At 38.2% G+C, this 144,179-nt stretch overlaps 3 protein-coding genes across 7 annotated transcripts in view; all 3 read left to right on the top strand.

Annotated features, from left to right (window-relative positions):
• Window positions 1-46,747, top strand: part of LOC131439313 (mucin-5AC) — a 309,210-nt gene extending 262,463 nt beyond the window's left edge. For all 3 annotated transcript variants that reach the window (XM_058610194.1, XM_058610193.1, XM_058610192.1), the window contains 4 exons: window positions 40,667-42,985; window positions 43,049-43,245; window positions 45,263-45,638; window positions 45,699-46,747. In XM_058610194.1, the coding sequence (XP_058466177.1) occupies window positions 40,667-42,985; window positions 43,049-43,245; window positions 45,263-45,638; window positions 45,699-46,018 (3,212 nt within the window). In that variant the 3' untranslated portion in view covers window positions 46,019-46,747. The remainder of the gene's footprint in view (window positions 1-40,666; window positions 42,986-43,048; window positions 43,246-45,262; window positions 45,639-45,698) is intronic.
• A 4,263-nt stretch (window positions 46,748-51,010) lies between these two features.
• On the top strand, window positions 51,011-52,095 carry LOC131434393 (putative nuclease HARBI1). The gene is made up of 3 exons (XM_058601061.1): window positions 51,011-51,015; window positions 51,067-51,171; window positions 51,231-52,095. Exons 1-3 carry the CDS (start codon window positions 51,011-51,013, stop codon window positions 52,093-52,095), a joined length of 975 nt encoding a protein of 324 aa, XP_058457044.1.
• Window positions 52,096-68,714: 16,619 nt separating this feature from the next.
• LOC131435561 (neurotrophin 1) lies at window positions 68,715-133,091 on the top strand. Of its 3 annotated transcripts, none has more exons than XM_058603579.1 (6): window positions 68,715-68,856; window positions 88,679-89,366; window positions 107,410-108,227; window positions 113,722-113,862; window positions 113,967-114,122; window positions 131,514-133,091. In XM_058603579.1, exons 2-6 carry the CDS (start codon window positions 88,869-88,871, stop codon window positions 132,625-132,627), a joined length of 2,727 nt encoding a protein of 908 aa, XP_058459562.1. In that variant the 5' UTR covers window positions 68,715-68,856; window positions 88,679-88,868; the 3' UTR covers window positions 132,628-133,091. The 3 variants fall into 3 exon arrangements, with proteins under 3 accessions (XP_058459562.1, XP_058459563.1, XP_058459561.1); XM_058603580.1 differs by having other exon boundaries at window positions 68,715-68,863; window positions 88,689-89,366; XM_058603578.1 differs by having other exon boundaries at window positions 68,715-68,863.
• The last annotated feature ends 11,088 nt before the right edge of the window (window positions 133,092-144,179 follow it).

The raw sequence follows: 144,179 nt of genomic DNA, 5'->3' as shown, positions 1-144,179 counted from the left end.
TTTTTTTTTGTGTATCCTTACGTGTTTTGTTTCTCTGCACTCCCGTTGGAAGGAAGCGGTTCAGTGAGAAAAGCAAAGTAAATGCTTTGACTTCCAGAATTTGGATGCAATTTTTCGATCAAACAATTGAAGCCCGTTTAGCATGAACAAGAATTGTAGAAGTAATAGGAGCGCAAAACTTATTCTCTCTGCTGTAAGATTTCTTGCCTTTGCGTCATATTAGAAAGGCAAAAGCTGCGCTCCTGATACTTCGTGTATGAAATTTATGTAAATAATTGTAATATTTTTGAAACATCTGCATGAACAAGCTTTGTGATTGAATTTTTTTAAAACTGAAATTGAACCGATAATAAAAACACCGCCGTTCGCATTAAATTTATCGCCACAGATCAATCACAGCGGATATAACAGTCCCGTTATGAAAATGTCATGACATTTTGAGCTCGTGACATTCTCGAAACCCGTGACCAAAAATGAACAAAGCAGCTACTTATCCAGTATGTACCTACACTACCACAAAGCGAACGCTGTGGCTTTGACTGATGTGAGAGAGTGCGACAAAATTAACTGCTCTCAATATTGCTGTCGTGTGTCGTGGCTCGCATGATTGCGCCAAGCTCTCGTGTCATTGCGAGTTGGCTACTGTTGAACGTAGCAGCTGCGCATATCGTTGGCAGTGACTGTCTTATGCTTGGCAACAGTATAAAAAAATGTCAAATTTTCGCACCCCTGGAAAGGACACTACTGCTATCTGGCATCGCTGGTTCTCGGTGTGCCTTTAGTATCATTTGTTTTTTTTAAGGAAGACTGCACCTGTTTTTTCTTGTTGGCAACTTAAGTAAATAGTCTCATTTTTGAGATTGGACAAAGAGGGATTGAAGCAATAAGTTCTATGTGTCAAAGAAAAGTGACATTTCTCTTATCATGCAGTCCCATAGTCCGAATTCGACCTTTGGTTCCGAAATTATTAAGTAATGAGTTTTAGAATATTCAATTTGAAGGGATTTTTGAAGGAATTAATTAGTTGACTCGAACAAGTTTAATTAGAATACAGCGGCCTCAGTAAAAAACGGTCAAAACCTCAATCGATTTCTGAGAGAAGTCCGAACCGGTCTTAACATTCTTATATTCTAATGAAGTGTCTTATAATCCCATTCGATCATATTTAGTTTCATCGAGATTCAACTTTAGGGTCTGGATCAGGGATGCCAGGTCTGCAGAATTGTCTGTACATCTGCAAATTTTTAAAATAAGATGCAGACATGTTTTATTTGCAGACTTTTGAAAATATCACGTTTTTCGCTGACATTTGTCAAAATTTACCTCGGTCTTTTTTTTTTTGCTCGGTTAACCAATTCCGAGCATCATTCTCTATTGAAAACATAAAGTTCGCGGACTTTTTTCCGAATTTACAGACTTTTTCAACCCAGCCTGAAGGTATTTGTCATCTCTGATCTGGATATACAGAATGTGTGTTTTAAAAAATTAAGTTTGTTTTTATGAGTGACGATGCAACAACAGAAATATCTTCTTTGGAGCGGTCAAAAACTCCAAAACGTAGCTCAAATACAATTTTTAGAGATGACTAGGACGATTTCAACAAACGTTCGAATGGATTCAAATGAAAGGTCGTATGGTTTCATTGAGTTCTATGCCGTTTCAACCGAATTCGAATTTCATAATGAAGCTCACACTCTGCTCTTGTGTATCGGATAAAAAACCGCTTGAATAATGCATATTCATACTTTCTGTCGACGGTGAGGTAGTCCACGAAAAGTATACCGTCAAGGCATGTCAGTCATGTCTATTGTCGGTTAATCATCTGCATTAGCATAGCCAAAAATGCTTCTGAAGTGTGCTAGTGTTCCATTTTTATCCTGAATATGCATGTGTGGCATTCAGCGGCAGGATACTTTTTTTACCCACAGAATCTTGCTAGAACTATGATATGTTAACTCAGTACTAATCCTTGTGACACCCTCACTCTCTGGTCATCCACTGACATTTTATTTAAGTTTGACATTTCCGGATCGGAAGTTATAGGGTGATAACACAGAAAAAATATGAATTTTACAGGTGATATAATTCTACAAACGATACAATTCGTAACTACTTAACTCACTGCGTCATTTGAAAAATGACGCGAAATTCCACTCGCACAGTATTTTACAGGCTCCGAGTGTAGTTTGCACTCGGCTAACTAGTGTCGCTGTTTGGATTTATATGGATATGATTTCGAGTAGTGGCAAGAAGCAAGATCTCGCCAAAAGACAACAGGATCCTTGTGGCTTCGAATCATGGGTAGAAGTCGTTTTTGTAAACATTCGTTGATGTATATTTCGCTGTTCATTGAAGCAGTGGCGATGAAGGGTTTCGAAATCTTACCGCAGCTACAAATTGCTTGCCAAACCATAGCTTTCGTACCAAATTTTTCGACTTCGATCGATGTCTCGAACTGGTTTAACACTTGCCCATCTCGCACCGTATAATATTGTGCTTCCGGCAAGGATTTGTAATCGAGTTTCACGTAGGTTTCGTCGTCAATGATTATGCAGTTCAAATTTCCAGCAAGAATCGTATTGTACAGCTTTTGAACCCTCGGCCTGATCGATGCTTCTTGTTTCGGACTACGTTTTGGTTGTTTCTGCTTCTTATAGGTTCGAAGATTCAAACGTTCTTTAGGACGAAAAACATTTGACTTCGAAGTGCCCACTTTTTTGGCCACATCCCGAATTGAAACCTCCTTCTTTTGCTCGAACGCGTTCAGTATATGTTTATCCAACTGAGGGTTGGTAGGACTTTTTTTCGACCGTTTTCGGTTTATTTTTAAAGGTTATCCTCACCGAGCTTCCTGATTGCATTTCGCACGGCTTTTTCACTTACTCCTTCCATTTTTACTATCTTTCTCAGTGACAGTCCGCGTTTTGTGCACCATTTGTACACAATTTTTCGACGTTGTTCAGCTGAAAGTCCACGCATTTCGAAACAAACTAATGAAAACGAATAAATAACTGCACAAGTGATTAGAGAAGAGTGTAAACAACAGGACGCAGCCATAAAAATTAACAGATTCTGAACCATTGCGAAATGGCAGCGGTTTTTGGTTGCGTCCATACTTTCTGGGACAGTCTTTAATAAAGTTGCTAGTAAAATAAATCTTTATTTTCGTAATTAATTCCTACTTAGCTCAATTAACTGTTACTATAGAACTGAGAATAGTACTGAATTTGCAGACTTTTCGATTTATAATAACGTTTTAATGTGAAACTCTAGGTTGTTCCTGTAAACGATTTATTGTTCCTGTACTTGAACAATTTAACTCAACTATAAAATTAAATTCTAATGATGAGTAGCTTTTACTTTACAAACTAATCGAACTCTTGATTTTCTGATCAAACTTGGAATGTGATTGACATAAGCTTATGTCGTTTTCAATTGATGCCAAACGTAACCCAGTTTCCACCCTAGCTGCTGTCAAACCGTTTGTTTGAAGCTAGTTTCGAACCAAGTTTTAACACTGTTGAACTGAAACTCGAGTCAGTTTCGAACCTGGTTTTTATATATCAGGTTTGCTCAAACCTTCGTTGCTTAGTGCGAAATCGACACAGTTTCGTGAAAAGTGTTTGATGAAACTACCCTGGGTTAGTTTCAGTTTTATCATGCGAAAACGACATTAGTAACAACAAATTTTGTCATTTTAGGTGTGAGCAGATTATCATCATAGTAGGCGTACGAACCGGTCCGGCGTACTTTGTCAAAAGTTTTTAAATTTTAACTTGTATTTCTACAGTCATACAAAATCATCTTCAAAAACAATAAGCACGCAGTAGAACTTTCTGACATAAGGATAAATAGATTTCGTAAGTTTGCCTTCTGATCGTGAGGGAAAATTAGTCAAGATCAGATTTTAATCTCATGAAATGTTTGTATAAATTTTATAGGTTACGTTTTTAAATAAGCATTTTTATTTGGCTGGAAACATATTGAAAACATTCTCAGTATAAATCAAGTCCGGTGAAACATATTAAGCCCAGGTGAGAATTTTTTCGTACCGATGGGAACGATTAATTATTTTGAATATTCCTTAATTCTAATGGAAATGATATTTATCCCTTAAAATGTGTCAGGTCGATTTTTTATAATATTTTGTTACTATATTACTTCACATGAAATTTGTAAATTCGAAGTTTGACGAATTTTCGGTATTTTGTTTCAGAACAAATTTACGCATTTAAGAGTGTGGGGTAGTTCGAGCTGTTGACGTAGGGCTAACCAGCTAATTGAAAAACCACAGACAATATTTGTATTAAACACTAAGGTAGCAATCTTTTGTATATTTAATTCTTTGAGAATTTCAGTTACCCTGACCGGTTAGTTTGTTGGGATTGATGATGAAAGGTGCTGAACTCATTACTCTACGATCGAGGTTACGACGAAACAGCCGATACTCGATCAAAATGTGTCCCGTGCGAAGCGAACGGCGCACAAAACAAATCCATAAGCAGTCCAGCCGCTAATATGCATAACACATTGATCAAAACGTCCCGGTACTGACTCCGAGATGACGTTTATGATGTTAAACTAACCCATTTTTTGGAAAGTGCCCACCTTCAGATGTCATGGGTCTAATATGTACATCAATCGCTCTACAAACACTAAACCTACCGGCATATAACTGACTTTACTCATTCATTTATGAGACATAAAATAGAAATTACGAGTTATGTGACTGTGACTGATAAAACATTGCTTTTTAAAGGTAAAAACGCGCGCAAGCCCAGCAATGGTTTTAGAAGTCAAATTAATTAAAACAAAGATTTGTGGTGTTCTGATTTGAAATGTGGTGAAATAAGGAAAGTCCGGAAAAAATTACGCAAGTTTTGATAATCGTGATGCAAGTGGTCCTTTTTTTCGCTCACAATCGAACAAAAGCAACTACGCATCAACAATCCAGAGAGTTGTTCGGCACTGTTTAATCGCTTTAAAAAGGATTTTCTTGCATTGGTATGAAACAATGGACGAATCATGGTTTTCTCCGGAGTCATATTAATATTCAGATGGGGAAAATCGTCCGAAAACGCAACAAGTAGCTGGAACAATCATGGCGTAAGTTTCTAGATACTCAAGGTATAATTAACATCGACTACCTTGAAAAGAAAATTTACCATCAAAAATGATTATTTCATTGAGTTATTGAAGCGAAATGAAAAAAAAAAACGGCCTCGTATGAGAAAAATCATCTTTAACCAAGACAATGCACCGCGTGCCTCAAGTTAACGAAAATAATGAACAAATTGAACGAATTAGACTTCGATTTGTTTCCTCACCCACCATATTCTCAATAACCTCAATAAGCTAGCCCCCAGCGACTATTTGTCCTTTGCTGATCCTAATAAAATACTCCAGGGAAAAATATTTGGCTTGAATAAAAGAGTCATCACCGCAACGGAAGCCTGTTTGTAAGGTTTTTATTTCTGTATTTGTAATTTGCACCCCGGTATAGAAAACAAAGACGTAGTCCGACGTCAAAAGATTTTGAGTGTTTTTTTCAATGTGAGAATATAGAACGAAAAAGGTGGGACGTGACATGGTTTATTTGAGCAAGCAAAAAAACTTTTAGTAATTTAACTGTCACCTTCTCCCAGAGGAGTCGAGCTTAAGCATCTCATCAATGCAAATCACTCGAGTCTCTGGTATGTCGGAAAGTCTTTTACCATTTACCATCGGAAAGTCTTTTACCATTTACCGGCATACGAAGAGTTACCAGAAGTTATCACTTTTTACTTACGATAAAATTCTCTTCCATTATGAGTTACTGAAGGGTCTCTGCTTGTTGCTACGATTTAAGTTACTTAAAGATTTCTGCTTGCTCAAATGACCCTTGTCACGTCTAACCTTTCTGTTTTATCTTCTTGAGTACTTAACCATTCTATATTTCTGATTTTGTTTATAATTCCGAGTTACAATAAAAATATTCTTATTGTTTTAAATAATATTATTATTACCATTTTTTTTCGCTGAAAAGTCCCGGGTCTGAAACATGGATGGCGCTAGTTTTATTGCAGTCACCCTTCTTTCAGTTAACACTAACCTTTAGAAACATCTGTTAAAATATTATGATATTCTATTCATTAGTGTGTGAGTTATTGTCCTACGAATGAGCAGTGTTTGGCCATGTTTAAACGTAACAAACCGGAATTTTTGCGTCGATATGTGACAAAGGATGAAACATGGATTCATCACTTCACTTCGGAATCAAAATGATCGTCATCTGAGTAGACAGCAACTGGTGAACCTCGTCCAAAGCGCCCGAAGGCACAACAATCGGCTGGAAAGCTTATGGCCCCGGTATTTTGGGATGTGCGTGGTGTAATATTTATCGACTATCTTGAGAAAGGAAATACCCTTAACAGTTAATATTATGTAGCGTTATTGGAGCGTTTAACCTCAGAAATTGCAAACAAACGACCGCATATGGCAAGGAAAAAAAATTTGTTTCATCAAAACAACACACCGTGTCACAAGTCAATCAAAACAATTGCAAAATTCTATGAATTTAAATTCGAATTGCCCTCACATTCACCGTATTCGCCAGATTTAGCTTTCAGCGACTACTGTATGTTCGCATACCTGAAAAAAATGCTCGCCGGTAAGAAGTTTCGTACGAATGACTCACCGAAACTGAGATGTATTTTGAAGCAAAATATAAATCATTCTACAAAAGTGGTATTGAAATGTTAGAGCGGCGCTGGAATGATTGTGTTGCTCTCCATGGGTCGATGCATAAGGTTAATTTTAAACCAAAAAAATCGTGTTCTTTTTGTTAGGCACGGAACTTTTCAGCCCATGTGTTAGAATATACTAGTTATGTTTTCGTCGAAAATCAACAGCAAAATTGTTTCCTTTTTTTGTTATGATACATTCTTCGGCTCTCCGAACAAACCTTTGCAAATAAATTCTAACAGTTTTATGACTGGAGTCACAAAATTTGCGACAACGATTCATTTATGTCATTTTCTTACAATAAGTTTATGTTTCATTCGAATATTTTTATTTGTTAAAAAATGGTATGATTCTGTTTAAAAAGTGACGTAAAATTTCAATTCTCGGTTAATTTTTCAAAAGGGCGTATAAGCAAGTGACAGTTTCTCTTTAATCACTCTCTCTTTTGATTATTGTGATGTGATCAAAAAGATTTTCTTTGATATTACTATTCTGTTTGAAAATCGAAAGTTTCGGGTAACATTTCATGCAAAGAGTTGAGTGATAAACGCAGAAACCGCTTGGTAATTAATAGAAGAGAAAGTGAACAAAGAGAAACTGTCACTTGCTTATACGCTCTTTTGAAAAATTAACCGAGAATTCTCAACAACGTTTAGAGAATTGTTTTTGTTTTTCACTGACCAAGTCTAACCAAGCGGATTAGCTCTATCCGTCCGGTAACGTTGATGATAATTGCCTATGACGTTCACATTTCTGTTTCAGTTCCCTAAAACATTATCTTTTTTTAGCTAATTGCTACTCGAGTGACTAGTCGTCGCACAAGCGCTTCGTAATCAAAACTGCACTTAATTGTAAAGTTGAGCAAGCATTCATCGGAACAACTCGAATCAGTTGGAACACAGATTTAACATGGGGCGGTCAAAAAAAAACACGCAAATATCTTCGCTGGATGCGCACATTATTTTTTCAGTGCTAGCCCAACTATTCTTGAAACATTTGATAATCTTCTCGAACAACTGGGCTGAAAAGCTCCCTTCGAAGTATTTGGTAGCGAAATAGTACTTTTCAGAAGTAGTTGAACAAACAAACTAAACAGCAAAAAATCACTACGAAAAGAGCGAAAATCCGGACACCAGAAGGTTAAATGTTTACTTCTGCTAATTCGCAACGTCATTCCTGAGTGATTGCACGGCCTGCTACTCGCAATTAACGTCTATTATACCAGCTGCTGCCAACTACGCACAGTAGCTTACTGAAATGAGTTGAATGAAAAAAAGTGAGACGAAATTAAGGGGTGTCGAAAAAGGTGTATGGCCAATTGCTTACACGTGGTTTTTTCATGGGCAAGGATGATCGCCACACTGCTTCCGGCGACGTGCTGAAGTGCTTCAGCTTGGTATGATTCAAGAACTTGGCAAACTAGTATCATTTTTTTTTAAATTGATTAACGTTTGGCTTGCCTGTGGTCAAAGTAGGCGAAAATGTCACCAGATCGGATACAAATTTCCGCTTTGAATTTCATCGAAGCACCGAAGTAAACCCTATTAGCTGTTAGACAATTCGTATTGCATAACCATCTGACATCACTAGAAACAAAATAAAGTCAACCCTTTCCCGAAGCAAAAGTAAACACAAAGTCAAATATTGGACAGTGACAAACGTTGCGATGAATATTTATTGGCTCTTCCAAAAAAAAAAACAATCATCACAAACTGTTCCGACTGAATGGCACTATTCGATGGGTGGTCCTCTGGAGGCTAGTGCTCGAGGGGACTAGTGAAGACTTATGTCGCAACCATAGCCAAAACCGTGCTAAGTAACGGCAAGGTCTTTGATATCGGTGCAGATTACGCGGGTCGAATGATTGCTTCTTACTTAATAACGTGTTTCGTTGGCTGTCGGTGTCAATCGATATAAGGCCTAATACATGAGGCCTCGTTTTCAATCGAAATCAATAAAAAATGAATATTTATAATTGATTAGATAGCCGGACAGTTCCATTGCACTTTAGATGTGATGAACTTTTCTATAAATGACTTTTGCGGATTACGTGTCTGTTTTCTACTAGGAGTGCAAATTGAAAGTTCGGAAAATATAACCATACAAGAAGTAATCAGTTTTTGAACATTTACACGGATTCGCTTGATGAAAATTAAGTTAAATTTCGACTGGAAAAGCTAGAAACGAAACGTGGTAAATTTGAAGAAATACTGTGCGAAATCGAGTGTGCTGAAGGTCACGAAGAGAATATCGCCAGACAACGACATGTTCGAGAGGAGAGTTTATGGAGTATTCAAATAAAATTTATGACTGTGCCCGGGAGAAGGTTATTGTATTACATTTCTTTACGTTTACTGTCATGTTTTTTTCAGTAACACATGCCGCTTCGAAACAATCTTGTTGACTGCAGTCTATTGTCGGGTATTCATTCTGTTCTTTGGCGTATAATAACGGGTTCAGTCAAACATGTACTCGAAGTGTGCTTGCGTTCGTCTTTCTAGCCCTACAGAAGTATGTGCGGGATCCAGTGGCAGGATATCTTTCTCATCTGCAGAATTTTGTCTAACTAAGGCATGCTCGCGCACTTTCTATGTACCATTATTATTGTCATTTATTTTACCCCGGTTTCATCCTCCTTTTTATGTAGTTTTGACTCTGCTCTGCTTCGTAGGGTCTGTCGCTGCGTGCTTTATCGGCAGTGGAGTTTTGACCATCACGTAATCACGTAATCTACAGGATCTACAGCCACATAATATTGCTCAAACTTCATTTTCGTTGCGGTTTCTGATTTCGGGAGGGGCCAGTGCCCTACGGTAACATTTAAAATATTGAAACCGTTGCATCATGTGAAATAACTTTTTAATTTATTGAATACTCTCATATCATAGAAACAGAACTTGATGGATAGAACAGAACAAATAATTCACTTGAATAATATTTATGCTATTTTCCCTATCAAAATTAGCTACAAGTCTTTGTATTGAAAAGTTTTGACATCGTGCTAATTTTGATCAGTGTATTCTATGTCGTTGTAGGATCCTTTGTAATCATTTCGTAATTTTGACATTTCCAGTAGATTTTGCAAATAAGTGACTCTTCAATATGTTAAAATTGGGATGCCAAAACTCTTGTAATGCTTTTTTAACATCTATAACTTACAAAAAGTAACACACATAACGCTTCGTGACACACAAAACTTACAGAAGAATAATGTATGTAACGCCTCGGAACGCTTGTACTTTTTAAAATGTAACTCATGTAACGTATTGTAACACCTAAAACTTACGAAAAAAGTTACGCATGTCACGATTTGTAATGCCTTTAACCAACAAAATAGTAACTCCTGAAACTTATTTGAAGTAACGAATGTAACGCTTCGTAATGCCTTTAACTTACAAACAAATAACGCCAGTAGCTCTTCGTAACGCCCTCAATTCACAAAAAAACGCACGTAACGCTCACAAAAACTTATGCATATAACGCTCAACACTCATAAAATGTAATGCATGTAACGCATGTAACGCTTCGAAATGCCTTTAACTTACCAAAAAGTAACGCTCTGTAACGCCTATAGCTTACTGAAATGTAACGCATGTAACGTTTCGTAACGCCTATAACTTACGAAAAATAACGCATCTAACGCTTCGTAACGCCTATGATTCACGAAAAATAATGCGTGTAAAGCTTCGTAACGCCTATAATTCACGAAAAAGTAACGTATGTAACGCTTCGTAACGCCTATAATTTATAGGAACTAACGTATGTAACAATTCGTAACGCCTATAACGTACAAAAAGTAACACTTTTAACACTTCGTGACGCCTATAACTTACTAAAAAGTACAGTACTTCATAACGCTGATAACTTACAAAAAATTAACGTATGTAGCGCTTCGTAGGGTTTGTATCTTTTAAAAATGTAACACATGTATCGTTTTGTAACACATAAAAATTACAAAAAAAAAAATTACTCATGTAACGATTTGTAACGCCTATAACTTACACAAGAGTAACGCATGTATTGCTTCGCAATGCCTAAAACTTATTTAATGTAACGAATGTATTGCTTCATACCTCCTCTAACTTACAAACAAATAACGCCAGTAACTCTTCGTAGCGCCAACAATTAAGGAATATAACGCTAAAACACAAGTAATGTATGTAACACTCGGAACTTACAAACGAGAAACGCTTCGTAACGTCATAACTCACGAAAAAGTAACGCATGTAACGCTTCGAAATACCTTGAGCTTACCAAAAATTAACGCTCTGTAACACCTATAACTTACTTAAAAAGTAACACATATAATGCTTCGTGACGCTTATAAGTTGCGAAAAAATAACGTATGTAACTTTTCGTAACGCCCATAATTTACAAAAAAGTAACGTATGTAACGCATCGTAACGCTTATAATTTACAGGAAAGTATTGTACGTAACGCTACGTAACGCCTATAACTAGCAAAAAAGTAACGCATGTAACGTTTCGTAAACAAAACGTTTCGTAAACTTAAACTTACTATATAGTAACGCATGTAATGCTGCGTTACGCCTACAACTTACAAAAGAGTAACGCTTGTAACGCTTCGTAAGGCCTATTGCTTTCGAAAAAGTAACGTATTTAACGCTTCGTAACGTCTATAACTTACAAAAAGTAACACATTTAACGCTTCGTAACGTCTATAACTTATAAAACAGTAACGCATGTAACACTTCGTATCTCCAATAACTTAAGAAAAAAGTACCGCATGTTACGCTTCGTAACGCCTATAACTTAGTAAATAGTAACACATTTAACGCTTCGTAAGGCCTATAATTTACAAAAAAGTCGTCTGTTTTGGAAGCGATAATTTACGAATAAGACAGTAAAGAAAACCAATATAAGGCTGTTGGATTGGATTCTTTCGTAGAAAATACGTGACAATTTTCGACTTTTGATGGAAGCATAAGACCATTAATTTGATTCTACGTTAGTGCAAATCGGTTCTGCCGATTCAACAATTGTTCGATAAAAGAAAAATAAGTACAAAAAACCGCATCTCAAATTTACCTATCTATGTGGTTTATGCGATTCCTGTCTGTTGAAAAAAATCAAGTAGTTACAGTTGAAACAGCTTTTAGTTATTTTCAAGAAGTCACGTTCTTGATGGAAGTAGTTATTCAAAGCGTGATGGGTAAGTCGATACCCTTCACGCAGCCCACCTGGGTTCGAATCCCAACCCGAATTTTTTTCTGTCCCGAAGAGGCAAATGATCTTAAGGAGTTATCCTCTATGATTGAAACAAGCGAAGAGAAAAACACAAAATTTGTATGATACTAGCGAGCGGACCTCTGAACACTTCGTGTCAGGAATCAGAACAATTTGGCTCAAAGGGCACGTTTCCCTGGATATCACGCGCACACTTCGTAGCGCAATAATATTAGAATTAGTTTGCATTATTGTAGGGCGAAGAATAAAAACTTGTGAATTTATCGGTAAAAATTATTGCTCCGATAACATTTACCTTTACTTTTTCAACTTTAAATTATTTTTTCAGTACTAGTTCCCATACTTTCTGAACTTGCTTCTGTACTTATTGCTGTACTTTCTGCACATTTTCTTGTATTTTCTGTACCTGTTCCTGTACTCTCTGTACTTACTTTTTTTTATGAATTTTATGTTCTTGTTCCAGTACTCCGTACTTGTTCCTGCGCTATATTAACATTCTGTGCCTATTCCTGCACTCGTTGCACCTGTTTCAGTGCTTTCTCATTGATGTCCTTGTTCCAGTATTTTATGTATTTTTTGTACCTTCTGCACTTGTTCATTTTAGCGTACCTCGTATCGCTTAAAGATTATTTTTGAATAGAAATTATTTCAAGCACTCACAAAATCAGAATAATCAAATGACGGTTTTAAAAGAGCGTGGTCATGATTGCTCGCGATCAAATGAGTGAGTGAGAGCGAACGCGATATGAAATTCAGTTTCGAAAATGACTCGAATTTCATTTCAATGACGTTCGTATTAGGATCGAAACTGGCTTCAAACGAATGACAACGTTAGACGACATAAGATAAGGTTAGGTATTGAAACGATTCGAAAACAGTTCTGGCATGCTTGAGATTAAGATAATGAGAAAAGCTGCAAAATCTACGAATTAAAACACCCTATAGCGGAACTGGAAGTATTGTCCAAAACGAAAGCAGGGGATTCTGTGTAAAATCGTAAGACTTTTCTTTTGAATCTATAAGTTTGTGCAAATCGATTTGGCCATCTTGGAAAAAGTAAGGTAGATCCTTTTTCGCAGTCTTTGACCATTATTTCCAGTACTTCCGAAACCTAGTTTCGAGGACCGGAATAGCCGAAGTTGGTTCGTATGAAATCTGAAACCAGTTTCAAACCTAGTTAATAACTTCTCCCTCTTTCACTTCGTCGCTTTAGGTGGCGGTGTAGAATTTATAATGTCCATCCCGGAACCGAAAGTCGGATCCAGATGAAATTCAGGACTTTTATTTGGGATTATAGGACCCTCTACTTAAACCTAAGTTCATGAAAATCAGCCAAACCATTTCTGAGAAAATAGTCTGAGTTTCATTTTAAAGTATTTAAACACTATTTTCGATGCTTTCGGAGTCGAAAATCGGGAACCAGAATAGTCGAAATTAGTTTGATAAGCCGCCGGCTATCAATGACTAACGGTTGGAATAGCTTCGAGCCCAGTTGAGATTCGTTTTGGCGTTTTTGGTTTCGCCTCTTAGAGTGACTGTAATTCCGGAACCGAAAGTTGAAATTCTAAAGCTTTGTATGGGATCATAAGACCTTTAATTTGAACCTAAGTTGGTGACACTATAACTTAGGAAAGTGATTGAGTAATCAGCTTAAGTGTTTGGTTTTCGTTGGTTTGGCGTGTACAAAATTGAACAAAATTCGCATTGTGCATTGGTTGTAAAGGCGAGTTATGTTTTCTTCTTCAGTGCCAGCTCGTACCGATGTGTACTGGTGTTGTATAGTCATTTTATATGGCGGTTTGAAGGTTTCACACTCATCGCCCTGTAAATGCGGAATCAGAAGTCGTATCCGGATGAAATTTCACTGTAGTTATGTGAGGTGATTGTAATGACTGGAAAATTATTTACGATTTATTTCTAAAACTACCCGACGTTTCGACCGTTTTTGATAGCCTTTCCCAAGGGAAACTGTAAATTGATGTATTTATTTTAGATATTTTGTCTATAAAATTAAGATGTTCGATGGTTTCGTACGGCATGGCAGGGTTCGTTTCATAATTAGATTATTCGGTACGAAACTTTGCATTTGGCGGTCGATATTAGTCGCAAAAACTCTGGGCCATATAACTCCGTTTCTTCTCAAAATTGCCCGATTGATCAGATTTCGATCCGGTAAGTCTAATCTTCCCTCAGCAGATGATCTCACCGTTGAATTTGCAAATTCCATTAACATATCCGAACGAGTTACCGAAAAACTCGGTTTACCGTCCCAATTCGCACGCCTAAAGGTCGGTCGCTCGGATTCGGCGGGTTTTACTTTCGAATTTGCACCCAATTTCAGTTCCGCTCCGGACGATGAAACCAAACAAGCCATCAAAAGACGCGTGATCTCATTAGCATCGGTGTGAAATTTTTCGCGGTTTCGAACGAGAGTCGGGCAAACGACCAAGCGAAAATCTCTGATTAGCATCCGACTGCGGCGAAATTTGCTGCCCATCGGATATTCGATATTCGTGAATAGTTGATTAAAAGGCGATCGCAGTCACGAAAGATGACGACAAAAATCGAACCCCCAACCGGTGACCCACTGATCCTGATCGACAACTATGACTGCATTGAAAACGAACGCAACTGGAATTCACTTTCGCACGGAAGACACGTTCTGCATTTTTTTGTTAGCAAAGTGCATTGGCCCAGTTATTTCTGTCATTGCTGGATCGCGGGAGTTGACGGCGTGGGACTGACTTATCTGGGTTATACTTTGAGTATTTTTCATCGCCCCTGATTATGAGTCATGTGAAACCAAACTTGACTTATGAACTTTTCAGTTTAATTATTATGTTTCGAATCATGGCAGGACGTGGCTCATTATCCCAATCGAGCGGCGCATCTTCTTCCCTAGAACAATCGAGAGACTTCCGTTCGACCTGTCGTGAACTACTGAAAGCATATCAAAAAATATGTACGGTAATTAAATTTAATAACTACTACGATGAATCCTACTAATTACCCTTTAATTATCGAGTCGGATGACGTGTTGCACAAAAAATTCATTTGCACATTTTTCCCAACCCGTCACTCCGGAGGTTCCACGATCGCACGTTCTACGATCGGTTGATAAGCTTTGATCGTCCCACGGTAAAGGTAAAGCGCAGAAGCAACCGGGTGTCCTTGGCGCATCTTCAGTGATTTGTCGGGAAACGGAAGGACAGAAACCCCTAGGAGGGATCGAACGTTGCCCGTGATCAAGGCACTGATCACGAGTTACGAGTCTATGCTTGCGTGTCGTCTCCTCTATGACTTTGCCAAGCGAAGTCTAGCTGAACTGATCGATTCGAGGTCAGCCGACAATGTCAATTGGCTTGCTTTATCGTGATTGTAGGCACAGTTTCTGATCTGGTGGGTAATCAGAATCGATAAGCTATTAAGAAGCTCTATGGTTCAAGTCATTTGATTGCCACAGTAGCGATTTTCTTACATGTATTTTATTAGCAATTCCAGAAATGGGTAGCAGGTCATCAGACTTCACATACTCTGATTAAAATGAAAATTTATCTTAAATTTGATAAACAATCTATTCTCACTAGTGGAGAGACTAGCCCGACTAAAGAGTGACTTTTGAAAGGGGCCAATGATTTGTTGTATGCCTTGTTTGCATATCACTGTAGCTCGGAAACTGTTGATTGTACACTAAAACCTCAATTTGCGCGAGTTTAAGGTCAGGGGTAGGGTCGAAATGATGAAAAAATCATCATTTTTGCGAGTTTTTTTTCAGAATTATCGTTCAACAAAATAAATTCAAATGTTTTGCATGATGAAAAGCATCATTCGAACAACATTTTGTTATTTTTTCGTCGAAAAATATTGAGAAATGAGTCGGTGAAGAGATATTTTCCAGAACCCTTTTAAAAAAATTATGATTTGCGGTGTTTACTGTAACTCAGGGCAGACTAATCAGAAGTGAACAAATGAATGTAGCATAGTTAGAGTAGAAGTTTTTCTAGACCCCAACGTTTCTGTTTGAATTTTTTAAATATTTTTAAATTTTTGGAAAAAATCCGCCATTTTGTAGCTGTAAAACCTCCCCAAAGTAACAAACCATGAAAAGAAAAACGTTGGGGTCTGATTATTTATATGTAGAAAGTGTGTGCAAAATTTGAAAAAAAAATTGGTGCAGTAGTTTTTGAATGACGATGGACACGGACTTTCAAAACCTGCTTTCGAGAAAAACGCGTTTAAAGTTTTTTGTCTATAAAATCGAAGGAAACAATTTATTACTCCAGGGAGCTCGAAGGGTCTAACATTTTCAAAAAATCAATTGTTTTCTTTTATAATTTGTTTTAATAGAACATTTCAAGAATGTTTTGTCAAGTTTTTAAGCCGATCGAAGCAGAAATCTTGGACCTGTGTGCCGAGCTCTTACTTCTTTGCAGTATGAGATAAGCAAAGATAAAGGCCCATGACTTGCTGAGTTTTGTTCCGATTGGCTTGAAAATTTCACAGAATATTCTTGAAATGTTTTACTTTGAGAAAATACAAACAAAATAATAAATGATTTTTCAAAAGTGTTATACCCTACCCGCCCCTTAATTTACACGAATTAAATATACGCGACCAAAAACGACAACGTGTCGTCGATTCCCAGCGCGGCTTGCAGTTATTTATTCAAAACTAAACAGATTTTTGGCGTCGATATGTGACAATGGAACAAAACTTGGATCCATTACTACACTCCGAAGTCAAACTCTGTTTAATGAGAACTGTTCAAAGTGGCCAAAAACGCAAATGTAAGCCGGTAAGCCTTTGGCTTCAGAGTATTTTGAGATGCTCATAGAAATTTGTTCTTCGACTAATGATAGGCTAATAGCGAACGTTACATTGGACATTTCATGCGTTTGAAAAACGAAACACCCATCCACATTCTACTACCTGTTGGCAGACCTGGAAAAAAAATGCTCCAAGGAAGCAAATTCTACTTCAACGAGGAAGTCATCGCTGAAACAAATGCTTAATGAATAGATAAATTGTTCTATTAGAAACGTATGGAAATGTTAGAGAAGCGCTGGATAGATTGTGTTGCTTTTGAAGCAGACTATGTTGGAAAACACAGAGCTTGATACAATTAAAGTATGTTTTTTAGAGCAAATATATAAAAAAAGCCTAATTATGTAATGTAATGTATTATGTAATGTAATTCTGTATCGATGTCCATTCACGACAATGCGTCGTGCTTCCTCCACCAGTCCGTAGATCGCATCAAAGTTCATCAGGATGCATCGACAATTCGTAAACGGCGTGTGGATTATCTTTCATTCAATCAAAAATGTGTCTCATAATTGAAGAGAATTTTGCGTTATAAACAATGTTAATTGAACACTGATTTTGAAAATAAATTTTCACGATTTGGATGCGTTACTCTCAAGTTTACTTATTCATGATGATTTGCCAAACAATACTGAGTAGAGACGGTACTTTACACTGTCAAAACAACTTTCAGACAATAGAGTAATCCCTAGTGAAAAAAACTAAAACAAACCTTCTAAAAACACCCGTTATAGGTTCTTTAACGACTAGATGTAAAATATTGTATTGTAAATAACGGCTTTTCTCAGTCAAAAAAGGCGGATGGATAATGTCACAGACATAACTATAGGACGTGAATTTGAATAAAACATACGTGCTTCTCTCACACTTCCGAATATAGATAATCGTTCGTATTAGTAGATTGTGTGAACTCTTCAATTGTGATTGCTTCGCTTCCAGGATTGTAATGACGCATCTATACTGAGGTCTCGTTTTACGCCGGAGATACGTAGTGGGTAAAAAACGCGTTACTGTGGAAATTCACGTAAAAAACCGTCTAACCTCGGAAATCCGCATAAGAAAAATCGCTAAATTGAAGAAATTTTTCTAATGCCGAATGTTTAAGAAATGCATGAAACGTCCAGATTGAGTGTAATCTAAATTTTTCTAAGCCGAACATTTTCTAAGTGTCAGAGAGTTGACTTGAAAAAAAAATTCGGAATAACACCAGATGCATTTTCATGACAAAGCAAGAAATCTGGGTAACTTTGAAAATTCGCGTAAACATCGGAGATCCGCGTAACTTCAGAAAACCGCGTAAAAACTGCATTAACAAACATCGTAAAAGAGTGTATACTAAACTATGACTTATTGACAACAAACATATTTCACCATACAAATTAGATACTAAGTAGAAGCAAACTTCGTAGAATCCTTCGGGAATACTGTAATGATTCGAAAAGAACTAATTTGCGAAATTTATCCGATGTTTAGAACTGTTCAGTCTTTTTCGTCATCATTTATTTATCTACACTAGAGCTAAAATTCTGAAACAGAACCGAATTCCGGAACTGGATTCAAGAGCTAAATAAGAAATTTGGGGAAGGCAAGAATTAGGGTTACATCCTTCGCCCGGGCCCGGCAGCTATTTTGTTTGGGGAAAAAGATCCACCGTTTGGCTTTCCGGCATTTCAAGTCATACATGTCTGCATACTAGTTTTACCCTTTTGTTCTCACATTGTTTAGAATGTGTATCTAACTATGGATCTAATTACCGGAAACTCAACGATGCGTGGGATTTGCGCATTGTTTTGTCTAAGTGATCTGGTTCTTTGAATAACAACAATGTTTTGGTCAATGAAAACTTATTAGTGCTCTTTTGGCTCACGAAAGGTGAGATTTAATTATATTGTAACGGAGGCTGATCAAAATAAAGTCTTTCATGATGAATCGGTATAAAAACCCTAAAAAGTATCTGTCGAGCATCGTCTTTTTTCAATGAGATGTAACCAATTTGATAACTTATATCTGATTCGGCCTCTTTCAAAGTGTATTCACAATTTTATTACTTCTATTAGCACTATAAAATTCCTATATTGAATCTCGTTGTGGTTGTTATATATCAAAACTCTTTGGGGCTTAAGTGGAACAGCTAAAAAATGAAGTTGATTTTTTGCCATACGGTAGAGTTTTTATTTAAGCTTTTTCATTTTTGCGTTTCGGAAATTCTTTCATGACTTATGTCCTAAACATTCACCAGCTGTTAGAGTTATAGGTAAAGTAGAATCCATTCGTCCCGGGTTGGCGGTTCAAAGCATAGGGCGCTGGTCTTACAAACCAGTTGTCGTATGTTCGAGCCCCGACCTGGAAGGATTCGTAGTTTCAGTAGAATCGTAGCACCAGCCATGCAATGGTTCTGTACACTCTGAATCGGCTGCGAAGTCTGTTCAAACAGAAGGTCAAATTCCGCTACAGGAATGTAATACCAAGGCTTCGCTAGAATCCATTCTGCAAGACTCTGGGCATTATTCAGTACTGTTTTATACCAGTATAAAAAGAGCTCCGACGTAACAATACACAATTTTGATGGTACTTTTTCCGATAAAATTTACGGTGCTGTTTCAGGTGCCTGTTAAAATATTTTCTATCACATCCGAGGATAGTAAAATTTCCATCAGCTAGCTTGTTCACCACAGCTGGATAAGTTAAGCCGTCGGTCATACTGCGGCCCGGCAGATTTTTAGTAAGTCCAGCTTTTAGACCCGAGGCCCAAGCAGAATTCACTTGCAAAATTCAAGCTCGGAATCTAGAAAAAAAATCAGGTTACAACTTTTGCATTTAAAAAAATGAACAAAAATTGCCGATTTTTCTTATGGCGTTTTCGTTTTTAATTTGCACTACACCGGTGCAGTGCTACACTGAGGCATGAATAAACGAACAAAAATGACGAAAACATAAACAGTAACCATTGACTACAATAAACGATTCCATTTCACAGAGCTACACCAAACTTTTGATGAGTGCTACACCAGTGGTATCGGTGCAGAAAAAGTGTAGCACTGGTGTAATACAATTGGTAAAAACGAACGGTTTCAGTGCAGCTTTCGCTACACCAGTGTAGTGCAATTTAAAAACGAAAACGACATTAGATTTACCTTCACCCGCACTGACAAAACTACCTATCAATCACAGTAACCCGTGAGTCGGCAGACAAAATTTGACAGCTCTATCAGTCGAACTCTGACGCTGAGCGACAAGAAGCTTCAAACAGAAGCTAAAGAGGAAGACTAAGGGAAAAGTGGCTACATCGTTGCATGCGCTTGGCTGGGAGGTCGGTGCAACAGGCCAAAGAGTGAAAAAGTATCTGGTAAGCGGAAGTTGCGTCCTCTGGTTTCAAAGCTGCAGGCAATGACGCTGCGGCAGCGGCTGAATAAGATGGTCAACTCGATTTTCCCGACGAATCGGGACGGAACGGGATGGTAACGGCTGACTTTGTATTTCACTTCCCCCACGAAGGAAGTGAACTCCGTGGTGAAGTTTGTTTCACACACAAAGTTCACCAAGAATGAGCTGCTGTGGCTGACAATCAGCGAGAACGGGATGTCAGAGCCGCTTTTCATTCGCTCCGGACTGGCCGTGAACGGGGAAATTTATAGACGAAATGCCTAGTGAAGCGATCACTGTAGTGGAAAAAACTATTTTTTTCGATAAAATGTTGGTGGCGTGATGTTCATAATGACATCAAGTTCATCCAAGAATTTACTTTTGTCTCTGCAGCGGCTTTCGTAATAAGGACCTAAATTCACTTCGCTCGATTTTCACCGTGAAGTGATACTGGTAATAATGGCCATTATATTATGAAAACATTTCTCTTTAACTACCAAAGTCAATTCATTTTCGTCTAGTTCCGACCTTACATACAGTGATTACTTACTTTTCTTAGACAAAAAAATTAACAGATTGATAATTGAATAGTTTCATTAAAACATTTGTAACATTCTATCCTCGCTCATTAGTATTATGAGCCTTTCAAATAACCATAATATCTTCGGAACTAGGAGTGACATCCATTTGATGTTCTGACTTGATTCACAATTCAGTTGTAGTTTCCAAACGGGCCGTAGCGGGTTAAAATAGGCTAAACCATCTCTGAAAAAATTGAGCGATAAGAAACAACGCGTTTTGGCGGTTACGTCTTCTGTTTTATTATGTTTCTAACAGATCGGCTGAAAAGTTCGTATCGTTTCTTTGAGAGGGCGCCACTAGAATTAAATCCATACCATTTTCAGTTAGTACCAACCTTCAAAAGATACGTGTATAAATTTGACTGCTGTCTGATTATTAGTTTGTAAGATATTGCATTTTGAGTGAAGCTACTTTTGTTATTGTGAAAAAAAAAAATGGAAAAAAAGGAATTTCGTGTGTTGATGAAACACTACTTTTTGATGAAAAAAAGCGCCGCCGATACCAAAAAATGGCTTGATGAGTATTATCCAGACTCTGCATCGGGCGAAGCAACAATTCGTAAGTGGTTTGCAAAATTTCGTACTGGTCATATGAGCACCGAAGACGATGAACGCAGTGGACATCCAAAAGAGGCTGTTACCGATGAAAACGTGAAAATATCCACAAAATGATTTTCAATGACCGTAAAGTGAAGTTGATCGAGATAGCTGACACCCTAAAGATATCAAAGGAACGTGTTGGACATATTATTCACGAATATTTGGATATGATCAAAAACAACAACGAATTGATGATTCTGAGCAGTGTTTGGAGCTGTTATATCGAAATAAAACCGATTTTTTCGTCGATATATAACAATGGACGAAACATGGCGTCTGTATTTTGGGATTCGCATGGTATAATTTTCATCGACTACCTTGAAAAGGGAAAAACCATCAACAGTGACTATTATATAGCGTTATTAGAGCGTTTGAAGGACGAAATTTCAAAGAAACGGCCTCATTTGAAGAAGAAAAAAGTTTTGTTTCATCAAGACAATGCACCGTGTCACAAGTCGATGAAAACCGTGCTGAAATTGAACGAATTGGGCTTCGAATTGCTCCCTCATCCACTGTATTCTCCAGATTTGGCCCCCAGTGACTTTTTCCTGTTCTCAGACCTCAACAGAATGCTCGCTGGTAAAAAATTTAGAAGCAGTGAAGAGGTAATCGCTGAAACTGAGGCTTATTTTGAGGCAAAGGACAAATCGTACTACAAAAATGGTATCGAATAGTTGGAAGATCGCTATAATCGCTGTATCGCCTCTGATGGCAATTATGTTAAATAATAAAAACGAATTTTGGCAAAAAAAAATGTGTGTTTCTATTAAACAATACGAACTTTTGAGCTGAACTGTTAGAGTTGCTAAACTTGTTGAAATCGATTCTGCCATCTCCGAAAAAAAATCAAAAATGGAACATAAAAACTGAAATTGAAATTCGGCAAGCCGTCCAAAGAAACCGTCACCATCAACATGTCCCATACACGTGACGGATCTGGACAGGTCCCAGTTTCCGGGGTTCGGAAATAGAATTACCACCGTAGAGACGTGTGTCAAGTCTACTGATTACTGTGGTCGTAATTATCACTTCGTCGTCTCAACATGCGAGCAGCCGGTGATCGAGAAATGGGCAATGAAACCTCGCCATAATAAATTGGTAACAGATAAATTTGTTTCCAACTCGATAAATTAAGAATTTTCGATTTGGCAAGCAATTTGTAGATGCGGACAATAAGATTAGGTTTTCGTTACAATCGAAAGCTGTAACTTTTACTAGAGAGAACCACTAAGGATACATTCTACCATTCTTCAAATCGTGAAAAGATCTATGTAAAGACTAAACCGAAAATGAATTTCTACCGCTATAATTGAGAGACACTTCAGTGGTACCGAGACAGCACGGTGGATTTCATGGACTTCAATTATTTACTAGGGACCATTTTAACCAACTTAGTTTGATTGTTATTGGGTGGAAGCTGAAAAAAGATGGCAAAGTGTCTCGCAAAATGTGTCTTAAGGTCTGAGGCCAGTGTGCTTTAGGGTGTCTTATAGGGCTATTTTCACGCTTCAAATCCGATTTTTTCAGAAACGGTGACGAGTATCAAAAAAACCCAACTGACCAGTTTAGATTATTCTGTGAAAATTTCAGAATGATTCACTGACTTTAGCGGTTGGGAAAGTATTTTTTCTGAAGGAAGAATTGCATAACTGAAAATGCCGTCTTTCAACTTGTTCATTAAATATCTCGCCTTCGATAGCATGGCTCAAAAATCTATCCTGACAATGTCTAGATAATTTAATTTAGATGCGATTAGTGCATAAAAACATATACGAGGTCTGTTCAAAAAGTTCCCGGAATTTTTTAATTGCGCGCGTCTGGAGAGTCCGGTGGTCAAATTTTTTTTTATTGTGTTGGTACATATGTCCCTAATGTATGGTGAAATTTTCAGCTGTATTCATTGTTTACATTCTGTCTTGTAGCGGCTGGTGTAGACGTGTTTTTTTAAGCTCGGCGATTTTTGTTAGTTTAAACAATGGAAGAATTGAAGAGTCAAAGAATTTGTATTAAATTTTGCGTGAAAAATGAAATAAAGTGTAACCAAGTGTGCGAAATGTTACAGAGAGTCTACGGTGAGTCTGCTATGAAAAAAAAACAAGTGTTTACGAGTGGTATAAGCGTTTCCAAGATGGCCGCGAAGACGTTGAAGACGACGAACGCTCCGGTCGACCCAGCACGTCAATAATCGATGAAAATGTGAGAAAAGTGGAAAAAATGATTATGGATGATCGCCGAATCACTATTAGAGAAGTTGCTGATGAAGTTGGCATATCAGTTGGCTCATGTCATCATATTTTTTCAAATGTTTTGAGCATGAAACGAGTGGCAGCAAAATTCATTCCAAAACTGCTGAATTTTGATCGTAGCTTATTCGTGATTTTTTGGATAAAAACAAGACTTTAATCATGCCCCAACCTCCTTATTCACCAGATATCGCTCCGTGTGATTTTTTCCTGTTCCCAAAGTTGAAGAGACCCATGAAATGACAGCGTTTTTCATCGATTGAAGAGATAAAGGCAGAATCGCTGAGAGTGCTACAGAGCATTACAAAAAGTGACTATCAGGGGTGTTTCGAAGACTGGAAAAAACGCTGGCATAAGTGTATTATATCTAGGGGGAATTACTTTGAAGGGGACCATATAGATGTAGACGAATAAAAAAATATTTTTTTAGAAAAATGAGAATTCCGGGTACTTTTTGAACAGACCTCGTATGTTGTCGCGACAAAAATGAAGTAATTGTCATTTTTGTGAAGGTAAGTCGATTTCTAAGCACGCGCTATTTTTTCTGCTCCAGTTTCCTGGTAACGTAATGAAAAATGAGAGAGAAATGAAATCGGCTCAGCAAAGCTGCCAAAAAAGCGGTAGCTGTGATGTAGTCAAACTTGTAACCGAAAATATCAAAACTTTCGTGGCCACCCGGCCACATCGAGTGTCATTTTGCACTTTTGTGAGAGTGCATGGAGAGAAATGTAATACGCAGAGCACGCCACGTGGTTATACGCGACCTACTGGCCTCAACCCTTAAACGATGAGCTGAAAACGATCGTCGTTTCCGGAAGATGATGCGAAGTATTCCAACTTCAGTATATCATTTCAATGAAACGGAATAACAATTTTGATGTGTTTTTCATTAAAACACCTATTTTTTCGAGTACTCAACTGTTTAAATTCATATTTGTTTTACGTTTTCATCTTCGACTCATCAGTGCATTAGCAGCTTATGTTGAACTGTTAATGCCATCGGAGGTTCAATGAGTAATATTTTTCTGTTCAATTCAAATGGATTTTGAAAAGGTCAAATCACTAGAAATGAGCACGACCGCAATCGCAAAGAGGGCTCCCACACCCAACTTCGAGATTCCTGCTGCAAACACCCCGAGGGTGATCCACCCTGCAATACTGACTTGTTCTTGAACCCATTTGCCGTGGCTAATCTACGAAGCGAACCGAACCGAACCGAGTGACACATTAATCTTCCGATCATAACGGCCTGGTCATAATTGGTTCAACTTTTGCGCTGTAAACCCCTGGAGCCTAATCGCCTTGGAAAACCTAATTAATTCCAGCGGGCAGTTCTCGCCGTCGGGGGGGTGAAGTTCACTGCTCACACTTGCCCGGTTCGAGAAGCGTCGTGAGAACCGAATCGTTGAGCAAGGTGCGGCCGCCTCGATCCTTCCACGACGGAACTGGCGCCGTCGTTGTTTTGCTACTGACGCTGCTGCTGCTGTTGATGATGATTGTGATGACGTCAGCCGTTTCACCAGTCTTCTATTGACAGCAACAGCCGTTAATAATCTTATCAGAATGGCGATTTTTTACATGAGTTCTCAACCAGTTGGAAGTCGTGCTCTCCATCAATTTGCTGCCATCCGCCAACCTCTTGCCGTGCCTCCCCTCAAGGAACGGTGGATGATCGTTTTATTGAAAGTAAAAAGCAAATAAAGTTTCCGCGACCAGGTGAATGCAAAATCACAGACAGACAATTGAATCACGATTTTCCCGTTTTCAGGCAAGTGAACCGAGTCGGAATCTATGGCCAGGGACTGTCTCTAAAGTTTTGCTACTTATTCGAAGCTCACTCCATTGTTCTAATGCAATGATGATGATGATGATGACGATGGTGACTATTTTTAGGTCGCAATCTCGCTGTTAACAAGTTCGGTTGTTCGGTTTTTGTTTTCGTGGAGATCGTTGACAAAACTGCATATACAATAATTTCAAATGGACCAGTGCCGGGAGCAGAAATCATTATGAAGCAACGAGAGTCACATAAATTATGAACTGTAGTTCTGTTTTTATTGCCAATTCATGCAGAGATCGATTGATTTTGATCGGTGGCATTTGAATATGTGGGAAATTAATGGACGAAAATAGGTGCTTGGCGACGCCAAGTTGATCTTCCGCTTCGGGAACTATTTATTGAAACAGTTTCGATTTTTTGTCGCGTGGATCGAGTTAGTAGTTAGAGTTTTTACGTTGATTTTGCTAATGATATTGTTGAGCTTAGACTATACTTGTGACATTTATTTCAAAAAAATTGGAGTATGTAACATCAGAGACATACCCACGAGATTGACGTAGGACTACATTCGAGATGTGTAAAGATATTAACTGATTTGATATCGTTTAATCGTTCAAGATTTTGTTGTCCTTAAAAGTATAATTCGGTTTTGGAAGATTGCGTTTGCATTTCAGGAATAAGAGCAGTTTAATACAGTTTTCTAAATAAGTTCTTAGATTCGTCACTGCAGAGCTGTTGAAATTGAACTGTTTTTGACGTACTTGTGGAGCTATGGAACATACAATTTTGTTACGGATGATTACGTTTTTGCCTGGAATAAGTGCGCCAGTCATTTGTAAGTTCAAGTCTTGATCTAAAAGAATTCATTACATATATTTAATGATTCATTTCCGGTTTTCATAAAGGCCAAATTATGGAATTCTCTGCGGTATTAAACATTTTTCTAGCATTTTTTCTCGAACGCGAAGCAGCCAAATGCTAGCTTTATTAGCGCTCGTTTGGTGTGAATTTGACACTGTGCAAATATCACATCGCTAATCAAATTATTTTAGATTTGAACTAAACTCCGATTTGAGAAGAAGTAATCTTAGTGTTATTCACGTAGAACAGATTAATTTTATGATACAATACTGAAATGAAAAACAGTAAATGAATTGGACGATTTCAAACTTGTGAATAATTTCATCCAAGTTTTTTCTCAAACTATTAGTTATTTCGTGTTAAATGGACTTTAAATTTTGAAAAAGGCAGCAGGAGTGTATCGAAAATAAGCTATCCACATACCTTTGTGTTGTACGCATGTATTTGTGATGGTTTTTATTCTCAGATCACAGCATGCTGTGCGTATGGGTGTCAGCTTTCGTTTGTTTGCTTGTTTGTGCGGTTGAAATTCTGCGTTTTCAAAATGGCGCGTATTGAAAAGAAAGTGGAAATTAAGGTTCTGGAGATCCTGGCTGAGTGAGAAGGGTATTACGTTGGGAAAATTGGTGAAGAGATTTGGAATTCATCATGCCAATGTTAAAACCATCATTAATAAGATGAGCTACCAGGAAGAGGCAGAAAACCCGGTTCTTCCAACCCGAAACTGGACCAGAAAGTGGTATCTCTTATCACGCAGAACAAATCAATGTCAATACGTGATTTGGCCAAAAAAGTAGGAACAAGTGTCGGAATGATTCAGTGTATCAAGATGCGAAATCACCTGAAGCCCTACAAGAAGTAGAAAATCTCGAAACGAAGTGTAGAACAGAAGATGGGAGCAGCAACAAGGCCCGGAAATTGTATTCACGTCTTTTGCAGTGTCCGGATGCATGCGTTTTGATGGACGATGAGACTTATGTAAAGGAGGATTCAAAAACCCTTCCAGGTCCTCAATACTTTACTGTCGTCGTTGGGGAGGATGTGAGCGATGCGGACAGGTCGATTCAAGTGGAGAAATTCGGTCGAAAGCTACTGGTATGGCAAGCAATATGTTTCTGTGGTTTGAGTTCAACCATTTTTTACACTACCGGAACTATAAATGCAGAAATCTATCGATCTGAATGTCTTCAGAAGAGATTGTTGCCTTTATATGAGAAACATAGTACACCTCCACTGTTTTGGCCGGATTTAACGTCGGTTCACTATGCCGAAATCATTCTCAATTCGCTTGCGGAAAAGGGTATAAATTTCGTTGAGAAAAATATCAACCCACCAATCCGCCTCAGCTTCGACCCATCGAACGTTACTGGGCAATCGTGAAGACGGTCTTCAAGAAGACTGGTGAGGCAGCTGGGAACATACAGGAGTTCGTGAAAAATTGGGCTCAAGCGTCCAAAAAATGCGATGCAACATTTGTCCGGAATTTGATGAAGAGCATTCGATCAAATAACTTAAAATTCATCCGGTTTTCATTATGCTCAAGTTTAACTTCGTACAATAAAGGATCAATTTTCAGTTTGAATTAAATATTGTTTTTTATCATAGTTTGAAAGAAAAATTTGTGGATAGCTTAGTTTCGATACACTCCTTAAACAAATATTACAGCTTTCCTCTAGAGTTCTTGATCCATCATTTTTGTCAATTTATAAGGTTGGAGTATTCGAAAAGTTTTGATCACGTTCTTCACACTCTCAACAAAATTTATTGATTGATTACAAATAATGTCGAGACATTGTCATTCGGCGAAACGGCTTTCGTCTAAATGGCGAATTTCCTGTTTTAAATTTAACATATGCAGTATCAGTTTGCGACACGGTTCAATCGAATTAAGCAGCACTTCAACAAATACAAACGGTTTGGGATGCATCAAGGGTAAAACAGAAATCATAGCAGCAAAGAGTAGAGATTTACGCCATTCATTCCTTTCGAATTGAGTTAATGCTCATCACGTTATGAATAGAAAATTACGGTTCTGAGCAGTTCGACTTTCTCTAATATAATTGCTTAAACTCGAATTTTGATCGTTTTTTCTCAAACCACCTATAGTGTTATTAACCATTCGACTCAGCTCGACGAGATCGAACAATGTCTTTTACAAAAGAGTTTTCTCTCCGCACAATTTTCTCGGAGATTGCTATGCCGATTTCAACAAATTCAGGATCGTTTGGAAGTTACTGTTGGGTTATGAATCAAGTTCTTAGATCAATTGGCGGTTCGGTTCCGGAGATATAATGGTATAAATGACGTACCTGACAAGTCGCTGATTTTCATCCGCAACATTTTTGCAGAAAGTAATCAATGATTAAGCCTTAAATGTTTTATTGTTGATTCTTTTGGTTACTACAATATTGTTGGATATTTGACGAAAGCTTTTGTGGTTTCACCGATACAATCTTAATGAAAAAATCAGCCTGACTTTGTGTTCAACATTATCCTTATAACGATTTGTTTCAGTCTTGTTAAGAGTCGCCATGAACTAGTTTTAAATTTGATCATTATCTAACGGGAAAATGCTACCGCAGAGACGGGACTCGAATCCGTAGTTAGCTCCAAACCGGGGAAATTATTTTACCATTTAAACTACCCTGCATATGAAAACACATGAAGAGACAGCACAATTTACTAGAAGAACCAAACATGCTTCACTTTACTTGACCACCACAGCATTCACTTGAAAAACAAACACACACCGCGTCACAAGTCTATGCTCGCCATTCTGCTTTGCCGCCAGCCGCTTATTTGAGATTTTGTTTTGTCTCTTTTGCTGTCAATATTATCCTAATATAAAATATCTCGGTTGATTTTTCAGAAGGCCGTAAGAGCAAGTGACAGTTTCTCTTTGTTCACTTTCTCTTCTATTAATTACCAAGCGGTTTACACGTTTATCACTTAAATCTTTGCATAGAATGATGGCCGAAACTTTCGACTTTCAAACTGAACTGTGAAATCCAAGAAAATCTTTTTTAATCACATCACAATAATCGAAAGAGGGAGTGAAAAAAGAGAAACTGTCACTTGCTCTTACGGTCTTCTGAAAAATCAACCGAGATATGTTTTAATGAGACTGTTTGAATGATGAGAAAAAGGCATTACCACACCACTAGGTGGATAAACAATAGAAATTTCATTTCCTATGTTTGAAAATAAAAAAAAAACAAGAAAACAAAGCTCGGATGAGGCGTTTCGTATGTTTAATAGCATTGACGAAGCTATTTCCGGTCGTTCGTTTGGACATCTTTACATTGTGTTTTATAACAATATTATTGTGCCTTATCACAGCTGAATATTTCGCCTTTTGTGATTTTATTAATTCTATGCTACCTACTAGGACTGGTAGCCCGAGTAGAGTGTGTCTTGAGTACAAAATGTACCCTTTTTTAGGCGTTTTCCATCGTTTAGGCCGAAGTTTGCGGTCGATATGGCGGCGATTTCACGTCGTATGTTGTCTTTGAGTTGAGTTTGAGTTGGTTCTATCCGCGTATATCTTGGCTTTCAAATAGCCTCACAAAAAGTCTGGTGGCACGAAATGACTCGTCCTGTGAACAATAGTCGTAACAAATCGATTGCAGGTCAAGCTGTATGGCATGTTGCACCGTCCTGTTCAAACCAGTAGCCATGCAAACCATTTTCACGTACAATAGGCGTAACAAAAACATTTATCATGGCTCAATTAACAGTTTTCGTTACTCCATTATCGTTTAAGAGTTCTGTTTTTGTGTTTTCGATCTCTTTTTCCGATACTTCCCGAACCGGAAGCGGTGAACCGGGAACTGGGATCCCGGTATAGCTGAAATCGGTTCGTTTGGCCAGTAACTAGCATAATCTATAAATGTATTTCCGGGACCGGAAGACAAATCTGTAGTGTTGAGAAAAAATCAAGATTTCGAAAATCGCGACTAAAATTTTTCACAAGTTATTTTTAGACAAAAAATCATCGATCAGAGAACTCACTGCAGAAACGTTCAGCACTGCTTTTGTCGTGAATACGACTTACTTTACTATGCGACACCTTTGCAAAATTTACCCTCTGGGAGAGTGATAAGTTTTTGATCGTGAATATCTCTTGTTATGCTTAACGTAACAACATAATTTTTTCTCCATGCTATCAGAAATATAATCAGGAATTTGTGCATGAATTTTCAACAGTGTAAAATAACCATACATAATTCAAAAACTATGTTTTCGCAAACTTTTGGAAACAATGAGGAAAACTCATCACGTTTGCTTGCCTTTTTCGCACCAGGACGACGGTTTTGAGGCAGTCAGGCACATATCAGTTCCGATGTTCTACTGGCTGAGTGTAATAGGTAAATCTTGACCGAGGATTGTTATTTTCTTTCTAGTAAGTCAGACGGAACTGAATATCGTGTTTAAATTCTTTCACCAACATCATTAATAATGGGGTGGTAAACCTAAATTCTGGTCCACCTAAATTCTGAAGTTAATTTTTATATTCCAAATTTAGTTTCATACTTCTATTTCAAAATTTAGTTCCAGATTACAGGTTCAGAATTTTAACTATGAATCATATCTGGATTTTGAAACTTAGTTCCTTATTCAGGGATTCGAATCAATCCAGAGATATGATTTAGGATTTTATCGTCAGAATTAATAAACAAAATTCAGGATATGAATTTTAGATTCTGAAACTAAATATTAGGTCTGAACACCGAACCTTCATTCAAAAAATGAATTCAAAATCAGAGTTTAATTCCTAAACTAAGTTTCAGAATTTAATTAATCAATTCAGTTTCAGCATTCATTTCCAGAATTCAGAACATACATGTTGGAACAGTGAATTGTGAACAAGATTACTGGAACTAGATGCTGGAACTGAATTCAGTTCCTATATTAAGACTTGGAATTCAAGCTTAGAATTTAGTTCTATAATGCAATTCAGAAAATTCTAAAAATAACTTCAGTTCCTTACTTCTAGAACTAGATATATGACCTGAGTTTTTGATCTAGATTTGTAGCTGAATTCGGAGCGTGCCCCAGATCTATATTAGTTCTTGAATTTTAACAGTTCTAAATATTGGACAAATTACGCAAAGCGGTTTTTTAGAACCACTAAAGTATTTCCAAAAGAATTTGAAGTTTATTTCTACTGAGTATCTAAATCTACAAAACTGTTTTTGTTCCGTGTTATTTAATTGTATGGTAGAATATGTTTGCCGTCAATTAGTCGTACTGTAGTATAGATGCATCGTTAAATTTCTGGAAGCGAAGCAATGAAAGTTGCAAAATATACACAATCTAATACGAATGATTATCTTTATCCGGAAGTGAGAAAGAAACATGTCAGTTTTATTCGTATTCACGTCCTCCAGTTATGTCTGTGACATTACCCATCCGCCTTTTTTACCACCGCGATTCTCACTGAAACTGATTTCACATGGCAAAATAACAGTCGTGAAAAGTTCACTACCGAAAATTCTGCTCCATGATATTTGAGGAAAAAGTTTGCACATTAAATATATATCTGATATGATTCTTGAACAGATGATTTTTGGGGAATTGAATTTTCATTGCCGTTGTATCTGAAACTTTTGCAGAATACATGATGAATAAAATCGGCGATGAACAAAACCTGAACCTTTCCGAAAATGTTCAGTACGCGTAGGGTGGTTGAATAGTGTATCAATAGTGATGATGTATTCTAAATTTATTCGGCAATACCGTGGTGGTGGAGTAATATCGATAACAAAAGCAGCAAGTGATGTGATTGATAATAGTAATAATGATAATAAAACGTTGATAAAAAACAATCACAAATCCATAACAGCTGATTGAAAAATATCAATTTAGCTTGAATATTATAGTCAAAAGCAACAGGAGCGCAGGCTATCGCTACGCCAATTCAAATGCTGCGCCTGCTGTGTGTTCGAGACATGCTGACAATGCTGCGCTCCTGTTACTTCTATGAATCAAATTCATGCTGAATAGCGTTTAATTCGGTTGAATCTAAATAGTGCAGTGTAACCAACCAGCTGGAATTAAAGCGGCTTTTGGTCGCTATAGTTACTGTTTGGAATGTGGAAAAAATACTGTTGTTCATATCGACGACACTACATGCATCGAAAATAACCCAGTTTTTATTTCTTAGTAGCGGTTCTGTTGCGAATTTATTCAACAAACTTTTTTTTAATTGATGAAAATTTAATAATTAAATCTTGCATGAATAACTTCGGTGTCGAACTGAAGCGTAAAGGAAATTCAGCATCGAAATATCATCGGAGGCACTTCTCCCTTTCGATTATCTCTTTAGCGATATTGCTGTGGGTGAAAACTCGTCGCCAAGTTTCGCTGGCACAAAAAATCACTTGTGAACTTCGAGGTTCAGAGAGTTTTGGATGCTTGTTTCATGAATGAAAATAACGGAAGTGATTTTTTCAGTCGCTGAATTTTTTTTAATAAATTCTCTTAAACTGATTTTTTCACGAGTGATAGTAAAATGAACTTTTTCTGAGCATGAATTTCCCAACACTGCAGATCTGAATGTAATTCTACGTCAACTTATGAAAACATAATACGTTTCATTTAAATCTGAGTTTGTGAAGTTCGGTCTGGCCGTTTCTGAGAAATTTGAGTGTTTTCCGGTTTGGAACACACGAACACATTCCCGATCTTTCCGAAACCAGGAACGATGATCCGGTATTCCCAAAACTAACGTGTTTGGTCAACAACTAACCGTACTTACCTAATTGAAGAATTATACCACTATGTGAATGTATTTGGCTTGATTATTCCGTGTTATAAAAACACGCTCAAAAAAATGAAATTTTTGGGGGTAAAGAAGTAAAAAAAAAGTTAGGTTGACGTAAAGTTAATGCACAAATGTTTCGTCCGAGACGTCAGTTTAGACAATACACATCTGTGTTATAGCAAAAGTGTTTTGCAGAAAACATTAACTTTACGTCTACCTAGCGGTTTATGTTGAGCTGCCAGATCGCCGCGATAGCAGTACAACGTAAACTGCTACGCACTGATGAGTCAAAGACGAAACGTAAAACAAATTTCCATTGGACCCTAAGCTTGTGAAAATTGGATGAGCGGTCTCTGAGAAAATCGAGTGCACTTTTGCTTAATTTTTTTGAACATTTTACTCCGTTACTCCTGAACCGGAAGTCCGATTCGGGTCAAATTCAATAGCAACCTATGGGACCAAATCGTTCCACTCATCTCCGATAAATCGACACACAGACATTTTGCGTACTCGACGAACTGAAACTAATGGTATGTGACATTCGGTCCTTAGGGTCTCGCTTCGAAAGTCGGTTTTCACAGTGATTGCCTAGCTTTTCTATACGAGAAAAACAAAAAAAAAAGCATTTTCTTAAGACCGGATAAATTATTGACGTGAATACGTCTTACTTTACTATGGGGCGCCTTTTCAAAATTTATCACATGGGTGAGTGAGCTAAGTTTTCGATCCTGAGTATCTCTTGTTTTATTTAACATATCAACATAATTTTTCCTCCACGGCATCGGAGACAAGGCCGGTGAAAGAGGTGGGTTCGGTGGGTAGAACTACCCACCCGAAAATTCCAAGGGTGGGTAATTACCCACCTGAAATTTCGAACAAAACACAATGGAAACATTAGCATTATTCATAATAATAAGAATATTTTATTGTAATACGGAATAATAAATAAAATCAAAATTATAGAATGCTAGTTCTTAAGGTAGAGCAAGGATGTGAAGATATACCACAGAAAGGTGAGACGTGCCAAGGGTTTATTTGAGCAGGCAGAAATCTTTTAGTAGCTTAACTTTTCCCTTCCAGCAAAGGAGCCGAGCTTAAGCATTCCATCAATGCGATTCACTCGAGTCTTTGAGATACCGGAAAATACCGATAAAGGTTTTTTACTCTTTACATTCCGAACCCGCAAAAGAAGAATGCAGTGGCAAGTAAAAAGTAACAACTTTTGGTAGCTTTGCCGGAATAGTAAATAGTAGAAGACCTTTATCGGAATTTTGCGGCAGATGTTTAAGGTCGACTCCTCTTGTAAAAAGTGAAAGTTAAGTTACTAAAAGATTTCTGCATGATGAAATGAACCTTGTCACATCTCACCTTCTATATCTTCACATGAAGAAAATCACTCAAAATCTTTTGACGTAGGACTACGTTTTTTTTACTCAATAATATAATATAATTTTAAGGCACACTGCTTAAGCTCTTAGATGCCAAGGGTATTTTCTAATCTTAATTAACGACTAACTTAAAACTAGAATAGTATCATTAGGTAATGTCGTATCGGGGTCGCGGATTCTCAAAAATTCAACTTTCAGGTGGCGATCAGCAGTGGCCGGTGAATTGAATAAAGCATAAGAGTCTTCCAGATGGCGTGGCCCGCAGCCTGGTCATCGACTGGAGCGGTCTTCCGTTGTCGGTGATGGTGATGTTACGGAAGAGAATGAAAGAGAAGTAAATATTGCGAAAAACGAGGTAAAAAGGGGAGGTGGGAACAGCATGTCTAAATACGACAGAGATCTAATTAGTTGCCATCGAGATGGTGAAGAGACGAAGGAAAGAAGAATGAAAAAGTTCGTGACAAAAAAAAGATCTTGTTAGTTCCAATAAAGATGGTGGACAGGGGCGAAGATCGAGAGAATCCGGCGGATGACAACGTTTTTGTGTTCTATACCGGTGTGCAAATTCAAAATACTGAGAACCGTACAAACAGTGTTCATGTTTTGAATATCTATATCTCAATCATTTTTAATTAATTTACCTTATCATGACGCGAACTGCACTAAAAATATTTCTACACTTCGATTAGAGTAGATTAATCTATATCTATAAAATCATATTTCAAATAATTGGAGATCGAAACTTCAGTTAGTAACGAAAATCTTTGGCATGGTGTCTTCTAACAAATACATACAAGTTCACGGTTTCCATTAAATTTCTGCGTTTCAATGTGTGTGTTCGCTTCTAAGAATATCATTGTTAATTATACCTCGAACATCTAAAAAACTTATGCCATGATTGTTCCAGCTACCTGTTACGTTTTCAGATGGCTTTCCCAGTCTGAATGCTGGTATGACTCCGGATAAAAATAGTGGATCCATGTTTCGTCCACTGTTTCATACCAACGCATTCCATTTTATTGCGGCAGACTGTTGTTGATTATGAGCGGCCGTGTTCGAGATCCGTTTGGTGACGATTTTTATATGCTCAGAATTTCGTACAAGATCGTAAAAGAACTTCCAGTTCATCTGCTAACGATTTCAGCATATCTAATCTCACGAACTTTGATTTTGCGTTCATACATCACGATTATCAAAACTTGCTTACTTTTTTCCGGTTGACTGCTTCATTTAGCCACGTTCAAAATCAGAATACCACAAACCTTCATTTTAATGGATCCTAGTGGGAAAAACACTTCTCAAGCTATAGCTGGGCTTACACGTTTTTTCCCTTTAAAAAGCAATGTTTTAGCAACACACGGACACGGAATTCGTTATTTCCATTTTACATAAATGAATTAGTAACGTCACTTATATGTCGATAGATTCAGTGTTCGTGGTGCTATTGATGTTAAATGTTCTTTGAAGGTTGGTACTTTGAACTGAAAACAAATATTGGCAGTGATTTTGAAACCAGGTTAAACCTTAGATGCGAAATTATGTTTTTAAACTTAGTACCGAAGACTCTTCAAACTTCTAATTGACGCGTTTCATGAAAAGTTTTATAGAATCAACATTTTATTTAAAAAAAAAAACGACTGCACTTTTTAGGGATAAATATCATTTCCATTAGAATAGAGAAATGCTTCGAAATAGTGGGTCGTTCTCCGCAGTATGAAAAATTACCCACCTGGGTTTAACATGTTTCACCGGTCCTGATCGGAGATATGATCAGAAATTTGGAATAGAATTTTCACTAGTATGAGATAACCACAGAGAACTCGAAATAGATTTTTTTCTTAAATCAATCAAAAAGAAAAAAAAGTTTCCATTTAATTTCACTAATTTTTGCTTTTTGATCGATTTAGTTCATTCCACTCCACATTCCACTACATTACTGCTTTAAATTTATGATTTTCTTAATTGGTTATAATATGATTATAAAGTTTGATGCTTTATTCATTCTCCAGGACCATAATTTAATTCCAGTTCTGAAATTCAGTTTCAGAATCCAAGACCAGATTTTGTTTTTTATTTGCGAAATTCATATCTGAAATTCAGTTTCCCGTTCAGAATAATGCATTCAGAAACTGAAGATTTTCTCTAATCTAGATTCTAGAAGCAGAAGTCTGGATCCTAATTTAAATGAACTGTAATGATTGAATTCTGGACTACAAACATTATCCAGGTCCAGAGTTCAGTGCTAGATTCAGCTCCAGAATTCAATGTCTAACCAGAGTCCAAGTTTTCAATTCAGCTAGAAAATTCAGCTCTAGAACACAGGTTCAGTGATCAGTCCAACAATCCAGATCCAGATTCTTGCGTCAAAATTGAGTTTCAGAATTCAACTCTAGCATTTGGCTAAAAAATTCGGATCTAGAATTCCAGGTCCAGAACCGTCCATTTTATTCGTATTTTTTGTTCAATCCAGTCCCACCCGCCTTTTTTGATAAATTTTTCAAAATTAACCTTTAACTTCAAATTGGACTACTGAACGGAACCCCAAAATTGCATAGAAAATACTCTAAATTAGGTAGTTTTCTTGTGCCGTTTAACCGTTGTGCACTCGAAAAAAAAAACACCTTTAACCCGGGTACCCATTTTTTTAAATCGCTGTAAGTTGAGCATTTTTCAACCGATTGAAGTAATTTTAGCACTGTTGGATTCAGGAACTTAAGCTCTTTGGGATTGGTACCCATAAAGATGGACATGGTGCTCCTGGTTCCCAGGAACCCGGATATCCTAAATGAGTTCCGACATCGAGGCATTTATACACGGATTTCACGTATTTTTGTAATCTTATCTAAGAATTGCTATATGAAATCAAGTGCTATGCTGAGTTGTTATGTTTATATATTTCAGGGGGCATCCGTTATGTACGTAACATAAAATTTTGAATTTTTCTACCACTCCTTTCCCCCTTTGTCGAGCATTTCTCAATCTTTTCACCATGTATTGTCACGTATTTTTGAAACCTCTCCCCCCTAAACGCGTGACGTACTTTATGTATGTTCCCTTATATACTTCACTTTCTTATCTTCAGTTTGAAAATTATTATGTACTTCAGGCCTATTGCGAGGAGCACGCAATACAATTTTTAATTCTGGCAACAAACATTTCGAAACATCACGAAGTTACTTCCCAAACAGTTTCGTTCTCATTTATATTTCCTTTTTTTCGTTCTATGAGAGTAAGTCCAGAATAGGCCAACTACCCTTTAGATGACGTCATTTTTCTACAAAAGGTTCATTTTGGTACGGCCTTTCTCAAATAGCTGGTTTGGAAAAGTTTCAAATTAGTAAATGACATTTATGGTGGAAAACACAAGTGTCGGAACATTCTACGGAAATCCGGATTAACGGGAACCAGAAGAACCTACTACAGCAATATACACGGCCATCGAAAAGTGGATAAATTTCTGAATTTACCCGTACTGAAAAAATTCAAATCGGATGGAATTTGCCTTAGTTACAAGCATTTTTATTTGTGGGTACCCGGGTACCCATTCGGGTGTTTACGTAATAAAAAAAATTTGAGCCCCCCCATTCGACCCCCCTTACTGTAAAATGAAAAGTCAAAGCATGAGAAGTTATGGTCCAACTAGTTCTTGGAATTGACCGAATTGCAGAATCTTAGTTTAAACCTAACTCAGAAATTTCTTATTTTGAAATTCGAAAAGGTACCCGGGTACCCATTCGAGTGCATAAGGGTTAAGTAAAGCTTGCTTCTGATAGAACTAGAACAAAGACAATTGCCTGTATTTCAGTTATTTATTATTGAATTCAAGATCTTTTTTTATACAAATGTAGCGTTTTCTTCATACTTTTAAGAAAAAATACGAATAAAATTATTCGTCACGGTTTCGAAGGAATTATCGAATTTTTCCTGTAACACGGCTCATTAGGAGGCGCACACCTTCTTCGTCCATCGTTTTAGCTATCTTATTCCACCAGGTCTCCCAACAGGGCGAAACTGGGGGTAGTTTGGTGGGTTAAGGTTTTTCGGAACAAACTGGACCCGTTTCTCTGCATACCATCCTTGAACGACTTTGCTTTAATGACAGCTTGCCAAATCTGGCCAAAACTTTACGGGATGGTCGTGGGATCGAATGAACGGCAAAATCCGTTTTTGGAGACACTCTTTTTGGTATAGTTCCGATGTCATTGTCTTATTTGTAACGAAAACTTTCGTTTTTTTGCCACAGCTGCAAATGCCCTGCCAAATCATAAATTTTCTTGGAAAATTGGTGGCAAAAACAAATTTAAATTTGGCTGGAAGATCCCCCCGAGCCATTACCAAGTAAAACTTTTGACCTGGGATTTGCCCGAAGTCAGCCTTGATATAGGTTTCATCGTACATCAGAAGACACCCGTCGAACTTGGTAAGACCCTGGTCATATAGATTCCGCACACAAATTTTGACCACACTATTCTGTTTTATGGTCCGATTTGGCTGTTTGCTAGCTCGATACGACTTAATTCCTTCCCGGAGTCGAGTTTTCCTCACGGTACTATGGGCAGCACCGAATTTTCTGACCAAATCACGGTCCGACAGATTAGGATTCCTCTTAATCGTCTTCAAAATCTTACCACGGAGTTTCCGGTCGACAGTTCCACTCAGACGATTGGTTTGAGGCTTCCAAATTGTCGTCAATGTTTCCTTATACCGTTTGATAACGCGCCATACGGTATTTCTGGTCAATTTCAGCTGTTTAGCTAGTCTAGATGTAGACCACAATGGATTTTCCAAATAACTGTGCACAATTTTTTCCTTTCTTTCGGTTTCTATGTTGATTGTTTACAAAGTACCGTCGATTTGCGCAATATCAAAAATCATACGTTAAGCTGACAAAATTCCCGACACGTGGGCGCCAAGAACTTCCAAATCCGTCCACCAGGAGCGCCACAATGCGAGCAAAAGTTTGTTCCAATTATAAATGAAGAAAGCAAACAATAGTGGAACTCTCTTCTCTTTCTCGTATTTCATTCTGATGGTTATACTAATTAATGCACAAACAATCCAGAACCGACGAAAATCATTTTGAATAGAATATCACAGGTCACAGGACTCAAACAAAAGGATCTTCGTGTATAAAAATAGACTACTTTTGACCTTTGTTCGGGTTTGACTTCCAGTTTCAGAACACCAGGATGTGGTGTGTTTAAAATATAAAACCGTCATTGAGAATGAAAATGTAAAAAAAAACGAAAAATTCTTATTAACTTGGATCAAAAGTATTAAAAATTGAAATGGTTATGCTAGCGAATGGTCAAACAAACTTTTCTGTTTTTATTCAAGATTCATAGAAAAGGTTTTTTTTGAGGAATCTCTTAGTAGTATTATTGAAAACATATGAATATGTCTATGTCAAGTTAATTTAGGAAGATAATTCCATTGTAAAAATATATATTAGATTTTATTTACGACTTGCTTTGAGGCATTCTCTGAATGTACAAAATATATGCACTTTCATTTTTCTCGTAAAGATTTCAATCCCTGAAATACTCACATTAACTGCCGAACCAGATAAGAACCTCTAGCATTTTTTTCCATAACTGATTTTCCATGGGTAAAATTAAAGGCGCTACATTTAAGAGGGTTACCAAACGACACGCGTGCGGCAAATTGGCAAAATACAGTGTATGTGAGGAGTATGTCAAAACATAATTACTCTCAATCATAAAACGTGTTCGGTACAGCCTACTTATTTGTGATGGACAGCAGCATTCTTGAAATGGTAGCCCAAAACCATCGCAGCAACCACAGGCCCGAGCGAAAAAACACAATACACTTGACGCGGTTTCTATGACAGAACTTCGTCGCAGAGGAAAAGAAATAACACTCCAAAGTCGGCTTCGGAATCCATTTATGCCAAACACCACTATTAGCACCTCTCGAATAAATAGCATCTAATTATTGGCCCCTAACAATACACAAATACTTGGCCGCCGACTGTAGCTCGAACTGACAGCGTTCATCGCCACGACGTGACAACCGACGGCGGCGGTGGCGGTGATGATGGAGTGCGAAATTGCGCACTCATGCAAACAAATCACACGAAAAATACTCCACTCAGTAGCAGCACAGGTGTGTGTGAGTAGAATTTTTGAATGCTCATTCCAGCGTTGATTGACTTGGGCGGCTATCGACGATTGACTTACCGTTACAATGTTGTCTTAGAACCAGAAAAACAATCATATTTCCGATTTTCCCTGTTTGACACTGGAATTTAAATAGAAACGTTCGGTTTGAAAATTTAACGACGTATTCATGTTTTGTTTTTCTTTTCAGAATCTACCACGGTGAATGCCGTGCCGACAAAACGCCGCTCCGGCAACCGTGACAATAAGCTGATGTCGGTTCTACAAGCTCGCCGGACGGCCCTGTCCCGGGATCGGTGGCAGAAGGAATACATTCCGGCGTCAGCGCTAAAATTGCATCGGCATAGCGTCCCGACGGTGAATCTGATAGAGGACAGCAGTACACCGGAATCGAATCTCATAATTCCGCCGGGAACCCGGACGTACGAATTTCTCGATACGGACGAGTCCATCCACGGGATGTACGTCGTGAATCCCCGGAGCGGGAAGCTCGCACCGTCGCAAGTGAAGCTTGCCAAAGAAAGTGGAAACTTTGTTATCCAGCATCAAAACAAAACCGAAGAAAGTACCAAACTGACGTCGACGAAGCAGTTCCCTTCGCGTGGTTCCTATTATGAGCCAAGAGGGAAACGAACTCGAGATCGTAAAATCTTTTCGACGTCCACGGAGCGATCCATCGACGAGAGTGAGCTTGTTCCCTATCAATTTTTCGGTCAAAAGCTCATTCCTACCAGTAGAAACGTTGACTCCCGGAACCAGGTGGTCAATCCCAAGGGGACTCGTCTAAGCAAGTTGAGGGATGAATCAGAACTGGAAGTTCTGGAGGTTTCAGCCCCGAAAACTTCCACAGAAAAGAACAAATTTTGGCAAAGTCGCTTGGCGTATCAGACCCGAAATATAGTGGCTTTCAATAACTATTTGAGGCGCTCGAAGGACGGTTTGTACGGAGTTACTCCTGTCCACACGACAACTACCGCTGCGTCTATCGGTTTAGCGGACAGTTCCGTTCATTCGGATTCACTAACCAACTCAATGATCGCGTTGAGTAATCTTTCAGAGGGAACGGTTGACCACAAGCAAGTCTTTTCAAGAAGCGCAAATTTCACTTCTTTGAACAGGACTGAAAGAATTTCTCAGAGTTCGACGACTTCCACCACAACTACTACAGAGCCGTCGTCCACAACATCGGTGTCAACCACGCAAACTATCCCTGCAAATCACAAACCGGATGATGAGCTACCGGGGTTATTCAGCCCTACCGGACAAGCCGCTATTTCTAAGCTTATCATAAACTACCCGGATGATGCCACGCCGGAAGATTTGTACCATCCGAATAGCTATCAACCGGCAGCGGAGTCGGTTGCAATTCCGGTTACAACGGAACCGGAATCCCTTCCCGAAACCACTCAACCGATTTTGGAAGAGTTGGAAAACCACAGGAATATGGTATCCATTCCGGATATCAATCATATCTTTCAGAATCTGTCGACAAGTCCCACTTCGACAACGACTGAGATGCCAACACCCATCAGACGGATATCGCAGTCGGAGTCGGAAGTCGAGGTAACTCAACCCAGCACTGAAACCTACGTACCTGCAGTGACAACCAGATCCACGGCTGAACCGGCTTCGGCAGAGTTCACGACATTCCCAAAGACTGAACCTTCCAGCACTACGAGCACGACTGAAACCACAACTTCAACAACTTCCACTACGACACCGGTTCCGCACACAACGTCGCGATCACTCATCCGCTCCTCATCGACCACCTTCACGACTTCGGTGGAGATCACAACCCTTCAGGACACGGAAACATACCCGGAAGTAGTCTACCAGACCGACGAAATTCGTCCAACGCCAAAATCGCGCAACGTTTCCGAATTGAATCCGAAGTCGTCCGCAGACCCAATCCCACAATCGCGAGTACCCACGATAATTGAATATCCATCTCCCGCATCTGGGGATAATCGTGGTGCCACGAAAAAACCGACTATTGCTTTCGAGGGAGTGCTACTGCAGCACAACAGTGACGTGGTGATCGAGATGCGCAAAATGAACACGGCCACATTCATCTTGGCCGGACTGGGAATGCTGCCGATCGTCATTATCATTCTGTACGTGATTAAGGCGGCCGTTTGCAAACGGGAAAACAAAGTGTCACATGATCTGGAACGGTACATCCCGGATGGACAGCCACCGATCAGTCCCGTGGTGAGACTAGAGCAGTCCGACACTTCCAGCGTGGCGGATGAGTCGATCATTTCCGATCGGGACTTCAATCGAAAGAATCTTCGTTTCAAAAGTCTCCTGGGTGAAGGAAACTTCGGCCAGGTTTGGAAGGCGGAGGCCGATGATTTGGCCGGTCACTTCGGTACTACCCGGATCGTGGCCGTCAAGACGGAACGAAGCGACAACGGACACGGTGATCTGAAAACCGAGGCGGAGATTATGCGGAAGCTTGGGTCTCATCCGAATGTGGTTACGCTGCTGGGAGCTTGTTTAGAGCAGGGTAGGTTTTTGTGGTTTAGCGGGCTTTGATTGTGATAATTGTTTGATTTTTCATTTATTTTAGACCCTCAACTGCTGATTATGGAGTATGCGATGCGAGGGCGTTTGTTGTCTTTGCTGCGGGCAGCTCGCGGTGCTGTTAATGGACTTGCACCGTCGGCCCACGGGAACCGTCCACCGATCATGCCGCTCTCGCCGAGGAGGCTTACCGGTTTTGCACATGACATCGCCCGGGGAATGGAGTATATTGCGGAAAAGAAGGTTTGAATACAGGTTCCAGGAATTTTAGTTATCACCATTTGCAAGTTAGCAAAACGCCAATTGTGATAAAATTGTTTTACAATTATGGAGATCGTCACACGAAAATATTCTAAAATTTGTGGAAATTGAAGCCCTGTCAAATCCACAGTCAAGTCCGAGACCAAGTCATTAATCGAGTCCTCAGTCAAGTCCTCAATCAAGTCCTAAGCAAATTTCTCAGTCAAACCCTCAGTCAAGTCCACAGTCTAGTTCGCAGTTAAGACCTTAATGAAGGCCTCATTAAAATTCTCCTCCAAATCCTCAGTCAAGTCCTCAGGCAAGTCCTCAGGCAAGTCCTCAGTCAAGTCCTCAGTCAAGTCCGCAATTAAGTTCTTAGTCAAGTCCGCAATCAAGTCCTCAGTCAAGTCCTCAGTCAAGTCCTCAGTCAAGTCCTCAGTCAAGTCCAGTCAAGTCCAGTCAAGTCCAGTCCAGTCCAATCAAGTCCAGTCAAGTACAGTCAAGTCCAGTCAAGTACAGTCAAGTCCAGTCAAGTCCAGTCAAGTCCAGTCAAGTCCAGTCAAGTCCAGTCAAGTCCAGTCAAGTCCAGTCAAGTCCAGTCAAGTCCAGTCAAGTCCAGTCAAGTCCAGTCAAGTCCAGTCAAGTCCAGTCAAGTACAGTCAAGTACAGTCAAGTCCAGTCAAGTACAGTCAAGTCCAGTCAAGTCTAGTCAAATCCAGTTAAGTCTTCAGTCAAGTTCTCGGTCAAGTTTTCAGTCAAGTCGTGAGTCAAGTCGTCAGTTATGTTCTCAGTCAAGTCTTCGGTGAAGTCCACAGTCAAATCCTCACTCAAGTCCTCAGTCAAGTCCTCAATCAAGTCCTAAGCAAATTCCTCAGTCAAACCCTCAGTCAAGTCCACAGTCTAGTTCGCAGTTAAGACCTTAATGAAGGCCTCATTAAAATTCTCCTCCAAATCCTCAGTCAAGTCCTCAGGCAAGTCCTCAGTCAAGTCCTCGGTCAAGTCCGCAATTAAGTTCTCAGTCATGTCCTCAGTCAAGTCCGCAATTAAGTCCTCAGTCAAGTCCTCAGTCAAGTCCTCAGTCAAGTCCTCAGTCAAGTCCTCAGTCAAGTCCTCAGTCAAGTCCTCAGTCAAGTCCTCAGTAAAGTCATCAGTCAAGTCCTCAGTCAAGTCCAGTCAAGTCCAGTCAAGTCCAGTCAAGTCTAGTCAAATCCAGTTAAGTCTTCAGTCAAGTCCTCAGTCAAGTCCTCAGTCAAGTTTTCAGTCAAGTCGTGAGTCAAGTCGTCAGTTATGTCCTCAGTCAAGTCCTCGGTGAAGTCCACAGTCCAATCCTCACTTAAGTCCTCAGTCAAGTCCTCAATCAAGTCCTAAGCAAATTCCTCAGTCAAACCCTCAGTCAAGTCCACAGTCTAGTTCGCAGTTAAGAGCTTAATGAAGTCCTCTTTCAAATTCTCTAACAAATCCTTAGTCAAGTCCGCAAACAAGTCCTCAGTCAAGTCTTCAGTCAAGTCCTCAGTCATGTCCGCAATCAAGTCCTCAGTCAAGTCTTCAGTCAAGTCCTTAGTCAAGCCCTCAGTCAAGTCTTCGATGAAGTCCTCAGTCAAGTCCTCAGTCAAGTCCACAGTCAAGTCCTCAGTCAAGTCCTCAGTCAAGTCCAAAGTCAAGTCCTCAGTCAAATCCTCAGTCGAGTTTCCCGTCAAGTTCCCTTTCAAGTCCCTAATAAAGTTTTCATTCAAGCCTTCCGCCAAGCCCTCAGTCATGTCCACAGTCAACTCCACAGTCAAGACCACAGTCGAGTCCACAGTCAAGTCCTCATACAAGTTCAGTCTAATCCAGTCCAATCTGCAGTTAAGTCTACAGTAAGTCACAGTCAAGTGACTTACTGTAGACACTCATATCTATCTATCAGGTCATAATTGGAGGATTTCGAACGGTCCTTAAGCTTATGGGCGAAGCCAGTGGGTCTAATCACCAAAATTTTAATAATAATCAATCACTGTTTCGTCCACTCCTGCTTCTTTAGATCGTCCATCGAGACTTGGCGGCCCGGAACGTGCTGTTGGACCACAACGGAATCTGCAAGATCTGCGATTTTGGTATGTCGATCGATCTGGAGAAGATCAAATCGTCGCAGGCGCACGTCCGCGTACCGCGGCCCCACCACGGCGAATCGCGGTTCAAGTTCGATCTCAGTGCCCGCTCGTTCGGCATCGGTCGACATCACAGTCACGGTCACGAGGGATTCGGCCGGCATGGACACGGCCGCGGACACGATAGCAAAAGTCGGCCGGCTCTGCCGATTCGATGGATGGCTCCGGAAGCGTTGCAGTATCACATCTTTTCCCGCGAAACCGATGTGTGGGCGTTTGGTATCGTACTGTGGGAGATTTCCACTTTAGGTGAAGAACTGACCAACTTTTTTGTCAGTATCGAAAGTACTAATGTTGATTCTTTTGCAGGTTGCACTCCGTATCCAAACCTATCCGGTCGGGAGGTGGTTCGAAACGTTCCAAGTGGTGTGCGGCCCGATATTCCACCGGATTGTCGTCCGGAAATGTACGATCTGATGCAGCGCACCTGGAGAAAGGATCCTCGTCAGAGGCCTAGCTTTTCCGAGGCACGTACCTCGCTGGCAAGGACGCTGTGCCAGTGGCAGTTGGAAGAGACGGACACGTCCAACACTTCCGAGTACCTGGACGTTAGCGGATTCAGCGAAGATCTGGAACAAGGAATGGTTTACTTCAATCGACGGATTTCAGAGTTCGAGTGTGAAATCTAGAGATGATTTTGCTTTCCTTAGCCATCCTCTCCATTTTCCTTGGCCGCACCAATCCGCTGTCGCACAGTCTGACTCAAACTCAAACCTTGTATAGTTACAGCAGTATTACCTAGATCTTCTATCACTTCCCATCCATCCATCCATTGTTAACATTCAAACCGATTGAAAACCCTGCAATTTCCATCTGTCGTTTTCCTGGCGAAAACCAAACTGGAAATTTTTCCGGACTGGATCAGGCCTTGTTGATACTTTTGTTGTGTGTTTGTTTTCCCCACTTCTGTAAACTTTTGTAAATAGTTGTTTTCCTAAAATGTTCATCAATATGTGTGTACAGGAAAAAAAATGAAACTGTCAACATCATTTTTATTAAAATCGACAGCTGTTGCACTGCTATATCGTGTATTTAAGCAGTGTCCGTCTGTTGCAAATTGCAATCTGTTGTTTTCAAGCATCGTATATGCGTAGTATTGTTTTGCTTTTAAGAGTTAAAATTATCACAAACAGGTCCGGTGATCAAAGGAGCTACATCATCATTAATATTCATGCAATATCATTTCATTTCACGAGTTGTACATTTTCCATTGAAATTGAGTTCGAATAAGACGAATCCAATAATAAGCAAGTTGATTTTATTTTAATTTTTATAGATATTTTTGTTTTGTTTAATTAGACAAAAACCGACAGGAAGAAGCACGTTCTATACCGAATAAAACCTTATCGAAAGTTCTAGTCGTGCCTTTGTTTTGATTGGTCCGAAAACTGCCTGAGAATCTTTGTGGGAATCAATTGTTATGTTCAGTTAGCAACACTGTCTACAAAAGAGAAAAGCTTGGGTCCAAGCAGGCGATGCAATCTTTCTTTCAGTTATACTTGTCATCAGACGCTCATGTCAACTTCGAGCTCAGTTGTTTACTTAACCCCTTCACGCTCAAGCGAAATATGTTTCCCTTCTATAAAAATCGTTATAGATTCTTCTATTACTATCAAATCGATGTTTTTTTTTACTGAATGTTAAAGAAAACTTATTTCCAAGGCGACAAATGTGAAATTTTTTTTTTCATTTTTCAAAAGATTCTAATCAAATTAACGTCAAATGCTGATTTTAGTAACAAATTTTAAGGAGAAGTTTTGCAAAATTTTAACATGCGCTCGTTTTTCGTGAATGCAGTGAATTCTGAGACTTCAGCGCTTAAAATTATGATAGGGACTTTTTTATTCGCACACTTAAATAATAGTACAAAAAACCACATGTCGGATGGCAAACTAAATTTTTAGGGTGATTTCAAAAAGCTTATGCAACCGTATTACGTACTGTGGAAATAATTTTCCCGCAGGTGTCAAGTAGCAAATGCGCAATATATAATTAATTTTGGTGTTAATTTAATATGTTTTGAAACAGCATTGAACTATCTTTTATAGTGTTTTTTTTAATACAATGTTCGATTGATTCCGTACAACTTTCCTTGACAACTCTTCTTGAACAGGAAACACTTTTTGGGTTACAAAGACTTAAAAAAATGACGCTATCAATGAAAACTTGTATTCTTTGAATTTCGTGTTACAAAATCTCGAGAATGGCTACTTCAAAGATGTTTGTGTTAAAATGACTAGTTTTGTTCAACCAGTGTCTGTATTTCACATTACGTAAATACTGTAGAAAATATTATGGATACGTTTTTCCTGATCCCATTTCGCACTTTTCGCCTTTATCAAAGTCTGCACAGTAGAGATGGTCGGGTTATGGGTATTTATCACAATTTCAAAATGACGTCGAAGCCGAGTTCTTTTATGTTTGCTTAATTTTCTCGAAATTAAGTTGTTGGTTGGACCGGTTAGTAGTGTTACCACCTCGGATGCATCCTTCACCAGCAATTTTATTTGGAGTAAAGATCCTCCGGCATTTCGAGTCATACGTATCTGAATATTAGTTTTACCTTTTTGTTCTCACATTGTTTAGAATGTATATCTAACTATGGATCTAATTACCGGAAACTCAACGATGCGCGGGATTTGCGAAAAAGTGCTTATTAGTAATGTATTATTCAAAGTATTGTCCGTCGCTAACGACAACTTTCTCACATCTTTCCGGCAATTTTCGGAACCCGGCTCGAAAAAAGGAGTCCTCTTTTGACGCTATCCATGAAGCAATCCATTATTCCAACTCTTCGAAGGATTGAAAAGTGTTGATCTACCAGGCCGTGTGCCATCGAACAGAATAGGTCGAAGTCAGAAGGGGCGACATCTGGGGAATACGGCGGATAGGGCAAGACTTCCCATTTCAGCGTTTCCAGGTACTTTTTGACCACTTTTGCGACATGAGTCCGAGCATTGTCGTGTTGGAGGATGACTTTGTCATGTGATGGTTTCACCCGGTTTTAACAGCTCGTAGTAAATCACACCGAGCTGATCCAACCAAATACAAATCATAAAACGAGAGCCCAATCATTGACAGCGAAAACACCGTCGATAGCGTTCTTCTGTAACTAAGCAAAACTTCAAGCCTATGTAATGCGCATCCAGTTTGATCTACGGCGGAATCTTAAAAAGTTTTGGAGCTTCGTCAATTCGAAACGAAAATGTTCATCAATTCCTCCACACGTTCGTCTTGAGGGGGTAGAATCAACGGGTACATCAGATTCTTGTGAATTGTTCGCTAGATTCTTCGCTTCTGTCTTTGCTGATAGCACCGCATCTGCCAGCCAGGCAGAGACCGCCGCGCTGGATGTTCCTGACAGTTTAGTGGATATAAGTACATTTACAATTACTCCTGATATGATCGTGACCGCCGCAAAAAGGCTAAAAAAGTCATACTCTGTGGGACCTGACGGTATTCCAGCAGTAGTTTATAGCCGTTGCGCCCACGTCCTGACCGATCCTTTATGTGCAATTTTTAATAAGTCGTTTGAGCATGGTATATTCCCGACAATCTGGAAACAGTTTTTTATGTTTCCAGTTTTTAAAAGTGGCGATCGCCTGAATGTTCGAAGCTATCGTGGTATAACTAGTTTGCCAGCAGCGTCGAAACTATTTGAGCTAGTAGTTAGCGCTTCCATATTATCTCAAACGAAGACACACATATCCCCCGATCAGCATGGTTTTATGCCTGGACGATCAGTGAATACGAACCTACTGGATTTGACATTCACATGTATTACGCGGATCGAAGAAAAGTCACCAGTTGATGCACTCTACACCGATCTAAAAGCTGCATTTGATCGAATAGATCATGGAACACTAATAGCAAAATTGTCTCGATTAGGCGCTTCGAGAACGTTTGTAAAATGGTTGAGCTCTTGTCTATACGACAGAGTACTACGTGTGCAGCTTGGCTCTTGTACTTCTACTCCGTTCACGAATAAATCGGGTGTTCCTCAGGGCCGTTACCTTGGTCCACTACTGTTTGTGCTGTTCTTCAACGATGCAGCTTTACTACTTGGTGTCGCATGCAGATTGGTTTACGCTGATGACTTGAAGCTATACATGGCAGTCCGTGCTGTTGAAGATTGTGTCCATCTTCAGGAGCTTCTAGGTATTTTCGTAGACTGGTTTCGACGAAACTTTTCAATAATCAGTACCGTGAAATGTCAAGTTATAACTTTTCATCGTAAAATAAATCCAATAGTATTTGACTATCAAATTGATGGACAAACGCTTGATAGAGTCGAATTTGTCAATGATCTCGGCGTTTTTTTGGATGCTAAACTCACCTTTAATCTACACCGTTCAACTTTAATTTCCAAAGCAACGCGGCAACTCGAATTTATTGCAAAATTTATTGAACCTATAACAGCATTTATCCGAGCATTTTCCAAAGTTGAACATCTATTCGAATAATAATCAGCACGTTGAATAGTAGCCATGTGATAATTGAGTTTGCAATGTCCAGTCAGAGCTCTGACCAGAATACTGCAATGATGCTTGGAAAAACGCAGTAGACACTTTGACATTTTCAGATTTAAATCTGGTAGAAATGCTTTTGTCTGAGCGCAAGTTTGCAAGCTGCGCCAGTAGCTGGCATGTTTGGATGCAGCCCAAGAACGAATCTTGTGCTTCATCCAACTAGTTGAATGTGGTAAAGCTGGTTCCGGACCAACGAATTCATTCGTTGCACCAGCTCTAGCCAACTCATCAGCCCATTCATTTCCAGTAATACCAGAATGGCCGGGTACCCATAAGAAGTAAACAGCATTTGAAATGCTGAGGTCTTCAATTTGAGTTCGACATGCGATCACTAGATTCGACCGTGAGTCATTCGAACTGAGTGCTTTTAAGGCTGCCTGACTGTCGGAACAAAAATAAATTCGTTTACCACAGATCCTCTGCTGAAGTGCCGATTTTACTCCACACAGAATCGCGTAGATTTCTGCTTGGAACACAGTACCAGTATCTACCAAGTGAATGAGACTGCTCTAGCCTCATTTCACGACAGTAGACACCAGCACCAGCACGACCTTCTTGCAGAAGTCTGGATAAATTCATAGTTGCTGTACGTTTATGTTGGAGATTGATTTGTGCCACTCTAACCATTATCAGTTAAAGTAACGAACACTCCACCTCCAGCACTTATCATACAACAACTAGAAGAAACCAAATATATTGGCTTATAATCGCCTATAGCGAACCATGGAAGGACCTTTTTAAATGTTTTAGGGCCGATTTCTTCACCCGCCCTTAATTTTTAAACTAGGTTAATCTAAATTTTAAATCTGGTTTACCATTTTTCCGTTTTCTTCACCTTCACTTAGCAACTAAACATAGTTTAACCAAATGGTCGCTTAGGATAAGCAATGTTTAATTTAAACGGTGGTCTGGGTTCGCTTAAAAGCGTTAAGCGAGTTATAAGCAGCAAATTTGAATATTTGATTTTCTTCACTTCAGTTTTCGAAGTGGCTTAAGAAGAGAGCGAGAAAATAATTGTAATAATGTATGCACAACGTCAGCATGTCTGGGACCATTATAATTGGAGATTCTTAGAAGTTGACGAAACTGAAGATGAGGTCTGCAATCAGCACGGCGTCAATATAAAATGAAAATTCGCATCAATTCAGTTCTTGGGACGATCAGGATTTTTTCATGAGATTCCGTCTTCAGAAAAGCACTGTTTTGATGGTCCTAGAAATTATTCGGCCTGATTTAGATGTCGATGAAACAAGGTTTGCAATTTTGAATACTAGAATGCATATTTTATAAAGGTACTGTTTGGTTGTTATAGATCACGACACATCTGTCCGTTTGTGCAACTAATGATCGCTCTTCGATTTTATGCATTAGGATCAATGCAGATTGCTATTGCAGACTTTGCCGGCGTTTGTATTTCATCTGTATGCCGTATTATACGACGTGTTTCTCTTGCGTTAGCTAAGCTACGCCAACGCTTTATAATGATGCCGAAAACGCAAGATGAGCTACATACTGCAAGTCGTGATTTCTATGCCATTGCAAGATTTCCGCGAACTATTGGTGCAATTGATTGTACACACATTAAAATACAATCACCTGGAGACAATCAAGCCGAAAATTATAGAAATAGAAAATCATGGTTCTCACTCAATGTACAAACAGTTAGTTCGGCGAACTTAAAAGTTTTGAACATAGTCGCTAGATGGCTTGGTGCATCTCACGACCAACATATTTTCAACAGTTCATTATTAAAGATGCAGCTTGAATGGGGAGATTTCGGACACTATTTAATCGTAGGAGATTCTGGTTATCGTAATACTAACTATTTAGCCACACCTTTTCTTAGATGCAAAACGCCATTTGAAACTCTCTACAATGAAAGCCAAATCCGAACCCGGAATGTTGTGGAGCGTTCATATGGAGTTATGAAGCGACGATTTCCAGTACTGGCTCTAGGAATGCGTTTTAAAATATCAACTGTTCAACTCGTTATTGTAGCTTGTGCAGTGTTGCATAATATTGCTATTGATGTCAAGGAAGAGGAGCCTCCGACAGAAATTGAAGGATTCGAAGAAATGCTAGTTGCCATTGCCGTTCCTGGTAATGCAAACGTAGAAAGGAGCACAATTGGTTGCGTTCGAGATTATTTAGTTCAAAATTATTTTTCACAGTTGTGAAAAATCGTTGTCAGTCAGTCACATAATAAAATAAAACTAATTTAAGAATGTTATCTTCATATTTTTCACAAAAACGAAAAAAAATAAAACAAAAAAAGCGACATTTGAGATAATTCAATCACTGTCCGAACTAGAAACACCAATTTAATTTCCCGTGTTATTCTCATAAGTATATTTCAATAGCTTCATTCGCAGAGAATGCTTTTCGCGCATCTGCTGGTACCGAAGCTGTTGAGATTGTAATTTCATTTTATTACTTTGAAGGGAAATGTGTGCGGCCTCAAGCTCCACTTTACGTTTCTGAACTTCGTACCGGTGGACCTCTTCCATCATTTCCTGGTGACGTTCTAATAACTTCTTTTTAAGCTCCACTTCAACTGTTGATGGCGTTTTACGCCTCGTATTCAAAGCGCTGCTGTTAGGTCTTTTTAACATTACTGGGCTGTAAATCTCCCACCTGTCTCCTTTTTTCTGTTGATCAACATTGGTGGTCCGACTAGTACTAGCGACAATTACGCCTGTATCGCCAGCGGAAGATGAATTACCTGATAAAGTGTCCACACTACCCACATCTTGGAGCACATTGTTAATGGTCTGGTTTGGTTCGGTAATAGCTTCCTGGGCTTCTGTAGGTGATAGAAAAATAGCTGTCGTGAGGTCATTGCTATTATCATACAACTTATTATCCTTACCAGTCAGTGTAATTCTTGTTTCCTCCAAATATTCCACGTCATATGTATCTTGACTATCATCTATGTCAGAATTGCCTGGAACTGCAATATCTTCCGTTGTAACAGCAGTATTTTCATCCCGATCATCATCATCGTCGAACATCGTTTGAAGTCCATCAACAGACAGAGCGCGAAGTTCAACTAGTTCCTCAGATTTTGGCCTCCATTCGCTAAGGCCTGGTCCACCCCCGGTAGCCTTTCGATGAAATCTTTCTTTAGAAGCAGCCTGACGGATACTTTTTTTTAATGTTTTCGTACTTCTTTTTCAATACAGAGGATGTTCGAACCTGCAATTAACATATAATTGAAATTCATTTCCGGAAATGAATAATGAATTCTTATCTTACCGTATTCAGACAACTTGCATTGAACTCGATTGTAATTTCATCCCAAGCATGATTTTTATCTTCATTTCTTTGTGTGTCGGTAGCCTTACATTCAATTATATGTTTACGATTTAGCACCAATCTCAACAATAAAGCTTGCTTCATTTAGAATTGGAACAAACTTTTGCTCATATTGTGGCGCTCCTGGTGGACGGATTTGGAAGCTCTTGGCGCCCACGTGTCGGGAATTTTGTCAGCTTCACGTATGATTTTTGACATTCCGAAAATCGACTGTACTTTGTAAACAATCAACATGGAAGCCGAAAGAAGGAAAAAAAATTGTGCACAGTTATTTGGAAAATCCATTGTGGTCGGCATCTAGGCTAGCTAAACAGCTGAAATTGCCCAGAAATACCGTATGGCGCGTTATCAAACGGTAGAGGAAAACATTGACGACGATTCGGAAGCCTCAAGCCGATCGTCGGAGTCGAACTGACGACCGGAAATTGCGTGGTAAGATTTTGAAGTCGATTAAGAGGAATCCTAATCTGTCGGACCGTGATTTGGTCAGAAAATTCGGTGCTGCCCATAGTACCGTGAGAAGAACTCGACTCCGGGAAGGAATCAAGTCGTATCGAGCTAGCAAACAGCCAAATCGGACCATGAAACAGAATAGTGTGGTCAAAATTCGTGCTCGGAAACTATATGACCAGGTGCTGACCAAGTTCAACGGGTGTCTTCTGATGGACGATGAAACCTGTGTCAAGGCTGACTTCGGTCAAATCCCAGGTCAAAAATTTTACTTGGCAACGGCTCGGGGGGATGTTCCAGCCAAATTTAAATTTGTTTTTGCCAACAAATTTGCAAGAAAATTTATGATTTGGCCGGGCATTTGCAGCTGCGGCAAAAAAACGAAAGTTTTCGTTACAAATAAGACAATGACATCGGAACTATACCAAAAAGAGTGTCTCCAAAAACGAATTTTACCATTCATTCGATCCCACGACCATCCCGTAAAGTTTTGGCCAGATTTGGCAAGCTGTCATTATAGCAAAGTCGTTCAAAGATGGTATGCAGAGAAACGGGTCCAGTTTGTTCCGAAAAACCTTAACCCACCCAACTACCCCCAGTTTCGCCCTGTTGGGAAATACTGGGCAATCATGAAGAGGAGACTCAAGGCAAAGGGAAAGGTTATCAAAGACATCAATTAGATGACAACCTGGTGGAATAAGATAGCTAAAACGATGGACGAAGAAGGTGTGCGCCGCCTAATGAGCCGTGTTACAGGAAAAATTCGAGAGTTCCTTCAAAACCGTGACGAATAATTTTATCCGTATTTTTTCTTAAAAGTATGAAGAAAACGCTACATTTGTATAAAAAAAGATCTTGTATACAATAATAAATAACTGAAATACAGGCAATTGTCTTTGTTCCAATTCTAAATTAAGCAAGCTTTAGATTCTCCTCAGCTTCAGAAAAATTTGCTGAGCGAATTCGCTTTTTCTGGTTTGATTTCAACATTTTTTTGCAACAAACGCACGTAAACAAACACCCGTCCGCCTAACATGACGTTTCTACTGGAAAAATATTGGAACGGCATTGGAAAATAGGTTAAGCGAGGTTTACCGTAAGCGGTCCCCGTAGTTAGCTAAGCAAGTGTGAAGAAATCCAAATTTTTAAGCCCGGTTTGGAAGAGACCATTAAATTTAAGCGAAGCTTACGATAAACTAGGCTTTTGTCGTTAAGCTACGTAGGTGAAGAAATCGGGCCTTAATCATTTAAATCCCACGAGTTGCGGAGAAAGAAGTCGTCCACTGTGCCAGAGTTTCGCTTAACACAGTAAGTGAAAACCCCAGATATTCCGTTCACGACTGCATTGTTTAACCTCCTGCAGCCATTCAGCCATCGGCACGGAAATACACCTTGACTAAGGAGATCCTATTTTGTGGCCTTTTACAACATGGAACAGGAAACCAGTGGATCAATTCTTGGTATCATTATTTTAACGATTTCGAACATGCTGTGAGTGGATGTGAGATTTCAAAGTTTCGGGGTCGAGGTGGGTAAGAGCAACGTCTGCTTATTTAATTACGGGTTTGTTACGGTTGAAGATTTTCATTATTAAGCGGGTACGGGTCGGGTTTGGGTTAAAAATTGCCAGACTCGACTATCCAATTTTCTCAACACAATTCTGTAGGTCTTATGCTTAAAGTTGTTTAAATGCTTCGAATAGTGGCGCCCTATGTATTGAATTTTGTCCACAAAGTTTAGGTTAAAATTGCATAGTGATCGCTCATGAACCGAAGTGTTTCAATCTCGTTCGTTGTGTTGCTGGTTGCATATGCAATAGGCGATTCATCCAACCAGTGTAATATTTCATGTCGGATTTCAAATAGAAATGGAAACATTTGATGGTACACGCAGAATACTTGTTACTTGTTAGCTTTTGATTAATTCATCAAATGCGTTTATACCCAGTAAGAAGCATAGCAAAAACGCTTCAAATCGTTTAATGTTGAACTAGCACAGCCTAATATGAGATATAAAATGCGTAAAATGGATAACGTAAGTGCGAATAAAATTGGTATGCATCTTGTGCACTTCCAAATATCGATAATCATACGTACTTGGTGATTGATTACTCTCATAATATGAGATAATCTATACTAAAGTACAACTGTTTGACGACAAACTTATTCGACCACACAAACAACGCTGAACAAATGGGAGTTAAACAATGTTATATGTAGTTGTTTTTTGTTAGCTTCACACAATCCTTTAAGAATCTTTCAATGGTTGATTTTACGGAATTTATCCGATATTTACAACTGTTCAGTACTTTTAGTCATCTTTTATCTATCTACATCGGGACCAACACTCTGATACCAAAGATTCGTGAGTTGATACGAAATATGGAACCGGCTCAGCATTCAGTTGCAAAATTCTAATTTGGAATACAGAACAAGAATTCAGATTATGAATTTAGTTCTTAAATTAGGAAATTGAGCTCTAGAACTGAATTCTGAATTTGAATTTCGAACCTGAATAAAGAAACTAGATCTCCGTTCGAAAATCTAGTTCCAGAATCCAGGTTTAGATTTAAGTTCCTGTGTTGTAAAAATCAAAATTTCGAAAATCGCGTCTGAAATTTTCAAGCAAAAAAATCATCGATCAGAAAACTCACTGATGCAAAGATCACTACTGCTTTTTCGCAAACGCGATTCTCACTGAAACTGATCTCACATGGCAAAAAATCTGCTGTGGAAAGTTCACTAGCGAACATTCTCCTCGATGATATTTAAGAAGAAAGTATCTGATATGATTCGCGAACAAAAGATGTTGGGGAAATGTTCTTTCATAGCCGTTCATAGGGTTGAGACCTTTGCAGAATAAATGATAAATAAATTCGTCGATGAAAAAAAACGGAACTTTGGTAAAAGCTGTCAGTGCGCGTAAATTGGTTGATAATTGGATCAATAGTGGATGTGGATAAGTGGATGTACTCGAAATCTCTTCGGCAATACCGTGGTGGTGGAGTAATGTCATCAATAGAAGCAGTATGTGCTGTGATCAATAATATTTATAATGGTAATAAAAACATTCATAAAACAATTTATGCATCAGATTAAAAATATTACCCTGTTCAGTTTGACTATCGTACGCAGAAGTTATAGGAGCGTAGGTTATCGCTACGCCAACCCAAACGCTGCGTCTAAAAATCAAACTCATACTAAATAGCGTTTTATTGGGTTTTATCTAAATAGTGCAGTATACGAGGTCTGTTCAAAAAGTACCCGGAATTCTCATTTTTCTAAAAAAATATTTATTTATTCGTCTACATCTATATGGTCCCCTTCAAAGTAATCCCCCCTAGATATAATACACTTATGCCAGCGTTTTTTCCAGTCTTCGAAACACCCCTGATAGTCACTTTTTGTAATGCTCTGTAGCTGTCCTTTCATGGGTCTCTTCAACTTTGGGAACAGGAAAAAATCACACGGAGCGATATCTGGTGAATAAGGAGGTTGGGGCATGATTAAAGTCTTGTTTTTAGCCAAAAAATCACGAATAAGCAACGATGAATTTTGCTGCCACTCGTTTCATGCCCAAAACATTTGAAAAAATATGATGGCATGAGCCAACTGATATGCCAACTTCATCAGCAACTTCTCTAATAGTGATTCGGCGATCATCCATAATCATTTTTTCCACTTTTCTCACATTTTCATCGATTATTGACGTGCTGGGTCGACCGGAGCGTTCGTCGTCTTCAACGTCTTCGCGGCCATCTTGGAAACGTTTATACCACTCGTAAACACTTGTTTTTCTCATAGCAGACTCACCGTAGGCTCTCTGTAACATTTCGCACACTTGGTTACACTTTGTTTCATTTTTCACGCAAAATTTAATACAAATTCTTTGACTCTTCAATTCTTCCATTGTTTAAACTAACAAAAATCGCCGAGCTCAAAAAAACACGTCTACACCAGCCGCTACAAGACAGAATGTAAACAATGAATACAGCTGAAAATTTCACCATACATTAGGGACGTATGTACCAACACAATAAATAAAAATTTTTGACCGCCGGACGCTCCAGACGCGCGCAATTAAAAAATTCCGGGAACTTTTTGAACAGACCTCGTAATCAACCTGCTGGAATTAAAACAGCCTTCTGTCGCTATAATTACTATTTGGAATGTGGAAAAGAATATTGTTGTTCATATTCGTCCATCAAAAATATCGCAGTTATTATTGCTCAGTTGCGAATTTATTGATGAAAATATAAATATTAAATCTTGCACGAACCACTTCTATGTCAAACTGAGGCGTAGTAGAAATTCAGCATCGAAATATCATCCGAGGCTCTCATCCCTTCCGATTATCTCTTCAGCGATATTTCTGTGGGTAAAAATTCGTCATCAAGTTTCGCTGACACAAAAAATCATTTGAGAACTTCGAGGTTCAGAGTTTTGTGGATGTTTCATGAACAGTGTTTGGAATATTCATTCACCGGTGAATGAACATATAGTTTCCATTGCATAGTGAGCGAACAATTCCAACGCTCACAAAGAGGATGCCTTGCCAGCTAAAAAGAACCACACTAACAAACAAGCTAGTGGAAATAAATATATTCCACATGTTCACAGATGAGACAGTGTGCTGGTATTAAAGTCTTCATGAAGCACAGAAGCCATGAATATAATTTTCTCTCTCGTGGTCTAGCTTATACAGCTTTCGCCAATAGACTGGTGACTGGCTGTTAACTGTCGAATGTTTCTGCACGCTCCGAACGCTAAAAGCTGTTAATGATGTTTTTATGCCCCGAAAACTGTTGCATCTCACTTATTTAATTCGGATCAAATTAATGGAGGGTAATAGGCCAAGTAAGTACAGGGTAAATATAAAAAGAAATAACAGGAGCGCAGGATTAGCTATGGTGATCTGACGATCTAAGCAAAAAATGTGAACAAACAACAAATTGGGTTGATTCAAAATAGTGCATGAGATTGAATCAATCAGCTGGATAAAAAATAAGTCTTGTAAAGCTGGCTTCAGATAGAATTAGAACAAAGACAATTGGCTGTATTTCAGGTATTTATTATTGAATTCAAGATCTTCTTCATACTTTTAAGAAAAAATACGGATAAAATTATTCGTCACGGTTTCGAAGGAAATCTCGAATTTTTCCTGTAACACGGCTCATTAGGCGGCGCACACCTTCTTCGTCCATCGTTTTAGCTATCTTATTCCACCAGGTCGTCATCTGATTGATGTCTTTGACAACCTTTCCCTTTGCCTTGAGTCTCCTCTTCATGATTGCCCAGTATTTCCCAACAGGGCGAAACTGGGGGTAGTTGGGTGGGTTAAGGTTTTTCGGAACAAACTGGACCCGTTTCTCTGCATACCATCTTTGAACGACTTTGCTATAATGACAGCTTGCCAAATCTGGCCAAAACTTTACGGGATGGTCGTGGGATCGAATGAATGGTAAAATTCGTTTTTGGAGACACTCTTTTTGGTATAGTTCCGATGTCATTGTCTTATTTGTAACGAAAACTTTCGTTTTTTTGCCGCAGCTGCAAATGCCCGGCCAAATCATAAATTTTCTTGCAAATTTGTTGGCAAAAACAAATTTAAATTTGGCTGGAACATCCCCCCGAGCAGTTGCCAAGTTAAATTTTTGAACTGGGATTTGCTTGAAGTCAGCCTTGACATAGGTTTCATCGTCCATCAGAAGACACCCGTTGAACTTGGTCAGCACCTGGTCATATAGTTTCCGAGCACGAATTTTGACCACACTATTCTGTTTTATGGTTCGATTTGGCTGTTTGCTAGCTCGATACGACTTGATTGCCTCTCGGAGTCGAGTTCTTCTCACGGTACTATGGGCAGTATCGAATTTTCTGGCCAAATCACGGTCCGAGAAATTAGGATTCCTCTTAATCGTCTTCAAAATCTTACCACGCAGTTTCCGGTCGACAGTTCCACTCCGAAGATTGGCTTAAGGCTTCCGAATCGTCATCAATGTTTCCTTGTACCGTTTGATAACGCGTCATACGGTATTACTGGGCAATTTCAGCTGTTTAGCTAGCCTAGATGCAGACCACAATGGATTTTCTAAATAACTGTTTCCCTTCTTTCGGTGCCCATGTTGATTATTTACAACGTACAGTTGATTTGCTAAATGTCAAAAATCATACGTGAAACTGACAAAGTTTCCGACACGTGGGCGCCAAGAACTTCCAAATCCGTCCACCAGGAGCGCCACAATATGAGCAAAAGTTTGTTCCAATTCTAAATGAAGCAAGCTTTAATTAGTATTCATCATGAAATATTATTTCATTGAGTTTTCATTGCGGTTTTTGGGAACTGTGAAAAACACATGTCTCCATTAAAGCAAAACCTTCAATCAAATAACATTCAACAGTTAAGAGCCAGTCATCAATCTTTCAGCGAAAACTGAATATTTATTCTTCAGCTCTATCTAGTTAGGTAGACATCTCTATTTATTTGGTAGTCAGGGAACTTTTTTCCCTTTTTAGGCATTTGGAGTGTTAAAACGACAATAATTAAATTTAGCTAAGCTACTTGGTTTAAAATAAAAATATCGCGAAAGAAATAAAAAAAGCGATTTATTGATGAATTTAATTTTTTCGGGTAATTTTTCTATTATCTGAAAAGATATTAATCTAGTATCAGTACAATCTGATCTCCTGTGTGATATTCTACTAGTTCTCGGATTTTTTTTTGTGTAAGTAAAGGTTTTCGATTTACAACCATTCGAAAAAAATGCATGCATTCGCCACTTTTGAGCATTAGTCTTGGGTCGAGTCGGTCTTTCTATCCATGACAAATTAATGATTCGCCATTCTGAGGACATTTACAAAGTATCATCCAAATCGGAGAAAGTTTTGCATTATTATCGAAATGAAAGTAAAAAAACCCACATCTCCGTTGCCGTTGATCATTAGCTGGAAAGATTTATTTTGCATCAAATTAATCATCATTAACGTACGAAAGAAGAAACCAAATATCCTCTTAAACATGACGTATTGTTCTCTAGATTATAAGTAGTGTAAGATCTCTATTTTCGTCGCTGCCAACTTCCCATAACAAGTCGTTAAAATATGGTTCAGCACACATAGTTCAATCTCTGTTTACACCGACATAATTCCACAATGTCAATTAGCTTGCTTCACCGCATCGGGTGTTATTTCCGTCAACAACAAATAATGGCATCGGTCACGAGTTTTAGGAGAAATCACTGGGCCTGGAGTGAGAAAAACCGGGCAAACAGCCAATGGAACCAACCGCGCCGTCGGGGAAACAGGTTTGACATTTCCGATCCGATGGCACGACGGTATCCAATAAGGAAAAGTGACAGACTGAATCACCTACATTTCGGAGTACATGTAAGGAAAGAGTTGCTCGCGGCTTCTTCCTCCCCCCTCCCCATTGGTTGAGGTAGGGAAGCTGTGGAGGAAGACACATTCGTATGCCATTGCCATTGCCTTTCCACGGTCGGTCATTGACACAGTTTTTATGCTGTTGTTCACGCTGAGACGCACGACCAAACGGGAGGTGGGCTACTCAAACCCAACGAACAGGTCTCTCTGGATTAGACAGACGGATGAGCAGCACGATATTGGACCTTGTGGGTTACGGGAAGATGATGGATGTCGGCAAACTAGCTTGAGGTGTAATTTCACTTTCGTATTATCATCATCTTCTTCGCCTCTGAACTAGGAAGTTATCCAGTATCTCCAGCCTTGATGGATGCAGTTTCAGTACCCAATCTGCTTAATGGAGGATTGGTATGAGGTGCTCAGTATTTAAACAACAATTAACTAGCAGATTTTTGTGATACAAATTTAAAACAAAATAAAGATGATGGTGGATTCACTAAACAGCGACAAATTACAAACTTACTCTACTTTTAGTGTCTAGATTTTTCTTGCGATCAAATTAACAATTAGATTCTTTCAAAACATTTGATGCTAGTATATTTTGATGCCTTCCACTAACTTTTACATTTCATATTTTTGAAAAATATCCTTTAAATGAAAGTCAGTTATGATGATTTCAAAGTTACCTAAAAGACCAATTTTGGATACGAACAACTTGAAGATATAAATCTGGACAAATGAAACGATTTCATATTATAAGAATTTTCAACACAGAGAAAGTACAAACTTAAACAGCGATGAGAGAAGATTTTAAATATTTTGATCGAAAAAAGTGAATGTGAAAAATGTGAATAACCGTCAACCAATAAACTCAGTAATTTTAATTATTCTTCTTTAAAAAGCGTCGATAATCTTCGGAAAGTGTCTGAAAATAGAATGGCAGCAATACAAGGAAGAAAATATGTGACACAGTCCAAAGAACATATTTTGTTACTTTAACTGATTTTCACTTTTGAATATCAAGGAACCAATGCATACGCAACCAAATTCCTTAATTTTGTTCATATTGTAACTTGATTTTATTAATACATGAACGAACATTGTCATTGTTACAACGCATGTAGTGATAAGACACTTGTTGTTTTGATGTAAATGATAATTTAACAGAAACTGGCGGTAACCAGAGTTTAGTAAGGATTTAAATGATACATGTAAAATCGCAGATCAGCTTGTCTTGAGTTTATCTCTAATACTACATTTTATTGCATCTGATAATTTATATATATGTGAGTCTGTTCAACTTATTTGTATTAAGTTCCGAATCTTTTGAAGCGTTTTATTCGTGGTGGGACAACAGCTTGTTCAAATCTATACTGCATAACGATTTGCATTGCATTGCATTGTTTTTGTTACACTTAGTCTGGATCCCTTCTATAAGATTCAATTTCTAACTATGCAATTAGGTTACACGATTATTGTTTAGTTCAATAATAGGGCTTAAGGAATTATGCTGAGAGATAGTTCATTGTGCTTAGGAACATTGAATGATAAACAAGTACCTATGATTATCATCATAACACAACTTTATACTGAATCTATTTGCGCGCCACCGCGTTGTTCGTATGTAAATGTAGATTTCAGTATGCAAACTACCCGTTGACAAATTAAAAACTTTTAAACTTTTTCGAATCAAGTTAAATGAGTTAGATAAGCCATGGGTAAACTAAAGCAGAAATGTATTTGGGCATATATTTATAGATTCCCTTTTGTGCTATAGTTCATACTGCGCAAATCGGACGAGGGTTTGACATCATTCGCTGAGACTGTCATTGGCTCGTGAAAACATAGGTCAATTCAAACCAATCTTTCAATGGTATGCAATTGAAATACTTAAATGACGTTACTGCATTTAAGTTTAAGTTCAAGTTTAATGTTTTCGAATCGATTTGTAGTTAAATTATATAAATTCATCAACAAATTACTGAGTTCTAAGCGTTCAAAATTATGATGGGAAAAGGTTACGCTCTTATTTATGAAACTTTCAATTGACACACAGTCCCGTATAGCGAAGAGTAAGGTATTTTTAATGCCAAAATAAAATCCTAACTTTTTAATGGTAGCTCTTTTACCAGGGAAGCATCTACTAGAATGAACCAGTCTCACGAAAAAAATATTCCAGGAAATTTCGGAAATGCTGATTAAATGCAATTTTGAAGAAAATTATGCTTATTTCAAGCTTTGGTAGTCTGAAAAAGAGGGTTGTGAGAGTAACGAGTTTGATAGAAAATAATCAAACAAGATCATGGGTATGAACTCATTTAGCAGTGCCATAGTAAGGGTGAGGCGAGTAAGGCGTCAACATCCGGGGGCGCCAAAACAGGATGGAGTTGGAAAAAAGTTAATTTCATTGCGCTCTCTTCTCAATTGTGGATGTGAACTTGGACCTACCAAAACTCTAATTAGAGAGCAAACCTGCGAGCCCCTTAAAAAGAATAAAATAGATTTTCTAAAAGGTTCCCTGAAAAGGATTATCATTGGCCCGAAACCCCGAAAATTGGTTATCAATCAAATGTGCAAGTACGTAGATATCTGTATTATTATTCACTGATAACGCACGTGTTGACGTAGGACTACTATTTCAATTATATATAGGAATGTGAATTCAAAATACGAAAAAAAATGTGCAAACAGTGGTCAGGTCAGGTCAGAATCTAAAATTCAGGTGAAAAATTCATTTCCAGAATCAAGATTCAGACTTCAGGTCCAGATTTTTGTTCCGAAGTTTAGTTTAGAATTCAGGTCCAGAACCCAAGCCCAAAATCCAAGTCCAGAATTCAGGAGCAAGTCGAAAGTTCAAAATTAGGGCTCAGGTACATAATTCATTGCCAGAATTCAGCTTTTAAAATGCAGACCGACAATTCAATTCCAGAATTCAATTCCAGGATCGAGGCCGTGAATCCAAATTCCGAATTCGTGTCCAAAACCCAGTTCCAGAATTCAGGTTCAAAATTCAGTTCAATAAAACCGGTCCTGAATTCAGGTCCAAAATCTATTTCCAGAATCAAGACAAGCACGGTATAACAACTTACAAACACAACTCAATAAAAATAAAATAACTAGAGCGAGCATTAAACAATTGAACATTGTTAATTCAATTCTTTCACACAACTACTTTCGTGTCAATGTGTGATTTAAAGTATATCTATGACACTATGGGATGGTCCAGCTGACGTGGGTACTTGTCGACGGTGGCCGTATTCTTTTGTTCGTGTGAGAACTGTCCACTTGGCTGCAATATGATCTTACTATAGACTAAAATTGAAAACGAGATAACCTTACAGGAAAATGAAATAATGTGTGTGTGTTCGTCTTCATGGTGTTTGTAAAAAGAATGGAGGGGGCGATTATTTTTGAGTTCGCATCGGTCACCAGAAATGCTTACTACGGCTCTGTCATTTAGTTTCAATTATTTCAATTCAAATATAGGAGCAAGCTAAACTTTCGTCATTACTTCGGTTTATTGTGAGTGTACTAACAATAGATAGGGTAACAGAGGTATTTTGGCCCACTTTAGGATTGATTTTATTTTGGCCCACTTTGTAAAAATATCCACCAAATGTTGTAATATCTTTGAAACCCCCTTCCTCAATTGATAATTTAATGTAATTAGCTTCAAATTGATGCAACATGGGTTACTTAACATCGATTAAATCCATAAAGTTTGTTAGGTGGGCCAAAATATATGAAGTGGCCAAAATACCTCTGTTACCCTACATGTTTGGATACATTGTTTCAGTTACTTATCATCTTACTTTGAAACTTCTAGTGTTGTAGGTAGTTAAAACAATACATTCTTTTGATTGTTAATTCTATCACAATAGACAGAGAAAGACAATCAATTGAAATCGTATCATAAGAATCTATTGATATGAAAAGCAGTATTAAGAGAACCGCGCAGAGTGCGATATTACTTTTAATCATGGACGATTTTTTTTGGTTTTGAGACTGACGAACCTTTTAATGAAAATGGCCGGGGTTTGAAATTATTTAGTAATTGCTGTAATTGTAATTGGTGTGTAATGTCAGAGACATAACAGGATGTCATGAATACGAATAAAACTGACACACTTTCTTTATACTTTCGAATATCAAGTAGTTGATCGATTGTGTGAATTGTGCAAGTTTTCCTCTTTTTCATTTGTAGAATTTGAAACGATACACCTAAACTAAAGCACAGATTAGTTACATTGAATATTCTGACATACAATTAAATATTACGAAATAACCAGTATAGTTTTTATGATAAAATAATGGTGGTTATAAAAACCTTTTTATAAAGGCGTTCGTGATGGAGAGTGATGCATTTTACAGGGTCCGGCACTCGAAGTGTAACCAATTTAAAAGGCCATAAATTCAGTTTGGAAAATTACTTTTACTTAATTCAAAGTACAAAATGTGTAAAAATAATACAAAATTCAGAATCAATTCACTTTTGCTCGATATGACCACCTTTTGCCTTGACTTGATGACTTGATAGAGCGAAGGAGTTGCTTCGTTTGGCCGAATGTGACTTGCAGGTATTTTGGCCCACTCGCGGACAATAACTTTTTTCAGCGCCTCGAGACTGGTGTATCTTTTAGTTCGGACTTTGCTCTCCAAAATGGCCCAAAGAGAATAATCCATTGGATTCGCATCTGGTGAATTCGAGAGCCATTGTGTGGACGTGATGAAGTTCGGAACGTTGTTTTTCAGCCATTCTTGGTTCACTCGAGCTTTGTGAGACGGTGCCGAGTCCTGCGGAAACGTCCATGGTCTGCCACCGAAATGTTTGTCTGCCCACGGCTTCAAAGCAACCTCCAGAATACTTTCCCGATAATATGTCGCATTTACCTTGACGCCAGGCTCGATGAAAACGATTGGAGAGCGCCCATCTGCGGTTACAGCGGCCCAAACCATTATCTGTTGCGGGTGCTGCCTCCTGGTGGCCAATCGATGACTCAAATTCTCGTATGAACGGTCGGTCAAGTAAACCCTATCGTTTTGAGAGTTTACGAATTGCTCAATTGGAAAAATTTTCTCGTCAGAAAATACAATGTTCGGAAATTGACCGCTTTCGGCCAAACGAAGCAACTCCTTCGCTCTCTCAAGTCATCAAGTCAAGGCAAATAGTGGTCATATCGAGCAAAAGTGAATTGATTCTGAATTTTGTATTATTTTTACACATTTTGTACTTTGAATTAAGTAAAAGTAATTTTCCAAACTGAATTTATGGCCTTTTAAATTGGTTACACTTCGAGTGCCGGACCCTGTATATAGCATAATTCTTGGGGTACAATTATGGTTCTAAATAACAACATACAGAATTTTAGGGTTGATTATTTCATTTTGGATTTGAATATTACAGAGAAAGAAATTATCAAAGGGTAGTACCGCATTAATTTCTGACATTCAGAAGAGTCAAATTATATAATCCCTTGTCAACGTCAGTGATTTAACTCATTACTCTGTAACTTTTTTTTTGAAGGATTCTTAGTGTCAGTAGGATCCATAGTACTAGTCATGCAATGATTCTGTACACTAAGAATCGGCTGCGAAGTCTGTTGAAACAGAAAGGCCAAATTCCACAAATGGAATGTAATGCCAAGACTTTGCTTTGCTGTAACTTTTTAGTCGGAATCGGATAAAATTCATCAATTTTGCCGAAGCCGAAGCCGAATTAACTACCGAATCTGCAAATCCGATAAATCAGATGCTTTTTTTGTGAAATTTACATTTTTACACTGATCATCCTGTACCTCCTGAACCGGAAGTCGGATGTGATTGAAAAACAAGAAGCTTTATGGAATCTTAGGACCTTCAATTTGAATATAAGATAGGAATACGATTAAGCCATCTACGAGAAACATGAGTGTCATTATTTTAATTTCGTTACACATATCATCCTGTAGCTCCGCAACCAAAGGTCGCATCCAAATGAAACTCAGGAAACTTTCTTGGGAGAGTTTTCCTATGAATCTAAGTTTGTAAACGGGACTTTCATTTGAATCGAATCGCTTAAGCAGAAAATTGAGAAGTTTGATGCAGGTGAAATTCACCTACGAGAAAAGTGACTACATGCTTTTGTAGCATGCAAAATTACACACCTACAAATTGATATTTGGTAATCTTGTAGAACTGCTACGAATGGTATATATATGACGATCAAATCAAAATTTGATGTTCTCAGTGATTGCATAACAGGAGGATGAGGATAAAAGGCAAAAAGGTTCCATTTCACTGTACAAAATGACATTGAAAAGGATGTTGTACACAGTCTTTTAAGTGTTTTGGTTGGAAAGTTTGAATTTATTTTGTTTTTTGAGGTCAATTGAGATAGATATTTTCAAAAAACTACACATTTCGACATAAAATTTTGCACAACTCAAAAAGTAAACAACGAATCGAAGAACGAAAACCATAGCTTTCTAGCTGACAAAAAGACATTTTATTTGAAACTTCTATCCCTGAGATCTACAGTGTTATTCTATTCAGAGAGCTTCATTCTAATCTGAGAGCGTGCTGCCAACATTTGTTTGAGTTGGCGCGGAATATATCATATCATATATCATTTTTCTTTTAATATCTGGACAGCGTACTGTATATATAACAAAACAACCCGGTGGATAGATGCTGTAGAAAATTTTACGAAACTACATAGTCATCTTTTTAATTTTTTATTAAACGAGAATAGGCATCAGTTGAATCGATAATTTGATTGAAAACCAATATCGATGTAAAATTCTATTTGAATGCAACCATCAATAGTCATTTGCCGGTGAGTATGGGAATGAATTGATTTTTCAATGAATAAAAAAAAACTTGCAGTTTTGTTTTCAAAGTATATTGGGAAATGAACACCAGTAAAGTAACTATAAATTCAATTTCTCACTCCGAATATGTGCATGAAATTTGATGTAATCTAAAAATATTTTCATCTGTGCAGCTAAAAATTAGTAATAAGACATTTTTGATTAGATTAAAATCATCTTTATGGCACATGCCAAAGATTGGAAGTAAATAATAAATAACTTAAAAAATAATAACCCGGATACATTTTTGAAAAAAAATTTCAAATAAAACGTGCATTTTTCCCTCTTCTACAAGAAGAATTTATTTAAAAGCCCTACTTATTTTACTGTACTTGAATAAAATTGAAATCCGGTATCTCTCACCCACCATTGAAGTAATTGACCAATATTCAACTAGTTTTGACTGGTCCTCTTATTCCGAATTGATTGCTTTCCCTAAACATCCTCCATTCTCTAGGTCATGGACGTTTCGTTCAGATCAGTGACCTGCACTCTTTCCCTCACATGCGCACCGTTGACAGATTCTCGTGAAATCATCATCGTTCAGTAATCCAGCAGCAGAGTAGGCTATGGCCTTTTCATTTCCTCTCCATAGTTCTCACACCAACAGCAAGCAGAGCGCAGTTACTCACTCTCATCAAAGCACACCACCGGCACTCTCGAGGCCACTCTTCAGCAGCGTCAGACCCCCAGGGCAAGGTTGAGGTTGCGCTGCTCCAGCAACTTCCGAAGATCGCACCATCGCCGCCCGGGTGCCTACAACTTCCGAAGGCAATCGCACGGTAGCTCAGTCATCATCGAGACTCGAACGGAACCGCAAGTGTTTTTTTTCTCTCTGTACCTCTCAACGGGCGTTTTTCTTTCGTAGCCGTGATGTGAACTGATTCCTCCGCCCCCTTTTGAAATTGTGGAACCGTGAGGAAGACTTGAACGCGTGTGAAACAAGGTGCAAGGTATTGTTCGGAAACTGACGATCGATCTTTAAATGACCGTTATCGAGAGCTGAGAAAGTGTCCATGTATCGAAGGAGAATTTGGGAACTAATATGCTGCCGTCGCAAAAGAAAGCTACCCGTGGGCAAATAAATGTTTTATTGTTTTTCGAAGATAATCGTGGGATTTTGGGACGCAGCGAAACTCGACAAGAAAGCTTTGTAGTGCTGGAAACGAAATGGAATAATCAAAACTGTGCCAAAAAAATAGTGTGGAGCCTTCCTCTCATGCCCATGCCCGAAATCGGATGTCGAACCATCAGTGAAAATGTGTCAATTGGAGGTGAAATGTTTCGGTTTTTCAGTGTGCGATGCTGAAATGGGGTGCGAGTGCGAGTTTGGGTTCGCGAAAAACGGATGGAGACTGCCGAGTGCCAATTGATGAAGGAACAAAGCTCTGCTCGCACTTTGCTGTTTGTCGTAACTAATCTGTAAAAATCAGTGGATTTTTTCTTCTTCTTTCATACCATACTTTTCCTTTAGCTTCAGCTATGCGGATTTGTGTTACAATAATAACAATGAATTTGCGCTGCCCATCGATTCGACACGAATCAGCTCGAACGTGAAGAAGCGAAACAAATACAAGACTTGATGATTGATGGAAGCCGTTTGCGCCTTCACCTTCACCGTTGCTTTCGTCGGTCGGTCGGTCGGTTGGTTACCCGGAGAAATGCGGGGGTTGCGGTCCGAGTATTGTTTATACATGTGCATACGCATGAGCTTATCAGAAAGGGAAAAATCAGCTTTCCACGACTGTTTCCGAGAGTCGCGAGGACTAACCGCAACATTGCACTTTTATGTGTGGTTTTTTCTTTGTTGTTCATGGGGGAAAATAATTTCATTTTCATCGCCACGGGATGTTCCGGATAGTTTACTAATGGGCTTAAATGGTTTTTCGAAACAGAATTTATATGCGGATTTTGGAAAGTACAGGTGGCGTAATATCGGATATTAATTCATTTCTGATGCGTGAATTGGACGATAGCAACGATGCATAAAGATATAATACTAACGATAAACGGATTAATTAATTTTACATTCGATGCGTTCAGTTGTTGTATCAATTGATTCAATATGCATCTCGAAATTGTGCATTTAAAAGTTTCCGTAGATTACCCGGTATATTATATTTGAATTTTAAACGTTGGATGTATGTTTTGTCCCGGGTTGGCGGTTCAATGCATAAGGCCAGTTGTCGTATGTTCGAGCCCCGACCTGGAAGGATTCGTAGTGTCAGTAGAAGCGTAGCACCAGCCATGCAATGATTCTGTACACTCTGAATCGGCTGCGAAGTCTGTTGAAACAGAAGGTCAAATTCCACTATAGGAATGTAATACCAAGGCTTTGCTTTATGTATGTTTTGTCGTGAGACATGGCTTTTCAGGAATGGTCGCATTTTCCCCGGTGCTACAGATTGCTTGTCAAACGAGGCATTTTTTCGACAATTTCGTTGCTTTTTAGTTGAAGAAGAAAGTTTAAACCTCTTTTCCAAGAATGCTACCGATGATACACTTACATTTGGTATCGTCATTCTTTCCTGCGATGCCAATTTTTTTCGGTGTCGATGTCGAATTTTACCAAAAGACAGACTTCAAGCTATTTTCAAGGATGTTAAAGATTTTGTTGATTCTTAGAGAATATTGAAATATGTTGCAGGCAAATTGAATTATATTTTAAAAAAATTCAAATTCGAAAAAAGTGCGATGATTGCATAACCTTTAAATCAGGGGTGGAAATAAGCAAATTTTTTTATTCACAGTAAATAAAAATAGTCACACGGATAGACCGAATTCAGCATTTTGGCGAAAAAATTAGTTGATTTTCTAATTTTAGTTATTTATTTTTTTAGACAACTAAAAAAATCTTACTTTTGCTAATTTAGGTTTTCTATTTCTGATTCCCCTAATAATATTAAAATATTTGTTGAAACGGCTATTTTTTTAGTTGAATTCACCAATTAAACGTGCTGTCATTTCTTAGCTAAAGCACACTTCATTTCCATTCAACTAATTTTTTAGTTGAATTAGAGAAATAAAACGTTGTTTTCAACCAACATAAATGGTTGAATTGGCTTCTGCAATTTGCAGCTATATGGCGCTCTGTCACCGAAAAAAACGTTAACACCGTAATGACTACTAGCCACTAGATGACACACTGCTACCGAAAAATATTTCAGTCGCGGTAGTCTTTTCTATATTGGCAGGTATAAATACGATGTTGTATTGGAGAAAAAGACATAAGCAAAACATAAACTACTTTTTGAAAATTTGTCTTCTGAATCGCTGCTTTCTTCATTCGACTTCGCGAAATCGACTCTCTCACTGAAAACTTTGAGCACTCGGAAAACAAAAACCGAAAACAAGTAATACACCGGACGGCGTAGCCCGGAAGGTTGGAAGATTCAAAAAACATCATTTGACATATACAATTAGAGTGCAACATTCGAGACTCACTTTACTGTTCCGCGTAAAAACATTATTTCGCACAATCGCTTCAAATGCGCACAAATTCTGAATAAATACACTTTCCACTAAGAGTTTACGGCATTTTTACATATAGGTTTAGAAATTTAAATATGGATATATTGTAACACATGCGAAAAACATCAAAACAATTTGCAAGCAGTTTCAGCAAGACTGTCCTTTTTAGCTTTTTACCTTTTTAATGGATTGTTTTGCTTTGACACTTCTCATGAGTTTTTGGCTAATAAACTTGTTAATAAAAACCAATTTCATTTTTGTTTTCTTTGTGCTGTCCTTTAGTAATGATGGTGATAGATAAAAGGAAATTTTTTTTTTGATTTCAATAACAAAATTAGTTGTCAATGAGAATTTCGTGTTGGATTGAAATATTTCTGGTTTTTGTCCAGGATGTTCGCCAACTAAACACATTCGCTAAAAATAAGAGTTTTTTTTCCAGCAAAGTAAATTCTCAATATTAACTAATTTCATAGTTATTTTGGAATTTTTTTTGTTAAAATCAACTAATTCAAAAACAGTCATACGAATTAGGGAGCTAATTTCGGTCGTTCCGTGCAAAGAACTGAAAATAACGAATTCTTTAGAAAGTTTTGCGATTTCGTATTTGAGAATTCACTCAAACAAAAGGTGTGAAAAAACGGCTGAAATCTCTTAAATAAAAAAAATCTAGTGGTGCAATGATGCCTTTCTCAGATTACTCATACCATCATAAATATTACTGTGGAGCTCGGCAAACAACTGTTCATTGAATAGAAACAGAAAAGTTTGTACGAACGTAACTTAGAAAAATTCACGAACCAAAACACCCTTCAGTTCCGTTACTGGAAGTATCATCCACAACAAATTCAGGGATTCTGTAAGTTTGTGAAAATTGATTTGGCCATCTAGAAGAAGAGTAAGGTAGATCTTTTTGCAGTTTTTGAACACAATTTCCAATACTTCCGAAATCTAATTTCGAGGACCAGAACAGAATAAGTTGGTTCGTATCACAAGCAACAAATGGACCTAGTTTTGAATCTAATTGAATAGAAATTCTCCCTCTTTTGCTTCGTCGCTTTACGTAGCGTTCTAAAATTTTTTAACACTTAACCCTTTCGTTCCAAAACCGGAAGTCGGATCCGAATGAAATTCAAGAATTTCATTTGGGATTATTACACCCTCTACTCAAACCAAAGTTCATGAAAATCGACCAAACCATCTCTGAGAAAAAAAATCTGCGTTTCATTTTGTAGTATTGAAACACTTTCGATGCTAAAGTTTTATGAAAATCGTGTCAAGCATCTCTGAGAAATCGAAGTGAGCTCTACTTTTGGAGTCTTTCTTCACTACCTTTGGTGCTTCCGCAGCAGGAAATGGGAAACTATTAGTTCCGAATCAATTCTATGTGCCCACAAACTAACAATTTCTGCAAACTAGAAAAATTCATCAGTCAGGTTTATGGGATTTGTACTTGTGTTTGCCATCATTTATGAAAAAACACATGAAATTGAATATTTCTCACTTATCGCACCCCGGGTGATGGTTAAACATGGTTAGTTTTTACGACTGCCATAAAATGTTGTTTCAAATTTATAATGGAATTGTGCACACACCGGTTTTGCTCCATTCCATCTGAAATATGTTCAAGAATTTTTAAGAAAAGTTCTAGCAATAAGAGATAATTACAAATAACTCATCGATTTTTTCGATTTTCTTCAAAAAAGAACTTTTTTTAATCATTGCTTTTGAACTACTCAGCCGGTTCTTCCAATTTTTGGCCTGTAGTTTTTAGGAAACATATTCAAATATTGTAAAATTTTAGTTTTGTGTTGTCAATTGTTTAACTTTTAAACGGTTTTCATGGTTTGCGAACAATGGACACTACGTCATATTATATTTTTTTCTGAAAGCTAAAACATTTTTACATAACATATCCAAGAATGGGTGATGTATGTTTTTTTTTGTCGTGAATACGACTTACTTCACTATGGGGTGCCTTTTCAAAATTTACCCTCTGAGAGAGTGATAAGTTTTTGATCGTGAATATCTCTTGTTGTATCTAACGAATCAACATAATTTTTGCTACATGCCACTGGAAATATGATCACAATTTTATGATAAAATTTTCAGTTGTGTGACATAATTTAGAATAATTCTAAATTAAACTTTTCTGAAATGTTTGGCATAAACGAGTATCAAAGAGGATAATTCAAAAGACGCGTTTGCCTTTATTGTATTTTCAAATCTCATAGCTCAGTGATTTGTGAAAGGATTTTTATAATCTAACTACCAATAGAATCGAATTTGTTCTACTTGAGCGTGTAAAGAGAAAGCATTGAAGTATTTCAATAGTACACTATTGAAAAACCTGTCTCATTTGACCCATGTCAACACCAGCCAATCAGAACGCGTTCTGAGGAAGAGAACAAAAAATCTGCTCCTGTACAACAAATCATTCGAGAAAAGTGTTCCGAACAGTGCTTAATATTGTAGTGAGTTCCACAATTTGGTCCTTCTGAAAGGCAGGAATGAACCCCGTACAGCATTCTGATAGTTTCTTTTCCTTGAAATTCAAATCCGAAATGAAATAATCGAAATTAAAATTCTATATGCTGCTTTTTTATAGCCGTTAGGACCGCCTATTAGTGAAAAAGCTACAAACGAAATCACGTAAAAAGAAACCTCTTAACAATAATTGGATCAGTTTGGATTCTATCACCACTGCGAGTCATTTGTGTGTGTGTCATTTGCAAAGCTAGTTTCGTTTCCGACAAGAGTGATTACGTCTCAGATGCTAGTCGTTTGCATTGGTGAAAAACAACGAAAAGAGGACAACTAAAATTTTTCTAAAGAACAATTAGGATTTCTTCTTCGCAAATCGAAGGTAAATAACCTCAGTTTTAGTACAAATCTAAAACTGTTTGAGTAGATTTGTGCACTTTTCGCTGTGTGAAATTCACAGTAATCGAGATCAAGTGAAGCTTTTTTTATTTTTTGCGAAAATGTGAAAAAGGGGAATGCTTGCATAATTCATACAATTGATCAACTAATTGATATTCGGAAGTGTTAAGGAACACGTCAATTGTTTCCGTATTCTCGACATCCAGTTATGTCTCTGACATTATCCACCCGCCTTGTTGATTTTGATTTATAATTTATTTGAAAATTTCAAGTTTTCGCAGTCTCCGTGTTTTTTTCGATTTTCTTTAAAATAAAAGTTATTGATTAATTTTGAACTTTTGACCGAATCCGCTTATTCAGTACAACTTATTTTATTTATTTATTTCGTCAAGCAAATGTAGACTACATATAAATTGTTTACAATGTTCACTTACATACTACGCATTATTTCTACGACAAAGCTGAGATTTGATTTGATTTTTTGACATAGTAAGGTCAATATGTTCGCAGTATTGATTGTAATGGCGCATTATTCGATTGACTGGACTGTATTTTGCATAATTTGTTCTAGTGTTTCTTTCTAAAAATAATTTCCTGGTTCGTAATTGACGGCTAGGTGTATAAAAATTTAGTTGCGATAATAAAGAAGGTGATTGAATGCGTTGAGAAATAATGTCGCTGATAAAATAAAGCATTGCAAGGTCGCGGCGTTCTTTAAGTGTTTGTATATTGATGAGCATGCAGCGTGCTTCATATGATGGTAGAGGAAATGCTGTCCAGTTTAATTTACGAAGTGCATATAAAAGAAATTGTTTTTGAATAGATTCGATGCGTTCTTCGTGAATAATATTATATGGATTCCATACTAGGCTGCAATATTCCAAAATAGGTCTGACATATGTACTGTATAATAATTTAATTGTGTATGGGTCCTGAAAGTTATGACTGAAGCGTTTAATAAAGCCCAGCATGCTATTAGCTTTATTGTTTATGGTATTGTAGTGTTCCACAAAAGTGAGCTTGGAGTCTAAGATTACGCCTAAATCTCTTACAATTTTACATTTTTCTACAAGTTGATTTCCTAGGTGTATGTTTGTGGGTATAGTTTAATTTTTCCTACTGAAAGTTATTGAGTTACATTTTTTTACATTGAGTTGGAGTAGACTTTTGCAGCACCAAATGTGGAATAGATTGATTTCGTTCTGGAATATTACAGCGTCGTTGATCTTTTTAATTTCCATGAAGAGTTTCATGTCGTCTGCATATATAAGCACTTTCAGATTTTTGAGTATGAAGGAAATGTCGTTTATATGTAAAATGAAAAGGAGAGGCCCTAAGTGAGAACCCTGAGGTACGCCAGAAGTTACATTAATTGGTTCAGACAGAATGTTTTGGAAGCGGACTACCTGTACACGATTCGTTAAGTATGATTTGAGCCATTCCAGAAGAGTATGTTTTATGCCATATTTTTGTAGTTTGTGTAGAAGTAATGGTATGTCAATACGGTCGAAGGCTTTGCTAAAGTCAGTGTAAAGAGTTTCTACGTAGTTGCCGGCGTCCATTGCATTCAGAGTGAATGTCATAAATTCTAAAAGATTTGTTGTAGTTGAGCGGCCTTTAAAAAAGCCATGTTGTTTGTTTGTTATTACATTTTTAAGTTGATGAAAAAGTTTTTCGTTTACAATTTTTTCAAATAATTTTGGAATGCATGAGATAATGGCTATTCCACGGTAGTTCCGAATGTTAGATTTTGCACCAGATTTAAATATTAGTACAAGAAAGGAAGATTTCCATGCTTTAGGAAAAGTACATTTATTAAGTGATAAGTTAAAAAGTAGTTGTAGTGGTAGTGTAAGTTCTTCAGCAAGATTTTTTAAAAATATTGGTGGTATACTGTCAGGTCCAGGCCCTTTTGAGGCGTCTAAGTTTTTCAGTGCTGTCGAAATGTCATGTTCTGATAGATAGTTTACAGAGATGGAGTTGGAAAATGCAGGTATGAAAGAGAAGTATTCACGGTCACGGTCAGTTTCTGAATAAGATGTATATACTTCTTGGAAAAAATTTGCAAATTGATTGCAGATTTCTGTACTATTTTTCCCTACATGTTCGTCGAGGTGCATTTGAGATGGAAAATTGTTGCTTTTTAGTTTAGTTTTTGTGTAGTTAAAAAAGTTCTTAGGGCAAGTCTTTATTTCGTTTTCAATTTTGCGGTTGTATTCTTCGTGTGCTGTGTTAATGGCTATTTTGAGTTGATTGCATAGATTTAAGTAATTTTGAAGATGAGCGTCACTTTTTTCTTGTTTGTAAGTTTTGTGTGCTTTTTGTTTCCTATTTTTCAAATGTTTTAGTTGTGAATTGAACCATACAGGTAATTTGCTGTTATGATTTTTTCTTCTTCTTTTCATGGGCAAAGTTTCGGATAATATTTTGTTTATAATGTGATAGAATTTGTTTACTTCGACGTCGACATTTCCTTCTGTACTCAGTATGGTCCGCCAATTTATTGTACTTAGTCTACACTTGACTTCTTCAAAGTCAATTTTATTGTATTCCGGCACTTCCTCATATTCCAAGTCGTAGGGAAGGGATGCATTGTGTGTAAATAATGAATATTCAATTGCGGTGTGAAATGCTTCATTTTTCCATAATGGCAGGTTTGATGCGTTCACACAAAAGTCTTCTGTGCAATTTGTGAAAAGAAGGTCTAAATATGCATTTTGTTGATTTTTTACGGAGTTTACTTGATGTAGGCCAAAATTAGAAATTTTGTCGAAAAAGTAGTGCAATGTTTCGTTTTCTCCAACGACTGGGAGTAAGATTGATTCATTTTCAATGTCAGAAATGAAGTCCGCATTACGTTGATTGAAGTCGCCAAAAATATGTAGCTTTACTTCGGGTTCCATATTTGAAATAATTCGTGGATATTTTGTCAAGAAAATTCTGCAGTTTTTGGGAAAAATATTAAATATATTAAGTTTTAGACCGTCATTTGTAAACCGGTGTAACGGTTTTTATGGTAACAAAACCAATGGGCAATATGTAATATTATACATAATTCTTCATAGGGGGCTTCAAAATTAAAATTAATAATTGTGACAGGGGAGGAAGGGGGTGATTAAATTTATCAAAATTTCGCGTGACGTAATTTTTGTATGACGCCCAATTTTGTATGCGTGAGGGTGCTCAAATTGGTGAAAATTGTCAATTTATAAAATACAGGAATGATCCTTTGACACTTTGGTAATAAGAACTAGAACCGGTTTTGGTACGGCACGGTTTCTGTTGTTTCAACACATGTTCTCGTTTAATGCACGCCGTGTTCAATTTCGCCATCTATTTTTTAAGTCGCAATAAAATAAATACTATGAATGCTAGTTGAAGGTTTTATGAAAATGAAACAATGAAAATTTGCATCGTTATCATATTGATAACGATAATTACTTACACTATGCAATAACAATTCGCAAAGCAAAATTAGTGAAAAAAAAATCCATACCAAACAGTGATTATAGCGACAAATGGCTTTGTTTTGATTCCAAATGGTTGATTTATACCCATGCACTACTTAGAATCAACACAATAAAACGTTATTTAACATGAATTTGATTCATAAAAGTAACAGAAGCGCAGAATGTTGCATGTCTCGAACACACAACAGACACAGCGGTTGAATGGTGCGTTTGAATGAGGGGTAACATATTTTTAATCTGCAGCTTTGTGATTAGATTTCAATTAATGTTTTTATTATCATTATAAATATTATTTATCTCAGCATAATCTTAAAAAAGACTCAAACTGAATTGTTCACTTGCGACTGTAATTTATCATCATGTTACGGATAAACATCTCTCTTGCCATCAACATCGACGTCGGCTTAGTCGACTTTGAAAACATCGTAAATCAGGTATCTTTTCATTTCACCTCGATGCCGAAAGTTGTTTTCCTCGCAAATCGACTGCGAAGCACCGAGCCGGTGTTGTTTTTAATTCACGTGCAAGTGGTGAAAAATCCCGCTTTTCACCTTATTTCCATCTCTCTCTCTCTCTCTTTAATTGAAGCTCGTTTGTACGAGATCGCGATCGATCGGTAATACATTTCTGCCTTCCTGGTTATGTTTCTCATCTCCTTTCGACTACTGTTTCTGCACTGATCGTTTTTTTTTCCTTTTGTAGCTGCAGCTCATTATCGATACGGACTAGGTTAAGGTTCCAGAGCGAAATTAGTTGAGTGATCTCCAGCAGCTTCTTCGCTTTCCCGACTCTGTCGGCCGGTAGGATGTTCCAATTCAATCTTTTCTAAAAACCCCCATTAGAGTAGTTGCTCCTTACCCTTCGAACCGTTAAGGTCGTGTGCAGTCAGCGAAGCACACCTTTGAAACTCGAAAGTATTGAAACTTTCGTCATCTTGTGCCGCTACAAACATGTTCGTGGGTAAAACGCACCACTCACTAACCTATGGCGATCGAATGATCCTCATATGGTGTCACTTCTCTAATCCCTCACCCATTTTTTCTACGACTACGAAGACTAGCTCCCATCTCATAGGAAGCAGTTATCTTCAAACTACACTGTGTCAAGTGTTGCTTGTCCGTTGTCGGGGCCGGACAAGTTTTAAAACGTTAACGTAAGTAATCTTGGTCTGGCTTAGGCGTGGGTCTTTCGCCAGGCTTGGATGTGGTAAAAGAAAGGTAAAGCCAGCAAAGTGCAATGAACTTTGCACGGTTTTATAAATAAAATTATTTTATGCGTTGGGCTTCAAGGAGCAATGGCCGAGACAAGCAGGAAGTAGGCAAGTGCCCGCAATTGTGGCCGTAAATTATTTTTCAATCGTTCAACTTTTCCACGATCGCTGCTAACTTTATGCAAAAAAAATCTTATTCATTTTTTTTTTCTTTCAAATCGCTCACGTTCGAAATTAAATTGCTACCTCGCGTTTGGCGCTCCGAGGCTCAACAGCAGCAGCAGCATAACTGAAGTCGCTTAACGCATCGCCTTCAGCCGGAGCAACGTTTTCCTTAGGAATTTCCTCCAAGAATTCCGCTTCCACCTTGCACCTCCGCTGCCTGGTTATTTTCATGTAAACTGCTCAATTACAAACACGTGTTTCTTGGTGCATTTCATGCTCGATTAAATCATAAAGAAGTATCAATCACCTCATCGCCGTTCGATATTGTTTAGCATGCGTAGCTCATAATTTTTGCTCCGATCGCCGCAGAACTTTCTTTTCGCATTTTTCAATGTTTACAGGTTGTCTGGTGGCCAGTGCATGCCGGGGCCGTTCAATTTCTCCACACTCCACACGATGGAAGGAAACATTTCACAAAACGATGACGACGACGACGACGACTGTTCACTTTCCATCCGCAGCGCGGGCGGAGAGATGTTCTGCAGCAGCCACATGGCCATGGCCACCCACCTCACTGATAGACGAAAGCCACAGCCGCCATCGCCTGGTGAACGGATCGCCAAAATGGAAAGGCCCACCGTGAGTTTCGGTGGTGAACCGACAGCTGCTGGCGGACTCCACAACGGACACCAATTTTCCTAACCGGATCTTTCTCCGGTCGGAGGAGATCGCTTCGATTTTCTCTGTGCCGTCAAACTTGCATGCCGGCGCACTCTAGCGGGTTCAACCATACTCGAAAATCGAGGGGGAGTTCGATCGGGAGTTCGATTCTGCTCGTTGGCGATATCGACATTAATTTTTTGTGTACGTCAAAATACGATACTTGATAGCTAATGGAAGAAGTCAGTTCTCGCTTCACTTATGTTATGTAGTTATCAAAACCAATTGGTGCTTTCGTACGAAACTGCAATTCCATCTCATTGGCTTGCTTCTCTTTGCATTATGTATCTGAACATTGTCCGAATCATTTTCCGAAAACGGTTTACAATTGTTCAATTTGAGGTAGCTGCGAATTTAACTGATAAACTAACTCAAAATCGTTCTATAATGAGAAACAAATTAAAAATTGCTGATCGCTAAAACAAACAAAATTCATAGAATTGCTAATAAGGAGAACAATCCAAATGTAAGTGTTCAAACTGCTCTCAAGAAGAACCGATTGGTTGCCACTCCCATGCGAAGTTCTGAACTCGAAACTGTAACTATATTCAGATACTGAGTTCTTGATAATGGAACCGAGCTCTGAGCCAACCGAAATGAGATGCTTGGGGATGCACTTGCTTTTTTTTTTATTCAATTTTATAATATAATTTTTAGGCACACTGCTTAGGCTCTAAGATGCCAAGGGTATTTACTAATCTTAATTATGACTAACTTAAAACTAGAATAGTATCATTATGTAATGTAGTATCGGGGTAGCGGATTCTCGACAATTCAGCTTTCAGCTGGCGATCGGCAGTGGCCGGTGAATTGAATATTGCCTGAGGGTTTTCCATATAGCGTTAGCGAATATCCATGTTGGCCGCATCGTTCGGTCCGTGTGGGTCCGCGGGAAACACCCCCAAGCTACGAAGGCCCGGCAGGTGGCCCGCATGCTGGTTTTCGACTGGAGCGGTCTTCCGTGGACGATGATGGTGATGTTACGGAAGAAAATGAAAAAAAGTAAATATTGTGGAAACGGGGTAAAAAGGTGATGTGGGAACAAAATGTCTGAAAACGACAGAGATCTAATTAGTTGCCATCGAGATGGTGAAGAGAGAGGGAAGGGGGAACGAAAAAGTTAGTGACAAAAAAAGATCTTGTTAGTTCCAATGAAGATGGTGGACAGGGACGGGGATCGAGAGAATCGGGCGGATGTTAGTGTCGAACCTGTAGGTGGAGTTTATACTTTCTGAGCGAGGAATAACACATTACACTTGTATATCAATGTGTTTAAGGTACTGGTATTTGAGAAGCATATATAAGCTATCCCGACTCGCCAACACATCCCGAACCGGAACCTTAGGCGGTCTACCTCGGGCCCTAAGGGATTCCAGTAGCTTCGACCTGGCGTCACGATACTCTACGCACGACCACACGACATGCTCGATGTCCTGATAATCGTCGCCATAGGTGCAGAGACCGCTCTCCGCGAGCCCAACACGCCGGAGATGTGCGTTGTATGCACTTGCTTTACTTCCTACTGAGTCAATTGCGCAGGCTAGAATGAACAAAATATAACCTTTCATCCAGAACCCAAATAAAATGTCACTTACTACCTCGAAATCATCGTCGTTAAGTTGGTACGTTCGATACAACAAGCGATATTCACCTTCAAAAACTTATCGCTCTTCCAGAGGATAATTTTGCAAAGGCACCCGACGTAAGACGTGATGATTATAGTGTTGAAAGCCTATGTTTTAAAAATGTATCAATTTTCAGAAAAGGTACTTTAGTTTGGTTGATTTTGATTGCTTTTCTCAAAGAAATTTTATTAACTGGGTATTATCAAAAGTTTTGAACATTGAGGCTTCATTGTAAACTACTGGATATAACACATGGATCAATAAGTCCCGAGACTAAAGCAGAGATGGCGCTCGTAGTAAACCAGTAACCACGTCTTTCTAGAGTACTAACCTTTGCTTGAAACGGGTCAAAATTTTAAGTCGATCCGACCAGAAACAGCTGAGTTATCGAGGTTGGAGTAAAGTCGTTTTGCAGTTGGTTTAAAAAAATGGAAAAAAACGAGTTTCGAGAAACAATGGATTGTAAAATGTTATCCGGACTCTTGTCCAAAAGCAACGATTTGTCGGTGGTTCGCCGAGTTCAAACGTGGTCGTACCGACACAAATGACGCGGAACACTCGGGTAGACCTGTGGAAGCCGTTACACCGGAAAATGTGATTGAAGTGACAAAAATTATAATGAAAGATCGTAAAAGGAAGCTCCGTGAGATGGCTGAGATGACACAGATATCATATGGAAGTGTATTTACTATCCTTCATGAAAAATTGAGCATGAAAAAGGTTTTTTTTCCAAGTGGGTGCCGCGATTGCTTTCGATGGAACAAAATGCACCCTGCCACAAGTCGATGAAAACAATGGCGAAATTGAACGAATTGGGCTTTGATCTGCTTCCCCACCCCCCATACTCGCCAGATTTAGCCCCCAGTGACTACTGGCTCTTTGCTGATCTTAAAAAAATGCTCCAGGGAAAAAGATTCGGCTCAAAACTGAAGCTTATTTTGAAGCGAAAGATAATTTTTTTAATAAACATGGTATTGAAAAATTGGAAAAACTTTGGAACCATTGTATCACCCTGAAAGGTGATTATGTTGATGAATAAAAAAAAATTTTGCAGAAAAAATGTTGTTTCCATTGTTAGTCTCGGGACTTATTGATCCATGTGTTAGAGGCAATTTTGAGCAGATCACTTTTTCAATTTAATTCCTTCGAAAACAAGGACGCTTTACCAACCCGGTCGTGTGGTAGAGCCGCTTAGGGTGGCGAAATGGTAACGGATTGCATAAGAACGCAGGCTCGAGTCCTGTCTCTGAGCGTATCATTTTCCAAAAAATCATCTTTTCTGTGAGTTTCTCATTCATTTCTAGCATATGTTTCCACTCAGTTATGTATCAACTGTGTACAGAAAACATGATGAATAAATTCGCCGATGAACATAATAGAACCTTTCTGAAAATTTTCAGGGCGCGTATGGTAATTGGAATTAAAAAAAATGCTAAATTTCTAGCTCTTGCAATCTGATGCTATGTTGATAAATCGATGGTGATGTATTTGAAATTTATTCAGCATTATCGTGGTGTTGGAGTGAAATTTTCTATAAAAACATCCAATAATATTAACATATACGCATGTTATGTAGCAGATTGAAAAATTTTACTTTATTTAACTTGAATGTCACACGCAGAAGTAACAAAAGTGCAGGCTTTGTCTACGTCAATTCAAACAAACGCCATTCAAACGCTGCGCCTGGTGTGTGTTAGCGACATGTACAATGCTGCACTCCTGTTACTTCTATAAATCAAATTCATGCTAAATAGCGTTTTAATGTGTTTAATCTAAACAGTGCAGTGTAATCAACCAACTGCAAGCCATTATTTGGAATGTGCAAAAAAAAATTGTTATTCGTTTTGACCACCCTATTCTTGCTGAGCATATAATAATTAAATCTTGAACGAATTATTTCGGTGTCGAACAGAAGCACAGTGAAAATTCAGTATCGAAATATCATCGAGTGATAATGAAATGAACTTTTTCTGATAATGAATTCTTCAACGCTCAGTACGAGAATAGATTTTTAGTTTTTATCTCGTACGGATCGAGTGTGGATAAAGAGTTTTTGTTTACTACGGGTCAGGTTTGAGTTTAATATAGTGATGTATTTATGTCTTTTCATTGTCTTTATAAGAGAAATCGATGAGATTTCCATTTCGGAGCCATCTCGCTCTAAATGACGTTTGACGAATGACGAATATAAACACTTTCAAAATTTATATGGCACACTAAATTGCATAAAACTATTGGAAAATTTTTCAAGAAATATTCATATAAATTAACAAGCCCTCGGATTCCATTAGTCTATTAAAGATTGTAGCAACATGCATTTTTCAGAACTGTACTGAAGCGGTTTATGCTCCATATAAAATTTTAGCACTCATCTTCAATTTTTCTTCAAAAAGGTTTCTATAGTCTTCATAAACCTTCTGTAATCTCCTGATATCTTTCAAGGATCAAATGTAAACCCAATTTGCTGGTGTTAGTAGTATGTGTGTTTTGCATGAATGCTTAAAGTTACAATAAGTAGTATTGATATTGATGGCCACAATTTCAGTTAATTTTGACGTGTCACAGGTAAAGGCTATATGAAACAATTATCATAGAACTTATTCACGGCAAAACAGTGTCAGCATTAGATGGTTTGATTTTTAAGTATGTTATTGTAATACCTCTACTAAAATATATGTTATACATATAACCTTTGACGCAAACTTTCTTGCAAACAAATCTTATTTTATTTCCAGAAAAAAAAATCTGTCCAATCTGCTTCGTAAATGATTAAAAATCATTTCCGTTTTACGAAACAGATTCATGTATAGTCTTACACCTGAACATGTTTTCATAATAAAGGTGCAGTAACCAGCTAATGACTGCAGTGGTGTGATACTATATTTTTCATTCAACATGGGACACTAACACTCACGTGATGCAATCGGTGGTGCACCTACTAACTCTGCCGAATTCAATTGTTCAGTGCAACCAGTTCATTAAAGTTGCGTGCACAATTAAACATTAAACATTCAATTTTTACAAAAATTTGTTTACAAACAATTGAAAAGTCTACCTTTTCGAATTAAAACATGAAATTTAATCAATTTTTCGTCAATGCTGTATGGAAAACTTATTGGAAATGGCAAACCATTTTTCATTTGGAATTACCAAGTAAAACATTTAGCTACACTGCTCGTTTGCATCTGTATTAGATTGCGCTGTACAAAATAAACAAAGCTAAATATATTGCTGTCAGAAAACCAGTTCTCTGGTGAAATAAAGAGTTTTACGATAACCTGCTGTATTCATGCCCATTTGTTTATAGAAACAAAGATTTTTATTCCCCGTCTCCCATCGTAGACTTTCGTAGACTTTTCAAATTGCGCAAAAAATTGTAAAAAAATAAGCAATCAATTTTATTTGCAAACGACTTCCTATTTCGGAATTACAGGGTAATAAGCATAAAAATTTCAATTTTACAAGCATATTTCTATGTCCTTAGCGATGTAAAAATGAATAACAATTTTCGAACATTTTTTCCCGGTTTCTGGTTCCAGGAATGCCAGAAATAGTGGACAATGAATCCAAAACGAAACTCGTTTCATTTTCTCAGAGATGACCAAGCCAATTTTTACAAAACTAGGTTATAAAAAGTCTTCTAGACTGCTACTGAGTTTCATCTGAGTCCGTTCTCCAGGTCAGGAATTACAGAGTGAAGCGTGGTTTTCAAATTCAATCGTAATTTAATGTGACTTAAAGTCAAACAATTATCAGAGCAAAACATCTTCACTGCACTTGAAAACCTCAACGCAGCAAAAGGACCACTGAACTCACAACATCATTAAACTATCGCTTCAGCTTATCCCTTATGAACAGATTTTCTTTTTAGAATTTCATTAAATCAGACGTACGTAATTATCGAAGGATTTCCATTATCTCCTGCATTTCAAACATGTTTGAAAGAATAATAAATGAAAAAATATTTCAACAAGTAAAAAAATTACATAACTTCAGAACAACATATCTGTTTCAAATCTAAAGAAGTTCATCACATTGGACAATGAAAGCTGTGTAGAAACCCTATACACCAGTGGCTCCCAAACTTCTTTAGTCGATACATTATTAATTCTACTGCCTAAGATAATATAATTGCTCAGCCGGAGAATTAAAGAGAGATTCAATAGGTAGGGGAAGTACTTGATAAGTTTTTGCGTGCGGTATTGAATCACAGGGGTGAAACTAAAATTTGAATCTTATTCCAAGTTCTTTTCTATCGGGCTTCTGAGTTGTGTTTCATCACATCCACAGTAGTTCAATGGGCAGACTGTCTCTGAAAACTTTCATATTTTTAATCTGTCAGTTGGCCAAGGGAGAAAAATTCGACATTAGGTGTGTTTTCTTGTGTCAAATATATACACATGGGAACGCAATGTTTTCATTATAAATTAAAATCATTTTGAGAGTTTTATATGAAATTTATCACTAAAAATATCGCTTTTCACTTTTTTTGCTGTTCGAAGGCATAGCATTGGAAGTGATAGCTAAAATTAAAATATCCAGATAGAAAGGAATGGCATCCAAATACACACAATTTCATTTCTTTCATGTTTGTAATCTCCATATTTTGTTACGCATAAACTGCGAAACTAGTCCAAATGGTTCATGATACGAGAGCTTTTAATCATGGTGTACTATCAAATACTATGTTCACACTATGAGTTAGAACAAGTTTAAACTCTGATTTCATGGTTTAATCGAAATAAAATGTTTTACTTTTGCGTTATTTCATATTCAGAAACGTCACATTAAAACATGTTTTCTCGAAATAACATGATATAATTGTCAGTAAAGCACAACCCTGCTAGCATTTTCCCTCACTTTTCGACTATGTCAATTGACAAACTGTTCAACAACAGCAATTTTCCATCAAAGTAGCCATGTATTCATAATAAAACAAAACTGGAAACTGGTACCAACGTTGCCAGGTGTACCGAATTCTCGATATTTATACAGATTTTTGACCTCTACACCGCAATACGGATGTGTACTCCCAAAATACCGATAATTCACGGATCATTCAGATAAGTACCGATTTTAATTTTTAGCTTGAATAGACATGAGAAAAGGTTGTCGTGGGACCTTTTTTTGCTCACCTTTTGGTGAGATTTTCTACTACTTATCTAGAAAGATCCTGATACCGATATGGTACAGAGAGATTTTTGCGCCGAATACAGATTTTTGGAAAAATGACCTGGCAATGCAGACTGGTACAACCTCTTTTGTTTTCGAATTAAAAGATGAGTTTTTTGGTCATTTGCTGCTCGAAAATATTTATTTCTCCTAAATGGCCAACGTTTTGAAGCAATAAAAATCCGAAATGTTGGCAATAAGCGTGAAACGATAATATCCTTCATAACTAGAAGAAGTACCTGGCTTATTTCTTATTTTCCGGATGTTGGCATTTTTGCAGTTTGTTTCTAAACAAACTCAATACCAAGTATAACATAATCTTAGTGTGAACAGTGCGGTTTTAACTTTATATTACTTTCGTTAAAACATTTTATTTTCTGCAGGTATGAACATAGTATAACATGAAAACTCACTGTTTTTCTCAAACTTACTTATATATGGAAATTGATAATTATGAAGTAGGTTGGTTGAAAAATAGTTCCGTTAAAAAAATTCCGGAACCAACTAGGACTACTACATTTAATGTTCAAACCTTTAAGAGAAATACAATGGCTGCAGGTACTTTTCTTAATTTTCAAAGCCATGCTTATATAACTAATTGTCGTTGGCCACAAAAAAGACTTGAGTGGCACACTTTCTCGTTCGATTCATATTTTCTACCCTGGAGCATCAATATTAAAATCAGCATAGAGCTAATAGTCGTTGAAGGCCAGATCTGGAGACTCTGATAGTAAACCTTGATAGTGTACCCCATATTGTAAAACGTGTCCCCGAAAATTTTTCGGAGTATTCCGTATTATTATTTGTATTTGCTGTCACTTTCCGTGCAACATCGTTTCATGTATTTCTTCGGAAACAAAAAACCATCGAAGTAGGCGTGAGCATCGGACGGAAAAATTTTCGCTCCCATCAAAGTTTTTCGAAAATTTACTTTTGTTCGTTTTTAAAGAGAATGCAATTAATGAAGTCTTCGTGATTGTGATTATGTGGTGATTCTATGTTAAGTAGAAGTGATTTTTCCTATGGAGTCGTGTGATTTGAACTGGCTTGATGCCAAACCTAACCTAGTTTCCACCCTAACAGCTGTTAAGCCGTTTGTTTGAACCCAGTTTCAACATTATTGAACTGAAATTCGAGTCAGTTTCGAACCTGATTCTTATAACGGGTTTGCTCACTCCCCCGTTGCTAAGTGCGAACCCAACACAATTGTTTGAACAGTGTTTGTTTGATGGAACCTGAGTCAGTTTCAGTTTTCTCAAGCTCTTCATCATTAACACAGTCTTCTGTGTGAGAACTAGTGATTAGTTTTTAATCGCATCTGGAATTTCGCTTGATGTCTGTCGTTCCACATTGAATTATTTCTAATTTTCCAAAACTTTCAACCGCTAGTTCCGGAAGAACGTTCAATGATTTAACAGACGCCCAAAGTCATCGTTTCCTGACGGGTTGCCAATCAGCTGTTCAAAATCCCGTAACCATCCAAATACCAAATAACAAAAAATCTCGTTGATGTTTCTACTTGGACATGTGTCTAGAAAAACGAGAATCAATTTGTTTTCACCGATTTCGAGTGATTGAACCAATGCTAGACCACTAAACAGCAGCAGTTGAAGGCACCAATTGAGGTTCCATTGCCGATGGTACTTTCCATAAACGTTTCAATCTTCAAACAAGTTGTGAAGAGCACTTCAGGGTTCCATTTTCGTTCCGTGGCAACGCACCGGCAAGCTACTCATAATCTAGATGCGGCAATTGCGATTCGGATGCTAGCAGCTGAGCAGGTTTTGGTTTCACGCACAGCTGGGGCCATCCGAACAGTCATCCGAACGGTCGCATCGCGGTAATTTTGGGAACATTTATAAAACAATTGAGCAGCATAAGTTTCCACCCAGTGACACATTTTCATTCGCTTCGAACAGGGGAAGGCTCCTTCGAAAGAAAAGAAAAAAAACCCGGGCGAAAGTGACAACATTCAATGACAAGGTTGAAACGGTTCCGTTGAGACCGTACAGGTGTTCGTGGTTTTCCTCTGATTGTGGTGTTTATCTCGGAAAGGTTAATTTAGGTGCAGAATCCGGAGATTTAAACAGCTGGCGAAACAACCGGAGAAGAAAGTGACGGAACTGGTTTTTTTTTTCTGTTGAACAGTGAATGGGTGTGTGATAAAAAGTGTTGTAAAAAAGAGAGAATCAAGTTGAACAGAGCCAGCCAGTGGTTTGGGGGGGTTTGGAAGAATAGAAGTAAAATGCGGCTCGTCACGCTGGTGGCGCTGGTTGCCACCGTCGGACTGGTGAAATCCGACGCGGACCTGCCGGATTTCGATTTCGATGGCACGAAGGGTGACGACCAGGATGACTACTATTACGTGAGTGAGGGGGAAGATCAGCAAATGCAACCGTCGCACAAAATCCTCAACTACAACCGTACGGTCGGGGAGGATACGGGCGGTGGAAGTGCCCCGGAGGCTGATGATGGTTTCCTGATGGAGGACGACGACACCAGCTTCGAGCTGATGGACGACGTAGACTTTGTGGAGGACGCCGAAGCTAGCAATTTTCAGCGGAAGCAGGCCGCCATGCGCCAGATTATGATGCGGGCTTTCGCCAATCGCGAGATGCAGAGAAAGTTTGGCGAAGTGTTACCACTGCTGAAGGTGATGTCCAAACAGCAGAAGGCAACACTGGCAGCGCTGATCTCGGCCCAGGTGAACTCCCGGGACGGTCACACGATGTCACTGGAACAGGTGAGTTAAATGAGTCAATTTATTGGTTGGGAGGTGATTGAAGATTTTCGATTTGATGATTTGAAAATGCCAACCAGTTTTGATAGCGCTAATCGATTAAATGCGATTCCGTTAGGATTGTAATAAAGCACTTAGTGATCCAATTAGATTTTTCAGGACATTTTCATCAGTTTTGATCCTTCAGTTACTAGTGGAAATATCTCGAACACGTTCCAAAAAAAACCATTACTGCTTGTCAAATGCAAGTTAGCGTCATATATTTACATTTAGTGAAGTGTAAATGCTTTCCAAATAAAGGGCGTTCACTTAAAGATTTCATCTATAGCTCGATTTTGATAAAAGTACTTCTGAGTCCCATCGAATTCTAGTTGAAAAATGCGGAGAACGTGTTATATCCGTCGCGTCTTGAGAATGTTGGCTAAGATAAGGAACGCACAGAGCAACCAAAAAAATTAATGATGCCAAATTGCAAGGAATGTTTTTAACGAAGAGAATATCTAAATTACAAAACAAATGACGGAGGGGTTAAATGTCGATTTCTGATCGTCAAAGGTAGAAAAATGGGTTCCTCATGTGGCGGAACGAGAGGCAACAAGCAAAACTTTAACACTGGACATGCAGTAAAGGGTTTGTTTTTGCACTTACCGCTGAGAATACTTTACGTTGAAAATGTAAATACTAATCGCTAGCGACTGCAAGTGTAGAAATTGAATGAAGCATTGTTCGAAAAATGGCCGGAATGCTCCACATGTTATGAGAGTCATTTTTCAGTACGAAAACGCTCCCGCCCACACAGCGAAAGCGATGAATTTTTAATGTATTTTTAGCTGAAAGTTTGCCTAATTTTGAGAAAGATCATTCATACCACACTTAATTTGTAGGATGATTCATTTTCTGGGGGACGGGTGTAGCGTATTTATTAAACTTGCTTGAAAGTATTTTGTAAGAAATACAGGAAAAAGGAATTTGTTTCCATTTGCCTCAACTTGGGACATAACAGTTCAAAACTAAAGTGTTTTTCAACTAGTTTTGCTTAGAACTTCAGTTCAAAAAGTGCTACTTAATAGAACCTATCAAAAAAAATTTTCTAATAAATCAAAGTTTTAAGACACCAAATGCGAGAACAAGAAGACTAATTTTGTGAGGACCCTAAGTTACTAAAAATAAATAGCAGTCAAATTAAAACCGTTAAAGGTATCAAGCTAAGATGCTTGATATACTACCTTGATCAAAAAGTTCCCGGAGTTTATTCAGCTTACAGCTCAGGGTGGCGGAAATGGTATGCACGGATTACATAATAACGCTGGGTCGAGTCCTACATCTGAACGTATCTTTTTAGAACTGGTGCAACGAATGATTTCTACCACTTTGAACTACCACTTTTTTACCACTTTCAACTAGTTGGATAAAGCACAAGATTCGTTCTTGGGCTGCAAGGTGTCTACTGCATTTTTCCAAGCATCATTGCAGTATTCTGGTCAGAGCTCTGACTGGACATTGCAAACTCAATTATCACATGGCTACTATTCAGCGTGCTGAGTATTATTCGTGTGATTTGTGTGAATGCGATTACGGTACTTCATATCATCTGATATGTAACTGTCCCGCATTGACGCAACTACGTATCCGGGTTTTTGGTTCTCCATACATGGTTGAGTCTGTGTAAGCTGAGCAAAAATTAAAGGATATTCTATCGCTTCTCACCCAATGTGGTAAGGAGCTAAAATCAGAAGGGTTCGTCTGTATTGACCTTAAATAGGTTTCAGCAGATTGTTTGGTATCCTTTATGGGGTGCCGAATTTACTTCTGCTCGTACATACTGAGAATCGTTCTGCATTCTTCTGGGAATGCAGAATTGTGTCGTTTTTGTGAAATATCTAAATCCTCTCGGGGTTTGGAGGTTTTATTAACCGTGAATTTTGCTTCGTTGATAAACAACTGTTCTCTTCAGAGTATCATTGCCGCAACACTCTTCCAACATTTGCCATTTCATCGTTGCGTTGAAACTGTTTTTAACGCAGAATTTTATGCAAACTCGTTGTTGCAAATTCAATTACATTTTGAAAATTGTTCAAAATCGAGGACACGCATAATCGCAGATGTACTCAATACAGCGTAACTTTTTCAAACATCCAGGTATCAAGTTGAAAATTTGATAGAATATCGATGACAGATGCGGTAATTTAAAAAAATCTAATCGGGTGATTGAGAGCGCCACTCAGTGATGATTACGGGAACTTTTTGATCACGGTAGTAGTTTTCGCTTTCCACCTATACAAAATAGCATTGGAAGCCGTTTCACATTTCATAGAATTTATAAAATACTTTATCTAATCAGAAAAAAAATCTGTCAAAAAAATAACTAGATAGAATCTGGTTAAGGCAAGCGAGTTGTTGACGGTTCGATGCGTAGGGCACTGGTTTTACAAGCCATTTGACGTATTTCCGAGCTCCGAGCTGGAAGGATGGTTAGTGTCAGTAAGATGGCTCGGTACGGTATGGATCAGATGTAAAGTCTGTTGAAACAGAAATGGTCAAATGCTAATAAAGGAATGTAATACCAATGCTTTGCTTTGGCGATAGCTCTCTGAACAATCATTTTTTACCTATCTCTATAGAAAGGTATTAGAATTGCTGAAAAACCCGACTTTTGAACGGAGCCTCGAAGACCCATTGTGTTATATACCATTCGACTCAGTTCGACGAGATCGGAAAATGTCTGTGTGTGCACTTTTCGAAGATATTTTTACCGCTCAATTTTCTCCGAGATTGCTGAACCGATTTTAACAAACTTAGGCTCGTTTGAAAGCTACTGTCGGGCCATTGCACAGTGGTTCAAAAGCGCAATTTCACGCTCTTAATTTATAACTCATAGGATCGTGGTTTTTGAGGTACAGTATCCTTAGAAAAGTTGCTCAGAATAATAGACGCCATCTTATGGCAAATTTTGTTTATGTGATTAATCCCCCTAAAAGTGAGATAAAAATTTTGTTTTAGCTCAGGGCCAACATAGAGGCTAAGTTACTTCGACAAAGTTGTGCAGAAAGTTATTTCAAACAAGTTTGCTGATGGTACTATTCCCGTAACTTGAGTGTAATTCAAGATATAATATATTTTCTGAAAAGGGTTTCCAAAAACCAGTTTTTGTAAGAAGATATATATGTTCAATTTATATGAGTTTTTCATGTTATACAAAGTTTTTCATCTTTCTGAAATACAATGAACCTTATCATTGCAAATGTCAAGGACAAGGATATTTGAAAAGAACATATCTCGCCTGCAGACGACCGCGGACGAGTAATTCAACCACGGTATGAAAGCTCTTTTGAAGTAGTTTAATATGTAAATAGTCTCATCTGCACCTTCCTGCGCCTTTTGATAATAGACAAGTTAGAATTTTATGTAAAAAAATATGAAAAATTGCTCTATTTCATTAAACTGAAATAATAGCAGCATAGTATGTTCGAGAAAGTTGTGTAGTTTTTCAAAATTAAAAACTTTGTATAACATGAAAAACTCATATAAATTGAAAATATATATGTCTTCTTACAAAAACTGGTTTTTGGAAACCCTTTTCAGAAAATACATTATATCTTGAATTACACTCAAGTTACGGGAATAGTACCTTCAGCAAACTTGTTTGAAATAACTTTCTGCACAACTTTGTCGAAGTAACTTAGCCCCTATGTTGGCCCTGAGCTAAAACAAAATTTTTATCTCACTTTTAGGGGGATTAATCACATAAACAAAATTTACCATAAGATGGCGTCTATCATTCTGAGCAACTTTTCTGAAGATACTGTACCTCAAAAACCACGATCCTATGAGTTATCAATTAAGAGCGTGAAATTGCACTTTTGAACCACTGTGCATTGACGAAGTTCAAAGATCAAATGGCTGTGACTTTTGGTTCCAGAGATATGATGGTATAAGTGACGTAACCGACAAAACACATTGATTTTTACCGCTCTTATATATAAGGATGCCAATATTTTGGGATCACCTTTAATTTCGTAAAGCGCTAGTGCTCAAATGTTTGAGCACGGCGGTTAAGGTTTGAAAATTTCGATCTTGAAAAAGCACCATAGGGGAGAGTGCATGAAATTTCCAAGATCGAAAATTTGTTTTGATGATAAAAGTCTTAAAACTGCATGAAACGTCGAGATTTAGTGCATCTTAAAAAATTTTCTTTTTTTTAATCAACTCTAGGCTTTTCCCGAAAAGTCGATTTTTTCAAAAAAATTTTTTTTTTCCGAGATGACACTTAATCTCGACGTTTTATGCAATTCTAAGCTTTTAGGTATCAAAATTTTTTTTTTGATTTCGGAAATTTCATCTACTCCCCTATGGTGATTTTTCAAGATTTATGAAAATTCCACTAAGTGGACTAAGAAGGGTTTTTTTTAGATTAGCATCACTCTTCTCATACAAATAGGCAATGCAAATGTCAAGCGCTTGGTTCGAGAAATGATCCCGAGTATGTGACATAACACTGAAGCATGCTTTTTTGAACTACTCGAATCAATCTGAATTAATTGGTGTCAAAAATGAGCCCAAATTAGTGTCAGACATTATTTCATAAAAAGATTTTAAAAAATCATAAGACTATTTTGAAGAAAGAGAAAGACACTATCACACCACTAGGTGGATTAAGAAGGGTTTTTATTGTACTATGAATATGAAGTCGAAACCGCACAACAATCGACCGAATGGCGCTTCGAAGGCGAGCCGTTGTTCTAAATTTTCATCCATTATAAAAATCGCCACACGAAAACTTTTCAACTTCTTTGTATAGACGCCAAACAAAAACTAATCGTACGATATGCGTCAAAATTTGACAGAATGTGTATAAAAGTGTTGCCAACGTTGAGAGAATAAAAGTTTACCGATTGGACAAGCGCGGGAATTTTAAAATGAAAATTTCGGTTCTTTTTTTATCATAAGGTATGATTGATATGAGAAAGGCATCATTACACCACTAGGTGGATTAAAACATTTTTTTTTCGTAATTTTCGATGTTTTTTGAACTTTTAGACGTTTTCTTACTATACTCAGTGTTGGTGATTGCCGAAAATTTGACAGAAGCTGCTCGATATTTATCTATATTGTATGCAACATTTTCAATCCGGTAGAAGGTGCTACAAGAACTCGTGTCTCTCAATGCATGAACCGTGAGAGAATTTTTCCACATTTCTTCGTTCCACTTCATACTCTGAGTAATTCACTGCCCTTAAAAAAATTAACAGTTTGATAATGATCGGTGCTGTGTGGAATTTACCAAGAGAAAATCGAAAGTTGACAATTATCGCAGGAAATTGAATCGATGATTCGACTTGATGATTTTCATACTAGGTTGCAATATTTCAAAACCATTCACATGGAGCTTTCACATACATTTTCAAAGGTTGTATGCACATAGTTAGTATAAGTAGTATAAGTGGCAATAGTAAAATGATTCTATCGCAATTATCAACTACCCGTATAGAATCGGATTGCGAAACGAGAATAAGCGACCGTTTGTTGCTTCAGAGAGAGAGAGTCCCGACAGCAGCGTGCAAACTCGTGATGCTCAGACAGGTCATCGAGAGAAATTCGCTCTCGCACTGGTATCCATTCTATGTTAAATGAACCATGCTGGTTTTTTTTTGTTGCTGCGACGATATCCGTCTCTTTTTGATGGCACTGATTGAATCGTGTGAAGAGTTGGTAGAGAGCGTTCTTTAATACAATAAAAGCTATCCTTGACTATACTATGGGGTGCCGTTTCAGAATTTATCCTCTGTGAGAGTAATAAGATTTTTATCTTGAATATTTCTAGTTTCATCTAACGTATCAACATAATTTTTGCTATATGTCATCGGAAATATGACCAGCAATTTATGATGATGTTTTCAGTTGCATGACTTACAGGTTCAGAATTCAGTTCAAGATGCAGAATCAAGCATTAAGTTCCAAATTCCAGTTTCAATTGAGAAGAAATATTCTGCTGTTCTTGCGTTGTACATTTGAGGGAAATGGTATCAATATTGTGGAGCATAAAAAATGGAGGCTAATTATCGGTTCTTTTCAGTCTCCACCATTTCCTTGCTTTAGTATTAGCAGATCGGCATTTTGCAAATTGACTCTGTAAGTCATTCGCAGTGTTTACTGCAACGTACAAATTACACGCAGATTTTTCTCAATCATAGAAGTAAACAAAAGGAAAAAGGATGGTATCCTTATTTCGTTGATTTACTCAGTGAAAATAGTAGGAACGCGAGAAATTTTTCTATACGTTTTCGAGATTGACAAACAATTTTTTCCCTCGTCAAACATTGATCGGAAAATTTTCGAAAAATTTATCGATGTTTTTTGTCCATTTGCAGTACGTTTTAGTTTACTAAACTTTTTTTACTCGAAATTTCATTGAATTTTTTACTATTTAATAAAACGTTGCATATTAAAAAGGAGTTACTTTTCTTTCGACTACACGTGAATTTTCGTAAAATTATGTCTTTTCAAAAATTTAATTGTTTGACAAAAGTATCAAAGAAAACAGGAATCTAATAAATTAGTAAAAAAATTTAAAGGAACTGAAACTTTTACGTTGAAGGTGAACTTTTGAATTACGAGTTCGAAGGACGGAAGTGAAGGTTTCAATTTGTCTCTGTCCCAAAAGTCCCGAAAAGTTTAACATCTGTTTTTCAGCACAAAATATTTTTCACTTGAAGTTATTTTTTTTGCCATTTCGTGTTGAAATGCATTTCATAAATCATGACTCTGTGCAAATTGCATCAACTAAACGATGGAAAAAAGAAATTAAAACAGACGCCACCCAAGGGCAGTCTAATAATCGGTGTTTTAAATACAAATATTACTTCGCACTTCCTACCTCGGACCAAAAAGGCAAAAAACGCGAGAAATCCTTTCGACAGGCGTTACCGTACGACGGATTAATTAGTCGGTGCGCCAACGACGACTTTGGCAACGACGACGACGACGCCATCGCAAGCAGAGTAAAACAAGCAATTTACCCAAACCAGTTAGAAGCGAAATTGCGAGTTGTCGGTTGTCGACCCGCAGACAGACGGGTAGTGATGGAAAAAAACGGTGTTCCGTGAGTAAGGGAGAGTAGGAAATTGCGGATGCTGAAATGTGAGATATTTTATTGCACTGCATCCGAGGTATGCACGAGGCTAAATTGTAATAAAAAAAATAAAAAACGAGCACTAAAGTGAACCGCTGCTGGTGACCGAATTAATTGGAAGTTTGAGCTGCCGGGGTTGTTAAATTCGGATTATCATTGAAAAAATTAATCCAACTGTCGCTGCCTGGGGAAAAATTGATTCGATTGAAGGTAGGATTTCGTTTCCAGGCTGGCTGGACGGCGTGCATTCCGACGGCTATCAAGTGGAATAGTGAGTGAATTAATTATGTTTGCTTCCCGATTCGTGCCGAATGATACGGGCAATGGAATGGAAATTTAATTCATATGCTATGGATAATGTGTAAAAACGAATGATGAATGTGCCTTATTTTGTATGGTGAGCCACATCAGCGTGTTCAACTGGAACAAATGATGAACGTGATCGGATTTCATTTGACTAGTGATTAGCTAAAGTCCGTTAGAAATAGACACACTTACTTGAATGAGTCTTTGTTCGATTTCAGGAAACGAGTTCTTGGAGTTCAAATTCGTGATTCAAATTTTTCAGGAATTGTTTTGAGGCAATCAATATTCATATTATAGTAGCTGCGTTCTACTTGCAACTCATTTTTGTTTGGTTCAATCTAATAAAGTTAAAACTCCAAACTAAAAAAAATTCAACGCCCTTTCATTTTGTAGTATGAATCCAGAGTCTCTACCAATGCCCATGTGTATAACTTACTGCGATTGTTGGTAATTGAAAAAATGGTATTAAAAGTAGGACAAGTTCTAAAAGCGATCATAAGCGGGTGGATTAAAAACCAATGTTGATTAATCAGGTAGCTTACTAAAAATGCTGAGAAGAGGAGAGAAGACATAACGAAGACTGGACGAAGACAGGATGAAGACAGAATGTGTGTGAAATTTCTAAAAATTTCGAATAATCAGATAAAAAGTGACATTCGTTTACGTGGAGCTACTTTTGTTCTTTTCGTAACAATGAATGCAAAACAATTTTGTGTGTTAATTTATCATTGATGATCATTATCATTCTGATCGTAAAATTGAGGTGGTTGTTTCAGAAATTATTGAAAAAGGCCACGAATTGCTTATATTTAATCGAAAATTGAAATTGCGTTTGATAGCTGAGGCCGTAAAGATATCAAAATAAAAAGAGCTTTTTTTAAAGTGGGTGCCACGTTTACACACATTCTATCAAAAACAATAACGTGTGGTTGATTCAGAGTTTGACCGTGTTTACAAGTAATAAATCAGGTGTTTCATGTCGGTATGTGACAATGGATGAAACATGGATTCATCTTTTTACTACAGAATCAAAACGAGCGTCATCTGAGTGAACTGCTTGAGAATGTTGTGAAAGGATAAACAAACAACAGCGAATATTACATAGCGTTGTTAGATTGATTGAATGCAATAATCAAGGAAAAATGCTTCTCTAGGCCATCTCTGAGAAAACAAAGTGAGTTCCACTATTGTAGGTACCTACGAAACCGGATTCCGGGAACAGGTATAGTCAAAGTTGGTCCGAGAAAAGTGACTGGGATCCATTTATGAGCCAATGGTTACAATCTAAAGTAGTTAATCGAAAACCGGAAACCAGGGAAGCCGAAATTTTGTTTGGTTGTCTACTGACAACGACTACCGATTGGAATAGTTTTGAGGCAAGTTTAGAAAATATATTTTGTCCCGGGTTGGCGGTTCAATGCATAGGACACTGGTCTTACAAATCAGTTGTGGTATGTTCGAGCCCCGACGTGGAAGGAATCGTAGTGTCAGTAGGATCGTAGCTCCAGCCATGCAATGGTTCTGTACACTCTGAATCGGCTGCGAAGTTATTGTAATTCCAGAACCGGATGTCAGATCCGGATAAAATTCAGGAATTCAATATGGAACCACGAGTTTCATTTGTACCGAAGTTTGTGGAAAATCGGTCAAATCAAGTGAGTGAGATCCATTCTGGAATATATGACCACGATTTCCGGTGCTTCCGGTATCAAAAATCGAGAGCCTGGATAGCCGGAATCGAAAGTAATTTTAAATACAACTTTTGATACTAAGCACCCAGTAATTCTGGAACCGGAAGCGGGAATCGAATAAAAATCAGGATCTTTGTATTGGACTACAAGATCTTTCATTTGAATCTAAGTTCATGAAAATCGGTTTAGCCATCTCCGAGAAAATTGGGCGCAAAAAATGTTACATACATAGATACACACATACAGACATTTTGCGTACTCGACGAACTGAGTCGAATGGTATGTGACTCTCGGCCCTCCGGACCTTGGTTCAAAAGTCGGTTTTCACAGTGATTGTATAACCTTTCTATAAGAGAAAGGCAAAAATGATTTTTTTCTCGTTACCCTGAATGATGTACAAGTGTAATTCACGTGGTTAAGCAAAACAGTTTCCTATTTCAGGGTTCCTCGGTTCGAACCCGAAGTATCCAAGGCCAAATGTCAGTTTGCTCATGACTTATCATGACGTAAAATATCATGTAAGGACACTGAATGAGATATATATTATATCGTAGTAACAGGAATGTAACCCAAGTATCATTTATAAGTCTCAACCACTTAGAGGTGTCCGATCACAAATCTATTCTACGTAATAAAAAGAACATTTTTTTTCTAGATCAATCAATTGTACTCATAGTTATGCAAATCAACTTTATAACACGGGGCAATGGCACAGGTATTTTAATTACATATGTCGTTTGAGAGAACTGAAACTGACTCAAGATAGTTTCATCAAACAACTACTTCTAACGAAACCGTTTTGGGTTCGCACTTTGCAACGGGGGTGTGAGCAAACCCGATACAAAACCAGGTTCGAAACTGATTCGACTTTCAGTTCAATAACGTTGAAACTAGGATTAAATCTGGCTTCAAATTGACGGTTTGACATCAAGGGGAAACGATATTGGAAGATTAGCTGTAACAACAAATAAGATCTCAGTAGGCAGTAGGCCGATGACAGATTACCAGCAGTGTTGGTGATTGCCGATAATTTGACAGAAGCTGTCCGATATTTTTCTATATTGTATACAACATTTTCAATCCGGTAGAAGATGCTACAAGAACTCGTGTCTCTCAACGCATGAATCGTGAGAGAATTTTTCTACATATCTTCGCTCCACTTCATACATTTCACGGCCCTTTAAAAAAATTACAGTCTGATTAATGATCAGTACTGTGTGGAATTTACCAAGAGAAATATCGACTACCGGTAAAGCATCGAATCGCGAAACGAGAATAAGCGACCGTTTGTTGCTTCAGAGAGAATCTCCACAGCAGCGTGCAAACTCGTGATGCTCAGACGGGTCATCGAGAGAAAAATCATGCCGGTTTTTTGTTTGCTGCGATGATATCCGTCTCTCTTTGATGGCACTAATTGAATCGTGTGAATCGCGTTATTTGAAATGATAAAATCCCTCCTTGATTACCAGTACCTGATCTGTCAGAGATAAGTGCGGAGATCAGTCAACTGAGGAACAACAAAGGGCGAGCAATGACCAATTGACAAGCGAGCTAAGCTTGACTGTTGCAACTACCGCTAAATCACATTACTGAACGCCGTCTACAAGGTACTCTCCCAAATCATTCACCTATTCATTGACTTCAAAGCGGCACAACCGATCGAGAACAGCTATGGCAGATAAAGCACGAATACGGTTTTCCGGATAAACTGATGCGATCAGTCAATGCAACAATGGATAGAATGATGTGCTATGGCAAGGTGATGGACTTTTGTCGTGAATACGACTTACTTTACTATGGGGTTCCTTTTCAAAATTAGCCATATGGAAGAGTGGGCAGAACTTAATCGTGAATATCTCGACTTGTATTAAAGGCAGCAACATAATTCTTTCACCATTTCATCAAAAATATGATCAGGAATTTAGGATAATATTTTAAACAGTGTGAGATAACCACAAACAACTCAAAAATTAAGTTTTCTCAAAATTTCAAAATAATGCGGAAAACTCTTCACTTTCGCTTGGGTTTTTCGCGCAAGGACGACGATTTTGAAGTAGTCAGGCACATATCTTCAACTGAATGCGTATAAAAGGGGAACCGTGGTCGAAAATCGATCATTTCTTTTCGTGCGTTCGATGGAAGCAGACGTCGTGGGAGTTAAACCTTTAACCAGCAGCGACGAAAAGTGCACCTTCTGCGTGGTTAAAACCTCAAACGCTCAGGTCGCAACTCTCATTCGCTTGCTGGCCTTCAAGGCGAGAATACTGCCATCGTGGGAGCAGCGACGGAGAGAGCACCTGCCATCATTTGGTTTTCGGTAGTCGTAACGAGAAGTTCAATTTTCAGATTTTAGTTCCGCAATATTATAGGTTTAGATTTCAGAGCCTGCGTGCTGCAACTGGATTCTGGAACTGTATTCCGGAACTAATTTGAGTTTCGAAATTGCAATTCTAAAATTGAAACTGGATTCTGAGTCTGTTATTTTTTCTAAATTTAGTTCTTGAACTCAGGATCCAGTTCTTTATTCCAGATTTCTTCTATTCGGTTCTTTTTAGAACCATAATAATACTCCTAAAGAATTATGCGGAAATTTACTTTACTGTACTCTATAAAACCCATTCTGGTAGTCATGGCGAAAAATCGTCTTCATGTTTTAGAGTTTAGTTCTGGAATATGGGTTTAGAATTCAGAGTCTGCGTGCTGAACTAACTCAAATCGTCACTCTTCATCGCGTTCATAAAAATTTCTTTTCAGGGACACCATTTTTTTTATTATAAAGAACTATACTGCTTATTTCATAATATTTAATTGCGTTTCAGAATGTTTAATGTAACTAATCTGTAATTTAGTCTAGTCGCATCGTTTAAATTTCTAGTAATGAAAGAGGGGAAAGTTGCACAATTCAAACAATCGATGAACTACCAATTCGAATTCGGAAGCATAAATAAAGCGTGTCATATTCGTATCCATGACATCCAGTTATGTCTCTGACATTACACACCCATACTTTTTTGTTTCTTGTTTAATATTTCTATCGAAAGTCCGTTTAGCTATTTGTCTTCGCTGACGACGTTGATATTGGGACATGTAACCTTGAGAAGATGATGGAAACATACATCTGACTGAAAGTCGAAGCTAGGCGTATCGGACTGACTATTAATGCGTTGAAAATAAAACCATGATGGAAAGAGGCTATCCACAAAATATCCGTGCCGTAAGTGGCTGGCGGCGAGCGGCCATAAACCAAGTTTAATGGAGACGTGTGGTTCGGTTGCTTCCCGCACTTACCTGATAGGACGAATTAATATCCTCTTTAGATAGATATACAGTAAAGACTGTCCCAGAAAGTATGGACGCACTTTGATTTCGCTGTAAACAATTCACAAGTGTTAGATATTAAAATTTTATTCGATATACTGATAATATTAGACTACAACAACAGAATATTATTCTCAACATTTGCTACTTAGCCATTGTAGACTAGCTGGCGCACCTTCTTGCGATCGTTCCTCATTAAATTGCGTTCAGACTTTTTGGCGACAAGTTTTGACACTTTTTTCCAATCTTTTTCGAACTGTTGAATGGTTTCAGATGCCTAAGATGTGCCTTCGTTGATGCCCAAAATTCCTCAATTGGTCGAAGTTGTGGGCAATTTGGTGGATTCATGTCTTTTCGGTAGTATACCATTCTACCGTTGATTTCGAGTAGTGGCAAGAAGCAAGATCTGGCCAGAAGACAACAGGATCCTTGTGGCTTCGAATCATGGGTAGAAGTCGTTTTTGTAAACATTCCTTGATGTATATTTCGCTGTTCATTGAAGCAGTGGTGATGAAGGGTTTCGAAATCCTACCGCAGCTACAAATTGCTTGTCAGACCATAGCTATCTTACCAAATTTTTCGACTTCAATCGATGTCTCGGACTGGTTTAACACTTGCCTTTCTCGCACCGTATAATATTGTGGTCCCGGCAAGGATTTGTAATCGAGTTTCACGTAGGTTTCGTCGTCAATGATTATGCAGTTCAAATTTCCAGCAAGAATCGTATTGTACAGCTTTCGAACCCTCGGCCTGATCGATTCTTCTTGTTTCGGACTACGTTTTGGTTGTTTCTGCTTCTTATAGGTTCGAAGATTCAAACGTTCTTTAGCACGAAGAACATTTGACTTCGAAGTGCCCACTTTTTTGGCCACATCCCGAACTGAAACCTCCTTTTTTTTGCTCGAACGCCTAACTGAGGGTTAGCAGGACCTTTTTTTCGACCCGTTTTCGGTCTATCCTCAAAAGTTGCATTTTGCACGGCTTTTTCACTAACTCCTTCCATTTTTGCTATCTTTCTCAGTGACAGTCCGCGTTCTGTGCACCATTTGTACACAGTTTTTCGACGTTGTTCTGCTGGAAGTCCACGCATTTCGAAACAAACTAATGAAAACAAATAGCACATGTGTTTAGAGAAGAGTGTAAACAACAGGATGCAGGGGGTAAAAATTATCTGATAGTGAAGCAGGAGTACAGAGACTAGAATAAAATATCGTTTATTAATTCGTTATTTTTTTACATTTTTTTACATTTTTTATTGTTGCAATAGAAACAGAGAATTTCTCTCATTGGAGATATTTAAACTCTCGAAATTTTCCACTTTAGTTTGTATAGAGCTTTAATTTTTAATTTTTTAAATTTAGGTTAGAACTAGCTGATCCGTCGAACTTCGTCTCGCACGATTTTTTTTTTGAATTTATGTTTTCGGACAGTAGAATTGTCGAACGTCTTATGCTGTTATTGTATCTTTCCATTGTTTTACTGATTACTTGGCTGAGATGAATTCATAAAAAATTTTATGAAAATGTTAAAAGTCTTTGTTACGCAAAAATTAATGGAATGCACCGATCCACTTATCATCTTTTGAGTTAGTGCATCGAACAGCGATTGTAGATCTTTCTCAAACTGTTGGTTTCGACATAGGAGATAAAAAGTGAAGCAAAAATAACTAAAATGACTACTTAAAATTGATTCCGCTAATTTACAAAAGCTGCATTCGCGACTTGTAGTTCGTCACTTCTCGCTAGTCTGGTGATATTATTTAGTCGTGTTTGATGAATGTTCGTAGCGTGACAACCACAGGAACAATTTTAGATCAACAATTTAGCGACAAAACTTTATTTTCACTTTTAATTTATGACTTCTGGTCAGTCATTAATTATTTAGTAAATTGCTGACATATCATAGACTCGGATGATTCGCATCGGTAAGTTGGACTCCTCTAGTAGAAGGTAAAAGTTTAGATACGAGAAACCTTCTGATTATTTAAATGAACCTTGTTAAGTCGAAATTTTCCGCACTTTATCTTCGAATCCTTACTCTTCCTTAAGAGGGGGGTAGGGTCTAACACTTTTGAAAAATCATTTATTATTTTCTTTATATTTTCGTATAGTAAAACATTTGAAGAATTTTCTGCGAAATTTTCAAGCCTATTGGAACGAAACTCTGGAAGTTTTGGACTTTTATCTGCAGCTATCTCATTCTACGGAGAAGCAAGAGCTCGGTGCACAGGCCCAAGATTTATACTTCGATTCACTTCAAAACTTGACAAAACATTCTTGAAATGTTTCGTTATGATAAATTATAAAAGAAAAACTGATTTTTCGAAAATGTTAGACCCTACGGGCTCCCTGGAGTAATTAATTGTTTCCATTGATTTTATAGACAAAAACCTTTAAACGCGTTTTCCTCGAAAGCAGGTTTTGAAAGTCCGTGTCCATCGTCATTCAAAAACTACTGCACCATTTTTTTTTAAATATGCTGCGATCGTTTGTTCACTTCTGATTAGTCTGCGCTGAGATACAGTGGACACCATCATTTTTGCGATTTTTTTTTCAGAAATTTCGTTCAACAAAATAAATCCAAATGTTTTGCATGATGAAAAGCATCATTCAAACAACATTTTGTAATTTTTTCGTGGAAAAATATTGAGAAATAAGTCGGTGAAGAGGTATTTTTAGGACGCTTCTTAAAGATCATGATTTGCGGTGTTCACTGTATCTCAGCGTAGACTAATCAGAAGTGAACAAATGAACGCAGCATAGTTAGAGCAGAAGTTTTTCTAGACCCCAACGTCTCTGTTTGATTTTTTAAATTTTTTTCAAATTTTTGGTGGTTGTTCAAAGTGAAAACTACCACTTTCTCACGAAAAAATCCGCCGTTTTGTAGTTATAAAAGCTCCCCAAAGTACCAAACAACGAAAAGCAAAACGTTGGGGTCTGGTTTTTTATATGCAGAAAGTGCGTGCAAAATTTGAAAAAAATTGGTGCAGTAGTTTTTGAATGACGATGGACACGGACTTTCAAAACCTGTTTAAGAGGAAAACGCCTTCAAAGTTTTTTTTCTATAAAATCAATGGAAACAATTCATTATTCAAGGGACTGACATTTTCAAAAAATCATATATTTTTCTTTTTAATTAGTTATAATGAAACATTTCAAGAATATTTTGTCAAGTTTTTAAGTCAATCGAAGCAGAAATCTTAAGCCTGTGTGCCGAGCTTTTACTTCTTCGCAGTATAAGATGAACAAAGATGAAGGCCCATAACTTGCTGAGATGTGTTCCGATAGGCTTGAAAATTTCACAGAATATTCTTGAAAGGTTTTACTATCAGAAAATACAAAGAAAAAATAGTTGATTTTTTAATAGTGTGTAAAGATGATGAAGATAAAATGAGTAATTATTGGACATACGAAAGTTAACATTCCTTTAAATATTGTTTCCATTAACTTTTACATGAACACTGAATTCGTTTAATAGTTTTATCAATAGTCGTCTCATTAGTCGACACCACATCATTTTGTTTAGTACCCTACCTATGATTAACGAATGGTGGAGTTAGGTACTGAGAATCTATATCAGAAAGTTTTATATGAAAATAATGTGCTATTCTTCTGTTATAGCGGAGTGAACATGAGGAGTGATTGTATCAGTATTCAGCTTATCGTTCGAGTCAATGCATAAAATCTCACAACTAATGGGTTTCAATCCACCAGAATTTATCCGACGCGAACGAACTTCAGCAAGCTAAATGCAAGACAAACCTCTTTGTTTGATCTCATTATTTAAACAGGAGAATCATATCATTGATTCGTACAAAAATCGTTCTATAATGTGATTTGTTCAACTCACGCCTACAATGGCCAACATTAATCATTTAACTGATTACATTGCACACAAAGCTTCTTCTGGTAAACAATATCAGAAGTTTTGAATCTGTTTACGGTATAGCTAGAACACTCATATGTGTTCCATTATTGAATAATTTGGCAAGCAATAATGTTGATACCCAATTGAGCACTAAAGTTTTTCCCACTTTTCCGGTAAGTTTTCCTAATTTTTTTGATGTACGAACCCGGTGGGGGTAAAAACTGATCAAACAAAAAAAAATCATCTCAATCCGTCCATCCGTTCTTACGTGATGCGATTACAAAGAATGATTTCTGCATTTTTATATATATATAGATATATAATGTTAGAGCAAATCTCAGACCTATACCTTTCGAAATAACGAACTACGCGACACATATGGAAGAGAAAGTTGAGTCGTTGTCTTTCCGTGAAGTAACTGAAGCATAACCAATCTCGTTCTTCCTCATTCACCTATTCTTCTCTGTGAACGAGAAGTATGAGAAGGCAACAGACAGTGCTGTTGATATATTCGATTTAAGTTGGAATGGTATCAATTCCCAATACCATTTTGAAGTAACTTTTATTATTCAATCAGTATGAAAATATGATGATATCAGTGTGCAAGTCACCACGCAACAAAATGGTTACCAGACCAAAATGGCAACGTTGCACATATTCTTCGTGTTACTAACTCATTCATCCATCTTCGATGCGAATTTCTTATACTACTCACACCCGTCTCGAATAACGTTGAACTATTCACCACACAAAGGATAGAAGGGTGAAAATGAATAAGAAATAATCATGTAAAAATTAGAAACCTTTCCAAGGTCTGCTTCAAATGAGGCGTTTTGTTACTATTTTTTTTGGTTGAAACTGTGAGCTTCACAATATTGTTGTGAGTTTGATCGAACTATTTTTTTGCCACAAACAATTCATTAATCATCATTTTGCTTCAAACTGTGCAAAAAGTTTCGACTTTGCCGATCGTGTTGGAGTGATTTTTTTGTTGATAAATCTCAATTATCGAGAACAAAATTCCGACCGAACAATGATGAACGGTTTGCAAAGTAAAACAAACTCCTCTATTGAATTAGGTTATTGAGGCAACAACCTTCAGGTAACATCCGAAAATCCATTCAATCCATTCTTGCGGTTTTTCTGCTTTTTTCTTTTACGTTCCAATTGTGTCTTGGTTTAACTTAAAATCGGCTTCAAGCTGAAAAATTAAATTTACCACATTCCTCTTTCCTGCGTCTCGCTAGTAATCAGTTGGTTGGATTAACTCGCTCTGTTCCCGACCTTCCCCAACAAAAAAACCTCCCCGTCCCCGTTCTCGCTCGATCGTATGTAGGCAATTGGGACCGGAGTTAAGCCGCCTCGCATCTATCGACTCGTGTTTCTTGTGAGCTCTTTCAGTTAATGATCATTATCAAATAGACGCCTGTTTCTAACTGATGTTCGCGTGTGCTTCGTACCGACGATGACGACGACGACGACGACGACGGATAGTGATCATGATCATCGATACATGCATGGCCAACCACACCCGAGTCTTACCGAGTTTGCAATTGAAGGCGGAGGCAATCTAACGGCTCTGTACGTCCCTCAATTTTACAGTTGTTTGTTTTTTTCCCTATTACTGGAATCACTTGAAACCGTGCGATCTTCAGCTTCAGCCTCCTCCCATCACTTAGAAACTATTAATAAACGATTATCTAACTATTTTGTTTTGTTTTTTCTTCTTCTCTAGGTCAAACAGATGTTCGGCGATCGGCAAGAGTTAATCCTTCCGCTGGTCTATGATGTGGCGAACATGATCCGGACGGTGGCCAAGAAGGAGAGTCTTTTGAACCAACGATACCCGACCGAGGAGGAGCACATTCCGGCGAATCAGCTACTGCGGCGAAGTTTTTCCGTTCGTTCGGAACCATCTGGTTTTAAGGTGAATACGGTTGAGTCGGTGGATTCCAATCTCAAAGACGACCGACTAATCGTCGATGTTAAAGAAGCGGAACCGAAAGCGATTGACGACGAAGAGCCGAAGGAAGAACCAGAAGCTCGATCGTTGACAAAAAATGTCCCAATGTTTGAAGCGTTGGTCCAGTCGTTTCCTCGGTTCAATCAGCAGCTGACCAGATCTCGCGAGAAGGAAGAAAGTCGAATGTCCTACCATGAGCGGAAGCTGAATATGACGGCGTTTAATTCCACCAAAAGACAGAAGGATCAAATTGCCATGGCTTCGGATGGACCGATTCCTGTCACGTTACCGAAAGCTTCGGTGGTTCACAATCAAAAGGTGGTCCATTCCACGACACCGGAACCGGAAACGTCTACGCTTACCATGGAGGAAATCGAAGATATGGCCCTGTCCGGTCTCAACGGAACGGAACTGGATGCGATCGAGGCAAGCCAAACGAACGGCAACGGTTCGGGTCCGGTGGCGGAAATGTTAATCGGAGGGTTCCGGAACCGACCGAACGATGTCAACAAGATGCACATGCTGCTACCGGACGAAAACTGTGACCACTTTTCCACCGGTGTGTGCATCCGGGTGGAACACTATCCTGCGTAAGTAGAGAGTTTGAGTTTGAGAGTGATCGTGGGCAGCAAAACTACTTTTTTTCCCAATGTTTGCGTTGTAAAACCGAAGTGAGAAGCGTTTCAGTTGATTTAAATTTCACACCTCCGGGAGTGGAAACGTTCCACGTTCCGGAGAAAAGTGCGAAAAGTAAGTACGTGTGTTTTGGTACAGCACATCATTCCTTCACCCAAACGGGGAAATGTAGCAGCAGCACCACTCAAAACAAACAACCAACCGACTGACAGTTTCAAGTTTCAAGTGATTTAAGCGTACAGCAAATATCCGATGTTGTGTACGCGAAAGGTCATTCGATCAAGGAAAAGAATACTAAAATGTCGAATAACAGAATAACAAACGGGCGAAGCACTAAATAGTCGCGGAGAGCTCATATAGAAAGGCTATGCAATCACCGTGAAAACCGACTTTTTAACCGAGGCACGAAGGGCCGAATGGCATATACTATTCGACTCAGCTCGACGAACTGAACAAATGTGTGTGTATGTATATATGTATGTAACAAAAATATGCACTCATTTTTATCAGATATGGCTGAACCGAATTTCACAAACTAAGGTTCAAATAAAAGGTCCCATAGCCTTTCATTTTCATTTGGATCTGACTTCCGGTTCCGGAGTTACATGGTAATATGTGAAAATTAAAGAAAAAGTGTGCATTCGATTTTCTCCGAAATGGCTTAACCAGTTTTCGCAAACTAAGATTTAAATGAAAGGTCTTATAGTTTCCTAAAAATTTGCACGAAAAGACCGAAATCAGCATTTTGGCGAACAAATTAGTTGATTTTCTGATTTTAGTTAGTTATTTTTTGAGACAACTAAAAAATCTTACTTTTGCTAATTTTGATTTTCTAATTCTAGTTCCCTTAATAGTAATAATAAAATATTTGTTGAAATGGCTATTTTTTTAGTTGAATTCACCAATTCAACGTGCTGTCGTTTCTAAGCTAAGGCACACTTCATATCCATTCAACCAATTTTTTAGTTGAATTAGAGAAATAAAATAATGTTTTCAATCAACATAAATAGTTGAATTGGCTTCTGCAATTTGCACCTGTATGGCGCCCTGTCACCGAAAAAACGTTAACACCGTAATGACTACTAGCCACTAGATGGCACACTACTACCGAAAAAAATTTCAGTCGCGGTTATCTTTTCTATATTGGCAGGTATAAATTCGATGTTGTATTGGAAAAAAGACATAAGCGAAACATAAACCTCTTATTTTTTTGAAAATTTTACTTCTTTACCCGGTGAACGACCGTAACTAGGTTAAAACCGGGTATAAATAAACGATATAATAATAATAATAATTTTACTTCTAAATCGCTGTGATCTTCATTCGACTTCGCGAAATCGAATCTCTCTCTGAAAACTTTGAGCACTCGTAAAACAAAAACCGAATACAAGTAATACACCGGACGGCGTAGCCCGGAATGTTAGAAGATACAAAAAACATCATTTGACGTGTACAATTAGAGTGCAACATTCGAAACTCACTTCACTGTTCCGCGTAAAAACATTATTACCCACAATCGCTTCAAATGCGCACAAATTCTGAATAAATACACTTTCCACTAACAGTTCACGTCATTTTTACATATCGGTTTAGAAATTTATTTATGGATATATCGTAACACATGCGAAAAACATCTAAACAATTTGCAAGCAGTTTCAACAAGACTGTCCCTTTTAGGTTTTTAATAGATTGTTTGGCTTTGACACTTCTCATGAGTATTTAACTAATAAAATTGTTGATAAAACCAATTTCATTTTTGTTTTCTTTGTGCTTTTTTTTTGTTTCAATTATAGAGGCTTTAACATTAATGTCATTCGCCTCTTCGGGCCAGAAAAACCCTATGACCCTATGTGCGGGGTTGGGAATCGAACCCAGGCGGGCTGCGTGATAGGCATCGACTTACCCATCACGCTATACCCGTCCCCATTTTCTTTGTGCTGTCCTTCAGTAATGACAGTGATAGATAAATAGAAAAAAAATTTCTGATTTTAATAACGAAATTAGTTGTCAATGAGAATTTCGTGTTGGATTGAAATATTGCTGGTTTGTGTCCAGAATATTCGCCAACTAAACACATTCTCTAAAAAAAAAGAGTTTTTTCAGCAAAGTAACTAACTAATTTTATAGTTATTTTGGAAATTATGTTGTTAAAATAAACTAATTCAAAAACAGTAATACGAATTAGGCGCAGAGCTAATTTCGGTCGTTCCGTGTGTAAAACATTTTATCCAGATCCGACTTCTGGTTCCGGAGCTAAAGTTTGATAAGTAGAAAATTACCAAGTACAAATCCCATAAAATCGTCTGTAAAATTCTTCTAGTTTGGTTTGTGGGCATAAAAACTTAATTAAGAACCCTTTTCCTGTTCCGGAAGCACCGAAAGTAGTGAAGAAAAACTCCAAAAATAGCACTCACTTCAATTTCTCTGCGATGCTTGAACCGATTTTCACAAATCTTGATTTGAATTAAAGCTACTGTGAAATTTCATCCGAACCTGACCTCCGGTTCCGCAGTTACAGGGCGATGAGTATCAAAGTGCTTTCAAATCGCCATGTAGTATAACGCCGGTGCGTTTTTTGATCTACGGATGTCTGCTACTAGTGAGTAATAGTGGTATAAGACGATAAAAATTTTAGCTATTCTAAGTGCGACTGAAACAATAAAAGAATGTAAAGCAGTGGTAGAATAAATGATATAAAGAAAAACCTGTTTTAATCCACCTAGTGGTGTAATGATGCCTTTCTCATTTTCATTTTTTCCTGTATATTACAGCAGAAATTCCCCGAAATACTACAAATTAAAAAAAAATTAGAAAATAGTTTTGAAGATTTCTGTTGCATAATATTGCTACATTCATAATTTAAGTTAGTGAAAAACTATTCAATCATATTTGAGAAAGTGAAGTGAGCTACATTTTATTATATTTAATTACTATTGATGGTACTTCCGCACCTAAAAGCGGAAGGATATTGGCATAGTACCGGTTGTCGGACTTGAATAAAATTCAGCAGATCTTTTATGGGATTATCAATGGTTGGTTTATTTGGTTACAGACTCTCATGATCGGCAAACTAGAGAAATTAACTAGCAAATATAAAGAGGTAGCTTATGATAAAAAATCAAGGGGTTAATCCGAATGAAAATTGAAATATTCTTCTGGTATCTTAAGACCTTTCATTTGAATCTAAGTTTGTGGAAATCGGTATAGCCATCTCCGAGAAAAGTGAGTGACATTTTTTTCACATTTTCAATGCGTTATTTCCACATTTTTGGTGCACATCACCCTGTAATTCCGGAACCGGAAGTTGGATCCAAATGAAATTGGAACTTGATATGGGATCATAAAACCTTTAATTTGAATATAGGTTTGTGAAAATCGGTTCAGTCATCTCCAAGAAAAGTGAATGACAATATTTGTCACATACACACACACACAGAACCTTTTTCCTGTTCCGGAAGCACCGAAAGTAACTCCAAAAAATAGCACTCACTTCGATTTCTCTGCGATGCTTGAACCGATTTTCACATATCTTGATTTGAATTAAAGCTCATATTATCTCTAAAGCTACTGTGAAATTTCATCTGGATACGAATTCCGGTTCCGCAGTTACAGGGCGATGAGTTTTCAAATCGCCATATAGAATGACAATATGTACAACAACGATACGTGGTGAAACGGTGGAAGAACGAACGATTCGTACTTTGTTCTATTTCGTACACGCTATAAAATGAAAATTCGGAATTTGAAATGGTGATTAAAAACTGCAAATCACCAAACTTTCTTCAAGAAGGTCAAATAGATTTTTACAAACTTATAGGTTCAAAGGAAAAGTCATACAGTTTTATACGGAATTCACTAAATTTGTTGTGGATACTATTTTTGACTCCGGAACTACAGGGTAAACAGGATTTGTAGAGTTTGTTAGACTAAGTCCGAACAAATTTTCTTACTTCTATTCAATGAACAGTTGTTTCTGCGAATTCCACGGTAATATTTATGATGTTATGAGTAATATGAGAAAAGGTGAATTAAAGAAGTTTTATTTAAAAATGGGATTCAAGGGTGACTCTTTGAAGTTTGAATTGCGAAATCAATTAGGATCATTTTTTAATTGTTTCGAAGAATAACGAATGTTCGGATTAGGAATCTAACACATAATTATTCCGTGCTTTCCACCTTTCACTTTGTTGCTGATGTAAACTGAAGCACATCTTGCAAAAGCGACTTCATAAACGAAGATTATTTCATCCCCTGCCGATAGGCTAAGGTACTCGAAACGAAAAGTACGTACGTTTTTTTTGGGTTCAGTCAAACGCCGAGGAGCGGTGAAAGTACGGATGGACATCGTTTTACTCGCTACTTGTCCGTTTTACAACCAATAACCAGCGATTTGTTGTTGAATAAGAGTTACAACAAAACGCCATGCATAAAATGCTAAACGCATTGAATTGAGCTGTTGTTGGGGTTTACTCACCTCCTATTGGAGGTTTAGAAAATTCGGACCGAGGGCATACGAGGCAAACGTTGGAGAGGACAGCGGCGAAGTGGCGATTCGATACAACGGACAAATTCGACAAATCACCCACTCACAGTGGTAACCGTGTGGTTAGTCAGGCAAAGGTTAACGATCCGACGATTAAATTAAAACTTTTTTTTTTTCTTTCGAACACTTTGCTAATGAGGTGAATGTAATTACAAAACGAAAGTTTGACTTGATGTCAATAGCGGCAGCAGTAGCAGCAGATACATAGGCGAAAGTGGAAAGCATTCGAACTTTGTCTGTCGGATTGAAATGTGTTTTTTTTCTGTTTGGTTCACCAATCAAGGCTGAAATACAAGGCGAAAAACTATTTTTTTCTTGTTTTACTTAACAGATTTGCAACCGCAATACGAAAAAAAAAAACACTTTCCATATGTTCTGAAAATCGTACAGTTACGCAACTTGACTAGATTGCCTCTAATTTCATCGCGAAATTGTCGGAAATAAATTGGTCCAAAATCGATGCTTCCAACTTGTAGCAGTTTGGAATCCCATTTGAGCACTTTGCGCTCGCCGATTACTTTGATTTCAATCATTTTTGTTTTGCAATTTTACCCCGTTGCAATTGAAATTTGCACACACATTGCAGCAGGCGCTGGCCAATTCTAGTCGCTTCCGTTTGATAATAGAGCGGTACAAATCAATTGAAATTATCCTCTGTCCTGATGCCGACTGATTTGAAGCGAACGTGTAAAGACCCGGGTAAGTAATGGGTTCGCTTATAATAGTCTTTTCGCTCTCGATAATTGCCCGGTTATGTTATTATCAGTTCCCGCTTGCACTCGGGATGGTATTTAGAACTTTTCATTTGACCCAGTTTTGCTGCTTTTGCGATAATGAATTCCGGTGATTTCCGTATGTTTATGTTTGGTTTTTCTTCTCGTTTCACTTTCCCCCCCGCATGCCAGGTCCCAGATCATGTACAGCATCACGCGGCACAAGAACGCGATGGGAGCTCTGCTGGCGGAATACATCGATAAAAGCAACGAGCTCGATCGGAACGCCTTCGAACCGGAGGAAATCGAAAACGGCTTCAACACCAAACTGACGTAATTAAAGTTCACCATTAGAAATAGATACGATCTTTCCCCCCCTTCCCAGTTGATGGCACCGAACGAAACCGATTTCGTAATTTAATTGACTTTTATTTTAGGAAACGCTCGGATGACCCCTCGAAGTCCGGTGGTGGCATGTGTCCGAGTATAATCCGATATGCGCGACCCCAGAAAGCCCGCTCGGCAACCGGAGAGTGGAAGTATATTGTGAACACCGGAGAGCACACGCAAACGTTGCGGTTGGAAAAGTGCACGTAAGTAGTTAGAGGGAGATGGAAAATGTATGACTGAAATCAGTTCCAATATTCTAAAGCAAAAAAAAACGCAATTTTCAAAGTTTATCGCCCTCATTCTGAATTTTTTTCAGCGAATTTCATTGCTATCTGTAGTAACGCAACCAAACCCGAAATGTGTTCTGTGATCTCGCCACATTATTTCTATAAACAAATATAAAGACTAGATACCGGCGATTATTTTTTATGTACATCACGGATTTCCGTTATACTGGGAACAATGACGTTAAGCTGGTAGCGCTGCTGAATTCCCGTATTTACAGCTGAAATGTCAAACAAGTTTCACTTTTTCATTTGGCTTAAAAAATGTGTAATTTGAGTGTTAGTTTTTGAATGTTAGACTGTGCCTTTCTCATATAGAAAGGGTATGCAATCACTGTGAAAAACCGATTTTTGAACCGAGGCCCGGAAGGCCGAGTTTCATATACCATTCTACTCAGTTCTTCGAGTACGCAAAATGCCTGTGTGTATGTAACGTTTTTTTGCACTAACAGGATCAGATGAAAGGTCTTGTGATCTCATACAAAATTCCTAAATATTATTTGGATCCGACTTCCGGTTATGAGGTTATGAGGAGTTATGAGGTAAAATGTGCAAAAAAATGAAAATATGTAGGTTAAAGGGTAGGGTATAAATAAACGATATAAAAAAAATGAAAATATGTGTTCTTACTTTTCTAATAGATGGCGCGACCGATTTTCACAAACTTAGGTTCAAATGGTCCCATAAGTAATTTCTAAATTTCATCCGTATCCGACTTCCGGATCCGGATATATAGGTGTGTTAAAAATTTTATTCTATCACTGAAAAGGGCGAACAACAGTAATAAAATTCTAAATCGCCCTAAAATCTTCTCCGATTGATAGTTTTTATCAGTAGACGGTCAAACAAACTGATTTCGGTTATTCGTTTAAGTATCGAAGAAAATTATTTTGAAGAATACCACAGTATTATATATGATAGTATGATTGATATGAGAAATAGTTGCTCTGACAAAGATTATTTATCAATGCATGATCCTATCGATCAAACATTGGGTAAGCAAGATTGAAGTCAATAGACACAATGAAATATCACATAGCATTTCTCAACCAGAGATATAAATATAAATCGACTGGTAGAGGAATGGTTCGACTAAAATGTGAACCACACCAGCCGTGCACAGTCAGATCAAATACCAAGCTCCTTTGCTACCGGGAAGTCTTCTCAGCTGTGTATCATCACATCCACAGTAGTTTAGTTGGCAGATTTCTCAGAAACTGTCTCTGAGAGCTTGTGACGTATGTTTTTGCATTTCGTGTTTTGTCGTGAATACGACTTACTTTACTATGGGGCGCCTTTCCTAAATTTACCCTGTACAAGAATGGGCAGAACTTTATCGCTTATATCTCTTGATGTACTTAACCCAACAACATATTTTTTTTTACAAGCTATCGGAAATATGATCAGGAATTTGTGATAAAATTTTCAACAGTGTGAGATAACCAAAAATAACTGAAAAATAAAGTTTTCTAAAACTTTTGAAAATAATGAGGAAAATTCATCACACTTGCATGCCTTTTTCGCGCCCAGGCGACGGTTTTGGGGTAGTCAGACACATCATTTCCGATTATCTACTGGACGAGTATGAAAGGTAAACTTTGAACATCGTTCATTTCTTCTAGTCCTCCAGACGGAACTGGATGTCAAGGTTCTCTCATCAATATCAGTAAGAACAAATCAAGTATAGAGCGTGAAATGCTCAGGTCGTCTTCTCATTTGGACTTCGGTTGTCATGAGAAGCAGTCGGTAATGAATGCAGACCTTCTGAGTGGTGTTAAACCTCAAACGCTCGGGTAACAGAGCCAGTACCCCTTCTTAGGAGATCGATTGCGTCATCCTGTTGCTGGTCGTTTACATTGGAGCAAAAAACAACGAAAAATAGACAATGGAGAACTTTATGCAAAATTAACCTTTCTTATGGCTCCAAATGTTATCTAAAGAACTATAAAGATTGCTTCTTTGCATTTCGGAAATAAAATACCATCAGTGTAGTGCAAATATAGGATAGGATTTGATTGACTTTGTGCAATTTTCGCAGTGCAAAATTAGCAACACTGTTTAATATCATAGTGAATTACACAATTTGGCCCTTTTGAATGCCAGAAATTAATCCCGTACGGCATTTTGATAATGTTTTTCACTGAAATATTCAAATTCGAAATGAAATAATCAACAAAAAAATTCTGTATGTTGCTATTTACAACAATAGTTGTATATCCAAAGAATTATGCAAAATTTTACTTCACAAATTGTATGCGGCACATTTTTCAACCAGTTGTAGTTTGCAGTAGAACTTTCTGCTGATTTGCTATATAAAATGCATAGCCCCGACTCAGAAGCCATTCATGAAAGGTTCTTTTCAGAACCATCATCAATTTATCATAAAGAACTATACTGGTTATTTCGTAATATTTAATTGTGTGTCTGAATGTTTAATGTAACTAATCTGTACTTTAGTTTAGGTGTATCGTTTCAAATTCTAGTAGTGAAAGCTTGCACAATTCACACAAGCGATCAACTAATTAATATTCGGAAGTATAAATAAAGAGTGTCAGTTTTATTCGTATTCACGACATCCAGTTATGTCTCTGAGATTACATACCCGTACTTTTTTTTCATATTATCAGTCATATTTTCAGTTTGTCTTTTCGTTGGTCAATTGAGAAAAGTTCTACCTTAAGTGTGTTTTCTTGTGGCGTATGTACGTCACAATTGTGAATTTTTTTGTCAGGTGCTCATCCAAAAGTAACTTTTCGAGTAATTTATGGTTTTGGTTTTACTTGTGTAATTTGAAAACAGACAATTTATTTGCGACCCACAAGGTTCGACGGAGACAATAAATAAAAAAATTAAGTTTGAGGTGTGAATGATTGTGTGTTAAGGCTTGCTTCAGATAGAATTGGAACAAAGACAATTGCCTGTATTTCTGTTATTTATTATTGAATTCAAGATCTTTTTTTATACAAGCGTTTAGCGTTTTTTTCATACTTTTAAGAAAATTTACGGATAAAATTATTCGTCGCGGTTTCAAAGGAATTCGTGGGTCCTGCACGGAACCGATGTTCTGAAATTAGTTTTTTGTTGTTTCCACAAGGTTGTGGGAATTTTTCATACAACAAACAGAAATTGAAACAATCGGAAAGTGTGAAAAAGTTATATTCCGTGTTTAAAAAAAAGGGACGAATATAGCGTGATGGGTTAGTCGATGCCTTTCACGCAGCCCACCGGGGTTCGATTCCCAACCCCGCTTTTCTGGCCCGGAGAGGTGAATGACCTTAAGGTTAAAACCTCATAATTGAAACAAAAAAAAGTATATTGACGTAATCCTCTTTTGAAATATTTTATATTGAAAGTAATGCAGTGATTCCAGAAGAAATATTACCATAAACAAGAAGTAATCCCGAGCAGTTCAGTAAAATTTCATTCATTGACGATCTCTCTAATGCAGTAAACTCCACTCTCTGACATATACAATGTTTACTGACGGCCCGAACGGGCAGCATTCAGTTCACCAATCGTTTCTCTTCAATCGAGGCTCAGTTTAACCACCGTCAGTTGATCTCTTGAAGTAACAAACTATCTTTTTCAATAGTGTGAGAGCGGCCTTCAAATGAGGTTCATGTAAACATTCGAATTGGTTCAAGATAATAGATAAAAGACAGACCAGATAGCTGAAATATCAATCACAGAATACACATAAATTAATTGTTTCCTCCTTCAGTTTGCATTTTTAATACTTTACTCCATTTATAATTCTATTCGATCGAACTTGCTTACTACCAAGAGCGAAGGCAATGCAGCATCTAGACTACTTGGCACTTGAAACTGAGCAAGCAAAACTTCAAATGACTAGGTACGATTATTCAACTGACGATGAATTCCGGGAGCTTCACTTGAAAATGGCAGCAAAAGTCAAATGAATTGGTAGGGATATGCTGAAGGTCAGCGGTAATAAATTTTATTTTCATCTTGTATAATTCGATTGAAAATGAAATTTTACCGCACTGATCCCGAGTAATCAGATTTTAAAGGTAATCGAGTAATCCAGAAATAATCAGGGTAATAATGTAAGTAATCGAAGTAATCTACTTAAAGACTGACAAGTAATCCAAGTTCTTGGTGTTACGTCCGGTAATGACTAACAGGGCTTTCGGACGTCTTACACTTGATACACGTCTATCCTTACAAGCTTTCAGTTATCACTGTTCTTTGTTACGGATTCTGCTATCTACTTGAGAGCTGAGATTCCTATCTCATCTCACCTCTCATCTCCTTCCTTAAATTTACAAACCAATTCTTAAATTATTGTTCAATATAATTTCATTTATTATTTATTTATCATGGTTTTTCCTTTGTGTTCCTTTTTTTTTTTTTACTAACTGTTCTAAATTTAGGTTTTTGAATTTATATTTTCTTTGTCTAGTAGATCGACGTAATGACTGATATTTTTTTAAGATTTTAGTGACTGGTTTAGATGATGGATTGCGTTCTGTGTTTTCTATTGTACTTTTTTTGTGTGTCTCGATCTTGATTACTAGGTTCCTGTTTCGCTTTTAACTCGTAATCAACACAATTCTTTAATGTGAAAGGTGTTTGGGGGATAAACTTCAATTGATTTTTATGTGACTTTCGAATGTCACCCTTTATGTCTATCAGATATGTGAAATTCGATAACCTTCTTAAAATTATGCCTTCCATGCTAAACGTCCTACCGTTCGATTTGTACTTATAAATTATTTTGCTATTGGGTTTGAAAACTGTGTCGACGTGCTGTGTGCTGCATTCTTGATGAAATGGTGTTCTAACTTCTCTTAGAGCTGATAATTTTGTGCGTAGTGGAAACGCAAACATCCTTTCGTTCGGTATGATGTTGTCTTCGGTGGTTGGCGATTGATGATGGTGATGCAAAAATAATTTTATTTCATTGTCGATCTGTAGTAATGAGAAAGAATCGTTCTCTTTGATTAGTTTTCCCAACACCGCTTTTGTGGTCTGTACCGCTCTTTCTGCCAAGCCGTTGCTGGCTGGGTGATATGGTGGCGACAGTATATGTTCACAATCCCTAGCTTTACAATATTTTTGAAATTGGGCACTATTGAATGGGGGTCCGTTGTCACTAACGATGGATGAAGCAAATCCAAAGACAGTGAAAATATTATCGAGCTCTTGCGCAACGTGATCGGCATTAGTCTTTGTCATTCTCCGGATTTCAATCCACCGAGAGTATGCGTCAACCAATATTAAAAATGTGCAATTCATTCGTACCGCATCTCTCGGATCGATCGGACGTTATTTCGTGCTCTTAAGCAGTGCCGTGTGTGTTTTTCCTTGCTAAAGGTTTTTTTCTCACACATTCGATAGTTTACCAGACTAGTATAATAGTGATCAGACGGTGCCTATCATCAAAAACTGCCGTTATTCTATTGTGTATCCAAGAGGGTTAGCTCTTTGTTTGCGGTGCTAGTGATTGTTCCCGTGCGAAGGTTCCGCACACTAGCAGTAGAGACAATCATCTTGCTGACCTTGAACTGGATTAGTGGTGTCTAGCTAAGTATAATCCTAGTGTTTTGTTTTTATCATTCTACCCGTTTATCTCAACATATCTCAATAAAGCGTGTGTTTACTTTACTATGAACGAGGGCGGAGGGCGTCCTCCCTCAAATGATAATCTCTCCATAAAAATGGATGGCATAGAACTCCTGGATAATTTATCTTCCCCTAATAACCCCTCTCGCACACGCATGTGGCCAACCGGTTCTGCTGGGCCCTATTTGGTATACTTCCGGTCCAAAAAAGAACAATCACTCAATTTGATGCAAATATCAAGTGAGCTGGCTAAGTACTACTCGGACGTTATCCAGATAGCAAAAGTTCGAGCGAAAAAGTTGAAAGTTGTCGTGAAAACCCTCGAGCAGGCAAATCAGATCGTTCGCCATGAGGCCTTTACGAGGAATTACCGCGTTTACATACCAGCTCGGGAAGTGGAGATTGACGGCGTGGTTAGTGAGGCGAGTTTGACCTGCGAATACCTTCTGAAGAGTGGGGTTGGCTGTTTCAGAGATCCTGCTCTTCAGAATGTTAAAATACTGGACTGCAAGCAATTGAGTTCAGTAAAAATTGCAGAAGATAAGACAAAAACTTATTCTTCATCAGACTCATTTCGGGTAACTTTCGCTGGATCTGCTCTTCCCAATTACGTCCTTCTGGGCAAGGTTCGCTTACCTGTACGCTTATTTGTCCCGCGGGTAATGAATTGTACCATTTGCAAGCAGCTGGGTCACACAGCCACCTACTGCGGCAATAAGCAAAGGTGCATTAAATGTGGAGGGGAACATGCAGACGAATCATGTGGCAAAAAAGCTTCAAAGTGTCTTTACTGTGGGGAAAACCCACATGAATTGAATTCATGTCCCGCGTACAAACTGCGCGGAGAAAAATTGAAGCAATCTCTTAAAGAACGTTCCAAACGAACTTTCGCAGAGATGCTGAAGAACACCATGCCACCTGTCGAATCGATGAATCTCTTTGATTGTTTGCCTACCGACGAGAATGATTCCGATGACCCTCAAGAGGGATCATCCTTTACTATGCCTAGCGGTTCTAGGAAAAGAAGGACGATCTCATCTCCTAAACTGCCTTGTAAAGGCCCAAGGATATCCATTGCGGGGACCAAAAAAATTATAAATACTCGAAGTGCTTCCCAAAAACCGAAGCAAAAGGCTCCTGGTCTAGCGAACTTAGCATCAGACCAAGAGTTTCCTGCACTTCCCGGTACACCAAAAACCCCGAGTACCCCTAAAATACAAACTGAGAATCAATCAAGTGCTGGAATACTGAAATTCTCTAACATTGTGGACTGGATTCTTAGAACCTTCAACGTCACTGATCCTCTCAAGAGTCTGTTGATGACATTTATGCCAACAATTAAAGCATTTTTGAAGCAGTTGACTGCAAAATGGCCCCTCCTTTCAGAGATTGTATCCTTTGATGGCTAATACATCGAACGAGGTTAAGGATGCAATCACTGTACTACAGTGGAACAGCAGAAGTATCCTCCCGAAAATTGATTCCTTCAAAGTTCTTTTAAATAGTTTGAAATGCGACGCATTTGCTTTGTGTGAAACCTGGCTGACCTCAAATGTAACCCTCAACTTCCACGATTTTAACATAATTCGCCTGGATCGAGATGATCCCTACGGAGGAGTACTTTTGGGGATCAAAAAGTGCTATTCCTTCTTCCGAATTAACCTCCCATCGATACCAGGTATTGAAGTTGTCGCATGTCAGGTCAGAATTAAAGGCAAAGACCTTTGCATTGCTTCCATCTACATTGCTCCAAGGGCCTCGATTGGGCATCGGCGGCTAAGCGATATCATTGAGCTCCTTCCCGCACCAACGTTAGTTTTAGGTGACTTCAACTCACATGGTACGGGTTGGGGTTGTCTTCATGATGACAATAGATCAACCGTGATCTATGATCTTTGCGATAACTTCAATATGGCAATTCTTAATACGGGAGAAATGACACGGATTCCTGCACCACCAGCAAGACCAAGTGCGCTGGATTTATCCCTTTGCTCGACATCACTACGGCTGGATTGCAAGTGGAAGGTGATCCCTGATCCCCACGGTAGCGATCATCTACCTATCGTAATTTCAATCACCTGCGGATTACGACCAGCGGAGACAATCAATGTTTCGTATGACCTCACACGAAATATTGATTGGAAAGAATACGCTAATTCGATGTCTGAGAAACTCAAAACAACACAAGAACTTCCTCCGGAGGAAGAGTACACGTTTTTGGCTGGCTTGATTCTCGACTCCGCGATTCAAGCTCAGACGAAACGTGTACCCGGCGCGAAAACTAACATCCGTTCTCCCAATCCGTGGTGGGACAAAGAGTGCTCATCATTGAACGCGGAAAGATCTTTAGCATTCAAAAAGTTCAGAAAATATGGAACACCTGATAATTATCGCAATTACGCGGCGCTAGAAAAACAAATGAAGAACTTAGTTAAAGCAAAAAAACTAGGTTACTGGCGACGGTTTGTTGACGGATTAACAAAAGAAACATCGATGAGCACTCTTTGGAACACAGCCCGACGAATGCGCAACCAAAACACAACGAACGAAAGCGAGGAATATTCTAACCGCTGGATATTCGATTTCGCTAAAAAAGTATGTCCTGACTCTGTTCCGGAACAGACGATCATGCGCGTCGCCTCATCAAACAGAAACGAAACACCTTTTTCGATGGTAGAGTTCTCACTTGCGCTCTTGTCGTGTAACAATAAAGCTCCGGGGTTAGACAAAATTAAATTCAACTTGTTGAAAAATTTGCCTGACTCTGCTAAAAGACGCTTATTGAATTTATTCAACAGGCTTCTTGAGGATAATATTGTCCCACATGACTGGAGACAACTAAGAGTTATCGCCATTCAAAAACCAGGAAAACCAGCCTCCGATCACAATTCGTATCGGCCGATTGCCATGCTTTCTTGTATCCGGAAATTGTTCGAAAAAATGATTCTGTTTCGTCTAGACAATTGGGTCGAGACTAATGGCTTACTTTCAGATACACAATTTGGTTTCCGCAGGGGCAAAGGAACGAACGATTGTCTTGCGTTGCTCTCAACAGAAATTCAAATGACATTTGCTCGTAAAGAACAAATGGCATCAGTTTTCTTAGACATCAAGGGGGCTTTTGACTCAGTTTCAATAAACATCCTATCTGAGAAGTTGCATCAGCATGGTCTTTCACCAATTTTGAATAACTTTTTGTATAATCTATTGTCCGAGAAATACATGTATTTCGCGCATGGTGATTTGTCGACAATACGATTCAGTTACATGGGTCTTCCTCAGGGCTCATGCTTAAGCCCCCTTTTATACAATTTTTACGTAAACAACATTGATGAATGTATCAATACATCTTGCACGCTAAGACAACTTGCCGACGACAGCGTTGTGTCTATTACAGGACCCAAAGCAGCCGATCTTCAAGGACCATTACAAGATACCCTCGATAACTTGTCAACATGGGCTCTTCAGATGGGTATCGAGTTCTCTACGGAGAAAACTGAGCTGGTTGTATTTTCAAGGAAGCGAGAACCAGCACAACTACAGCTTCAACTAGGGGGTGAAAACATAGCTCAGGTCTTCACATTTAAATATCTCGGGGTCTGGTTCGACTCCAAAGGCACCTGGGGATGTCATGTTAGGTATCTGAAACAGAAATGCCAGCAGAGAATCAACTTTCTCCGTACAATAACCGGTACTTGGTGGGGTGCCCACCCAGGAGACCTGATCAGGCTGTACCAAACAACGATATTGTCCGTAATGGAATATGGATGCTTCTGCTTCCGATCCGCCGCGAACACCCATTTCATTAAACTGGAAAGAATTCAGTATCGTTGTTTGCGTATTGCCTTAGGTTGCATGCAGTCGACTCATACGATGAGTCTCGAAGTGCTTGCGGGCGTCTTACCGTTGAAAAATCGATTTTGGGATCTCTCATATCGATTGCTAATCCGATGCGATATTTTGAATCCGATGGTGATTGAAAACTTCGAAAGGCTTGTCGAGCTCAATTCTAAGACCCGTTTTATGTCCTTGTATTTTGATTACATGGCTCAGAATATTAACCCTTCTTCGTTTGTTCCCAACCGTGCTCATTTCTTGGATACTTCTGATTCTGCTGTGTTTTTCGATACATCCATGAAAGAAGAGATTCATGGAATTCCGGATCACGTACGCCCTCAAGTGGCCCCTACTATCTTTAATAACAAATTTAAAACAGTCAACTGTGAAAAGATGTTTTAAACTGACGGATCAAACATCAACAAGTCCACAGGCTTCGGTATCTTCAATCAGAACATCACCGCTTCTTACAAACTCAGTGATCCGGCTTCAGTTTACGTCGCAGAATTAGCTGCTATTCATTACACCCTCGAGATCATTGAAACCTTGCCCAAAGACCATTACTTCATTGTCACGGACAGTCTAAGCTCAATAGAAGCTCTCCGGGCAATGAAGCCAGGAAAGTATCCCCCATATTTCCTGGGGAAAATACGGGAACACTTGAGAACTTTATCTGGTCGGTCTTATTTAATATCCTTAGTCTGGGTCCCATCACATTGTTCCATTCCGGGAAATGAAAAGGCAGACTCATTGGCTAAAGTGGGCGCATTAGAAGGTGAAATTTATGAAAGACCAATTTGCTTCAACGAATTTTTCAGTGTATCTCGTCAAAGGACGCTCGAAAGTTGGCAAACTTCATGGAGTAATGGGGAACTGGGACGATGGTTACACTCCATTATCCCAAAGGTATCGACGAAACCTTGGTTCAGAGGGATGAATGTGGGTCGGGATTTCATTCGTGTGATGTCCCGGCTCATGTCTAATCATAACACCTTGGATACGCACCTCCGGCGTATCGGGCTTGTGGAGAATGGTCTCTGCACATGCGATAAGGGTTATCACGACATTGAACATGTTGTCTGGGTATGTACCGAGTATTGTGGCGCCAGATCACAGCTAATTGACTCCCTTCGGGCCCGAGGTATATCAGTACGAGACGTGTTGGCCCATCGAGACCTTCCCTATATGCTGCTCTTATATCAGTTCATAAAGAACATTAACTTACAAGTCTGATCTGCTGAAGGGTTCCACAACATCCTCCTTCAACCTCGTACCTAACATCCGCTCGAACCTCCCCAAATGTCGTCTGTCCACCATCTTCATCGAAAAACTAACAAGATCTTTCTGCTGTCACTAATTTTTTGCTCCCCTGTCCCTGTCTCTTCACCATCTCGATGTCAACTAATTAGATCTTATCGCTGACCTAAGTAGTTTCGCTCCCTTACCACCTTTTTCAACAACATAAACTTCTCTCTGTTTCTTTCCTTCTCTTCCACAAAATTCACCACCACGGAGAGCCGCTCAAGTCGATGATTATGCGGGCCATCAGCCGGCTCCCCGTAGTCGGGGGTGTTTTCCGCGGACCCACACGAACGAAAAGATGCGACCAACAGTGATACGTACCAACGTCGTGCCAGTTTACTCCAGCGTACAAGATCCAGCCAGCCACTGCCGACCACCCGTTGAAGACTAGATCTCCCAAAGCTCATATGATGTGAAAATAAAAAAAAATCTAGTTTAAGTAGTTAAAACATATGCCCTCGGCATCTTATAGCTTAACGCAATGTGCCTTAAAATATGTTATGAAATAAAAAAAAAAAAATGTGCAATTGAATTTGTGGAAAAAATCGATATGTACTCGCTCAAACGGCCTTGAAGTAGCTGGCCAATTGCCATAGACTCTTGGGGTTCTGTCGATTCCGTAAATTTGACACTGTTTACAAGAGCTAACGTATTTTTCTATATCGGATCCAAATTTTGGCCAGTACATGTATCTGCGCGCGATCTGTTTCATTTTTTGTATGCCCCTGTGGTTCGCGTGTAATAACTGAAGAGTTGGCTTTTTAAGTGTTGTTGGAATGACTATTCTTTCACCGAAAATTAAACATTCGGATTCAATACTTAGTTCATGCCTTTTTCCGAAATAATTTTTCAATGGCCCCTTGTTAACGTGCCTTGGCCAGCCGTTACGAACGTAATTTATTACTCTCGAAAGTTCAAGATCCAAGGTGGATTCTTGGCTTATTAATTTAGAGTTTAAATTAACTTGTTGGTTGTCTATTAAATAATTTAGTTCATTAAAAGAGCTGCGTTGCATTTCCTCCAAATCGGGAGAACTCAAACTTTGATTTATTGGTAATCTTGACAAACCGACAGCTGCTAGGTTATCTCTCCCCCTCATATGTGTAATAGTGTAATCAAATATAGATAATCGGAGAAAATATCTTTGTAATCTGGTGGCAATTACTGATGGTCCACCTTTTTTATTATTAAATATCCCAAGGAGTGGTTTATGATCTGTGATAATTGACACTTTTTGCCCTAATACGTATTTGTAGAATTTTTCCATTGCAAAAACCACTGCTAACGCCTCCCTGTGCAATATTGGATATTTTTTTTCGGTTGGTGTCTTCTAGAAACAAAGAACACCGGCATTTCCATTCCGTTTATTCTATGGCTCAATATACCAGATATTCCTTCATCACTTGCATCACACGAAACTGTAATGGGCTTAGTTGGATCAAAGTGTGTTAGTACCCGAGCGCTACAAATAGCTTTTTTGCTTTGCTCGAAGGCATCGTTGCATTCAACGTTTCAATCCCATTTGTCATTTTTTGATAGAAGATTGTAAAGAGGAGAGAGAATTATGCTTAATTTAGGTACGAATTTAATATAAAATGTTATCATGCCGAGAAACGCTTTTAGTTGTGTTTGCGATTTTAACACTGGCACGGCCGTTATTGCTTTCACTTTCTCTGGATTTGGCGACACACCTGCCTCCGAAAGAATGTGACCCAAATATTTCACTTGAGGGACAAACCATTGGCATTTATCGGCATTGATTTTAACGTTGTGATGCATTAACCTTTCCAACACAATTTTGATCTTGCTCAATAGCTTACTATCTGAATCTGCCCAGATGAGGATATCATCTATATATGTCTGGATTTCAGGAATATCTCGTAAAATGGAGTCCATGACTGCTTGGAAAATCGAAGCTGCTGGTTTTACCCCGAAAGGTAACCTGCGGTAAGCGTACAAACCTTTGTGGGTATTAATTACTAATAATTTTTTGGATGCTTCAGATACAACAAGCTGTTGATAGGCTCCTTTTAAATCGATGATCGCAAATTTTTTCGCGCCACTTTTATTTGTGATAAGCTCATCTATAATTGGGAGAGGATAATGATGTGTTATTATGTGTGGGTTTACAGTCTTGGACCCATCCATGCAAATTCTGATATCTTTTTTATTTGGTTTCACTACCACTACTATGGGGGACGCCCATTCGGCGTACTCAACCTTTTTAATTATTCCCATATTTTCTAACTCATCTAGATGAGCGCCCACGGTTTCACGGTGCTTAAAAGCGACTGTATATGGTTTGTGTATAAAAGGTCTCGCAGTACTATCTATCCTAATATCTACCTCTACTTTTTTTATGGGTTCTGTTAGGTTGTCATCGAAAACCGGTGCGTACTCCGATTTTAGATTTGTAACAGTTTTTTTTTATCCACTCTTGCTTCTCATTCTCGTTGATAGTATTGAGACTAAAAGTTTCTCTCCACTGCGGCCATATCACATTGAGCCAATCTCGACCTAATAAAGAGATAAAGTTTCGGGGGGACTTGATCACTAATATTGACAAAGTTAAAAGTCTTGATTTCAATTGAACCTTAACTTGTATTCTATCCTATACATCAACTGTTTCGCCCGAGATAACGAAGAATCTTCTACGATCTGGCAGTAGTGTGCATTTTCTAAATTTTTCATTATATGTAGATAGCGAACAAATTGTGGCGCAAGCACCCGTATCACATTCCATTAGTAACTTTTTATCTTCCACATTTAATTCCACAAAAGCGGGTGTTGAAATGTTTGACTTACCTAGCAATACGTTGTTAATCCAACTACCATGGGCACTCTCGGTGTCCAGATTGTCTACGGACTGCTCATCAAACGTGTCATTCTCGTTCTCCAAGGTCATGTTTAAATCTTCCATCGCTGCTGATAATTGGTTGATTCTTTCCTCGAAAGCTCTCTTTCGTGCTGAGCCGCCTTTCTGTATTTGTGATTCGTACCTTGGCTTTTTTTTCTTCGGTAGGGTGCAATTGTATGACAAATGCCCTTTGTTATAACAATTGTAGCACACGGTATCTTCGCTTATTCGGGAATTGCCACGGTAACGAGAGATATCCATTTGTGCTTGTTTAGCACGTGCATCTTCGTAAAATTTTCCTGGTTTAATGAAACTTTTTCGATTTGCTGGATTGCCTTGTCCGACATAGTGTATTACGTCGGAGTTCAATTTGGACATTTTTCGCGCCTCGATGGTGGCGATCTCAATCGTTTTTGCTTTTTTCAACAATTGTGCCAGGTTCAACAAATGATTAGAGTCTCGGAGCATTGCTTCTCTCGATTTATCGTTTCGAATCCCGGCCACGAAAACTGATTGTACTAATGTGGCTTCTGTTTCAACACTTACACTACAATGCTCGACGATATTCTGCAGGTCAATGGCGAAATCGTCCAGTGATTCGCCTTCTTCTTGCTTGCGCGTAATAAGACGGTGTCGTTCCGCGAACACGTTTTTATTTTCATCATGCAAAATTTTAAACTTGTCTATTATTTGCGTATATGTTTTATCCACTATTCTATTCGGTTTGAAACTTCCTATGATGCGGTTGGCTGTCTCTTGACCAACACTAGTAATGAACTCCAATGCCTTTTCGTCCTTTGGGGTTTTATTTAGTGCAAAATATATGTCCACTGTTTGAAGATATGAATTCACGTTTAATCCTGGTATATATACAGGAAACTTTCCTTTTGTTCTCTTGTCCACCGTCACCACCATTTTACTTTCATTTTCATCTGCCGAAGTAGCCATGTGGATATCGGGTTTCACTGGTACACAATCTTGGTTTTGTCACTACGTACAATTATCCCGTGAACGTGTGAATTTACGTTCTTATTTCATCTCACTAAATTATGTTTTATCAGCATATAGCTTTGAATCCTCGTCGCCAGTATGTTACGTCCGGTAATGACTAACAGGGCTTTCGGACGTCTTACACTTGATACACGTCTATCCTGTACAAGCTTTCAGTTATCACTGTTCTTTATTACGGATTCTGCTGTCTACTTGAGAGCTGAGATTCCTATCTCATCTCACCTCTCAGTTGGAAACCCTTGGAAAATACATTTTAAAATGTTCAAGTATTTTAAATGTAAGAAATACATCTTCAAAAGCGTCTCCCTGATTTTTTTTTTCAAAATTGCTGGCGTTTGCTTAAAACATTAAAAAAGATGGAAATCAATAGTCAATGTGGCAGTTAAAAGATATAAATTTTGAGAGCACAATGTTCGTCGTAGTGGGACAATTAATTTTTATTTGTTCGTTAGTTCGATATTTGTAATTTGATTATACACTTCATGCTGTATTTTTACCGTACTCGTTGACTATCCAGATTTACCGTACTGCTTTGAAACTATTTAAATGAAACTATTAAAAAATTCTTCAGAATAACGTGTAAGAAACTGATCGATCTGAAAAAAATCGCATGATTCGTGTAAAACATAATGATTTTTCTTATTTTTACCGAAAGTTTTCGTCAAAAAATGACAAAATGTAATTCACTAAATAGTAACGCATGTAACGCCTCATAACACCTCAACAGTATGTAACATCTATAATTTATTTTGTAACGTTTCGTAAAACTTATAACGTACGAAAGGTAACGCATGTATGCATGTAACTTACAAAAAAGTAACGCTTATAATTTACAAAATAGCAACGCATGCAACGTCTCTCAACAACTTATCCCTAAAAAAGCAACGCATTTAACGCTTCTTAAGACCTTAGACCTTAAACAGTAATGCATTTAGCATAACATAAATATAACGTTCGTAACGCCTATAACTTACAAAATGTAATGCTTTCAATGCTTATAATCAGGCGCGTCAACTACGGGGAGGGAGGGGGGTTGCAAAGCACTTATTCGAATGGCCATGCCCCCCAATATGTTGGCAACTGGAATAAATATTAGAAGATTTGCTAGAAATAGCTTATGATATAACACTTTTTTCTGTTATCCCCGTAATTTTTTTTTATAATTGTCCCATACAGACCTCAGTCTTTCTATGCGGGGGATACCGCGTAAAAAAACCCGTGCAAAACAAAACCGCGTACATCGGAAATTCGCGTAAAAAACCGCAAAACTTAAGACATTTTTGTAATGCCTATTATCTTAGAAATGCATAAAACGTCCAGATCTGGCGTAATATAAAACAATTTTTGTTTTGAACAAAACCTATTTTTTAAATGTCAGAGAGTTGGCTTAAAAAAAATCACCGGATCTCGACGTTTCATGCAAAACAAGAAAACCTGTTTCAATCCACCTGGTGGTGTCATGATGCCTTTCTCATGTATAATGTTGTGGTATTCTATTCAAATTTTTTCCCTTCGATTTTTGAAAGTAACCAAGCGATTGCTTGTGCATTAACTAGTATAACATACACAATGAAACAGTGCTTTGCTCGCGTAGGTCATCCTTAAGAAAACAAAGTGGGTTCACTATTTCCGGCACCGGAACCCGAGAACCGGTATAATCGAAGTCGGTTCGTACGGCCACCAACTAACATGACGTACAAATTCTAATAGTTTTTATTCAAATTTTGAAGATTTTATACAATTTTGCCATCGCACTCTAAATGACGATTTAAATTTTTGTTGTATCCGAAAATATGCAATAATTTTTGGTAGGACCATAAGACCTTTCGTTTGACCCTAATATTGGGAATAACGGTTTTGAGTCCAGTTTATAACATTTTGTACGGTTTTTGTTCCGCCGGTTTAAGTGACGGTGTACAATATTGAACACACTTCGCCCTATAACTCCGGAACCGGAAGTCAGATCTGGATGAAATTCAGGAATTCTGTATGGGACCATGAGACCTTCAATTTGAATCTAAGTTTGTCAAAATCGGTTCAGTCATCTCCGAGAAAAACTAGTGAAATTATTTGACAAACACACACACAGACAGACATAAATTGCTCAGCTCGATGAACTGAGTCGAATGGTATATGACATTTTCACTAGTCGGTTTTTTAAGTGATTGCATAACCTTTCTATATGAGAAAGGCAAAAAACACATGACTTCGGAAATTCGCGTAAAAAAAGCTGCGTGATAAAAAAACGCATAAGAAAAATCGCATAAAAAAGAATTTAGTGTATATAAAGGGAACCCTATAGATTTACTTACACTATTAATGCGCCTTGACGTAATATTTTGATTGCCGTGCGTTTTTTTGATTTTTAACTTAGTAGGTGCAGATGGATGCAAACATCCACAAAACGATCATTTTAATTATTTTAGACTAAAAAAATATATAGACAATATTTAACTATATCTGTCGTTAGGGTTAGAGTTAGTATAGGGGCACAGTTTGAGTTTTAGTGAGCCAATGTTATTCGTATTCACGTCAATCCAGTTATGTCTCTGACATTACCCAGAAGTCTGAATAGTCAGTAATAGTTTTTAAAATCTATATTTATTCAAACTATCAAGTGGTAAATAACAGAATGTCCAAATTTAAATAGAAACCATCCAATTGTAATCATAGTAACCCATTTTGTTTGTTTTTTTTTTTTTTTAATTTTCTTCCAGCACCCCGCAAGACAGTTGTACCTACCTAACGGATAACTTCCGGTCCCGTTGCGTTCAGATCTACAACTACCATCGGTTGTTGAGCTGGGACACTTCCCGCGGTTTGCATGTGGACATTTTCAAAGTTCCGACGTGTTGTTCGTGTCACATCGACGGCTATCGTGAATCTTTCCCGCCATTGAACAACTTCAACGAGTACGATTCGAAGAGTGAGTCGTTCGAAGATCCGTCGCTGGCAGCCAGCAATTTCGTGAAAAATACTCAGTACAGTACCCTGAAGTTTGATCACGATGAACCGGAGAACGTGCAGGAAAATATTGCCTACCACTTCGCGAATGGCTTCCAAAGGATGAAACCGCCAAAGTTCGAAAGTAATGCCGTACTGATGCCGCCGAGTCCTCCGCCACCACACTTCCACAAAAATCGATTCGATCGGCCCAAGATGCACCCGAAGAAGCCGATTCATCCGCACTATATGCCATCCCAGATGTTGGACACCTATCTGAGTCCACCGCCGAACGACGTCAGTTATCACACGCCATTCAAGAGGGGACCTCATTTCACCAACGACAACTCACTGAAGCGTACGGTTCAGGTGCAATCGAACCGGAACCGGCTTCCCGTTCGGAAGCAAATCAACGTCAACGATCAGAACATTGCCGAAACGGACATGCGAATCAATCAGGTGCAGGTGATGCCCGCAGCAAAACCCGACCATCTGCCACCGACACAAGCCCCGGAGAAGCATCGTAAACGATATACCACCCAGCAGCCACCCACCCACAAAAAGGAAAAACCCCATCCCTTTCGGATACCGAATCAGCAACCGTCCGTCCATCCAACTTCCGTGACGCCGTTCGTTCCGGTGACCACGACGACTAGCAGCACGACTACCACGACGGCTGCGCCAACCAACGGCCATCAGCGCATCAACTACAATTACCATCCGATCATCGATTTTTTCGGTGAGGACGAAATACCCGAAATACCCCAGGAACAAATCGACCGGATCGGTCTGAACAGCGGTTCGCCATCTTCTTCCTCCTCCTTGAACAGCTGGAAACCGGTCCTGCACGGACCGGTGCCACGACCGCCGATGCGAATACCAGTGTGAGCGCCCGTTTCGGCGGATTTCAATGAATGCATGGACGAGAAACGCTTTCTTTCTTTTCTTCTGCAAAACAAAAGGAAGCTTCTGTGTGAAATCTTTCCTCCCGAGGCTACTACTGCTACCGTCTTGTGCGAGCAGTTGAAATATTTCATGCTGCGATGGTGAAGTAGCCTAAATTTATGCTCCGGTTGCATGTGTTGTACATTATTTCTCTCTACCTTGTTATTTATGTTTGCCGTGAAAAGAAGCAGACGGTCGGTCGGTCGGGCGAACTGCTGCTCAAATGAATGAATCTTTCGTTTATTTTTTTTTCACATTTCTAGCCGGTAAGTAAAATAATGCTTAGTGTAAAGTTTTAATATTATTTATGGAATAAAACAAAACAAAAAAACTATTGATGTGTAGAATCCCGGCGTCAACATCTCTTTCGTTTTATGACAGATGAATAAAGATCGCTGTGAATCTAATCCCTTCTGCTTTTGATTCCTTTTCCGAAACGCCTCAGACTTTCCACGTCCCGTCGCCTACTTGTATTTACTTTTGTCGGAGATAAGTTACGTAAATATGCATTTTCTGAGTTGTTTCGGCCACGGCAAAGTCGTAGATTTGGTGCATTTCGAGTGCATTAAGTACACTGAAAAAAAAACACTAGCCGCGGTAAAAGACAGGTTCTTTTGGCCAATGATGAATACGGAAGTAAAGAGAATATGTCGCAATTGTCTAGTATGCCAGAAAAGTAAAGCAACGAATGTAAACACCATGGTACCAGTAACAGTCCAAAAGAAAATAGCAGAACATCCATGGCAATTTTTGACGATGGATTACATCGGGCCATTACCAGTCTCTGTGAAGGGAAAAAATACCTGCCTGTTAGTAATAACATACGTTTTAAGCAAGTTTATACTTATTCAACCTTTCAGACAAGCTACGGCCGAATCATTGATTCCATTCGTTGAAGGAATGGTTTTCCAATTATTCGGTATACCAGAAATAGTCCTCACTGACAACGGTACACAATTTATTTCAAAGATGTTTCAAGATCTATTCAAAAAATATAATGTCACCCACTGGAAAACCCCCAGTTATCACCCACAAATAAACGATGCTGAGCGGGTCAACCGAGTAATAACAACAGCCATTAGAGCGACACTGAAAAAAAAATCACAATCAATGGGCCAGTAATGTGCAGGTGATTGCCAATGCCATTCGAAACTCAGTTCATGAGGCGACGAAATACACACCATATTTTATAATGTTTGGTAGAAATATGATTTCAGACGGGCGGGAATACCGACACCTAGGAGACACATCCGAAGAAAACGGGGAATTGTTAGACCCAACACGCGAGAAACTATATCAGGAAATTCGGGAAAATCTCAAACAGGCTTTTGAGAAACATTCCAAGTATTACAATCTAAGATCTAATTCAAATTGTCCACGATATGTAGTAGGAGAGGAAGTTCTGAAGAAAAATACCGAATCGTCAGATAAGGGAAAGGGATATTGCGCAAAGCTAGCCCCGAAATATATCCCAGCAGTAGTGAAAAGAGTAATCGGAGAACATTGCTACGAATTAGAAAATGAAGAAGGAAAAAGGCTAGGGGTATTCCATTGCAAATATCTCAAAAGACTACATAAATCAGACTAGAACGGTATAGGAAGCTAGGAAACCTCATTGAAGAAACAACGCACTCGAAAGAATGCATCGAAATTAGATAATTTTCTCCAATGAATGATGTTTGTTAAACGAACGAACCTTGCGGTAAATAAAATAGTGAGGTTACACAAAATATAGACTAATAGTTAAGGATGCTCTTCATTACATTGGGTCGAGCGATCCCACAACATGAAAATACGGATGACTTCCCGTGAAAATGATGAACTTGGTCATATTCATCATGACAGGAACGAAATGCAGAAAACTCAGACACGGAAACACAAAACCGAACAAAAATAGAGACTGCATTTGAAAATATACATGCCTATAATTAAATTTTCCTTTTATTAGTGAGTTAATAATTTTAAACCTACTTATTATGTTAGTTCTTACTACTAGTATTAACATATTTTCTACTTGCTGCAAATTATTTTTGACATCGATGTTTGTGGTAGTGTAAACTAGAACGATGCATCCTTCATTCACAAATCGTTCCTGTTGAAAATATAACGCAGCATAGATCCGTCTCTTATAATTCATCCTTTTGTATTGACCAGTGCAATGCAAGTTCAGTACAACTGATAGAATGGCATTATACGATAAGCAATAATTTCGCTGTTGTAATGCAACCACCAGAAAATCTAGCTAGTACTGGTCCTCTTAGGTTTAGTGAATACTAAAGGGTGATTTTTTAAGAGCTTGAGAACTTTTTTAAACAATAAAACGCATAAAATTTGCAAAATCTCATCGGTTCTTTATTTTAAACGTTAGATTGGTACATGACATTTACTTTTTGAAGATAATTTCATTTAAATGTTGACCGCGGCTGCGTCTTAGGTGGTCCATTCGGAAAATCCGCTTTTTTATCGACAAATTTTGTTCAGCGATGAGGCTCATTTCTGGTTGAATGGCTACGTAAATAAGCAAAATTGCCGCATTTGGAGTGAAGAGCAACCAGAAGCCGTTCAAGAACTGCCCATGCATCCCGAAAAATGCACTGTTTGGTGTGGTTTGTACGCTGGTGGAATCATTGGACCGTATTTTTTCAAAGATGCTGTTGGACGCAACGTTACAGTGAATGGCGATCGCTATCGTTCGATGCTAACAAACTTTTTGTTGCCAAAAATGGAAGAACTGAACTTGGTAGACATGTGGTTTCAACAAGATGGCGCTACATGCCACACAGCTCGCGATTCTATGGCCATTTTGAGGGAAAACTTCGGAGAACAATTCATCTCAAGAAATGGACCGGTAAGTTGGCCACCAAGATCATGCGATTTGACGCCTTTAGACTATTTTTTGTGGGGCTACGTCAAGTCTAAAGTCTACAGAAATAAGCCAGTAACTATTCCAGCTTTGGAAGACAACATTTCCGAAGAAATTCGGGCTATTCCGGCCGAAATGCTCGAAAAAGTTGCCCAAAATTGGACTTTCCGAATGGACCACCTAAGACGCAGCCGCGGTCAACATTTAAATGAAATTATCTTCAAAAAGTAAATGTCATGTACCAATCTAACGTTTAAAATAAAGAACCGATGAGATTTTGCAAATTTTATGCGTTTTATTGTTTAAAAAAGTTCTCAAGCTCTTAAAAAATCACCCTTTATTCGTTGGATAGATAGTAGATCAGATGATTACAGGGCCTTCATCATATGTCCATCTGGCACAAGAAACATCAGACAGGCAAAAGATCCATTGCTGGTTGTTTATCCCACGACGTAATTTAGCTGAAAATTAAACACAAAGCATCAGGTTTAAAACAAATAAAAATGATTTTGATACTCCCCCCGTAGTTTACTGTAAATAATGCCAGAATAGTTAATAGTTAGAATATCACTTAAATGATTCGAATGGAAAATTTGCAACCGCAGGTAGACAGACGTGCATACTGAAACCACGTTGAATGATGTGACAGTTCAGCTATATAATGGGGTGCGTTTAGGAGATGATTGTGAAGATTAGTGTGAAGGTGGGTGTCCTTTTCAATTTCGCGTGACCAGGTGAAACCTGGGGTGGAAGTAGAAATGGGGAATGGAACTCATTACGTTTTGTCAGAGAATGGTAGAGTATGCCGGAAAAATAGTTTCGGGTGAACCAAAGTCCTGCAAAAAAGTTTTGCGGTAAACTCAGAGTAGATTTCGGTGCTCAACGAGAAGATTGAGGTGTTATCGACTCCGAGCCAGCTTGGGATTAAAATTTTGTGTTTTTATCGAATGTGCGATAAATTCGTGTGGAAAGTAGATATGAGTTTCGATTTGGGGTAAGGGAATAATGATAAACGCATCTATTTAGTAACATGCTTGTTCATTCTTACGTTTTATTTTCTGAATCTGGTATTCTTCATCATTCAATTAAGTCCCATCCGATATAAAAATATTTTCACTTACTTACTTACTTACTTTTTCAAGGCATCGACATGTATGTATGTAACAGTTCGGCTGAAAAGTTCGTATCGTTCAATAGAAACACACATTTTTTGCCAAAATTCGTTTTTATTATTCAATATAATTGCCATCAGAGGCGATACAGCGATTATAGCGATCTTCCAACTTTTCGATACCATTTTTGTAGTACGATTTGTCCTTTGCCTCAAAATAGGCCTCAGTTTCAGCGATTACCTCTTCATTGCTTCTAAATTTTCTACCAGCGAGCATTCTCTTGAGGTCTGAGAACAGGAAAAAGTCACTGGGGGCCAAATCTGGAGAATACGGTGGATGAGGGAGCAATTCGAAGCCCAATTCGTTCAATTTCAGCATGGTTTTCATCGACTTGTGACACGGTGCATTGTCTTGATGAAACAAAACTTTTTTCTTCTTCAAATGAGGCCGTTTTTTTGAAATTTCGTCCTTCAAACACTCTAATAACGCTATATAATAGTCACTGTTGATGGTTTTTCCCTTTTCAAGGTAGTCGATGAAAATTATACATAACCTTACCGGCCGATTGTTGAGTTCAGTCCACTCAGCTGACTGTCGATTGGACTCCGGAGTAAAGTGATGGAGCCATGTTTCGTCCATTGTTATATATCGACGAAAAAAATCGATTTTATTTCGATATAACAGCTCCAAACACTGCTCAGAATCATCAATTCGTTGTTGTTTTTGATCGATTGTGAGCTCACGCGGCACCCATTTTGCACAAAGCTTTCTCATATCCAAATATTCGTGAATAATATGTCCAATACGTTCCTTTGATATCTTTAGGGCGTCAGCTATCTCGATCAACTTCACTTTACGGTCATTGAAAATCATTTTGTGGATTTTTTTCACGTTTTCATCGGTAACAGCCTCTTTTGGACGTCCACTGCGTTCATCGTCTTCGGTGCTCATATGGCCAGTACGAAATTTTGCAAACCACTTACAAATTGTTGCTTCGCACGGTGCAGAGTCTGGATAACACTCATCAAGCCATTTTTTGGTATCGGCGGCACTTTGTTTCATCAAAAAGTAGTGTTTCATCAACACACGAAATTCCTTTTTTTCCATTTTTTTCACAATAACAAAAGTAGCTTCACTCAAAATGCAATATCTCACAAACTAATAATCAGACAGCTGTCAAATTTATAAACGTATTTTTTGAAGGTTGGTACTAACTGAAAATGGTATGGATTTAATTCTAGTGGCGCCCTCTCATAGAAACGATACGAACTTTTCAGCCGATCTGTTATATGTCCCTAATGTATAGTGAAATTTTCAGCTGTATTCATTGTTTAAATTCTGTCTTGTATCGGCTGGTGTAGACGTGTTTTTTTAAGCTCGGCGATTTTTGTCTTGGTGACGTTGGGTGCTTCCACGTGGACGATTGTGCTTTTGTTTCGACATCATAACCGTACACCCAAGTTTCATCACCAGTTATGACCCTTTCAAGTAAATTTGGATCGTCGTTGACGTCGTTTAACAGCTCCTGAGCGATGGTAATGCGTTTGTTTTTTTGATCAACATTCAGCAGTTTTGGAACGAATTTTGCTGCCACTCGTTTCATGCCCAAAACATTTGAAAAAATATGATGGCATGAGCCAACTGATATGCCAACTTCATCAGTAACTTCTCTAATAGTGATTCGGCGATCATCCATAATCATTTTTTCCACTTTTCTCACATTTTCATCGATTATTGACGTGCTGGGTCGACCGGAGCGTTCGTCGTCTTCAACGTCTTCGCGGCCATCTTGGAAACGCTTATACCACTCGTAAACACTTGTTTTTTTTTCATAGCAGACTCACCGTAGACTCTCTGTAACATTTCGCACACTTGGTTACACTTTATTTCATTTTTCACGCAAAATTTAATACAAACTCTTTGACTCTTCAATTCTTCCATTGCACAGTGGTTCAAGAGCGCAATTTCACGCTCTTAATTGATAACTCATTAAAAACGTGGTTTTCGAGGTACAGTTTCTTCAGCAAAGTTGGTCAGAATAATAGACGCCATCTTTTGGCAAATTTTATTTATGTGATTAATTCTCCTAAAAGTGAGATAAAAATTTTAGTTTAGCTCAGGGCCAACATAGGGGCTAAGTTACTTCGACAAAGTTGTGTAGAAAGGTACTTCAAACGAGTTTGTTGAAGGTACTATTCACGTAACTTGAGTGTGATTCATGGTATAATGTATTTTCTGAAAAAGGTGTCCAAAAACCAGTTTTTGTATGAAAACACATATATTTTCAATTTATATGAGTTTTTCATGTTGTACAAAGTTTTTCATCTTTAAAAACTACACAACTTTCTCAAACATACTATGCTGCTATCATTTCAGTTTAATGAAATAGAGCAATTTTTCATGTTTTTTTTAAATAAAATTCTAACTTATCTATTATCAAAAGGCGCAGGAAGGTGCAGATTAGACTGCTTATATATTAAACTAACTCAAAAGAGCTTTCATACCGTGGTTGAATTACTCGTCTGCGATCGTCTGCAGGCGAGATATGTTCTTTTCAAATACCCTTGTCCTTGACATTTGCAATGATAAGGTTCATTGTATATCAGATCAGATTTCAGTATATATGCTTTACCATGGACTGTCACAATAAAAGGTTTTTATGGACATCGAAGTCTATAAATAGAAAAGTTTAGTAATAATTACAGACGTTTGTTGAAAGTGAGATAAGAAGCCACAACTTTGAAAAAAGACAATCATCATGTCGAATTACGTTATGTCATTTTTAGTAAGTTTTTTTCTATAGAAAAGCTCTGCGGATAGATCCTCTATTCCTCAGTGGAGATCGATAAACGCTTGCTATATTGTACTGTTCATAATAATAACAGATCAATAACATAACACGCGAGCAATCCAGATCACTTACAAATCGGGATCCCATGAATTGGTAATTAGTTTCATTGGATACTTTGGTTACAAATATTCGTGAATGGCCAAAACAGTCCAAGAAGAATCTCCTAAGAGTCTTATTTTGCTAAGAGTATTTTTTTTGCTAAGAGTCTTTTAGTTGGTTAAGAACATTATAAAATAAATACAAATAATTAAATAATGAGTTTTGATAATACTTTTCGATTTGATGTTGGCTTTTTTAAAAATCTTGACAAAACAGTTACTAAACTATTCAATTTATAGACTTCAATGTGCAAAAAAAATCATATTTTGTGGCAAGTACCATAGTAATGAATATATACTGAAATCTGATCTGAAATACAATGAACCTACTCATTGCAAATGTCAAGGACAAGGATATTTGAAATGAACATATCTCGCCTGCAGACGATCGCAGACTTGTAACTCAACCACGGTACCTGCACCTTCCTGCGCCTTTTGATAATAGACAAGTTAGAATTTCATAAAAAACATGAAAAATTGCTCTATTTCATTAAACTGAAATGATAGCAGCATAGTATGTTTGAGAAAGTTGTGTAGTTTTTAAAGATGAAAAACTTTGTACAACATGAAAAACTCATATAAATTGAAAATATATGTGTTTTCATACAAAAACTGGTTTTTGGACACCCTTTTCAGAAAATACATTATATCATTAATTACAATCAAGTTACGGGAATAGTATCTTCAGCAAACTTGTTTAAAATAACTTTCTGCACAACTTTGTCGAAGTAACTTAGCCCCTATGTTGGCCCTGAGCTAAACTAAAATTTTTATCTCACTTTTAGGAGAATTAATCACATAAATAAAATTTGCCAAAAGATGGCGTCTATTATTCTGACCAACTTTGCTGAAGAAACTGTACCTCGAAAACCACGTTTTTAATGAGTTATCAATTAAGAGCGTGAAATTGCGCTCTTGAACCACTGTGCAATGGAAGAATTGAAGAGTCAAAGAGTTTGTATTAAATTTTGCGTGAAAAATGAAATAAAGTGTAACCAAGTGTGCGAAATGTTACAGAGAGTCTACGGTGAGTCTGCTATGAAAAAAAAACAAGTGTTTACGAGTGGTATAAGCGTTTCCAAGATGGCCGCGAAGACGTTGAAGACGACGAACGCTCCGGTCGACCCAGCACGTCAATAATCGATGAAAATGTGAGAAAAGTGGAAAAAATGATTATGGATGATCGCCGAATCACTATTAGAGAAGTTACTGATGAAGTTGGCATATCAGTTGGCTCATGCCATCATATTTTTTCAAATGTTTTGGGCATGAAACGAGTGGCAGCAAAATTCGTTCCAAAACTGCTGAATGTTGATCAAAAAAACAAACGCATTACCATCGCTCAGGAGCTGTTAAACGACGTCAACGACGATCCAAATTTACTTGAAAGGGTCATAACTGGTGATGAAACTTGGGTGTACGGTTATGATGTCGAAACAAAAGCACAATCGTCCACGTGGAAGCACCCAACGTCACCAAGACAAAAATCGCCGAGCTTAAAAAAACACGTCTACACCAGCCGATACAAGACAGAATTTAAACAATGAATACAGCTGAAAATTTCACCATACATTAGGGACATATGTACCAACACAATAAAAAAAAATTTTGACCACCGGACTCTCCAGACGCGCGCAATTTAAAAATTCCGGGAACTTTTTGAACAGACCTCGTATATAAAATAATAGCGAAAAAGTGTGTGTTGCTAATGTTCTCTGGTATGCGTGGGCCAATCTTAAAATGAGTTTTTTGTTCGAAAGGTGACGCTTATGCGGAGGTTTAATTATTATTAATTAATTATTAATTATTTAATTTATTTCGAATCACATGTTCAATTAAGTAAGGGCGCCAAATGAACAGCATACAGGTTTCCATTTTTCGATATATAAATTTGGGTTCAGAGTAGGATAAAAACTGCTTTAAAGTGCGAAGTGTACGAGTGTACATGATTTGGGGAAAAATGTTGTGATCGAATCAAAAACCAATTGCCAGACGATTCATTTTTACAAAACATTCTACCATTCTACTTCACTGATCGCGAGGAATCATGAGGGTCGTTCGATTATTCTAACTTAAGAGTATTCGAAATCATTTCCATCCAAAGATCATTTTTGAGCTGTGAGAAGTTCACACGGACAGCTACAGGTACAGAAATAAAAGGAACAAGTACGGAAGCTAAGTTCAGGAAAAAATAAAGAAGATACAGGAACAAGTGCAGAAAGTACAAAACCAAGTACAGAAATGAGGGAAATAAGTACAAGAAGTACTGGCACAATTGAGTGCAGAAAAAGGTACAGAATGTACAGATGGTACAGATATAACGGGTGGCAATTATAAATTTTGGAATTTTTTCGAGGCCTGTATGCTCACCAACAAACGAGCTCAGAAAGAACTAAGAGTGTGTATGTGTTAGCTCTCTTTCTCCTCTTTCTGCTAGTATTTTCTGTACTGTTCATGCTTGCTCAGTTTTGCTCAAAATGCCGTCGAAACAAGAAGTATTTCGCGAGCGCATTGTACAGTTCTACGAACTGCACAGAAATCTCGGCAAATAGTATACGGTACAACATTTTAAAAGCAAAAATGTTGCGACTTCGACAGTCCTAAGATGCCCAACAACTGCTCGTAAGAAAGGTAGTGGAAGACCAGCCAAAATTATGGCAGCAAAAGGACTTCTTTCTCTTTCTCATGCCTTCAACAACAAGGATTCACTGAGTCAAAGGGATGCCGCAAAAAAGTTCAACTGTTCTCACCAGTACATCTGCAAAACATTGAAATGACTCGGAATAAAGTACCGAAAGAAGACACGAGCCCCGGGATATACTGACGCACAGATTTCAACGCTGAATTCCCAATGCCGCTGGTTGATTAAAAATTTTTCCGGAAAAAGTTTTGTGTTTTGGCCGGATAAAGCGTCATCGCATTGCGCCAAAAAAACACAATCGTTCCTGAATACCCATTCGATCCCATTTGTACCCAAAAGCCACAACCCGATAAATCTACCGCAGTGTCGCCAAATCGAAGATTTCTTCGGGGTTTTGAGCTCCTTGCTGTACAAAAATAACTGGAGAGCTACGAATTGCTAACAGTTGATTGGTAGAATCAAGAGATGCATTCGCAAAGTTGACATGAAGGCCGTACAGCGTTCCTGTTCCGACATCAAACGGAAGCTTCGCCGAACATCCGATTACGGACCGTTTTGAAATGTTCACTATTTTTTTTCAACAATGAACAATGTATCTTTAATTTTGGTTGATAAACGACTGGACCCCCAATGTGGTTCATAACTTCTTGTCCAGTAACTCCTATCCCTACCTCCCAGCGGTGCCGGCTGGGGTACGAGTAACCATAGGAAAGATCGGGTAACCAACCCCGGTGGGACCTTGGTCGTTTGCTGACAGGGAAGGGGGGCTTGCTTTCTCTTTACAGAGACCGAGCCTACCCGAGCGTCTGCTGGGGCGGCTCGAAACAGCGTCTGTTCTCCATGTTAGGAGCGGCTGATTACCGTCCTTGTGTCAGTGTGGGACTCTAAACAGTGCTGACACGATGGCCCTCCGGCGAGACAGGAGGTTGGTGCAGGCCTAACAAGCCGCCCGGAAAACACTTGTTACGAATAATCAGGATATAAGTACGACTCGGAATAATCGGCAAAGACCTACGCGACGAAACAACACGGAGAACCCTTCGATCATAAAATTGCGATATCGCAGTTTTTGATTTTTGCGATAGTTGATTTAACTAATTTCTTTTTGATTCAACCAATATGGTTTTTGATTTGCATATATTCAAGTAGTTGAAAAATGTGTTGCTTTGAATGCTGTCAAATGCCGGAGACAGTTGAAAGCAAACCAATAATCGCAATGCAATATCAACAACTTTTTTAGTTGGAATTGGAACATCGATGATTAAAGCGTTTGGTGAAATTGTGTCCATTCGATTTGAGAAATTTATGATTCCATAACAAGTGTTTATCTAACAGCGGTGTTGTGATAAAGTTAACCTTGTTTAAGATGAAAAAGATTTGGTGACAAATTAGAAAATGTTAATCTCGTAATCTTTCAGGTATGCGCAAAAATTTTATGCTTCAAATTCGATCATTGACTGTTTTACTTTCAGCTGTTTGATACCGATGATGATGTTCATGCATTAGCAGTAAAACGCTTTTTGACATGAATTTAATTTATGAAAGTAACAGGAGCGAAGGGTTTCAAACACACAGAACGCGCTGCGATTGAATGGCGCGTTTGAATTGCCGTCGCAAAATTCCAATTCCCAGCGGTTGATGCACCCAAGTTCATATAAATTAACTAAAATTATCAGTGCATAACTTTAGCTCAACCGTTTGAAGGCATCATCTTTCAATATTCATTTTAGGTAAATTTAATAATTTCGCTAATTTACTCGCCCCTCCGGGCACTTATGCTGATTAAAAACGTTTGTCAACATCAATCATTTCCGATCGAATGAGAAGTATTTTTTTAGAATTTAGATCTTTACCGATCTCAACTTGACATGATTATGATCCTACAAAAATCAAAATCATGAAAGATGATGCCTTCAAACGGCACTCTTCA

This window comes from Malaya genurostris, chromosome 3 (assembly GCF_030247185.1).
Source record: "Malaya genurostris strain Urasoe2022 chromosome 3, Malgen_1.1, whole genome shotgun sequence".
NCBI classification, from domain to species: Eukaryota; Metazoa; Arthropoda; class Insecta; order Diptera; family Culicidae; genus Malaya; species Malaya genurostris.
Note: the sequence above shows the minus strand (reverse complement) of the source record. Positions and strands in the feature narration are given on the sequence as shown.

Coding starts and splice junctions, on each gene's coding strand:
- LOC131434393 (XM_058601061.1), top strand. Junction 51,172..51,230: donor TTAGATGTCGATGAAACAAG/GTTTGCAATTTT, acceptor TGGTTGTTATAG/ATCACGACACATCTGTCCGT.
- LOC131435561 (XM_058603579.1), top strand. CDS start 88,869: ATGCGGCTCGTCACGCTGGTGGCGCTGGTTGCCACCGTCGGACTGGTG. Junction 89,367..107,409: donor ACACGATGTCACTGGAACAG/GTGAGTTAAATG, acceptor CTTCTTCTCTAG/GTCAAACAGATGTTCGGCGA. Junction 114,123..131,513: donor TTGCGGTTGGAAAAGTGCAC/GTAAGTAGTTAG, acceptor ATTTTCTTCCAG/CACCCCGCAAGACAGTTGTA.